Raw genomic sequence first — 143,158 nt, 5'->3', positions numbered from 1 at the left:
AAAGGTAGGGCTTCCCCCACACCCCCGGCTCCCTGAGGTAATTAATTATGCTGAAGCGTCAGGATTCTCTGATTGGTTTTCTGTGCCCCTGCTCGGGCCTCATGATATGGCAGGCAGCACACCGTCGCCACCACTCGTGAAGAAAATGGGAGATTCAGGAAGCTGCACTTGCTACACACCCATTGATCTGATTCTCTCTGCTTGTGAGAATAGTAGCCTTGGTGTTTAGGCCAAAACATCCCAGAAACTTCCAGAAGTTTTAGCTGTTGGAACGCTCATTTTCTTCAAAATCAAACTCAGTCCTCTACAAGACTTCTTAAACCATGCTGTCCTACACTAGAATGAAGGTTCATTCAACTCCAAATTTCTTTTTTTTTTTTAAATATATTTTTATTGATTTTTTACAGAGAGGAAGGGAGAGGGACAGAGAGTTAGAAACATCGATGAGAGAGAAACATCGATCAGCTGCCTCCTGCACACCCCCCACTGGGGATGCGCCCGCAACCAAGGTACATGCCCTTGACCGGAATCGAACCTGGGACCCCTCAGTCCACAGGCCGATGCTCTATCCACTGAGCCAAACCGGTTTTGGCATCAACTCCAAATTTCTAGTGCTTATGATGTTTCTTGGCTCCTCCAGGTCAACATCCTTATAAGGTTGTTAGTCTCATTCAACTGCTTCTTGTCATCAAGTCAAGGCAGACCCAAGTTCTTCCTAGGAAAAAACCACACATCTAGTCCCTTGGAGTGGGATCTTAGGTAGTGATTGATGATACAAGTAAAGTTATTTAACACTGAATGAGAGCAGAGTTCTAGGTTCACCTCGACCACTGGATTCCGGTATAGCCTCAGAATTAAGGTCTGCTCTGTTGACTTGGTTCCATCCATTAGCCCCAGTGCTACCGAGAACCCTGTGGAGTGTTGAAACACTGGTACATGGCCAGTACTGTCAGGAAACTGAAGAGGACACCAGAAATTAAAACATGTCACTGCTCTCTCTACAAAATGGAACATATGCTACAAAATCACAATTTGTGTAATTTAGTTACTAATAAAAGAGAATAGTATCTCTTTAAAGCTACTCTTGTCTGGACAGCTCCTGTATTTTTATTAGAGTAGAGATATTGCTGCTGATGGCATCCCATCACATGGATAAGAGAAACTACACACTGTCCAATCCTTCCAGATGAGACCCAGGGGGCCTTCAGCTAGTTGGGCAGTGAAAGGCAGTAGAAAGAATACTTCTCACCTACCAGTGCGGCTTCAGGTGGTATGGAAATCAAGAGATAGTGCAGTTGGCCAGGTAGTTCAGTTGGTTAGAGTGTTGTCCCAATATGCCAAAGCTCCGGGTTCAATTCCTGGTCAGGGCACATACAAGAATCAACCAATGAATGCATAGATAAGTGGAACAAATTGAGGTTTCTCTCTCTCCCTTCCTCTCTCTAAAATCCTATATAATAAAAGGCTAATATGCAAATCAACCAAACAGTGGAACGACTGGTCACTATGATGCACACTGACAACCAGGGGGCAGACGCTCAATGCAGGAGCTGCCCCCTTATGGTCAGTGAGCTCCCACAGGGGGAGTGTCACTCAGCCAGAAGCAGGGCTCACAGCTGGCGAGTGCAGCAGCTGTGGTGGGAGCCTCTCCCACCTCCATGGCAGCGCTAAGGATGTCCCCGGGAGGAGCCGTCCTAAGACGTCAGTCAGACATCCCCTGAGGGCTCTCAGACTGTGAGAGGTGGCAGGCTGGGCTGAGGGACTCCCCCTTCACCCCAACTCCAGTGCACAAATTCCTCTCTGACCCGCCTACATAATTTGCTCAAAGTAAGCAACTCATTGTCAGAAGACAGGATGCTTTCTTGGCCTAGATATGCTCCCTCAGGAAGAATGTGGCCAGCAAAAGGATCTTCCCCTCCCTCTTAATTTAAACTTTTTATTTTAGAATACTTTTAGATTTACTGAAAAGTTGCAAAGATAGTACAGTGTCCTCATATGCTCTTCACCCAGAGTTAACACCCTAGTCAATAATAAACACACAAATAAATAGAGATTGTGCAGAGTTGAGTGGGGAGATAAGATTTAAAAATATAAAATTTTTAAAAAGCCCTGACCGGTTTGGCTCAGTGGATAGAGCGTCGGCCTATGGATTGAAGGGTCCCAGGTTCAATTCCGGTCAAGGGCATTTACCGTGGTTGCGGGCACATCCCCAGTAGGGAGTGTGCAGGAGGCAGCTGATCGATGTTTCTCTCTCATTGATGTTTCTAACTCTCTATCCCTCTCCCTTCCTCTCTGTAAAAAATCAATAAAATATATTTTTAAAAAATTTAAAAAAGCACACAAAACACAGGGTACGGGATCTGAATTGGTCACTAAAGCAAGGGGAGGGTAGCCAAGCAAGTGTCAATGGTGAAGAAAAGAGCCAGAGTTCAAGAACCAGGACAACATGTCCAGCAAAGAAGCCTTCTGAGGATCCTGAGCAGTGTCTTGGGGCAGGGGAGGATCGGGGATGCCACTGTGAACTAGTGTACTTGCTGGGGTGGATGCGTGGAATGGTCAGGACAGTCAGAATCTGCTGTTCTGGAAGGCTTCTCTGAGCTCACTGGGGGAATTTGGACAGGGGAAATGACTTTTCAGAATTCCTCTCTGACCCACCTACATAATTTGTTCAAAGTAAGCAACTCATTATCAGAAGACAGGATGCTTTCTTGGCCTAGATATGCTCCCTCAGGAAGAATGTGGCCAGCAAAAGGATCTTCCCCTCCCTCTTAATTTAAACTTTTTATTTTAGAATACTTTTAGATTTACTGAAAAGTTGCAAAGATAGTAGTGTCCTCATATGCTCCTCACCCAGAGTTAACACCCTAGGTCCGTGGTCGGCAAACTGCGGCTCGCGAGCCACATGCGGCTCTTTGGACCCTTGAGTGTGGCTCTTCCACAAAATACCATGGCCTGGACGAGTCTATTTTGAAGAAGTGGTGTTAGAAGAAGTTTAAGTTTAAAAAATTTGGCTCTCAAAAGAAATTTCCATCGTTGTACTGTTGATATTTGGCTCTGCTGACTAATGAGTTTGCCGACCACTGCCCTAGGTCATTATGGTACATTTGTCACAACTAAGGAGCAACACTAGGACATTACTATTAACATCCACACTATATAATGCAGCAATAAAAAATGAATTACAGCTTTATGTATTGGGAGATCTATGATAAAAAGGCAAGTGCAAAAAAAAAAGATTACAAAAATAAAATAAAAAGGCAAGTGCTGAAGTAATATGTATACTGGGATTACTGTATATGAGTGAATGTATATGTGTACTAGTATGTGTTTACATGAGAGCAGAAAACACATGATAGGATATGGACCAGGCTGTTAAAGATTTTAACTTGGGGTGAAGGGGCAGCAGAGCAGGCAGGGATCAGATTACATTTTCTTTCTATAACTTCATAATGTTTACTTTCACACCTTACAATGAGCATTTATTTCTTTTGTAAAAATTCTAATAAGAAAATATTTTTATTTATTTAATATATTTTATTGATTTTTTATTGATTTTTTATAGAGAGGAAGGGATGTGTCCAGAGAGGTATAGAAAGTTAGAAACATCGATGAGAGAGAAACATCGATCAGCTGCCTCCTGCACACTTCTTACTGGGGATGTGCCTGCAACCAAGGTACATGCCCTTGACAGGAATCGAACCTGGGACCCTTCAGTCCGCAGGCCAATGGTCTATCCACTGAGCTAAACCAGTTAGGGGCAAGAAAAAATTTTTAAATCAAAACATGAAACATCTGAGTTAAACACTTACAATGCCCCCTACTTCTTTTCCAATGCTAAGCAATATTATTTGTGTCAGCTGACCTCTTGCTTGCCTTTTCCACTCCTGAATTGATATAACTATAAAAAGGATGGTAAGAAATCCCTTTTACACCCCAATTAAAAGGGCACAGCATTTTTAAAAAAACTCTTATGACAGGTATGGCTTTCTATTTCAAATTAAATGTATACGCTACTCAACAGCAGCAAGGAAACCTCCAGGCTCAATCCTAGGCTTCCACCTTATAGCCATGTCGCAACCCTCTCTTCCACTTGACAGACATGTTCCTCTGTGTCCTACCTCACCTTCATCAGATGTGAGAGGTGTTAACAATCAAGGATGAATTCATGTCATACAATTTGAGGTGTACTACAGAAGTATTTCCCATTTTTAAAAAACTTCAATTTTACTTATTAGAATTTTTCCTGCTTCAGAATTATGTCTCTTTGCTGTTAACTTTATATATAATGTGTTTTTAACTGGAGCTGGTATGTCCTCAGCATCTTTATTTTGAAGATGATCTTAAAAGTTTTCTTAATATTCTGATTACATTCTGAATATAAAATACTAGAGGCCCGGTGCATGAAATTCGTGCACGGGGGTGTCCCTCAGCCCAGCCTGCACCCTCTCCAATCTGGGACCCCTCGAGGGATGTCCGACTGCCCTCTCACAATCCAGGACTGCTGGCTCCCAACTGCTCGCCTGCCTGCCTTCCTGATTGCCCCTAACCGCTTCTGCCTGCCAGCCTGATCACCCCCTAACCACTTCCCTGCCAGCCTGATTGATGCCTAACTGCTCCCCTGCCAGCCTGTTTTCTCCTAACTTCCCTCCTCTGCCGGCTTGGTCACCCCTAACTGCCCTCCCCTGCTGGCCTGATCGCCCCCAACTGCCCTCCCTTGCAGGCCTGGTCCCTCCCAACTGCCCTCCCCTGCTGGCCATCTTGTGGTGGCCATCTTGTGTCCACATGGGGGCAGGATCTTTGACCACATGGGGGCAGCCATCTTGTGTGTTGGAGTGATGGTCAATCTGCATATTACTCTTTTATTAGATAGGATAGAGGCCTGGTGCACGGGTGGGGGACAGCTGGTTTGCCCTGAAGGGTGTCCCAGATCAGGGTGGGGGTTCCCTTGGGGCATGAGGTGGCCTGGGCGAGGGGCCTGTGGTGGTTTGCAGGCCAGCCACGCCCCCCGGCGACCCAAGCGGAGGCCCTGGTATCTGGGGTTTATTTATCTTCTACAATTGAAACTTTGTAGCCTGGAGTGGAGCCAAGCCTTCTGCTTGCTCCGTGGCAGCAGCCATTTTTTTTGGGATTTATGTGTCTTCTATAATTGAAACTTTGTAGCCTTAAGCGGAGGCCTGCCCCGGCCAGGGTGTGCAGAAAGCTTGGCTTCCTCCATCACCGGGGCAACGCTAGCCTCCTGCTCTTTCCAGCTCTGTGGCTGCCGACATTTCTGTTTGGGTTTATGTATCTTCTATCATTAAAACTTTGTAGCCTAGCCAAGACCGGTTTGGCTCAGTGGATAGAGCGTCAGCCTGCGGACTGAAGGGTCCCAGGTTCGATTCCGGTCAAGGGCACGTAACTTGGTTGCGGGCACATCCCCAGTAGGAGGTGTGCAGGAGGCAGCTGATCAATGTTTCTCTCTCATCGATGTTTCTAACTCTCTATCCCTCTTCCTTCCTCTCTGTAAAAAAATCAATAAAATATATTAAAAACAAAACAAACAAAAAAAAACTTTGTAGCCTTAAGCGGAGGCCTGGGCCAGCCAGGGTGTGCAGAAAGCTTGGCTTCCTCCATCACTGGGGCAACCCTAGCCTCCTGCTCTTTCCAGCTCTGTGGCTGCCGACATTTCTCTTTGGATTTATGTATCTTCTATCATTGAAACTTTGTAGCCTTGAGTGGAGGCCTAGGAGGGCAAGGGCAGGTGGAAAGCTTGGCTTTCTCCATTGCTGGGGAAACCCAAGCCTCCCTCCTACTCTCTGTGGCGGTAGCCATCTTGGTTGGGTTTATTTGCATATTCGCTCCTGATTGGCTTGTGGGCGTGGCTTGTGGGTGTAGCGGAGTGATGGTTAATTTGCATATTACTCTTTTATTAGATAGGATAACATAGCATATGCTAAGCCATCTGGATGACCACTATTTAATCGACTAATGAAATAGGTGTCAGTGCCCACATTTATATTTAAGATTTTAAAAAATACCAAATATTTCAGCTTTAATTTTCTTATGCTGCTGATGAAAGCACAGCAACAGGCTTAGCACAGGTAAACGTACACCTAGTCAGGCCCATCTGAGCATCTGTGGGACCTGCGGCAAGACTACAGATGCAGGCTCACATTCCATCTGTCTAAATATTTGAAAGTTATAAATCAAGCTGCAAATGTATGTAAAGCTATGACTTCTAAATGACTGAAAGTTGGCTAAATATCAAAGACAACTTACTTTATTATTTTTCATGTCTAGGTGGTCTGTTGATATTTGATATGAGTAATAAAATCAATACATAAACAGTTTATATAATGTCTTTTTCTTGTTTTTACAGGAGCAAAATAATATTTACATTATTATCCTATAAAATAAAAGCCTAGTATGCTAAGTGTCCAGTTGTCCAGTCATCCATTCAACCAATCAAAGTGTAATATGCTAATGATATGGTAAGGCCACTCAACTGCTCACTATGACATGCACTGACCACCAGGGGGCAGACAGTCAACCAGTTGACCAGTCGCTATGACATGCACTGATCACCAAAGGGCAGACGCTCCAAACTGGTAGGTTAGCTTGCTGCTGGGGTCCGGCCAATCGAGACTGAGCGAGATGGGCTAGACACGCCCTGGAGCCCTCCCATGGTCTCTCCCTGGCTGGCCAACCTCCCATGTTCCTCTCTGGCCCCGATTGTGCACCAGTGGGGTCCCTTGGCTTGGCCTGCACCCTCTCACAATCCGGGACCCCTCGAGGGATGTCAGAGAGCCGGTTTTGGCCCAATCCCACAGGCCAGGCCGAGGGACCCCACTGGTGCACAAATTTGTGCACCAGGCCTCTAGTAAGATTATAAGATGTATCACATAAATTGTGTTCCATGGACAGTGTTAAAAGACAAACTGAGGCATATTAACATTTTTAAGTTTATTTAAGCAGAAATCAATTCCAATTGGACAACACCAAAGGGGAAAAGGTTAGGGGAGCTCTACAGACAGGAACTGGAAAGACATTTCATAGAGAAAAGGTAATTATTGATTGAGTATAGCTTAAAGCCTAGTTGGCTGTTTGTAATTGGTTGTCCTTAGGCTTCAATTCTATAACCTTAAGATATTTGCATGCTTAGATTTTGGTTCACTTATGCAGGCTGCTACAGCATTAGAACCTCCTCAGTCTAATGGCCGCTTTGTATAATCAATTTAACAATAGTAATTTCCAATTGGACACACTTCCTTTAAGTGGTTATACTTCTTAGGTGGTTTCTTATTAATGTCAATTTAGATAAAACATGTCCTCTGTTAAGGAAGCAACTGAAATTGCCCATTATTAAAGTAACTAGTAGCCCTGTGTACGAATCCGAGCACCAGTAGCTCTCTGTGGGGCCTGGCTGCCTGTGCCTGCTGTCCAGAGGTTCTTCGCAGCCCAGAGGCCCATCCGTGGCCTGGTGCAGAACACTTGCTTAGTTGCCGCAGCGACAAAGCAAGCATTCCGCCAGGCCGCTCACGCTGCCCGCTCTCAGCGGCCTCCTCCGCCCCCGGGACTGGGGGACTCCGGCAGGGCTGAGAGGACTGGGTGCCACTATCTTGTGGCTATGGGCACCGCCATCTTTGTGATGGAGTGACAATTAATTTGCATATTACCCTTTTATTAGATAGGCTACTTAGATTCAACACTGAATTACAAATTTTATATATCATATTAAAACATTGAGCCCTAGCCAGTTTGGCTCAGTGGATAGAGCATCAGCCTGAGGACTGAAGGGTCCCGGGTTCGATTCAGGTCAAGGACACATACCTCCATTGCAGGCTTGATCTCCAGCCCTGGTCAGGGCAGGTGCAGGGGGGGCAACCAATCGATGTGTCTCTCTCACATCAATGCTTCTCTCTTTCTGTCGCTCCCCCTCCCTTCCACTCTCTCTCAAAATCAAGGGAAAAATATCCTCGGGTGATTAACAGCAACAACAAAACCACATTGAAATGGTGATGCATATGATAAATCATTATCTCAGAATATTCATTTATATATATTTTAATATATTTTATTGATTTTTTTTTTTTTACGGAGAGGAAGGGAGAGAGAAAGAGAGTTAGAAACATCAATGAGAGAGAAACATTGATCAGCTGCCTCCTGCACACTCCCCACTGGGTATGTGCCCGCAACCAAGGTACATGCCCTTGACCGGAATAGAACCTGGGACCCTTGAGTCCGCAGGCCGATGTTCTATCCACTGAGCCAAACTGGTCAGGGCTATTCATTTATATTTTAACTTTATCCTAAATTATCACTTAGAATGCAATTTTTACCATCCCTTCAAATAGTATCTAGAGTCATACAACAAATAATCTGTCATGCTTCACTCTTGTGTTAAGAAACAACAAACCCCAAATGGAATCACTTTTGCTAAGCCCACATCACCGAAGCAAAACTTAGTTCCTAACTTAATTTCAGTTTCAACCTTCCCTAGGCGTGTAATCTTAATCGGCCAGTCTGAAATTTCCTGTTCAGCACCAGTGGGGTAACCACCTAACGGACCCTTTTTGTCCCCCAAAGGAAGGTGACCTTGCCTGAAATAATCCTTTTCTTCCTTGTCCCACCCCCCACTCTGCCTTTAAAAACCTTTCCTTTCCTGCAGCTCTTTGGTACTCCTTTCTGTTTACTAAGTGGGATGCTGCCTGATTCGTGAATTGTTGAATAAAGCCAATTTAATCTTTACATTTACTCAATTGAATTTTTGTTGTTTAACACATGGTACATATAAACCAACATACAAAGGAATATAGGAATATCAAATCCTTAACATTGCAGAAATGTTTCTCAGCCAAAAGTACAACTGTTGTGAATACTGTAATAATTCACGAGCAACTCCAGAATCACAAATGACAGGGGGGGAAAAAGCCAAAGAATGGACATTCAGCACTAGCCAGAATTAATTACTGTTTTGTAAGAATTTATTGAATTCATCTAATCTCACAGGAAGTATTTGAAAGTTAATAATTTGTTTTTTCTCACCTATTCCCTGCACCAAAAAATGTGTCCATTTCTGACCTTGTGAGATCATAGAAAAAAATATGTATTGGTCTTTGCCCCGCTCCCCTCGCACCCCCATTCCTGGCACAGAGCTCCTGAAACCCTTGTACATTCCTAAGAGATAAGTAGGAGCATTTTTTTTGTTCTAGTATTTGATCTTTGACATTTGAACTTTTAAACTTTTTTACTTTTCTGTAACTCTCCAATCCTGTGTTAGGCATGATACAGACCATCAGTGCAGTATACATTGGTGGGCCTGGATTCCAGTCCAGTGTAAGGCCTCCTCAAAGAAAACCTCTATGTGCCCAGACTGCTTGATGCCCCTCTTGATGACCACCCAAAATTCATCATCTTAATGATCCATAAGGCTGAAATCATCACAATGAACCAATCAGATAGCTAAGATTGCAGGGCTCCTTTCTCTCTTGTGATACAGTTACATTATAAAAATGAATACTTTTTCTTTGTTCTGTGGAACACTTCTGGGTTTCCTCTAGCTGTGTTTACAGCTAACTCTAAGACCCATGAATAAATCTTTGTCATTTATTTGTAGCCAAAGCCTCTCGATTCTTTTTTATTATGTTCGACAGGAGGCACCGCTTTACCTCCCTCCACGGGAAAGAGGCAGAGTGACTTCATGCTTTGGTATCTGTGCCACACAGACTGGGCTTGCAAACTGTGGATAAGACCTGACTCCACGCTGGATCTGAATCTGCACCTGCTGGCAGGTGATTAGGTCAGGAGGGCAGAGCTCTTATAAATGGGATTAGTGCCTTTATAAAAGGGACAGCCATCTATGAACCAGGAAGTGCATCCTCACCGTCATGCTGGCACCTTGATCTTGGACTTCCCAGCCTCCAGAACTGTGATAAATAAAAATGTGTTGTATATAAGATGCCCAGTCTATGGTATTCTGTTATAGCAGCCTGAATGGACTAAAACAGTCCCCAAAGATCCCACCTCCTGTTATTTGCAGCTTTTTAGTCCCCTTTCACACTGTATCAAGGTTGGTCTGTGTGATCAACAGTATACGGCAGAAGCAATGTCACTTCCACACTCAGGTTATAAAAGACACTGTGATTTCTACCTTGGTCACTCTCTTTAATTCTTTTTTTTTTTTTTTAATATATTTTATTGATATTTTACAGAGAGGAAGGGAGAGGGATAGAGAGCTAGAAACATCGATGAGAGAGAAACATTGATCAGCTGCCTCCTGCACACCTCCCACTGGAGATGTGCCCGCAACCAAGGTACATGCCCTTGACCGGAATCGAACCCGGGACCCTTCAGTCCGCAGGCCGACGCTCTTTCCACTGAGCCAAACCGGTTTCGGCCACTCTCTTTAATTCTTACATTACTTGCTCTGGCTGTGAGTTGCCACATTATGAGCAACCCTATGGGAAGGCCTGTGTGATGAGGGATTGAAACCTCCTCCCATTAGCCACGTGAGTGAGTTTTACAAGCAGATCCATCCAGTTGGGCTTTCCAATGACCATATAGCTCCAGGTGGCATCTTGACTGCAATATCAGAAAAGATCCCAAGCTAAAGATCCCACTGCCTAGATTCCAGTCCCTCAGAAATGGTAAGAAAATATGTATTTGTTATTTTAAACCAAGAACTTTTGGAATAATTTGTTACAAGCAATAGGTAACTAATTCTGTAATTGTTTCAAATTTCTACACACTTAATTTTTAAAAATTGATTTTTAGATAGAGAGGGAGGGAGAGAGAAACATTGATGTGAGAGAAACATCTACTGGTTGCCTCCTGTAGGCGCCCCAACTGGGGACCAAACCCGCAACCTGGGTATGTGCCCTGACCAGGATTCAAACCCACAACCTTTTGGTGTAGAGGGACGCTCCAATCAACTGAGCCACCCAGCCAGGGCTCTCCACACTTGATTTTAAAGGCTGTCTAGCCTAATGCATTTCCTATAAATATTTTATCACAGAATAGCAAAAGAGGATTAGGGTGGCTTCAATTGGAAACTGAGGACTATTATCAACTCCACTTTGATACTGAAAGTCTATAATAAACATAATGGCTCAGGATGAAGTAATTCACACACTGCTACCTCCTCAAGTTTCCTTATCATTTGACAGAACCCTAGGACTGTAACATTCATTCCTTTTATCCTGGACTTGCCCCTGGTAGATATGGAGGTGCTAAGACCTACTGACCAAGTACCAAGATATGCAGTAAAACACAGATCTTTCATAGTTGCTGCCATCACCACCATCTATCCCCAGAACTCTTTCCATTTTGTAAAACTGAAACTTTATAACCATTAAATAATTCTCCATTTTTCTCTTCCCCCCTACCCCTGGCAACCACCAATCTGATTTCTGTCCCTATGATTTTGACAACTCTAAGTACTTCCTGTGAATGAAATCACACAGCAAATAGAGTTCCTGAACCCAATTCCAAAGCATCAGATTCCACAGGTTAAGGGGTCAGCCCTATAAGACTCCCATTCCCCAGCACACACACTTCAGATGCCAGACACAAGCCCAGGTTACCTGTGCTTCTGACTGACTGGCTACAGATTGGAGGTTCCAAAGACCCCTCCTTGGGTTCAATTAATTTGCTAGAATGGCTCACAGAGCTCAGGAAAAATCTGTTTACTCACTAGATTACTGATTTATTACAAAGGATATTAAAGGATATGAATCAGCAGCCAGATGAAGAGATACGTAGGGCAAGGTCCCAAACAAATGAGCTTCTGTCCTCATGGAACTCGGGGCCCGCACTGGGGCACATGGAAGCCTTCTGGCTCCCCAACTTGGAAGCTCTCCCAACACCCTCTTTAGGTTTTTATAAAGGCTTCATTATATAAGCATGATTGATTAAATCATTGGCCGTTGGTGACTGAATTCAATCTCCAGCTCCTTGCCCCATCCCAGGAAGCCTGGGGTGGGACTGAATGCTCCCAATCTTGGTTGGCTCCCCTGGCAACCAGCCCCCATCTGTAGGTGCTTTCCAAAAGCCACCTCATGAACAAAACAAAAGACACCTTTATCACTGTCAATGCTTGGGAAATACCCAAGGTTTCTGGAGCTGTGAGCCCAGAATTGTGGCAAAGACCAATATATATGAGAAATACATATTTCTTATAAATCACAATATCACACACAGTATTTGTCTTTTTGTGACTAGCTTATATCACTTAGCATAATGTCCTCAAGGTTCATGTGTGCTATAACATATCAGAATGTCCTTTTTTAAGGCTGAGTAGTATTTTATTGTATATATATATATGCCGCATTTTGTTTATCCATTCATCTGTCAATGAACACTTGGGTTGCTTCCACCTCTTGGGTGTTATGAATGGTGCTGCTATGAATATGGGTGTGCAACTATCTCTTCAAAGCCCTGCTTTCAATTCTTTTGGATATATACCCAGAAATGAAATTGCTGGATCATATAGTAATTCTATTTTTAATTTTTGGAGTAACTGCCATACTGTTCCACAGCAGCTGTACCATTCCCACCAACAGTGCACAAGGGTTCCATTTTCTCCACATCCTCACCAACACTTGTTATTTTCTGTGTTATTTTTTTTTTAAATAGTAGCCATCTAATGGGTGGCTACTTAATTTATTTTTCTTTCACTTTTACAGATGACAGAACTGAAGCACCAAAAAGTTAAACAAGGGCTCAACTTTTAAATGTCAGAGCTGGAATTTGAACTCAAGTAAACTGACCTACTATTAACCAATATGTTAATTATAAAAATCTCTCAAGAAGAAGATAGAGGGGTTCAAGGGCTAACACCCACCAGTAAAGGGCAAAATGATTAGCAGCAAGTTAATTGATCTTTCTCCTTTAATAGTCTCCCAACCCTGGGAGGATGAACTTGCTGGGAAGTTGCAAAATGTTGTTCTGGAAGTTGCAAAATCTTTTCTCCTTGAATAAGCTTTGTTCAGAAGGTCCATTTGGAACTGTTTTTGGAGGTTTCTTATGCCCTGGTTTCTGTTTTGTCTAGTCAGGCAACCTAAAACCAAAAGGTTCTCCTAAGGTTCCATCAGCATATACAGTATATCTTGATCATCTTTTTAGTCACGCTAGGAATAAAAGACGCCTTCAACTGAACAGGGATCCTGGCCAACCACCAAATCGCTATGTTACACTATATCTAGATTCGTCAGCAAGAGCTGGTCTCAGAGGAATTCCTTCCTCCAGAGGGGAAGTCAGGTGTGAGATTTAAGAACCTGGGCCTTAGTATCTGGCAGACCGTTAGTCTCTTGAAACTGCTGGCTGCCTAACATAGAATAAGTAACTCAACATTTCTTAGTCTCATGCGGACCAGAGATGACAAGCCTGGAGCGGACGCACAGGAAGCACCTAGCACGCTCAAGGCACTCGATAAATGCTTGGTAGTCTTATTGCTTTAGTCACGGGTCCATGCACAACAAAATAGCACATCATAAATATTTACTGCTGAGAAAACATCCATTATTGAGAACATATGTTCAAATTCTAGAAAAGATGCATTCTGGATTAACGACCACAGACCAGGCGGCACACATCAATAGCAGGTTAGCTTTTAATGTAAATGTGGAAATCCTACTAGGAGTTCTGAGATGCGGCTCAGCCATTTCTTAAACACAGATTATTGAACAGTACTGAAAACTTCTCCATGGTTAGTTCTTTTCTTATGTGTATAATTACACAAACTATATAAAAGAAAAATATTCCTGGTATTTGTGTGTGTGTGGACCTGCAACCGAGACAGGTGTTATAGTTTGAAAGCGAACCCAGCCTAGGAAGACACGCCTTCCGAGTCCCGGCAGCAGCAGGGACTCAGTCCCGGTCTAAGAGGATTCCCGCCGTCGCAAGGCCGGCTTGGTGGCGGCTTTTCTCCGGCCAGTGACCTCGACAATGAAAGGGGCCGCTGGAAGGTACCAGGGACCCAGTCGGCCTCCGCCCCGCCCCTACCTCGCTCAGCCAGCCGGCTATGTCACTGCGTTCCGCCCCACTCGGCCCGGTCATCCAAAGCACAGCCTGCATTTCCCATGAGCCTCTTGGGCTGTCAGTTTTCGGAAGAAAAGTGACATCTGCGCTGAGGCGGCAGTTAAAGCACGAATCGGCGTGGGCAGCGGCTGTTGGACCCGGGTGGGAGGCGGGACTTCCGCTCCCTCGGGCTACGTCATCAGGAGGCGGAAGTGCAGCGGGGGCGGGAAGGTTGTAGAGCTGCACGTTGCGCTAGGTTTGCCGGTCTTTAAGTGGTCGCGCCCCCTTGGAGAGCGCGATCCTACGGTGAGGCTGTCGCTGGCGCACTCGCGTCCCCGGTAAGTAGGGCCGCCTGGCGGCTCCGGGGGATGGAGGTGTATGGCTCCAGTGCTGACTTGCTGCCGCTGCCTCTGTTGCCACTGGGCAGTGGCCTCTCGGCTTTCCTCGCCTTCCAAACTTTCTCACCCCTCCTCTCCTTCGTCTCTGCCACTGCCCCCGCCCACCCTGCCCTCCACGACCGCATGCAGGGACCCTTCTGAGGTGCAGGTTCAGCCCCGTCACCCCTCTGATTGACGTTTCCCTTCTGCAGATGTGCCTTCCTAACCGGACTTCGCTAGCTCTGCGCTTCAGCCACGGGAGACACCTACCCATATTCTGTTCAAAACCGACATCTGTTTGCTAGCGCTTGTACTTTCCCGGGCTCCCCTGAAGGCATCCTCATCACGCCAACAGAACCAGTCGCTCTCTGCTTCCTGAGCAGTGTTTACGCCTTTTAAAGAGCGCGTTCGTTAACCTTTTTTAGCATGGTTGCTTGAATGAGACTATATTTTCCCTCCGATTATGTGTTCCTAGAGGGCAGGAGTACGATGTCGCTTATTTGGGATCTCCTTTTTAGCTTTCAGTGTACACAATTGTTGCTGGCTACATTTTGTAGTAAGTGAAACGAGAGGCACCGTAGATGAGTGATTTTTCTTCCTTCTACCGTGACCGTATTGATGTTATTGATACATTTGGTGATACTTTGTAAACCTAATGACATATTAAAGACAGCAATGCTTAATGTTGATATCAACATCTGCAAGAAGAGAGATTTAACCTTCACGCTCTAATTGAAAACTTGAGCTTGCAGAGTCTGTGTGCTTTTCAGATTTATGTTTCTGAAGAGATGAAGATATGGCAAACGTTTCATTGTAGGAAGGCTAGCTGTTCCCGACAACTTTTCATTTGTTATTAAAGTATGGTGCATTTTGTATGCATGTACACATTTTTTACAGGTGATTGTAAAGTGCTGACCAGTTGCCACTGAACATAGTTGAAACAGAAAATAGGAAGATGGCAGCAAACCCTTCAGGACAAGGTAATGCATGCCGGAACTTATTTTATTACTAGGATATTTTCCCCCACATAGTAAACATATTTTAATAGAAACTTAAACTTTTAATAGAAACTTAAACTTAATAGAAACTTTGGCAAAGGGCAGTTACTGTAGCCAGAATAAAAAATAAATAGCAAAGTAAAACCCCATATTTAAAGCAAGTCCAACTTTGTATCAGATATATAATATCCTTAATAAATATTAATACTATCTTTTAATCTGTGTTAAGATTATTCACATTGTAAACCTTAGGAGGTCCTCCTCTAACATCTGTTTTCTTGCTCTTTACTTGAAATCAGAACCACTTTTAAAGAAGTTATATTGTCACCAGGCTATATCCATACCTTTATCTTTATTTGCTCTAAAAATTTTATTACACATTTCACCTGTATTAAGCTAGCTCTCTAAAGCAAATCAAGTTAGACACATCCTAAAGAAGTTTTTATTTAAAGTATTAAATCTTACTTTGTAAGTAGTTTCCTGCTTCAAAAATTAAAGCAAACTTCTATTTCTTTTCCATATCAAGTTTAAATTCCTATTTGACCCACCATATTTTTTTTTGTTACTCATCTTTGGTATGACCTGTTTCGATTTTTTTAAATCTTAGTTTTGTCTTTTTTTTTTTTTTTATACTGATTTCAGAGAGGGAGAGAAACATAAATGATGAGAGAGAATCACTGACCAGCTGCCTCCTGCACGCCCCCACTGTGTATTTAGCTTGCAACCCGGGCATGTGCCCTAGGCTGGAATCGAACCTGGGACCCTTTAGTCCGCAGGCCCACACTCTGTCCACTGAGCAACCCGGCTAGGGCAGTTTTGTGTTATCTTAGTCTTCCTATAAATGGAATCGTAAAGTGTGCACTTGTTTGTATCCAACTTCTTTCACTCTGTGAGATGTACCCATGTTGTGCCATCTATTAGTAGTTCATCCCCTTTTATTTCGGAGTTCCATTGTATTAATTTATCACAATTCATTGAATCATTCTCCTGTTTGGAGGCTTTGGGGTTTTCTGAGTTTTGGCCATTGTGAATAAACCGCTTTGAATATTTGCTGTAAGCCTTTTTGTAGATATTTGGATAAATATCTAGGAATGGAGCAGCTCAGTGTATAGTCAACTTTATAAAAAACAGGCAAATGTTTTCCCAAAGTGCTTGTACCATTTGCATTCAGTCCAGCAAAGTGTGAGAATTCTGGTTGCTCCACGTATATAGCCTTGGCTGTTGGTCTTTTTTTGGGGGAGCCATTTTAGGGGTGTGAGGTGTCATGTCATTGTAGTAGTAACTTGCATTTCCTCGATGACAAATGTGGAGCACTTTCTCACATACTTATTGGCCATTGTAAATCTTCTGTTGTGAAGTGTTTGTTCATGTCTTCTGCTTCTTTTTAAAAACTGGATTACTTCTTTTTATTTTGAAGTTTTTTTAGAGTCTGGATACTGGTCCTTTGTCACTGCTAATTGCATTATCTAGATCATCTTGGAGTTGGCTTCTGTTGACTGCACTTTTTTTTAGTATAGGCCACACTTTACATTTTCTTACTATACTTAGTGATTTGTTATTGGATACGGGATATTCTAATACATTTGTAGAGACCTTGGGTTCTGTTGTATTCCCCTGTAATGTGATTTTTGTTCTAGCAGACGGCTTGGTTCAACTCTTACTCCAAATTGTCTCCCTTGTCTTGGGCAGCAACTGAAATCTCTGCTCATTCTTTTAGTTTCCAGCTGCTGCTTTATTCTGGGCTCTCCCCATATGTGTGCAGTTTACAGAAAGAAAAAACTGTGGGTGGATTTCATAGGCATGTTTTAGGCTTTACTCCTGCCTTTCCCTCTTAAGTCCCTCCCCTAATATCTGGCTACTCTGCCAGCCCTGAACTCTGTCCTCTGATACCTCAGATCGGTAAGGTGAGCTGTCCAAGCTGTTTGTGGATTGAGGAGTGCTTCAGGCAAAAGGCCACAGATTCCCAAATCTCACCAGTTTCACTTTCTGCCCAATTTTGGTCAGTCTCTCATGCCTTCAAATAATAGGGTTACTGTAACCAAACTACTCTGCCATTCCTGGAAGTTGGAAGCCCGCTGAATCTATTTTATTTTATTTTTTTTAATATATTTTATTGATATTTTACAGAGAGGAAGGGAGAGGGATAGAGAGCTAGAAACATCGATGAGAGAGAAACATCGATCAGCTGCCTCCTGCACACCTCCCACTGGGGATGTGCCCGCAACCAAGGTACATGCCCTTGACTGGAATCGAACCCGGGACCCTTCAGTCTGCAGGCCGACGCTCTATCCACTGAGCCAAACCGGTTTTGGCACTGCTGAATCTATTTTAGTATATTAGTTGGATTTAGGGTAAACTAAAGTTTTATAAAAGTGTAGTAAAAAGCTAGTTGCAGTCATAGCTTTACCAGCTATAACCAGCTAATACTGTTCTGTTCTCTCAAATCACAGGTCAGTATTCCCCTATGGCAGTGGTCGGCAAACTCATTAGTCAACAGAGCCAAATATCAACAGTACAACGATGGAAATTTCTTTTGAGAGCCAAATTTTTTAAACTTCTTTTAACACCACTTCTTCAAAATAGACTCGCCCAGGCCATGGTATTTTGTGGAAGAGCCACACTTAAGGGGCCAAAGAGCCGCATGTGGCTCGCAAGCTGCAGTTTGCTGACCACAGCCCTATGGTCTTTGACCTCTTCTTTTCCAAGTTATAAGGACTCGTATTGAAAATAATTGAAATTCAACAAAAATGAAAGCTAAGAGAAGTCTAATTTGAAAAGAAAATATGCTAACAATCACACAATGCAGCCCTAATGAAAATAAAATTTTAAATTATCTCTTTATTCTAGTAACACAAATACACGAGATTTACAATTCGTTGGTTACTCATTTTTTAGCAGTTGCAATAAAACGATCATTTTTAGTGCGGCCTTTGATTGATCCATAGTCAAATCCACTATGAAACACAGTCAAAACCACTTTGGCTTTTGTTACTGTTTTGTCAGAGATTCTGTTGGCTCATGGAACTGCTGCTATTAGCCACCAGCAGAGGGAGTCCACGTCATGTTCTACAGACTCCCAGACTCTCGATGAAAATGTTAAATTCTTATTTATTTGGATCTATTGCATTTTACTTTATTAAATATTTCTGCACTGTTTATGAGTATAGGGACTACTTATTATGGGGGTTGAATGTCAAGTGCCATAATTATAGTGATAACTGAAAACAATATAACTAAACAATTCTTGACCCATACATTATAGTATATTAATGTCTCTGGTATAGGGGACAGAATTCCATTGTGCCCACTAACCCCTCTTTCAGATGTAGCCTTTTATCATACTATAGTAGTATCAGCTCTGCTGAATTTCATAAGCTCTTGGCAGACAGTTACTCATGTCTCTCATATTCTTCTTAGCATCCATAGTAGTGTGGAACATTATTCTTAGATTGAAGTAACATTTTGAGAATTTTAATATGTAAAGGCAGATCCTCAAACTGGAATTTGTCCAAGGTACCATTCTTGTGTAAAGAGTCTTTCATTATTGGTAATACTGTATCAAGGTCCTGTGATCACGTGGTGGTAGTTGGATTGGTCTAACCCAGTGGTCGGCAAACTCATTAGTCAGCAGAGCCGAATATCAACAGTACAGCGATTGAAATTTCTTTTGAGAGCCGAAAACCGACTTCTGCGCATGGGCCACGAAGTTTCAATCGCACTGTACGTGCGTGCCCGCACGTGGTATTTTGTGGAAGAGCCACACTCAAGGGGCCAAAGAGCCGCATGTGGCTCACGAGCCGCAGTTTGCCGACCACTGGTCTAACCTGAGAATCCTGGTGAAATACTGAGTAAAGAATGTGAATTCTTCTCTTTGATTATTTTATAATGATCTCAAAATGCTTGTAGAAGTATCTATAAACCCTGCAGATCAAGTGGTGGAAACTGTTGACTAGGGGCCACTCTTGATGCTCTTAGCTGTGATTTTAGGGTGCTATGTAGGAAGTGAGTGGCTTTACTCCTGGGAGGTTGTCTTGGTTGACCTCAGACCCAAGTAGAAGTCTTACCTAAACCATCTATGGTCCAGAAGAAAGCAAATTTACCCTTCTGGCTTGTACTAAGATATTCTACTTTTGAATTCAGAGTTTGTTCCAGTGCATAATTTGCTTTTCTGGAACTTTTTAGCTTAGCTACAGTTCCCTGTATCTACCCCTTCCTCCTGAATCTAAACAAAAAAGTACACAGCTATACTTTATAAACAGACATATACTTACTAGTAGAAACAAAACACCTAAATGTTAAAACTAACTTAATTATTAACATAGTCACTATTATTTCCACCCTTTCTTTACAACTTTTTATTTATGTACTTTAACTTTCCTTTTTGCATCTTATTGTGAATTCATGGCTCATAGATTTGATTTGTTCCATCTAGCTATACTTATTATTCTCTTTAATGTCCCAATTGTGTCAGCCTGGCTAATCTCAAACTGGCCTCTTTCTTCTTTGAGCGTATCCTGAGCCTTTAAAAAAAACATTTCTTGCTTTCTGACAAGATATTCCAGGTCCACTTGATTATTTTCCTTCCCTATGACATGGAACTAGTACTCCCGAGAACCCTGGTTCCTTTTAATGGAGGATAGTATAAAATATTTTCTTGTGAACAAATTAATCTTTAGGGAATTTATATTTCTCTAAACAGCACTTCAGTTCTTTCCAATGTGGTAACTTATTTTGCTCATCATATAATTTAAACACTATTGGATTTTTTACTTTCCTTTTCAAAAATTTTCTATTTTATATTTATAGTAGCTCTAAATCTAAAAAGATGTAACTATATAATTCGTTTCTAAAGATACAACAGGCTCTTCTGAAAAAAAAGGGAAAAAAACTTGTCCTATAGTTGAAAATATAGCTGGTGGTGTAACTTGCTTTAAATATATGCAGCTTCATATATACACATGGGAGAGTACCAGCTTTCCCCTTTTTTTGAAAAAATAAGAGTCTTTGGGGCCTCAGAGAGAGAGAGAAACATTGATCAGCTGCCTCCTGCATGGCCCCCATCAGTGTTTAAGCCTGAAACCGGGGCATGTGCCCCGAACTGGCAGACTCTTGGTGCATGGGACGATGCTCAACCAACTGAGCCGCTCCAGCTAGGCCTCAGTTTTCTTTCCCATTGAAAGCATTCTTCACTTTACAAAGAACTCACTTTTGGATTCCCTTAAATAACACATTCCAGTATATACCTATTCCTCCATAAATATCTTACCTTAATTTGTATTACATCACTTTTAGGGAAGTTTCTAGTGTATAAAATCAATAATACTCATATTCTGAATTTCCCATCGAATATATTATCAGATCATTTATACACATTTATTTGTTTATTTGGATAACAGGCCAACCATGAGGTAGTAAATAGGTTGACAATACCATAGCCTTCCTTAGTGAACTAAGAACACTGACAATCAAAGAAACTCTATTAATTTAGAAATTATATATTAATTTTGAGCCTATAGTTACTAATTTTCACACCTGATTTCCACAATAACAAGGCATTAACTCTAGGAACCTGTGCTCTGATTGTCAAACATGCATGAATTTTTTTAAGGAGGCTATTTTTTCTTAACCAAGCCAAGAAAGATATGTGGTTTTTAATGAGAAGTTGGTGAATTATGTGCAGTTGTTGTTTTTGTAAGTAAAAAGTGGTCAGATATAGGCAGTTTAATAAATTTAACTTAATACATAAATTAGAAGTTCTCTTATAGTGGTTATTATATTTATGTCATATTCCTAGTTGTATAAAGATGAGTTGATATTTATGGTTTGTGATAGCCAGCCTTACTAGAGGACTAAATTTGTAAGAAGTTATTTAACTGTTAAAAATATTTTTTTTTTGGCCTTTATTTGTATAGCAGCTTCTTTTTAAACCCCTTTGGCAGATTGCCTTGGCAATCAGTTGCTTTGGTATTAGTTAATGTAAAGGTCTAAAGCTGTGGTTTGTAAACTATAGTAGTTCCCCCTCATTCATGAAGAGAATGTTCCAAGACCCCCTGGATACCGGAAACCTCAGATAGTACTGCGCCCTAAGTATAGTATGTCTTTCCTGTACATAATACCTATGAGAAAGTTTAATTTATAAATTAGGCCTACTAACAAATTAACAACAATAACTAATGATAAAATAAAATAGTTATAACAATACACTGTAATAAAAGTTATGTGAATGTGGTCTCTCTCAACATATCTTACTGTACTGTACGTGCAGCACGGATACACTGGACAAAGGGATGATTCACATCCCAGGCGGGATGGAGTGGGATGGCATGAGATTTAGCTGAAAATGCTGCAAACTCAGCGTATGTATTTTGTATGTACATGTTGGAATTGAATTCAGATTTTTAAAACATAGTTTGTTACTGCTTCTGGGCCAAGATCTTCTGTAAGATCAAGCCCATCGTTAAGTATCAATAAAGAACATATTCTTTTGTACCCTGTCAGTTATGCTCCATTTCTTTCTCAGAATTGCTTTCTAATCAGCTGCAATTCTTTGACTTATTCCTTGAAAGATTGTGTCATTTCTGAATGAAAGCAGTTGAGAAAAAGAAACATTGTTTTGATCTAAGTATGTCTAATGCTTTATTCTTCCATGAAAGAGACTTTCATAAAGAGGCCTAAAAGTGAGAACTAAGAAAATCTCCACTCCCAGAGATTGACTGCGCAGGATAGAGGTTAGTCCTTGCAGTATTGGGGCCTCAGAGATTTTGTTAAAAAACAAATGTTGTTACCCATACCTTGGTGATTAAAATTCTTTAGAATTGAGTCTTAAAAGTCCTTGGTCAGCATTATGCTTTGTATATATCCATGTATTAAGCTGTGACAGTTGCTGGGAAATAGCAGTAGGAAAACGGTAACCATCTAAAAAGACTTCTTATTAGTGAGTTCATTATCAGGTTAGAGAAGAGAATTTGCTGCCTGGGATTCTGGATGGCCTAAAATAGCTCTAAAGTGTTTTTCATTTCTCTTTTTCTTCTCCCAACCTTCTTCTTTTTTTTAGGTTTTCAAAACAAAAATAGAGTTGCAATCTTGGCAGAATTGGACAAAGAGAAAAGAAAATTACTAATGCAGAACCAATCTTCCACAAATCATCCTGGAGCTAGGTACCGAAGAATAATGTGATTTTTAAGTCCAGTGATATAAAAAATATCTTGGACAAAATAATTCAAGTTGGTTGGCAATGGTTTTTTTAATATTGGAATTTATATTTTGTTCCCTAGCTAGATTTGAAAAAATTATTTAATTGATTCTATTTTAAATATTTTAATTCTAATTAGAATATTTAATTTTCCCTACAGCCTACTTTTATGAAAAGATAAGGGTTTTGTATGAGTTTTCTTTGTAACTTAAATTATTCCAGTGTCCGACTTTTTTTAAAATATATTTTTATTGATTTCAGATAGGAAGGGAAAAGGAGGGAGAGATAGAAACATCAATGATGAGAAAGAATCATTGATCAGCTGCCCCCTGCACGCCCCACACTGGGGATCAAGCCTGCAACCCAGGCATGTGCCCCAACCGGGAATTAAACCATGACCTCCTGGTTCATGAGTAGACGCTCAAACACTGAGCTATGCTGGTTGGACTCCAGTGTCCCACTTTTTTAAGCATTCTGCAAAGTAGGTAAATTTAGATAACTTAATGCCCTTTATTTAGTTTGTGCCATCTTAAATCTCTTCCCTCAGATCTATTATCCCATGCAGCCACTACCCTAATTGTCCCATCTTTTCCAGCCAGACCTCTTACAGAGTTGTTTATGCTCACCTCTCCTTTCTTATTTATACCTCAACCCACTACCAGGTGTCTCCTTCCCACTTCCTAGAATGGGTTTGAGCCTAATTCACTTGCAACCACGTTGTGGCTAAAGCTGCTAGTCAAAGTCCTTTTCTAGTTAGAGACCTTAGCATTATTTGACACCACTGATCACTCTCTCTTTCTTAAAAATACTCTTTCGTTGGCTTCCATTCACTCACTGTTACACTATCTTGCTTTCTTTTGCAGACATTTCTCCACTGCCTGTCTCTTGAATGTTGATGTTCCTCAGGGTTCTGTTCTAGGCCCAGTTTCTCAGTCTACATCTTTTCACCAGACAGTTGCATCCACTTTCACAACCTGTTAATTCTGTGCGGATAACTTTTACACATTTGCATTTTTAGCCTAGTGACCTAGTCCTTTCTCCCCAGCACCAGGCTGCCTCCTGAACATCTCCATTTTGATGTCCTCCAGGCATTTTAAACTAGTAGTCCCCAAACTGAACTCATCTTCCCTTCTTTTAACTAACTACTTAATATTCTTTTTTTTTTAATTACGGTATTATATGTGTACATATCTTACCATTGCCCCCCCCACCCCACTCCCATACATGACCTCACCCCCCAATGTTTTGCATCCGTTGGTTACTCTTATACTACTTAATATTCTTGTGTGTTTTGTCTCAGTGAGAGGTACAGATCTACTAGTTATCAAAGTCAGAAATTCAAATTTTAATTGTTTATCATTTAATTACTATCTCCAAGCATTTACCATTCTCTTAGGTTTACACTTGGAAATGTGTTTCAGATCTGTCCACTTTTCTTCATTGCCCTGGTCCTGGCCCTGTCATTTCTTTCCTAGTTACTATAACTGCTTCCTCACTGGATTTCCTGTAGTCTCTCAAATACATTTGTCAGTCATGTCAGTTAGGATGTTTTAATCTGGAAATAACAAAAACCAACAGTTTCCATACACATTAGGATACATGTTAATCAGGAATGTGAAGATCAGGTGGTTCAGAGCAGTTTAATGCGGTGGCACAAATGTGTCAGCAGTGATCCAGCTTCCTTTCATCTTTCCTTTCTGCCTTTCTCCATGAGTCAGCAGCTCCCTTATTGTCAAAATATGACTGCAATATCCTAGGCCTCACCTCTACACCAAGCCACCTGGAGAGTCAAAGGCCAGGAGGTTCCTACCCTATGTTCCTTTTGTAAGAGTGAGGAATATATTCTTAGGGGCCTTCCAACAGACTACCCATCAAATCCAGTTACTCAAAATGGTGTATCTTTCTCTTGCCTAAGCCAGAAACCAGCAAAGGGGAAGGCACTGTCTTACACCAAAGTTCTCCCCTGAGGGATGAGCCTGGCCTGCCCGGAAGCATGAAATCACTGATAATTGAACTAAGTTCGGGTTCCATTAGCCAGAAGAGAGACAGCTGTTGAGGAGGTGACCGGCACTGTCTGCCATTGCAGTGTTCTTTCTGAATTGCCGTGTGGCGCTTCTGATCATGTCGCTCCTCTGCTTATACCATTCCTTGGAAGTCTCCCTTTACTACTAGGATAAGGTCTACATTTCTTCATTTCTTTCACAAAGCTCTTCATATCCTGGCACCTACCTTCCCCTCCAGCCTCATTTTTTGCCAACCCTCTTTACCCTTCTCCAACCCTGACCTCCAGTCCTACTAAATTGTGAGTCCTTCAAACATGTCAAGCTCTGCTGCCCTGGGTCCTTTTGCAGGCCATACCTTCTGCTCAAAACATTCAAGTCTTCAGTTTCCATCATAAATGTGACTTATGGTAGATGGGAATACTTCAAATCTGTTTGAAAGTAGGGGACCATAAATCATCAATAAAAAGGACATAATTTGAAGCCCTAGTAAATAACAGGCTTTCTTCGTGTATATTAATGCAGACAGTGAGAGAAGGAAAAACATATTCTGGAAGGTCTTTTTCTATCCCAATATATTATATAATGAAAAAATGTGATTCAGAAGTAAGGAAGCCTGTATGTGAAACAGCCACGTAACTGAGATTCCTGTTTCAGCATCGCACTTTCGAGACCCTCTCTTAATAAGGACTTCCGGGATCACGCTGAGCAGCAGCATATTGCCGCCCAACAGAAGGCGGCGTTGCAGGTGAGCAAAGTGCAACTGACATTCTTGTCTCTGGAGATTCCTGGGTCTTGGAAGCCAGCACAATTCCTGTTTTTTATTTCAGTGGAGCAATATCAATAAAAATGTTCCACACATAATTGCAGTGGTTTGCTGATGTTCAATTGTGCCCAGAGGATTTGAAGGACCAAAACAGCAGTAATGAAAATATCTTTTATGGTGTCGACTCGGCCATGATTGATTCTGTGCTGTACCTGGCAAGGGATTGCTTGCACACAAGAGTTTAGGATATTTGGATGGACAGAATGATCTTAAAAGCTGAACTGGCTAGTACATATATATTTTTTCAAATTAGACCCTTTGATGGTCTTACTGGTTTATTATTGTTGTGTGACTTCTTTTTGTAATGTCTGCATGGCTGTTTTACAGGAAATGTTTAAAGCATCCTCTTACTATAGGAAAGTAATAATCCATCAGTTTAAAAATATATTTTCTTCATAGTAATAAACAGTTTTAGTACTACTCTGATCTTCAATAATTTAAGATTCCCAGAGACATCATTATATGTGCTTTTAAACTAACTCAGAATTTCAGAATTGGAAGGGACATTAGAGATCATCTCACTTTTTTTGTTGTTGTTAATCCTCACCCGAGGATATTTTTCCATTGGTTTTTAGAGAGTGCAAGGGAAGGAGAGAGACAGAGAGAGAGAAACATCGATGTGAGGGAGACACATCAGTTGGTTGCCTCCCACACGTGCCCTGACCGGGGCCGGTGATCAAGCCTGCAACTGAGGTATGTGCCCTTGACTGGAATCAAACCCGGGACCCTTCAGTCCACAGGCCACAGTGCTCTCTCCACTGAGCTAAACAGGCTAGGGGGAGATAATCTCACTTTAGACAACATAAAAGCAGTCCTTCCTTTAGTGACACAGGAAGTCACTGGTGGTTTTCTGTTATTTATATTCCAGCATTCATCTGCCTTTTCCCCCTCCTCCTTCCAACTACTGCCCTTCTTTCTCAAGCTCCTGCTTTGTTGATCAAAAGCAGAGTACTTTGGGACTATTATTGCTAGTTTCCCTCCATTTCAAGGAACAAAGTATATCATTTGTGCTTTTGACTCATTTATTGACTGAAGAGAATCATTGGGGAGAAAGTATGTATGATAGATGAGTACCTGGTGCAACTTGTTAATATGAATTCTTTATTATTGTCCATCTCCTGGGTATTTTAACAAAATTAGCACAAGCACTGATTGTTAAAATAAATTTGGTCTCAAAAAAAAAAAAAAAGGAAAAGAAAAAAATTAATCTCAAGCACTCAGAAAAGATAATTAATTTTAATGCCTTGGCTGAAGAATTATGACTCTTAATAGCTTACTTGCCTTTTTTTAAAACTCTTTCCCAGCATGCACATGCCCATTCATCCGGATACTTCATAACTCAAGACTCCGCATTTGGAAATCTTATTCTTCCTGTTTTACCTCGCCTGGACCCAGAATGAAGAAATTATTTGTAATGACATTGACTTTGTAATATCAAACGCCAAAGCTACTATCGTTCAGTGCTATACAAGCTGTGACTTTCAGAATCCGTGAACTTATATTTTTTACTTCCTTAAAAGAAAGGTATGTGTAAGTGAAAGCAAAAAAAAAAAAAAAGGTAACCAGGATGATGAGAGCTTTGGAAGCTGTATTATCTGAGGATTGATTATGCTACTGTGACTGTAACTTATTTGTAATGCAGTTTGATTTTAAGGCTAAATCAGACTCTCAATTAGATGGTCACATAAACTCACTCCCCACCCCCCAAACCCCCAAGTAGTTGGACTGAGTACATCATGTCCACAAGAGATTTTTAAAAGCCATTTACAGTACTTTAAAGAATTGAGGGTGCTTTTTAAAATGTGAACCAAAAGGTTTAAATAAGTTACATTCATATTTGCTGTATATAGAATTGGTATCAGTGTACCTTTTGAGTTTATAGTCAACATATCATCCTGAAATATTCTTTAACTCATAACTGGTTTTCTTATTTTCACTTTTTAAAAGAAAATCCAAGATTAAGTTACTAAATGAAACATCATTTATAAACCTATGCCACTATAAATTAGGTGACAAAGTACTATTAAAAATAAATACATGAAATGTGGTGGTTTTAAATTGTATACATGCTCTTATTTAGTGTTACTACAGTGGTGTACCTGCATGGTTTTACTGTCCGTTTTTGTTCTAATTAGAAGCGTGTGCAAGCTGGGCCCCTTTTTAATTCCTTTAAGGGGAAGGCATTGGGTTTTCAATATGACACATCTTTAACAGAATCTGGAGTGTTTGTTTAAATATGCATTCCCTTCAGCCTTACTCTAGTCCTACAGAATCAGAAATCTCTTAATTCAAAATAAAGTCTGAAAACCATGGGCTGGAGAATTCAGTTTTCATGATATATGTTTATAAATTCATAGATTTGTAGGTCTCTGAAACTTAGAGATCATTTAGCTAAAATCTACATTATTTTTACTTCTAATAGGACTCAAATTATTTTATACTATATCACAGGTACAGTATTTTATATACTGCTTATAACTGACCTCGTCTTGGCCTTGAGTCCCCATCCTCTCTAGTGGTAGGATAAAATTTAAACTTAAATTTCCAGTTTGGTTTAATATTTAATCAAAGTTCATCTCCCTTTTCAAAAGTTTGTTCTTCCCTAGACATTTGCACCAACCACATAGCCCCATCTTGCCCAAACTAATTAAAGCAGAAGTGGACAAAAGAATTGGCTGTGCCATTTAGATGCTTTCTTTTGAAAATTTGAATTGATTTTCTTCATTTGGGTGAGTTGGCAGCTGTCCCCACTGTAATGGTCACCATTGTGGCAAAGGTGCCCTTACTCCTGCTGCTGAGCTCCCTGGGGCCTTGGGCTCCTGATCTGCCTCAGGTCTCACCAGCTTCCTTTAATGGTCCTCACTTTTTTGAATGTGACTAAGTTTCTGTTCTTTGTGATACACGACCTACATCCATGGTTCTAAATCTATCTACTTGATACTAGGGAGATAGGAAATTTGGACTGTAGTTTTTATACTATCAAAGCCTCTACCTAATGTGTGACTTTTATAACTTAGGTTAAAGAGATCCTTTTTCCAGTGATATCTTTTCTAGTGTCCTAGCCTTTTAAATACATAGATGTTGCTTAAATCATGCACTCCTGGCTAGTAAACACTTTCTCCCCTGCTCCCTTAAATCATTTTCAAATTCAACTCAATTCCATATGTATTGATTAATATCTACTCTGTAAAACACTGTGCTTCATGGGGGGGAGAGGGGTGATGAGTGATACCTGCTCTTAAACAGTTCACAGTGGCGGAGCCTACTCTGGTGCAGCAGTAATGCTAACGGAAGTCAGAATGCAGTGAGTGGCACAGGAGAGCATGCTGGAACCTGCAGCAGTCTAGACAGGCCTAGAAGTACTGGCGTGATTTTACCTGGCAAGGCAGGGAGGAGCTGCTCCAGGTCAAGATTTCACAATCAGAGAAGCAGGAACTAAGGCACTTGCGAGGACTACAGAGGACGTGGGAAAGGGCCGCAGTGGACTCCGTCAGCAGCCCTGAGATGAAGTTTCATTATTGCTGCCCTCGGATTATGGGTGAATTTGCCTGACTTGCTTAATCTCTCTTTACATGTCACTCCATCTGCAATACAGGAAGAGAACACACTTTGCTTCATTAGAGTGACAGGATGTAGTAATAGGAGGTTTTGTTCCTTGAGTCTTGTTGCTGTGTGTTTGTGTATGTGTTTTACTTATGGTGTTTATTGTATGTTCCATCAGTAGATAAGATCTCTGAAGGCAAGAGTTTTTGTTTCCCTCCCTCCCTCTTTGTTTACTACTGTACTCTGCTTAGAATAGCATTTGGCATATAGTAGGCGGTCAGTACCTACTTATTGAAGGAAGGGAGAAAGGAAGGACGGACTATATATGACCTGGGTGGTGATGTAAAGGGGATTGTTTTTTTTACTGTGTGTCATGGTAATAAAGTTTTGAAAGCCACTGCTACATAATACAGATGATAGTGCTTTGTATGATCCCAGAATAAAAACTGAAATGACACAATTTCAAAGGCAGGTATTTTTTCCTGAACAATCTATAAGCTGTCTCATTACGTTGTCTCAGTTCTTTGCTTCACTTTAGCAACAGAATCTCTTAGTCATCTACTCAGCATTTATTCTTCCTTTGCCCCTTCACCATTCCCCAGTACAGCCAACATGCTTCAGGGGAAGCTGACCGCCCAGCAACAGGAGTGGGCCTTACAAGCTCCTGACAAGTCAGGGAATTCATTTCCTTTTGCCACAGCCGGTCAGCACATGGTATTTCAGACCGCAGGCACTGGTTCAGCATTGCACGTGTTACCCACATTCAACCCAAATGAGACTCCAGGAGAGGATTGTTGGGTTTATGGAAAAGACATGTTCTCACATTTCTGAGAACACTACCCAAAAGGTTTCTTTCTAGATCTGTAATGGAAGTGCACGTATATACTTATGCTGCTCCGCTAACCATGGGGTTACGTGCCAATAAACCCATCGTAAGTCAAAAAATTTAAGTAGAAAATACATTTAATACAGCTAACCTACTAAATAGCATATCTTAGCCCAGCCTACCTTTAACATGCTCAGACCACAACATCTAAAACATGCTGGCAATACAGTGCACTGCAGAGTATTATTTCTTTGCCCTCATGGTCATGTGCCTGACTAGAGCTGACTCCCTATGACAGCCATGCTGCAAGGAAGCCCAAGCTAAGCATGTGGAGAGGCCATACAGTGGAGCACTGAGGTGCCAGACATGTGAGTGAAGCCACTTCGGACCTTCTTAGCCCAGCCACCAGCGGAATGCAGCCAAGCAAGTGACCCCAATTGATGCAATCTAGAGCAGAATTGCCCAGCTGAGCAGAATTTCCACAGAATTGTAAGAAATAATAAATTGTTGGAGAAACCAAGATGGCAGCATAGGTAAACACCTAAACTGCTGCCTCGTACAACAATATCAAAACTACAACTAAAGGACAAAACGGACACCATCCAGAACCACAGGAAAGCTGGCTGAGTGGAAATTCTAGAAGAAAAGAGGAAAGCACATTGAGACTCAGAGGAGCTGCAAAAGGCTGAGGTACAGAGACACGCACGCAGAGAGGACAGGCGGCTGTGTGCACAGGCAGCTGAGTGCGCGGCTGGCTTTCTAAAGCGGGAGGGAGACGGAAGTTCCCGACTGTGCTGAACTCCAGTTCCGGGCAAGTTTCTGGGAACCCCAACTCATCTGGGGAGAAACTGGACTGTCTGGCAGCGGGCGAAACTCGAGGGCGGCTTTCTCTCAGAGGTGCTTGCAGTGATTACCGAGGGACACGGACCCAGGGGCCTCATAGGGCAGGGCTGACGGGAAACCAAGGCTGTCTGCTCCACCCTGAAACTCCGCCCCATCCAAGCTGAGCACAGAGGCTTTTGCAATTTTGCAAGTCTTGACTCATAAGAGTATCTCCAGCACAGAAGTTCTCCCAGTGTAGACACAGCTGATCCTCACAGCCAATTAGCCTGGAGGTCAATTCCTCCCAGCGATACCAACAACAATCAAGACTTAACTACAACAAGGCTGAGCACACAGTCCACAAAGGGGTGCACCAAGAGTGTCCACCTCAGGTAACTGGGGAGGCTGAGCCACTGGGCCCTAGAGGACACCTACCACACAAAGCTACTCTACCAACTCAGGGAAGCAGCAAAAATGTGGAGACAAAGAAACATCACAAATGAAAGAAATGGAGGAAAACAAACGACTGGATATAGAGTTCAAAACCACGGTTATAAGGTTTTTCAAGAATTTCCTAGAAAAGGCCGATAAATTTAGCGAGACCCTTGAGGATATGAAAAAGGACCAACTAGAAATTAAACATACACTGACTGAAATAAAAAATATTATACAGAGACCTAACAGCAGACTAGAGGACTGCAAGAATCAGGTCAAACAGTTGAAATACAAAGAAGCAAAAAACAGCCAGAAAAGCAAAAAGAAAAAAGAATCCCAAAATTTGAAGATAGTGTAAGGAGCCTCTGTTACAACCTCAAGCGTACCAACATCCGAATTATGGGGGTGCCAGAAGAAGAGAGAGAGCAAGATACTGAAAACCTATTTGAAGAAATAATGACTGAAAACTTCCCCCACCTGGTGAAAGAAATAGACTTACAAGTCCAGGAAGCACACAGAACCCCAAACAAAAGGAATCCAAAGAGGACCACATCAAGACACATCATAATTAACATGCCAAGAGCAAAAGACAAAGAGAGAATATTAAAAGCAGCAAGAGAAAAACAGTTAATTACCTACAAGGGAGCACCCATATGACTGTCAGCTGATTTCTCAACAGAAACTATGCAGATCAGACGGGAGTGGCAAGAAATATTCAAAGTGATGAATAGCAAGAACCTACAACCAAGATTACTCTACCCAAGCAAAGCTATCATTCAGAATTGAAGGTCAGATAAAGAGCTTCACAGATAAGAAAAAGCTAAAGGAGTTCATCAACACCAAACCAGTATTATATGAAATGCTGAAAGGTATTCTTTAAGAAGAGGAAGAAGAAGAAAAAGGTAAAGATAAAAATTATGAACAACAAATACATGTCTATCAACAAGTGAATCTAAAAATCAAGTGAATTAAAAATCTGATGAACAGAATAAACTGGTGAATATAATAGAATCAGGGGCATAGAAAGGGAGTGGACTGACAATTCTCAGGGGGAAAGGGGTGTGGGAGGTGCGGGAAGAGACTGGACAAAAAGTGTACACCTATGGGTGAGGACAGTGGAGGGGGAGGTAAGGGCAGAGGGTGGAGTGGGAACCGGGTGGAGGGGAGCTATGGGGGGAAAAAAGAGGAACAACTGTAATAATCTGAACAATAAAGATTTATTAAATAAAAAAAAAGAAATAATAAATTGTTGCTGTTTTAAACCTCTACGTTTTGGAGTAGTTCATAATGCAGCTAAAAATAATGGGAACACTCTTGATCTCCAAACTCCTATATGCATTGCCAACATCACATCTCTACTTGGAAGTCTAATGGGCATCCACGTTCAAAATTGGACTCTTGATCGCTAACCCTCCCAGCATTTCCCACCCAGTAAAAGGCTACTTGCACAGCTGTAAACACAGGAGTCATTCTAGACGCCTTTCTCACACTCCTCTTTCAGTCTAGCAGCTCCATAATCCCATGAATTCTCACCAGTTCCTCTGCTATCATTTTGGTCCAAGCCACCATCATATCATTCACCGAGACCAGTGGTCGGCAAACTCATTAGTCAACAGAGCCAAATATCAACAGTACAACGATTGAAATTTCTTTTGAGAGCCAAATTTTTTAAACTTAAACTTCTTCTAACGCCACTTCTTCAAAATAGACTCGCCCAGGCCGTGGTATTTTGTGGAAGAGCCACACTCAAGGGGCCAAAGAGCCGCATGTGGCTCGCGAGCCGCAGTTTGCCGACCACGGACCTAGACTACTGCAATAGCCTAACTGGTCTTCCTTTTCCACATTTGTCCCCTGCCCTTCAAAGTTGGTAATATTCACTCAGCAGCCAGAGTGATACTTTAAGAACGAAGGAGACATGGCCCTGGTTGCTGTGGCTCAGTTGGTTGAGCGTCGTGCCATGCACCAAGAGGTTACCAGTTTGGTTCCTGGTCAGGGCACATGCCTGGGTTGCTGGCTTGATCCCCAGTAGGGGGTGAGCCGGAGGCAGTTGATCAATGATTCTCTCTCATCATTGATGTTTCTATCTCTCCCTCTCCCTTCCTCTCTGAAATCAATAAAAAAATATTTTTTAAAAAGGAATTTAGCTGCGACCCCTTCACATGCTTCTCCAGTGCAATCTTTTGGAACCCTTCTCAGTGCCACAGCTGTTACTACCATCGGGGAGATGCGGAGCCTTGCAATGTTGTAGCAACTACAGTGAAGCTGGCAGCCATAGTTCTGTTAGGAAAACAGGAGTGTGTGCCAGCCCCTCGTTCTCATTATGGAGCTATTAATTCAAGTTCTCTTAGGAAAGCATCCAGCAGTGAAAATACAGGCTCTGAGCAGCCACAAGCAGGAGCTCAGCCCTCCAACCAGGGAGGCACAGACCTTTAGAGAACTGAGTTCTCCCAGTTTAGCCACTTTGTGAGACAGATGCCAAGCTGCTCCCTTTGATCTGCTAGGGCTAGGCTCCTTGGGAATGGAGAGGGCTAGGCTCCTTGGGAATGGAGAGGGCTAGGCTCCTTGGGAATGGAGAGGGCTAGGCTCCTTGGGAATGGAGAGGGCTAGGCTCCTTGGGAATGCAGGGGACAGTGGTCAGCCTGTAGGCTGTTCCACGTTGCTAATTTCTGAGGCTGCAGAATCCAAGAACTGGCTGCTCCTTCGAGAAGGAGCTCCCACGTACAGCATGCCAGAAGAGAACTAAAGAATGAATAAGACAAAAGGAAGGGGTCGTGGTGAGGAGCAGGTGGAAGGAAGAGGACATCCCAGGCAGAGCGGTACGGGGTGGTGTAACAGTAGGAGCCAGCAATCCGCGTGGAGGGTTTGGGGCTTTATTAGAGAGCCGTGGAAGAGGAAATGATAGAATGAGGCTGTACTTAGTGAGATTTTCCTAGGAAGCAGTGGAGGATGTGCTGGTGGAGGCAAGGCGACCACTCAGGTTGCTGTTAAGTGATTGTAGGGCCCAATGATATGGGCTGATCAAGTTGGTGGCCGTGAGAAGATTCAAGGATATTAAGGTAGAAATATCAGCTAATGGAAGCTGTTTATGAAGGATGAAAGAGGAGCTGGGAGAGGGAGGTGGGAAGTCCTAGAATAGCTGTCAGGTTTCTGGCTTGAGCAACATAGATACAGGTGCCATTTCCTTAGGAAGAAATAAGGGGTGGGGACCTGGGGTTGAAGAGCCTTTCTCAACTGGGGTTGCACTAGAGAAGTAAGCCCTAATGCTGTAAGGCGTCCATTGTCTGGAACAATTAACATCTCTCCCCTGCGCTTAGAATGGTGGTAGTTCTGTCCTAAGAAGAATTGAGGAAAATAGGCACTTGAGTCATTTTCTGCATTGTGTGGTTCAGGTAAAGAACCCCAGTGGAGAAAGGTTAAATATAGGTGTACCTATGCTAAGGCCATGGGGAGGGTGAAACTGCCTTGAGAAAATGTATACAATTGAATCTATAAATGAGAGAGTCAAGGGATGAGGAGCCTGAGAAAGAGAATCTAGAGACACAATGGGAAAACCAGGAGTCAGGGACACCTTACATTCTCATGGAAGCCAAGGAGATCATTTTAAAAAAAGAATGGGTTGCCCTAACCGGTTTGGCTCAGTGGATAGAGCGTCGGCCTGCAGACTCAAGGGTCCCAGGTTTGATTCTGGTCAAGGGCATGTACCTTGGTTGCGGGCACATCCCCAGTGGGAGGTGTGCAGGAGGCAGCTGATTGATGTTTCTAACTCTCTATCCCTCTCCCGTCCTCTCTGTAAAAAGTCAATAAATATAAAATAAAATAAAATAAAATAAAATAAAATAAAATAAAATAAAATAAAATAAAATAGAGAATGGGTTAATGCTGTTTCCCTGTGGTTATTGTGCCACTGGGGATGCTAGAGGTGATTATTGGAGCAACCCTTTTTAATTTTAATAGTTACATATTTATATCTATTTATTGCAAGTAATACAGCATCTGTACAGTAATATAAGCAATCACAGCTAAGAGTTATTTTTTGACAGTTACTATTTGTCAGCCATTGTTCTATGTGCTTTATATGTATTGACATCTTACCTAATCCTCACACACAACCCTACAAGGTAGACACTGTTATCCTCCATTTGATGATGAAGAAATTGAGGTACAGAGAGATCAAATAATTTGCCCAAGGTCATAGAACTAGTAAGAGGCAGAGCTGGAATTTGAACCCAAGTGGTTTGTTTCAAGGAATCCTGCTTTTAAAAAAGTATTTTTTGCTTTAACATAAATGTAAGTTAAAAAAAAAAAGAATAAATTTAAAGAATAGGAGAAGTAGACTCAGCTTTCACAAAAATTGTGGAGGAGGCATAGGGATGACTGACACTTGGGTAACAATGCCCTGGCTGGAGAGTTCCACTGAGAAGTACTGAGAGCAGAGAAATACATGATAGTGGGGTATCCATAGTCTACACATGCCTGAGAAGGTAGGGCAAAAGGAAACATCTGGATCGTACTGTTCCCTGCCTAGGGGAAGGCTACACTGTATCCTTTCAAATCTGGGCCACTATCATAGGGACAGACAACAACAACAAATACTGTACTAATTATCAACTAGCAAAATGTATTTGTTATTGAGGGGGTTAGAGTCTTTACTCATGTCCTCAAAGATTCACTGGGTTCTTTAAATTTGACCAAACTCTTCAACATTATTACCATCCTTAATTGTATTAGAAAAGTGCTAAATTACCCTCCATGATTGCATTTTGAACATTTCAACAGCTGAGCACATTGTAAATACTCCAGCAGGAATTTTTATTTCTCATCCTCATTTCTTTGGGATCCCATGAGAAATACAAGAATCTTGTTTATTGCTGAAATATATCTTGTTTAGTGTCTTTCATGCCCGTCCCTGGTGTGTTCCCAGCAAAACTAGTCATAAAAATGCTCCCAAGTAAAGGAAGAAATAAAACAGGGAAACTGAAAGGGAGAAAAGAAAAAGGAAATGTATTGGGAAGGAAGATGGGTGCGCCTTCTGGGGCTCCAGGTCTGAATCTGGGCAAGAAAAAGGAGATGGAATAGATTGAAACCACCCAAAAGTACTGGTCATGAGAGACCCCTCAAGCACTTGGAAATGATGGCTTGACACCTCAGTGCACCAGGCCATTGATGCATCTACCTTACAGCCCCTCTGGCTGGTGATAGCCTTGAGGTCCTCTCCTTTTGAGGTTTTGGTAGCACAGTTTCTGTCCTCAGGTCCTACAAGGCTGTGTGCCAGCCAGGCCCTCGGACTTCTGGCTCAGAGCTTGCCTTCACAGTACTGTGGGCAGTACTGGATCACAGCTCAACCTGTATGTCGTAAATCCACCGCGAAGATTTCCACAGATCTACTTTCTGAATTAAAGGGAGAGAACAAAATGTGTTCCTGCCCTAACCAGTTTGGCTCAATGGATAGAGAGTCGGCCTGCGGATTGAAGGGTCCCAGCTTCGAATCCAGTCAAGGGCATGTACCTTGGTTGCGGGCACATCCCCAGTAGGGGGTGTGCAGGAGGCAGCTGATCGATGTTTCTCTCTCATCTGATGTTTCTAACTCTCTATCCTTCCCCCTTCCTCTCTGTAAAAAATCAATAAAAAATATATATATTTTAAAAAATGTGTTCCCATCTGGTAGGTACAAAAGAAGTCATGTTAACAGTAATAATTCAAATTTCACTAGTTCTTGCCATTACTGCTACAACCCACGATTCTCACCTGAGAATCTACCTTTGGTTTTATCTGGGCGGGGGGGTCTCATCTGTGCTTGTCAGAGTCATTACCCTCATCTCCCCTCAAGTCCTTCCTTTCAGCATGAAGATTCTGTGATCTATGAGACTGGTGCGGAGGGTTATGGAATGTTTACTACAGGAGCTTGTGTGTGTGTGTGTGTGTGTGTGTGTGTGTGTGTGTGTGTATTTAAACTCTGCCTCAGAAAATTTCAAACATATGCAAAAGAACAGAGAATAGTATAACAAACTCCCACGTATCCATTGCATTGCTTTAACAGTTATCTACTCATACCAATTTATATCTACGTCTACAGCTTGCAGCTACTCTACCCCTCTGGATTATTTTGAAGCAAATTCCTAAATATTTTAGAATATATCTTAGAAAGACAACTCTTAAAAATCTAGTGCAAGAGTTTTTAATCTGGCTGTATGTATATAAGATATTTCATGCATATATGCATTTCCCTGAGAAACTGGTCCATAGCTTTCATCAATTTTTTAACTGGTTTAGGAGTCTAAAATTTCTAAAAATTATTGCTCTAAGTAGAACAATGAGAAGAGAGGAGTCAATTTGCCTGAAGGTCAATAATTGTCAATAAAATTGTCACCATCATTCTCATTCGAAAGTTTATCTCAGAAATTTCTTAGGAATGGTTTTAGCTGTTGTAAACATAGAGCAGTAAACTACTACTTTAAAAGCTTTTAGGATTAATCTCTGCAAAAACAGAAAAGAATAATTTAAAGAGCAGGAAAACATGAATTCGAGTCATGTACACAATAATTCACATACAATCAGTAAGTGAGTTTTCTAAATGGGCTCTCAGCTTGCCCAGTGAATACATCCAAGTCAGAAACCTGGAGGGAGAGTCAGAACTATTTCACCCAGAGCATTAGCTCAGAAACGTTAAGAATATGGGGCACGGCTGGTGTGGCTCAGTGGTTGAACATTGATACATGCACCAAGAGGTCGGTGGTTCCCCCATCAGGGCACATGCCAGGGTTGCAGGACCGATTCCCAGCAGGGGGCGTGCAGGAGGCAGCCAATTGATGTTGAAGCATCACTGTTTCTATCTTCCTCCTTTCCTCTCTCTAAAAATCAGTTTAAAAACATACTAAAAAAAAAAGAATTACGGGTATAGAACTGCTCAAGATGTCCTAACAGTTTGCAAATTACAAAGGAAAACACTACTTCTAGGAATGTGATACTAAAATAACAAACACTCAGAAACCATACATACTGCTGGTTAAGTTAAAATAACTAAGTTATTTTAATAAAACAGACATAAAATATACATTAACATTTTTTTTATTTTCAAAAATCTGAGTTAAACAGTCAAGCTGCAATATACATAAACCGAACCAAACAATAACAACAACTTAAAAAACGCCAGAACCTTGCAAACTGTTAACAGACTTGACTAGATTATCAACTAGAAGCTGGATTAGAGGAACAAGAAAATCCCTTCCAACTCTGACACCGTGACAGGAAACAGACGCTACACGTGCTTCCCCGCTCCTGTGCTCCCAGGTCCATATGCATGTGTATGCCTATGCAGGCCTCACTGGGGGAAGAAAGAAAAAGTTGAAAAGGGTACAATAAAATCACTCAAGTAACTGACCATTTCCTGTATCATTTAAAATGATGTTTCCAGTGTTAAGAAATTAAGGGTACCCTCCTCTACATTAAAAAAAACAAAACAGCACACACGCACCACAAAACATATCCAGAACAGTGCAAACGGAAGGACAGTTTTGTTGCTATCATTTGGAACATACAGCCACATAGAAAATATTAAATACAAGCCGTGTGTTTTTTATCTGAGTAGTTGAAACGAACAGACTTTTGTCAGTCACAGCCGGGCAGGGGAGACCCTGGGAGGGGCTCCCCTTGGACTCTGTCCAGAAGAGAGTCTCTCCATCTGGAAGGGCCTGCTGCACTGCTGAGTGACAAACCCAGCGAACGCAAAGCCACCGCTAACTCCTCCGCTGCTAGATTGAAAGCACACATGCTGGTGGTGTTGGAAATTTAATTCAGGGTTTAAATTGGCAAGTCAGCTTGGGGCCCAGATAAAACCTTAATTCTGACAGGAAGGATCTGAGCATTAAGGCCAATAATACTACAGAGTGGACATTTCTCTGTGTTTCGAGCCCTTCCAGTGCAAGCCCATGGAAAACAAAACAAAACAACCCAGCTTCAGTTCTAACACTAACGTTGTGGGCTCCGGAAGTAAGTAACTTGGTATGTCGTTGTTAGTTTTTGCTGAATTTAAACACAGTTCCATAAATCTTCAAGTACAGTAGAATTATTGCAGGGGACCACTTTGTAAATATATAAATGTCTAGCTACTATGCTGTACACCTGAAACTAATATAAAATAATCTTGAATATCAACTGTAATTGAAAAAAAATTAAATACAAAAACAAAATAACAACAAAAAGATCATTCAAGTACAACTATGGAAAGCACCTCGCTCAACCCAGGCCAGCTTCCTGCTGTTGAAACTAAACTTTCCTTGCATTTGTATTCTAAAACAAGTATGGTTTTGCTGAAATCTGATCTCTTTTGAAAACAGATACATAGTCTGCAATTTTCTAATTTTGCACTTGATGTTAGCTGAGTTTCAGAAGAGCGGAGAAGCACGTGGGGCGGCCATGGCCTCAGTAAGCTCCAGTCTAGGCTATCAGACCCTAAAGCAAATGTGGGGACGCCTTGCTCAGAAGCAAGGGACTCTCCCAGGACAGAGGGTTTTAAATAGTAGTGGGGAAATCTGAGAGCAATTTAAATTTTATTTGTAAAAGATGTGTCTGAATTTGCTATTGATACCATAGTGATCATACATGACTTCAGTAATAAAAATGAAGAAACACCATGCTGATATATTGTTATTTTTAGGTACCTTTTCTTGTATTAGTTTAGCCCATTCATGTGAGGACCTGGGCACTTTTAGACATGTGGCTTCTAGCCATATTATCTATTCAACAGCATATATAGCCTTCTTTTAGTGGGTAATGATCTGATGTTTAATACCCCAGAGTCCCTTGAAATGATGACAGTAAGCAAAAAAAAATAAATATATATGTATATGTGTGTGTGTGTGTGTGTGTGTGTATATTTATATTAACCAAGCTTTGTAGGGTTCAATATAATTTACTTTTAAAGAATAGTATTATATAGATGGTTTATATCCTGAATGTTTGTCATAATTAAAAATATTTTCTGTATCTTAACATATAAAATGTGTATCAAATTCCAAAGTCACAACTTTTCCCTTCAAAATCCCCTATTATTTCCTGGCATTTGGTGCTATAGAGTAGAAGTCTGAAGCCAAAATACTCTTTTGTTTTCTGATAGGCAACTTGTTACTTTCTGACTGACGAGTGCGAGTTTTCATTCCCCATCCTTGGTAGTTTAAAATGATTGCCATGAGGAGCTTACGTAGTGGTCTCGTTCATTTCTTCTTTCTTTTTTGGCCTGGAATGCAGTGAGTCCTTTCAATCCACACACACAACTTTCCATTCTGTTCAGGAGAGATTTTATTTTTATGGTTGATGGTATTTCTTCTCAATATCATCTTTCCCCCAGGAAAAGCAAGTATCAGTAATGTCAGCTCATGTTCTGTCTTCTCAATCTGGTACCCTTCCCTGGTATTTTCGTCTCTCTGCTTTTGAAAGAACATTAGGAAGAAAATCTCAAGTGTGTCCTTCATAGTATTGAGTTTTGTGTGTGTGTGTGTGTGTTTTAAGCACTAGTTTTATTTTATGCTTCCAGTGTAGATTTTAATGTTTTTAGCTTCCTTAAAAGCCTTCTTTCTAATCAATTTTCTTTTTCATGTGATTTTATTGCTTTTGTCTCTGAACCCACTCCCATTTCAAGAGAACTATTGCTGCATTGGAGCAATCCTTCTGTTCTTTCAATTACGATAAAAGAGAAATCTAACATTTTCGTTTCTTGCAGTAGACCACTTTCATTTTCAAATGTTCTGAAAGCTGTTCATTCCCCTTGTTTCAGTCACATTTTTAAAAATACGCATTCTGCCTTTTTTCTCTATATTCATCTTTAAACGTGGTCCTTCCTGCCCAGGCCCAGTGTTTCTTGGTTACGCTATCTGTCCACTGACCTTACCATCAAACCCTGTTTTCTAATACAGAGGCTGATGGTAAGGTCATGTGCAGATTCCCAAGTCCGGTTCCCAGTTCAGCACTTTACTGTTCACGTGGCATCCTTTTCCTTCCCATTACCAGGCTTTCTGCCTCTCTGAACCAACATCATACATGAAGAAATCATGATATTTGCATGTTCTGCTACCTATTGTTTCTGCTCTCACCTACAGGGCGTTTATCTGAGAATGCACTATGCCTTCTGCTCATGTTTCAGCCCCAAGACGTGGAGTCTCGGACTGAATGAAGAGGAGGTGGGGTGGGGAGGATAGAGAACCTTTTTGATGGTGCTTCCAGATTCCGGAATTGAGATTTGGCCTCCTCCTGGGTCTTGATGAGTGATTTTCTGGGAAGGTGGAAGCTCACTGGGGCTCTAACAGCCTGATGTCCTTCTGACAGATGCAGTTCCTCTCATTAACTTTAAAAATATCCAAATCTTGGTGGTTCTGTCTGTGGAGTATATCTGTACCCCTACTCCCAGGTACCTTTCTCTAAGGGCCCTTCTTTTTGCCTCTGTAACTTGTTTTCTGAGCCCACTTCTTCTACAGCTCACTTCTTCCTCTGTGACTTTCTAAAGAAACTTTCTCTTATAGTTTGAATTTTAAAAAATCCAAATCTTCCCAGCTATGGTATAAAGGAAGAGAGTTCTGGGTTAATGTTCTAGTTGATTCTACTACTTACTGTCTTGCTGACCTTGAATGGGCCCTTCAGTACCTCTGGGCTTTCATTTCTTTCCTGGTAAAATGAGGGAATTTGACTGCACAATCTCAGTTACCTATATTCTATTGTTTGTTACGTCTCAGGACAGAAAATAAACATGTCCTGATAAAGGTAAAAATAAAAGCCCAATGACTAAATATATATTTTTGCTATGAGGGTGCCTTAATCTCAAAGATTATAAAAAAGCCTCTGACACCAATATTAAAAAGAAGAAACCTGAGCATATAATTGTGACATAGGTTAGGAAGTCCTTTACTTCTAAGCGGTGATACCAGTGTCAAATCAGGTGGTTTGTAAATTATTGACTTTTATTAGAATAAATTGGCATAACCACCTGCCCTTCTAGTAGATAATGGGTAAAAGAAGTATCTATTGGATAAAGACAAGGTTCTCAGTAGGCAGGAAATGTTATTCTCCTTCATAATGCTTTCCAGGAACTACTGAATTGGACCACGTGACCAATTCATTAGTAAGACGGTACATATAAGGTGTGACATGGTATGGCTTAAGAAATAAAATATTTCTCAAACAAATACAAATTGTGTTTAGTTTTTAAAAAGCTCTGTGATAAATGGACTTCTGTGGGCCTGAAGAAGGCGTTTTGTCCTGTGGATTGAGCACTGGATTTGGAGGCAGAAGACCTGGGTTCAAATTTAAGTTCTCCAGCTTATTAACCTCTGAGGCTTCGGTAAATTTACCTAACTTCTCTGAGCCTTAGTTTCTCAATACGTAAAATGGGGATAATTAGACCTACCTTGCATAGCAGATGTGAGAATTAAATAAGAATATGAGGCAGCTATAAGAGAGCATAGTGTTGGTCAAATCTGAATCTTCTAGAAAGTCTTTTGAACAAATCGTAATATTAACTGTAGTTAAATACAAAGGAATCCAATCAGTTCTATTGATCTTAAAATACTTAGGAGCCCATTCTCTTCTCAGTGGGGGGAAGGGATCCACCTAGTTGCTATTAATAGTAATGCAAGCACTATATGCCCGACACATAAATCAATCCAGTGACCCCTTTTTTGGTTTTAATCAATATATCCTGAAATTCTTAACTTCCATATGAGCTGCATTTGATAAATAATAAAGTACTTTAATTGAGCGTAACAATTTGATTCTGATCAACAGCTAAACATGAGGAACTTCTCTGGGTTTCTTGTACGGTAAGAACTAGAAGTTCTCAAAATCATCATAGCAGGCACACTTTGCCTGAAGATGGGTAGCCTCCCTCAAAGGAATTTTGGGAAATCCTGTGATGTCAGAACATATAAATACAGAGCATATAATCTCCAGAGATAAATTAGCTTATCATCCCAAAACCTCCTCTTCCCTAAGAAAGGGAGCTTGGCCTCAGGTCACCACCAACCTCTCCCTCTGCTCATGTTTTTGCTAAGGTGGTTATTCAATTTGGGAAAATACAACAAAGATTTTTACCTAAGGCCACTGCCTAAACAAGTGAATGTTTCTCTTTTAATATAGAGCATTAAAAATCCACCCTGAAAGCAAAAGCATTTAAAGACATATATGAATTTGAAACTTTTGTGTGTGTTTTGTTTTGTTAATCCTCACCCGAGGATATTTTTCCATTGATCTTTTTTAGAGAGAGTGGGAGAGAAAAGGAAAGACAGAAACATCAATGTGAGAGAAACACATCGAATGGTTGCCTCCTGACCAAGGCCCGGGCGGGGGAGGAGTCTACAATGAAGGTATGTGCCCTTGACCAGAATCGAACCTTCAGTCCACAGGACGACGCTCTATCCACTGAATCAAATCGGCTAGGGCTACCTTTGAAACTTTTAATGTATTCTTCTATTTAGGGCTGTATGGTAACAGCTTCTAAATATGTATGGGCCTTAACTTCGACTAAATGGTAGCTCGTGTGGAGAAAATGAGGAAATTCTTCTTGGAGGTCTTCATTTTTGCATTTATTGATGCCTGAAATTAGCTGGTTACTAGCTCGAAACTGTGTAGCAACCCAGATTTCAATAAAAGCACAGTGATGCATGCTGGATAAGCATAATAAACATGGTTTACTTTATTTAAGTAGTAGCATGTGGTCAGTGTTAGCCTAAACTGAAAAATAATCAACATTCTGCTGCCTAAAGATAGCAAAATAATTTTAGAAGTTGTGAACATGAAAATTCAAGAAAACTGTTATTCCTAAAGAAAACATTTCAGTCTAGTGAGAAGCACTCACTTAGAAGATTCACGCTATGACCTTGAGGAATTAGGAATTTTGCTTCCTAGTTTTGCCCCTTCCTACTGATAGAGTTTTGCAGAATTGCAGGAGGGTAACATTATTCACTGTGGGAATGATCCACTTCAATGAGCCCACTTTCCAGCCGAGGAGAGGGAGACCAGCATTCGCCAAGTGAGTAGTGAAGGGGCTCCCAGTCTAGTCATCTTCCTACTACAAGCGGCTTCAGCTTCCTCGAGGGAATTATTTTGTCCAGATTCTCCCTAAGAACACGCTGAGAGAGTGGAATGGTGCTTGATGCTTTTAATAAGGCTGAATCAAAATCAAAATCAAGGTAACAGTATCCCACATTTCTTCAAACACCATTTAATCAGTCAGGGAGAGGAACATAGCCTATGTTTAATCCAAGCCAGGCAGGAAAACGCCACATGACCAAGGAGACCACTTCTTTCACAACTTTGGTTAACTTTGCAGATACACTAAACATGGAAAATCTGTCTTACAAAAAGCCTCTTAACCTTTCTCCATTCTTCACTTATTTTTGCTCATTATCTGAGGTATCAGGGCGTGGCTGTGTTGGAGGTAGAATTGATGGGCATAAATGCGACAAGATTATAAGGTTTGGTTGCTTCTTCAAGTTCAACAGTTTGAAGGAGAGAATCTCCACAACGGAAGAAATAAGCAGTGCAATGCGGATCAGTTGAATAATAACAGTTATTACTATTATCAAAAGCTGTAACTAAAATAGCCAATATTTATTGCATGCTTACTATGTGCCTAGTGCTGTGCTAAATGCTTTCTATTTCATTGACTCATACCCTTCAAGCTGACGCCCTATTATCTCTGGCAGAATAAACTTCCCAGGGGAGACCTGATGGGTTCTGGGAGGAGGTGCCGAGTAAGCAGGGCTCACTTTGGAGCAGATGCAGAGGTGCGGAGTGGGAGAGCTCACCCAAGGGACTCCGTAGGTAGGTCTCTTGTCACACCCACAGCACCACCACCCCTGACGCAGAGCCAGCGGCAACTTGTGTCTAGGTGAACTTGCAAATTCCTGATATTCATTCCCACTTTTGAGCAACAACAAACACACAAACAAAAACAAATAAAGGCAAGGCGGCGGGGGGGGGGGGGGGGGGACACTCTTAACTTCCCCCACTTCCTTCTCTTGGGATTCCCCTTGTTCCCGGCTCAGGGGAAGAGCAGAAAATCATGGCGTCCCCAGTGGGTATGGTATAGAGCGGGCTGGAAAGAGAACCACTGCCTTAGAACTAGCTACCCTGCCCCCTTCGGGTCCTCTGAGGACGGGCGCAGTCTTATACTAGTAGATGGATAGGTGCTTTACCATTTTAGAAGGTTTCCTAGACGTTACCACATATAAATGTGAAGTGTGTGTGTGCATACAAACAGTCACATCTCCACACAGTTACAAAGTAGACAAAGTACCCAGTACAATAGGTGGCACAGAACAGCACTTGATAAATGTGTTTTCTTTCTCACTCCTATTCCCCAAGGAGGCACGTCATATCACAAACGGCATTCGAGATGCTCAGGCTATTCTTTCATTCCATCAGCTATCACTGACGATTCCACCTCCTGATTTTTTTGTTATAATCACTCACTTCAGAACTCTGGGGATTTACACGACATCAAATGGGTAATAAGTAACAGATTTGAGGCAGAGATGGTTATTCAGCTGATGAAAAGCCACTGTCAACAGAAAGATTTCAACCTCTGGATCAGTTATTGCTACTTCTGGGAATGTAAAATCTGAAAAGATCCCAGTGATTCTAATGGCAATTTCTTCTTGAATCTACTTAAAATACAAATGGAGATTTTACTTAATTAGGCTGCAGGCTCTGACCAATAATTCACTTGGGTTCTATTTCTGTTTAAGTGCAGAACTGACAAGAAAAAAGAAATGACCATCTGCTTTCCACAAACAAAATATCCTTTGGGTGCTCAGCAAACGAAAGGAAACTGTACCTAATGCTTTGTGTCTCTTTTTAATCAAAACCCTAAAATCACTATAGTAAACCATACTAGAACAGTACGCACTACCGCGTCATAACACTGAGTTTTAAATGTTACCTGCTATTCAGATACAGATGGAGACACACCAAAATGAAACTATATTCAGGAAAGAGCAACGAGTTAACATTACAAACGTGCAGGAGCTAAAGAGGGAACCACGTTAACCGTTAAGGCAGCATTGGTTGAGTCTTCCCTGGGAAAGGAAGCATTACATATTTCAGAGACCAGTGAATGGTTTTTAAAAACAGTTAAAATAAATGCTAAAATAATATTTTGAAAAAAGGAATAGGGCTGATTTTAGGACACCTGCTATTCCACCTTATACTGGAATTTTAATTTTGAATTAGAAAGCGTACACAAGGAACACAATGGTACAAAGCTGTAGCAGTCTTACCTCAGATACAAAATAAAGATCCCAGGAAATTACTGTTATTAATCAGCACTCTTGGGGCCCCTTTTCTACTTCTCATTCGGAATAGTTATTAGAAAATTCCGCTGATGTTTCCATCACAAGGGGTCAGGTTGGATTCTACCTGAGTGAAATGGTTTTAAACTAAAAACCTATCATCATGCTTGGATTTTTACAACGAGGTCCTTACTGCTGCTGGGTTTGCTTACCTGGTCGGCTGCCTATAGCACTATGTCCCCAACACTGGTGCCAACCTAAAATGATGATATCTACTGTGGCTGAAAAAGTCATACTTTGACCAAAATATATCAAAGCACTTATAAACACATTTCCCAATTTGTTCCCTTTGCAGCTCGTTTGGTTGGGTTTTCCTGGCTCCGCCTCACAATTACCTTTAGTTCTTTTACAGATCCAGTGCTATGTGCTGACAGAACAACGGTATGACACAAAGAACAGATTAAAGGGGGGAAGAAAAACCTCTAAAAAATATTCAAATGAAAAGAGCTTTCACGTGGTGCTGAGAAATAGGACATAGGCACTTCTGCTTCAGGAGGTTTTCACATTTTGGTCACAGATTGCTTTTCCAAGCCACTTCTTTTCCTGGCGATTCCCTCACGGTACACACCATCTAGTGTACTGGAAACCTTGCTCCCACAAGCAGCTCCTGGCACATTCATCTTTTCCCATGAAACTGTCTTGGCCGACGCAGAGGGAAGCTCCTCCCGGTGCTGAGCGCGAGGCCGAGTGCGTCCCCACCACCTTCCACCAAGCAAGGCTGCTTAATCTGCAGAACTCGGTTATCCATCAACACAATATGAAGAGGAGTGTCAAGTGCAATTCTTCTTCTGGAAATAGTGAATGTCTGCCTCTCTCTTTCTGGTTCTTTTTGTGAGTGTAATTCAACAAAGTGTATGTAGTCTTCAAAACATTCTAAAGCTACTAGGCTACTGGGATTTTTGGAAAAAAAATCACTAAAGTTTTCTTCTTCTTTTTTTTTTTTTTTTAAGAAAATCTGTGCTAAAAAGGCACTAGAAAAAATGAACTTCTTTGCTCCTGTGTATGTAGCAATTACACATTGTATTAGATTCCGTAATTTAACAAAGGTGACACACATTTGGATGAAACATCCTAAGTGTTCAGAATCATCTACTTTCAGTTAAAAAATCCAAAGTCAAAGAAACAGCAGGTCACACTGACAGAGGCCAGTCTGGCCATGAGGTCACGGTCGTCCCCAGCTGCCTCATGGCAGTGGCCTGGACCCAGGGAAGGCTCACTGGCAGCAGCTGTGGGAGCCAAGCCTCCTGGAGACCTGAGTAAATGAGACGAAGGTGAAGTTCTCACAGTTTTCCAGCTTGACCTTCTTGGCTAAGTTTGGGACAATTCCCCGAAGAGACCGAAGTCCCATCCTCTGCTCCTCATACCACACACTGCCCATGTCTACAGCCTCCTTCCTGGCGGTAAGGTAGAAAGGGGATTTGGCCTCCATCTGGGTGGGAGGCCGGTGGATGTACATGTACTTGTAGAGCAGGCAGTAAGGACACTGTTTGTGCCCTCTGGAATGCTCGTGGTAGATTTTCCCGTGACATATTCGAGTGGAAGCACTCCGACTCTCCCGCTTGACACTATCCGTCCGGGCAAAATAGGGCTGGTTTTGTGGGTCTTTGAGCAGCTCGATGTCACCGTACATCAGATCTGCATGCTCCTGCAGCGTCCGCATGTTCAGGTATTGGCTGTTGTACTTGACCACAGTGGACAGGAGAGTGATAGGGCTGTCATCCCCCAGGCACCCCGCCTGCCACATCTCCTCCTCGTCGGAAAGGGAGAAGTAGATGATATTGCGAGAACGGGCACCTGACATCCCTGCCTTACTCAGGACCCACAGCTTCTCCTTGAGTTTCTTGGTGGAAGAACTGAAGGTGCTGCTGGTGATGGAAAAGCCCACGCCTGCATTCTTCAGGATGCGGTCCAGGCCCCGGCGGATGGCATGGAGCGAGGTGGCCAGGAAGTCCGAGCCGTCACTCTTCTTAACGGTGACATAAAAGTTCTCAAGCAGCTCGTTCAACTTCACTGCAGGGATCTCAAATAAGACAAATACTGAGGTTACACATTTGAAGACACCCAAATAGCCAGATCCCTCCTTCCTGCTCCTAATCCTCATTAGGGGCGGTATTGCAGACAAGACCTCTAAAGAGTTGATGCATGATATAGTGGAAAGAACAGTGAACTTCAAGCTGGAAGTTCTAGGTTCCATATTTGGCCCCACTTTACCTCTTTAAACCTCAGTGTTCCAAGCTGTAAAATGGGACATGATAATCAACACCTCCTCAAAGAATTACTACAATGCTTAAAGTAGTGGACTTGAAAGGGTTTATAAATAGTAATGAACACACACACATGATATCATTACTATTGGCCTTTATAACTTTCACTATTCCTCTCTGGAAAGCCCTTTCTTCTCTTTTCTAGCAAATCCTTTTCTTCCCTCCCCTTCAATAAAATTCAACCATTCAGGGTGGGTGGGTGGGAAGAGATCAACCAAAGAACTTGTATGCATATATGCATAACCCATGGACACAGACAATAGAGGGATGGCGGCCTGGGGTGGGGGCAGACTACAAGGGGTCAATGGGAGAAAAAGAGGACATATGTAATACTTTCCAAAATAAAGATTTTAAAAAACCCCACTAACTTCTTGTTAATAGATGCATTGGCGATTTAATAATTCATTTTTACAATCAAAGTAACATGTTAATATTGTTTTAAAAAATGCAACCATCCTCTCTAAAGAATTCCTGAACTAAACTTATCAAACTCTGAATCATTCCAACATTAATTTCCTTGATATCTGCACATAACATTTGGTACTGCTGGCCCTCAACATGGTGCTGCAGGGAGAGATGACTGATATAACCAGTTGGCAGAGCAGGTTAATAATCTTTGAATTGTCACTTGAATTTATCAGGATAGGTTTGGAAGTGTCTCTGGATCAATGATGCATAGGGTTTAGATATCAATATTTGTTCCACAGATAAGAAAAATGTATTTGGTTTACATCTGATGACTTCAGGTATTGGCAAGAGATCAACTCTCATTATCAGTAGAAAAAAACAAACAAACCCCAAGGGAAGGTTTCTGATTGGCCCATTCTTGATTCAAACAACTGACCAAAAATTGGACCACTGTACTAACATGATGGCTTCTGCAATAACCATGGGAATTATAGGAGAGAAATGGCTCCTAAATAAGTTTGAGCAGAAAATCTTATTTATTACCTTAGTGCTTACAAACTAAACAAATTCTGATAGCTTCCTGTTGCCCTTAGGATAAATTCCAAACTGTTTACCTTGTCTGCAAGTCTTCACAATCTGGCTCCACTCTGTGGTAGATTCTTTGTAAAAATAGCCACAATAATTCCTCCCCTCCCTATTCCTATACCCCTTGGCAACATGACTTTGCTGTTCCTCCCATCAAGAGGTAGAATCTATTTTCCCACCCTTGGAACCTGGGCTGGCTGTGACTTATTCTGTTCAACAAAATGTAACATGTGACAATGTGTGAATTTGAAGCCGAGACCTCAAAAGATTCTGCTTTCATCTGCTTTTGTCTTACAGGTTCTTACAAGGTCTGCTTTCATCATCTTAGTACGATGTTGCCTTGTGAGAAAGCCCCGTTAGACCATGAGAACATGTGAAGTAGAGACAAGCTGTCTGTCTTCTAATATCAGATGACTGCACCCACATGTGTACCCCAACTGAACCCAGTAGAAGAACCACCTCGCTCAGCACAACCTGTAGAATCACAAGCAAGTAAAATGAATGTTGTGTTATACCACTAAGTTTTGGGGTGGTTTGTTATGCAGCGATAGGTAGCTGGTACACACCGTATTTCTCTAGCCTCCTCATCTGTTCTCTTTGTGCTCTTATTTCTAGCCTCCCTGAACTTTGTGTCATTGATAGAAACCACAACGCCCTTTCCTGCATCTATTTCTTTGCACATGCTACCTCCTCTGCCTAGAATGCATTTTCTACTAACTTTCTCTATTTGGGAAATTTTCAATACATTATTTCAGATCTAGCTCAAATTCTGCTGTCTAGATAAAGGCTTCTTCAGCTTCCCTAAGCAAAGTTACTCTCTCACCTGGGATCCCATGGCAGTTAAATTTTATTATGGCTCTCTCCATGTCGCACAAACTTTTATCTGTTTATATGTCTATGTCTCAAAGTAGAATGAAAGTCCACGGCATCTTATACATGACTGGGTCTTCATTACATACTGGAAAGCCTGAACCATATCATTGATGCCCAAGGTACTGATAAACATGGGTTAAATCAATGAATTAACCTTGGAGTCAGGAGAACCGAGGTGACTTACCATGCAGAACACTTTTCTGACACAGAATACCACAAGTTTCTTTCTTTTTTTTAAATTCTTTATTGATTACATGTGTATCCTTATCCCCCACTGGCCCCCCAGTCATGCCCTCACCTCCCTAGTGTCTGTGTCGATTGCTTATGCTTATATGCATGCATACAAGTCCTTTGAATACCACATGTTTCAAAGTAAAATTACAGCAAAATCAATTCTTGAAGATATGTCAAATCACAAAACTTATATTGTTTGCACACAAGAGACCATTCATTCTGGCCTGTGTTGGCTGCTTCTTTAGTTTTCTTGGACTGAGTTTTGGTTGGGGATTATTCCACCAGATTACCAAGGTCTTCAATTTGTTATAAAGACAGTGCAAAAAATTACTTCCCTTTATTAGCCACTGTGAATAGATTTACCATCTCAAAAATTCACCTTAGATTATAAATTTGGCTCCCTTGATGTAAAAATGAAAAACAAAAAGAGCTCAGTCATGGGGCTGATGGCTTCAGATGGGAAAGAACAAAATAAGAAAAAAAAACCTGACATGTTAGGAAAATTCCAAAATTCTGCAACTACACAGCAAACCTTGAAACCTGACAGAGTTATAAGACAAGAAAAAGCAAGAGTTACTTTTAGGAGAATGCTTCAAATTTCCCTTTGTGATAATCTTGTCTAGGGGGATGAAGTGGAGAAATGCCTATGAACTACCTCACTCTAATGGTAAACAAAAGGACTTTGCTTTTGCAGTTACCAAATTTTCCTTTATTCAGAAAGATAAGTACTGAGCTTCAAGGTGCTCTATTTTCTCAGTGAGTTTAAGGAATATAGAAATCAATGACATAGCAACCTTAAGGGAGATGAATCAGTGAGGATTAGGTCACACCTGTCTTAAAAAAATATTAAATTAAATACTCACAGTAGATCAAAGAATGATCATAGAATGAGAATGACAGTATATACTCTACTTATATAAATGGTATTTTGAAGTCTCATTAGATTCATTGCTTTCTGTCTTCAACAAACAAATTTGAGGATCACCAGCTGCCAAGTCATGATCAGGAGGTGTTACCTACTTTGTCTGCTGCCAGTTACATCTATCTTTAAAGACACATCTAGACTAAAAATATCTTGCATTGAGACCAAGAAAGTAAGATTAAAGAATATGGGCCAGAATGCCTCAGTTCTTTCTTTTAACTAAATATTGGATAAATTCTCTAAGATATTGACCTCTTTTTTAAGCATTTATTATTAAAAATATTTCAGTGACCCATGTGAGTAGATTACAGAGGACTGAAATACATTTTCTTCTTTACCCATATTCTTCTAGACAACACAGGGGAAACGAAGAAATACTAGTACTCAGGGAAGTGGTGGCAGGTGCACTCTACTGAACATTTTCATCACCTGGGATGCACATGTTATCTAAGCCATGGAGGGTATGGAAAAATGAAACTCTTTTCATGGATTCCTGCATGGAAATAGAAAGTTTCCCAGTAACAGACAACTGTCTTCATAGTCACTTCACTGAGCTCTGGTCTAGAAAAGGTTAAGGTTAGTGAGGATGAAGAACCGGTAATGGGGGTCTCTGAGAACAGGTGAATTTAAAGGTGAAAGTTACATTTTATTTATTTAATTGTCATAATACTTGTTTGTGTGTGTGTGTTCAATATTAAACATTTACAAATGTAAAATTCAGTGGCATTAAGTACACTGACAATGTTGTATAACCGTCACCACTATTCATTTCCAGACCTTTTATTTAATTATTACAAATAGAAACTGTACTCATTAAACAATAACCCCACTTCTCCTCCCTCCAGCCCCTGGTAATCTCCATTCTAGTTTCTGTCTCTATGAACTTACCTATTCCAGGTGCCTTACATAAATGGAATCATACATATTTGTCCTTTTGTGTCTGACTTATTTCACTTAGGGTAACATTTTCAAGGTTCATCTACATTGTAGCATGTATTAGTACTTCACTTCTTTTTACTGCTAAATGAAATTCCATTGTATGGATATGCCACATTTTGTTTATTCACTCATCTGACTTTTGGGTTGTTTTTACATTTTGGCTATTGTAAATAATGCTATAATGAATATTTGTGTACAAGTTTTTGTATAATATATGTTTTTCATATTTTGGGTATTTGCCTAGGAGTGGAATTGCTGGGTGACAGAGTAACTATATATTTAACTTTTGGGGAACTTTGAGAGTGTTTCCAAAGAGGCTGCATTATTTTACATTCCCACCAGAAGTGTATGAGGATTCAGTTTCTCTACATCCTCATCAACACATGTTAGCATCTGTTGCATCTTTTTAAAATTCCAGTCCTTCCTTTCTACTGGATGTGAAGTGGAATCTCATGTGCTTTTGATTTGCATTTATTTTCCTGATGTCTAATGAAGCTGAGCATCTTTCATGTACTTACTGGCCGTTTGCTTATCTTCTTTATAATAACTTACAATAACTGTTCAATGCCCTTGTCTGCTAATTCTAAAATCCATGTCTGTGTTTTGGTTGTTTCAGGCAGGAGGATAAATCTGGCTCTCCAAATTGGCTAGAAGTGAAAGACTGAACTGATTTTTCTCCTGGGTATGGGTCACATGTTCCCACTTCCTCCTATGAGTAGTAATATTTGATTGGATGCTAGAAATTGTTGAATTCTGGGTTTGCCATACTTTTCAATGTTGGGACTTCTTTCTGGTATCCTCATGTCCTTGGCCTCCCCGAACCCTGATTCCTGTCTCCCCTCAACTCAACAAGATTTATTCCCAGGCTCTACTTGGGTTCCCCCCCACTTCATTGCAGCTCAGAAACTGCCTCCAGGCAGAAAGCCTGGGACCCGGTCGCACTCACCTCATTTGTTACCTTTCTCTTAGGGATCAAGTCCTGTGCTACCTGCCATGTCTGAAAACGGCTGTTTCAGGCACTGTGCCCAGTTCTCTAACTGTTACAGCGGGAGGATAAATCTAGATCTTTTCCTTCCCTTCTGACCGCAAGTGGAAATTTCAATTTATTTTCAAATCTGCTCATTTTGATTAGTTTGTTATTGCTTGTACATTTTTATACAATATTTTTGATCCACAGTTGGGAATCCACATATGCAGATTTCAACTCTGCAGGGATCGGCACCCCTAACCCTGATGTTGTTCAAGGGTCAACTGTAATTCTCTTCATTTCTATAAATATTTCATACATTCTTAGCCTATAATCTATCATCTAAAATCCTGGAGGTCAAAATCTGTTGTTTGTTTTCCTTGAGTGGCTTGTGATTTTTTTTTTTAAATGAGCACATATTTAGTTGGTTTTAATCTGCAAAAAACCTGAGCATCTACTTTGAAGGAATATTTCCCTTCAAAGATTATTACCCTATAACTCTGTGAGGAGCCAGGGTCTGCTACTCACCTAGAACTTTTTAAACCCCTTTCAGTGTCCTCTCTTCAATCAGAGATTCTTCAGTTCACCTACCTGTCTCTTCTCTTCCTTAATAATGTTGTCAACATATGTCCTCAGTTAGAGCCCTGCCTTTCAGATGTGCTTACTGCTCACTGCTCCACTCTCAGCTGTCCTTTTTGTTGGCCCTGTGATGGTGCCCTATTTCTCTGCAGGTACAGCAGAGAGGCCCCCTGCTGTGTCTAATGCACCAGGCTGTCATAAACAGAAACCTGGATTTCCTATTCATCTCTTGTTGGTGCCCTACATCAGCGGTTGCCAACCTTTCAGACCTCAAGGACCACCATCACCCAAACTTGGGGATGTCACTTGCCCTTCAATTATAACCTCTATTTGCAAGACCTTTAAATCTACCCTTCTAGATTTAGCATTTCCCCGTTGGAAACCCCAGATTCCCAACTGCTTATTGGACATGTCCATCTGGACATCTGTCTGATGTACACTCAATAGATCCAAATAAAATATACAACATCTTTGTCTTCTGTCTCTACCTATCCAAGGATTTTTCCTTCCATTCACAAACCCCAAAAATTTCAAGTTGGAAGAGATTTTCAGAACTCATTTTACCATTGGGGAAAAGAAAATAAGGACCAAATATATTAACTACATTTTTGTTCATCACTTCCAATTAATTTCTCTAAAATAGCGCTTTCATTATGTTTCTTCCCATTCAAAAACCTTCAATGGTTTCCTTTTTGCCTAAAACTTGACACTTAAGACTCTTGTGGTGAGAGAATTCTCCCTATTACAACAGTCCCTTCCCCACTGCCCCTGCAATAATCCTTCAAATAAAATCTCTCCTTTCAAACAAAAGCAAAACAAAACTTCAATGATTTCCCAATGGTCACAAGATTGTAGCTAGAGTTATTAAAATCTAGTTTTATAGACCATTATTTCCATGTATGAAGCCTCTGCTAGAGGCAAGTGAGCCTAACCCTCCAAATCTTACTCAGAAGACATCTGTCTTTATCCAATTCTCTTGAAATTCTACCTCTCTACCGTTAATACAGCTTAACTATCAATGCTTTTGCTAGTGTCACCATGTTGAAATAAATTTATCTAACTGATTTGGGGGGGGGCATTTCTGACCTATAAATTCATAGAACACTTATTAAATTCTGCTTTGTAGTGTAGACATTTTTCATTCTATTTTATGTTCTTTCAAAGTTTCTCCAGGCAGAAAGCAACTGTTCTGTGTTCCCCACCATGCTCAGCACAGTGCCTGGCATGTGGAGGCTCCGTGAAGTTGGCTGACAGAAGTAAACTCAAGAGTTCCTTACCTTGGTGATGTCCGTGTGATCTTTGAGCCCATTGGTCATGCACCAGTAGCGCCACACATTCAGGGCATACCGAGTGGCTTTGGTAGTATTTGGGCTTACTGCACTGGTACACAGATCATTCAAGTCATCATTAATATTAAATACAGGAAATTTGTTGAGCTTAGTAGAATAGGCTAGAAACAGAAAAAATAAAAGGTATTAAAATAATTTGCCATTCCCTTCTTTAGAAAATTATATCTTGGGATCATGCTAAATAACAGAAAACTACTAAGAGATAACAATTTCAAAATCTGAAATTTCTATCAAGTACACATATATTAGGATAAATATAATAGAGAACAATATTTCTAGCATGAAATCAATGCAGTAACCTTGCATTTAATCCCGTCAATTTTGCGATATACACTAATTGATGCACTAATGCAGGCATTCCAATAAAAAAAAGGGGGGGGGGGAGGAGTGAGTGCAGAGAAACAAAGAATGTTCTATCTAAAATTTTCACTGGAAAAACAACAGCATTTCTATTAACAACAACAGCAAAAAGAAGCCAAGTTCCTCTCTCCTTACCCTCAGCATATAAAGAGCTGTTATTTCCCTGTGATATATAGTCTCAAATGTCTTATGTGCCATCCTGGGCAGCCTTGAATTAAATGGTGTTAGCATATTTCTTTAATTCTTTTCACAAATTAATAAAGAGAGAGATATCTGAACCCTGACTCCACAACTCATCAGCTAGCTTAGAATCAGAATTCAAGGGCAAGGGAGAGAAATATTAGGGGAAGGTAGATGGATACTACAGAGAAGCTCACATGTTTCAGAAAAAGGGAGCAGATCTTAAATTGCAACTGCCAAATTGCTTCAGATGAGAACTGGTTTTCTTCCATGTATCCACCTAAGTATTGGTTGCTAAAGAGACAAGTCCATAACCATTAGTGGGCCCTTCCTCATACTCTGTGATCTACCAAACCAGGATTAAACTGTTCAAATTGTGATCTTTGGCTAAAAACAAACAAGACAGACCACTTCAAAGTAAAAACAATGCCAGCTAGTGCTTCCTATCTAATGGTTCTGACTTTCTCCAGAATGTTTATATGTTCAAACAGGGAACAGGGCTCAGAAACAGCAAAATGAAAAGCTAACTCAATTAGCAAGGTGACCTGCAAATTGCCTTACTTTGCCTAACTTGCTTCAACTTTCACGGCTCCCACTAGGAACTCCTGACCACCAGCCTCCTGCTGCCCCAGCATCTGCCTACGCCCAGGACACTCACACCACACCTTCCCCACACTTAGCCCGAGACATCTCCCATGGTCTTTGTACCAATCAAAAGTGTCTTTTTTTCATTTCCAGTTCAAGCTCACTTCTACGTAATCCTTCCCCACACTACTGAACTTCCTTATTCTCTCCTTCAGTATGTCTCACATTTGCTTTATTCCAATGCTAGAAAAGCTATCTGTAGCAACTGAGTCATGTAGATATATTTCTCTCGTCATCCATATAAACCGAGATAATGTGTATTTTCTGGGACTCACTTGATATTAATGAAAGGATTCTAGTATAAAATGTATTATTGTTATATCTAGCACCAACTTAATGTTTACTATATGCCAAGAGTTATGTAAATTATCTGTAAGCTCTAAGCAACCCTAATGCTGTACCTATGTTACAAATAAGGAAACGAAACCTCATACACTTAATAGCTTCATACATCACTCATACAATATTTACTGATACTCTCTCTGTGCCAGGCCCTGTGCTGTCCCAAGTCATGGGGTTAGCAAGTGAGAGTCAGGGTTTGGACCTGGGTCCCGCTGACTCTATGCTCTGGAATCAGATACTCCAGGGATAAAGTTCTCAGTGAAGAATGCAATTTAAATATTAGCCGTGTATAAAAAGTATATGCTGCCCCCCCACAAATTTACTCAGATTAACCTTCAGCAAGGAAAACAAAGTCTGATTTATTTGGACAAGCACTATGTAGATTTTTTTAATACAACAAAAAATGGCATTCTTTGCAACACAGCCCAGTCCCCATCACTTCATTACAGCATAAGTATAGAAGAGACACTGCAAGATAGGATAACAAATTTAATTATTGTTACATGATGACGCGATCTTAAATAATTTCATTTTAATCACAGGACAGACTGTACACTGAAAATGGAAACCTCTGTTCCTATGAAGTTTTGCCAATTGGCCCAATAATATTCTGTCTTGGGAAAGGATCCAATTCAGCATCGTATATTGTGTTCAGTTACGTCCTGTTTCTCGGTCTTTCATTGGTTTTCCTCACCTGCTTGTGCTCTGACACCTGATGTGATCTGCCTCTCACATGCATGCAGATGTCCTTATCCACTCAACATATGGCACCCTGCACTGGGCCATGCTCCAAACACGGACACCTTTCTCCACTCACAGTCTGAGTGGGAAGCCCTTGTACATGGAAGCCTTGGTCACACTTCTTGAAATGACGCCTCACACCAGGCCATGCCCATGTGTGGAACCCCTACTCGCTTCAGTAAGGCTGACTTTTCCCACAGGGTTTTCCCCCAATTCTCCCACTGCTGTATGGATGCCCACTCACCTGCTCAGGCTGCCACACCACATACCTGGCTACCTCTCTGTGGGATGCTTTTCTCTCCCAATTCTAGCTGTTACCACTTGCCAGACTGCCCTTCCTCTGAAATACAGTTCTTGCTTCCTGCACCTGGTCAGCTTCCTACACCCCTCACTGCGCCATTCTCCTATGCAGATGCCTTCCCTACCCTTTTCAGGCTTCACGCCTCACTCTAGGCCATCCATAGCTCCTTCAATGCACACATACTCCAGGACAAATGTCTACTTTGCTCTCCCCACTAAGAGCTTTGAAACTGAATAGTTCATGAAAAATAAAAAGGGGAAGAAGTTGTCTGTATAATGCACGAAGAAAACTTTCCCAAAAGCCTTTAAAATGTATACACAAACCCAATAAATGAAGAGTTATACCATGTACCTGGGTGGAAAGGCTTAATAAATGAAAATCCTCCTTTTTGTTGCTACTTGTTGATTCTAAAGTTTATCTAGAAGCATAAATGCACAAGAAAATGGAGGCAATTTTGAAAAGAATACCTGGGAAGCTGGGGAGAGATCAATGGGGGGAAAAGGAGACATATGTAATACTTTAAACAATAAAGAATTTAAATTTTAAAAAAGAATCTCAATAAATGTTTGTTAAATGAATAAAATAAAATAAAATAAATGCAAGTCTATTCTAAAGTCAAAAAAAAAGGAGGCAAGAGCATACTATGGAGTCAAGACAGTCTCTTCAACAAATGGTGCTGGGAAAATTGGTCAGACACATGCAAAAAAATGAAACTAGACCATCAACTTACACCATACACAAAAAATAAACTCAAAATGGATAAAGGACTTAAATGTAAGATGGGAAAACACAACTAACCCTCGTTGTTCAAAGGTCAAGTGGCATTCATGCTTTAAAAATTCTGAAATAAAACACCAGTGTTAAAAGTTGTTATTTATGGGTAATAAGATTCCTGTGACTTTAATTTCCTATTTTTGACTCCATAGGCAGCAAAATAGCAGACATATGTCACAGCAATATCTTTACCGATACAGCTCGTAGGGCAATGGAAACTAAGGAGAAAATAAACAAATGGGACTACATCAAAATAAAAAGCTTCCGCACAGCAAAAGAAACCATCAACAAAACAACAAGAAAGCCCACTGCATGGGAGAACATATTTGCCAGTACTATCTCAGATAAGGATTTAATCTCCAAAATTTACAGGGAACTCATACAACAAAAGGAAGATAAACATAGCCCCTTTCCAAAGAGGACATACCAAAGGCCAAGAGACATATGAAAACACGATCAAAGTCACTAATCAAAATGCAAATCAAAACAACGAGGTACCATCTCACACCTGTCAGAATGGCTATCATCAACCAACAACAAGTGCTGGCGAGGATGTGGCGGAAAAGGAACCCTTGTGCACTGCTGGTGGGAATGCACACTGGTGCAGCCACTGTGGAGAACAGTATGGAGATTTCTCAAAAAGTTAAAAATGGAACTCCCATTTGATCCTGTAATCCCACTTCTGGGAATATATCCCAAGAAACTAGAAACTCCAATCAGAAAGGACACATGAACACCTATGTTCATAGCGGAACAATTTATAATAGCTAAGATTTGGAAACAACCTAAGTGCCCATCAGCAGATGAGTGGATTAAAAAACGATGGTACATCTACACAATGGAATACTACGCTGCTATAAAAAAGAAGGAACTTTTGCCATTTGCAACAGCATGGATGGACCTGGAGAGCATTATGCTAAGCGAAATAAGCCAGTCGGAGAAAGAAAAGTATCACATGATCTCACTCATATGTGGGATATAGTGAACAACATAAACCGATGAACAAAAATAGATCCAGAGACTAAGAAACACTGATCAGACTGTCCAACCTCAGAGAGAAGGTGGGGGTGGGGGGTGGGAGAGAAGGTAAGAGATCAACCAAAGGACTTGTATGCATGCATATTAGCATAACCAAAGGACACGAACACTGGGGTGGTGGGGGGACTTGCACTAGTATAGAAAAAAATTTGGAAGGCTACACATCACATTGGTTAGTATACCTCTGTGGGACTTCTAAGTTTTACAATATGAATATATATATTACTTTTTGCAAGTTATAAACATCACTAGGACTTTGGAAATATATACATAGGAAAAATAAAATGTTCTTTTTAATGAAATAAATAAAATGTTCTTTTTAATAAAAGAGGAATTCCTCTCTTAGAAATTTATCCTAAAGGCATAATCAGAAATATGTATAAAAAAGTATGCTCCCTGGTGTTCTTTAGGCATATTTATAAAAGTGAAAACTGGAAGAAAATTCAATCCAGCCAAAGCATTCTAAGATAGATTTTGGTACTACTATGCAATGGAAAACTATGTAGCTATATAATAATCACATTTTCAAAGGCTAAAGATCTTTTACCATGGTACAAAACAGTAAATATAGTTTGACTACAATTTTAATTCTCATCCGAGGATATGTTTTTCATTGATTCTAGAGAGAGGTAGGGAGAGGGAGAGAGAAACATCGATGTGGGAGAAACATTGCTCAGATGCCTCCTGTACGCACCCCAACCGGGGATAGAACCCTCAACCTGGATATGTGCCCTGACAGTGAATAGAACCAGCAACCCTTCGGTAATCAATTGAGCCACACCAGCCAGGGCAACCACAATTTTTGAAAGTATAATTGACCCTTGAACAACATGAGTTTGAACTGGGTGGATCCACGAATAGATAGATTATTTTCAATAAATACATATAGTGTGGTAAATGCACTTTCTCTTCTTTATGATTTCCTAAGTAACAATTTCTTTTCTGTAGTTACTTTCTTGTAAGAACACAGTATATAATACATGTTATATACAAAATATGTGTTAATCGACTGTTTATGTTATGAGTAGATTAACAGTAGGGTAGTAGTGGTTAAATTTTGAGGGGAATCAAAAGCTATATTCGGATTTTCAACTGCATGGAGGGTCAGCACTCCTAACCCTCGTTGTTCAAAGGTCAAGTGGCTTTCATGCTTTAAAAATTCTGAAATAAAACACCAGTGTTAAAAGTTGTTATTTATGGGTAATAAGATTCCTGTGACTTTAATTTCCTATTTTATTATATTTATTAGTATTTGCTGAATTATTCACAATATTTACTTATTGCATTAACATTTTAAAAACATTACAAATTTTAATTAAAAATACTTAAAAAACCCACAATAGTTTGGTCTTAAAATATTTGCCACCAAATTCAATGATATAACCAACATTTTCAGATTATATATTTTAACCAACATTAAGTATGCTCCACATATTAGCCATTTTAGTCACTTGAAATCTTAGAAAAGATTATTCTGAATAATTAAATTTAAAATAAATAAATAAGCCCTAACTGGTTTGGCTCAGTGGATAAAGCGTCGGCCTGCAGACTGAAGGGTCCCAGGTTCAATTCCGGTCAAGGGCATGTACCTTGGTTGCGGGCACATCCCCAGTAGGGGATGTGCAGGAGGCAGCTGATCGATGTTCCTCTCTCATCGATGTTTCTAACTCTCTATCCCTCTCCCTTCCTCTCTGTAAAAATCAATAAAATATATATTTTTTTAAAAAAAATAAAAAATAGCCCTGACCGGTTTGGCTCAGTGGATAGAGCATCAGCCTGCGGACTGAAGGGTCCCAGGTTCGATTCCAGTCAAGGGCATGTACCTTGGTTGCGGGCACATCCCCAGTAGCGGGTGTGCAGGAGGCAGCTGATCGATGTTTCTCTCTCATCGATGTTTCTAACTCTCTATCCCTCTCCCTTCCTCTCTGTAATAAATCAATAAAATATATTTAAAAAATAAATAAATAAAAAATAAAATAAAATAAAATAAAATAAAATAAATAGAACTTCAAAATAGAAAACATTTCCTGACTTGTAGGTTAAATATTACTCAACTTGAATTCTAATATTCTTCCCCTATCAGGGAAATAAAATTTGTCACATTTTAAATATATTACTTGTTTCTTAAAGTACTAGGAAAACATTAAAAATTAAATTACAATTACAAATTTTTTTTATTCTTTTATTGTCTGAAGTTTTACATATGTCTCCTTTTTCCCCATTTGACCCCCCCCCCTCAGCCATTCCCACCCCGGGCAAGCCCCCACCGCCCCAGTGTCTGTGTCCATTGGTGACACTAATATGCACGCATACAAGTCCCTTGGTTGCTCTCTAACTGCACCCCCGCCCCCTGCCATTTGTCTCTGGATCTATTCTTTTTTTTTATTTTTATTTTTTATTGATTTTTTACAGAGAGGAAGGGAAAGGGATAGAGAGCCAGAAACATCAATCAGCTGCCTCCTACACACTCCCCACCAGGGATGTGCCCGCAACCAAGGTATATGCCCTTGACCGGAATCGAACCTGGGACCCTTGAGTCCGCAGGCCGACACTCTATCCACTGAGCCAAACCGGTCAGGGCTCTGGATCTATTCTTGTTCATCAAATTATGTTGATCATTATATCCCACATATGAGATCATGTGATATCTTTATCCTACTGGCTTATTTCGATTAGCATAATGCTCTCCAGGTCCATTCATGCTGTTGCAAATGGCAAAAGTTCCTTCTTTTTTATAGCAGCATAGTATTCCATTGTGTAGATGTACCACAGTTTTTTAATCCACTCATCTGCTGATGGGCACTTAGGTTGTTTCCAAATCTTAACTTGTAAATTGTGCTGCTATGAACATAGGGGTACATATATCCTTTCTGATTGGAGTTTCTGGTTTCTTGGGATATAGTCCTAGAAGTGGGATTACTGGGTCAAATGAGAGTTCCATTTTTAGTTTTTTGAGGAAACTCCATACTGTCTTCCATAGTAGCTGCACCGGTCTGCATTCCCACCAACAGTGCAGGAGGGTTCCTTTTTCTCCATGTCCTCGCCAGTACTTGTCATTTGTTGATTTGTTGATGATAGCCATTCTGATAGGTGTGAGATGGTATCGCATTGTTGTTTTGATTTGCATCACTCAGATGATTAGTGACGTTGAGAATGTTTTCATATGTCTCTCGGCCTTCTGTACGTCCTTTTTCGAAAAGTGTCTATTTAGGTCCCTGGCCCATTTTTTGATTGGATCGTTTATCTTCCTTTTGTTAAGTTGTATGAGTCCTCTGCAAATTTTGGAGATTAAACCCTTATCTGAAATATCATTGGCAAATATGTTCTCCTATGCAGTGGGCTTTCTTTTTTTTAATATTTTTATTGATTTTTTACAGAGAGGAAGGGATAGAGAGTTAGAAACATCGATGAGAGAGAGACATCGATCAGCTGCCTCCTGCACACCCCCCACTGGGGATGTGCCCGCAACCAAGGTACATGCCCTTGACCGGAATCGAACCTGGGACCCTTCAGTCCGCAGGCCGACACTCTATCCACTGAGCCAAACCAGTTAGGGCGCAGTGGGCTTTCTTGTTGTTTTGTTGATGGTTTCTTTTGCTGTGCAGAAGCTTTTTATTTTGATGTGGCCCCACTTGTTTATTTTCTCCTTAGTCTCCATTGCCCTAGGAGCCGTGTTAGTAAAGATATTGCTATGACATATGTCTGCTATTTTGCTGCCTATGGAGTCTTGTAGGATTTTTATCGTTTCCCGTCTTACATTTAAGTCCTTTAGCCACTTTGAGTTTGTTTTTGTGTATGGTGTAAGTTGGTGATCTATAAAGTAATTTTAATATTATTAAAAATACTATCATACAAAAGAAGTCATTTCTATTTGTAATATTCAGCTTTCTGAGTAAAGACTTTGTTGGATTATTTATATATGAAAGAACTATGCTTGCATTTCTGTGAGAACATTATATTTTCTGGCCTTTTAATATTCTTTTCTCAATTAAATAATTTTAGTGACACAACCGAGAAGTCTGAAGTTAGTAGTTATAATTTTGAATAACCATTCCTATTTTGTTCAAAGAACATTGTTAAATGTGCTAAACGCAACAAACAGCATATACAGAATTCTATCTGACCAAAGATTTTCCCTAAAGATGAGGAAGTCTGGAAGCTGACATCTACTTAGCTTGGTGTAACTTTGCACAGTTGGCTGACAAAGATCCACAGAAAGAGATAGTGAGTTTGAGTAGAACCTTTTACTCCAAAACAGGATTTGAGAGCCTGGGGTTCCGGGAAGCATATGGTTAATTCAGTTGCAGATGCCTTCCTGAAGTGTCTTCCCCACCCCATGGGCTGTTTCTAAGCACTCACATATGGAAATGCTTCTCCTTCCACAATTTCTCCCTCCTCAGTGGTTAGAAACACTTGACATGGAATGCTTGGCTTATAGTGCATTGACTATCTGAGGCTAATGCATAGTGATCAGGACAATTTTGTTTTTCATAATATAGTTTAAGTTGTTTTTAAAGTTATAGCTACAAAAGTCAGCCAGCATTGCAAAAAAACATTAAGTGAATAAAGACTAGTCATACCAAAATACAGACAAAATACTATGATTAAAAACATGCTCTCATTATAGAGACATTAGCTGATTTTATTGGATTGTTTTTCTTATTTCCATAAGTTTAGGCTGTACCGACAAATACTGAAAACAACAGAATATTACACTATTACATTAGAGGCAAACATTATACACACAATGGAATAAGTTACTGGGACAGAAAACTAGAATTTTATTTAGCACAGAAGTACACAGACAAATATGAAGCAAAAACAGTGAGCTGATAAAAGATGAAAACATCTTAGTGTAAAAGATCAGTGAGCAGCAAAATAAAAATGAAACCAAGAGTATACACTTATTAACAAAAAAGTTCTATCATATTACAAATGCCAACTGGCAGAATTATTAACCAAGAGTATCACAGTCACACATTTTAACATATTAACAGAAATTTCTGTCCATTTCAATTCACCTTTCTCCTCTTTCTTTCACAAATTATAACTGTAGCAGCTTAAGAAGATAATTTTTAAATATTAGAGTGAATAGGCACATATGTGCTTTTTTCATGTAATATCTGTTAAAAGCCAAGTGGCCAGGAAATATATATAAAATGATAATCTATCAAAATAGGGCGGAAAGTAAATGCATCTTCTAAGAATAGATCTATTGTTCATAAAAATTTCCAAGTATTAATTGAGTGGTTGTATGTCTAAACAGATGCCTGGACTTAAATTATACTAAATTGATGTCTACCTTTATCCCAATTAGCTTCTAAGTGGTAGAGTAAAAGGAATCTTAAAATCACTCTTATAATTTGTAAGAAAGATGGAAGACCTTATTATTTAAGTTGAATACAGCATTCATTCTACTAAACCACCAAAGTTCTTCATTTCAACAGATATATGAGTCATACACAGTGATTCTGTTGAATCCAAAATGCTTCCAGTCATTCTCTCACCAGGTTTCAGCCTACAGGGTTAGAGTTAGATTTTCAGATTATTAATGAAAGAGGTACAAGCTATTGCTCACCATGGGGCAAATCTATGTCTAACGTTAGCAGTAAAAAAAGTTTAATCATGTGGAAACATAGCCCCATAAATTAGAAACTTAATAAATATGTATGTATTATTTGATTTAAAATTTGCCCTAGGCATAAGGGCCTCAGGACAGACATACAAAATGTACAGAAGACCCAAAGGGGGTAAATAAATCCAAGAGCAGTATTCAAATAAATGTGCCCACTGCTATCTATCGTTAATCGTCAGGATATATCATGCCATAATCTTTGGTGTCCAAAATATAAAAGGAAATTTAAGAGCAAAGGTCTTGCCTGAAAATCCCCAATGCAGAAATCAAGAAACTTCTTTAGGGCAGAACTTCTTTAGAATATGCATGATCAGATTTCCTTTTATGCCTTTACTACCTCCCTTGAAGGGCAAATGTTTAAAGCATATTCTGGAGAAAAGGCTATTACAATCTACCTTTCTTTTAAGCAAATAATTCGTTGTTAAATTCTCAGAATTTAAATCAGCAATTTCAGCAGCAATGTTTCCAAATACAGTATTGGCTGTCACCATGTATCTGATAATCATACAAAAAGCCTCTGTACAGTTCAGGGGATTATCCCTTTAGTAAAGGAATCTTATAATAATAAGCCATTGAACAAACAGAATGACACGCTGCACTGACAGGAATTTTGGCAAGTTGGTGTCAAAGGGTCTTAAGGAACTAGCCTTCTTTCTTACTAACATTTTATGACATTTTCCCTTCCATTTTAAGAGTATAAATATACAAAAAAGTATAATGATATTTCCTTGACTTTAAATAAGTAGTATAGTAGAAATAAACCATTTGAAATATTTTTCTTTTTACTGTCAGTTTGTATGGAATTACTGATACAAAATGCAACTATTAGGAACCAACCAACGACAAGTGGCCATGAATGTGAGGCAACAAATACGTCAAATAAGTCCATGCAAATGCTGAATATAAAAATATTCTCATTAAGTGCAATTCAAACAATAAGCTATGATACCCAACAAAAATAATGTACACACCTTAGAGTCCTCAGTTACTACATTGTTCAACCAAAAAAATCCAGATCAAGAGAAATTGTCATTCTAATGGATTGTCAATAGAATATTGTCAAACTACTGGATGTCTATATTGTCATTTTATTGGATTTCTCTGTAAGGGGCTCAAGTATCAGAAAGAAAAGATGTAAGCTGGGGTAGGGGAATACTGAAAAAGTTCAGAATTCTTGCTTTCTTTTTGCCCTTTCAAAGAGTCGGGGAGACTGGAAGAAAAGCTGACCTGGAATTACACACACAAAAAACATTTTGAAGTTGGCACCACTTGACAACTACAATATTTCCTTCTGTAGAGGCCCCTAAGTGCTGGCTCAAAATATTCAACAGCTAAGTACGTACGTTCACAAGTCACACACACAATGTCGACTGGCACAGCCTGTTAGCACAGTTTTTCAGATTAACTACAATAAGTGATAGCAGCAATGGTTAACAATTCCACATAAACACCACAAACACACATGTAAAAGAGCACCCTACTACAACATGCAAAATCTCAACAAAGACGGCACTGAATATTACACAATGCATAGAAATTGTAACGGTTTTTGGCAAGATTTTTTTTGTAACAAATACTTTATAAAACAAAAATTTTGTTATAAATGCTATTTAAAAAGTTGTAATATAATGGATTGTAGTTATAAAAGTTCAGTTTGATAAAGTTACTCTGAGTGGATTAATACTAAAATGACCTGCTACTTCATCCAGTATAAATAATCATTATAAATTAATTCTAGTGGAAGTATACTAAGGTATTTGATTTATAAAATATAAGAATTACAGAAAGTAAACAGGCATAAAAATCACTTAAATACAGTATGCACAATTACTGTTCAGATTCTATATTGCTGATATCTTCCTAATTCTACCAACGACAAATAAATAAATTATGCCAAACATTTTCAAAGCTCTTTGAAATGAATGTATAATGGTAAAAAATGCTAATTCCAGTGTAATACAAAGAACATTAGAAGTCTAGCAAAATTCAACACTGCATTCAAAAGACAAAATTTCATTGTACTTTTTTTAACATCCCAGAATTTCATCCTTTTTCTTCAACTATGATTTAGTATACATAATTAGTAAAAAATTTGTAAAATGTTTTTTTTAAATTTATGCTTGAATTTCCTTTTAGAAGAGTAAGCAGGTTAATATGAGAATTTACAAATACTTTGTATTTTCTACATCTTCCTGCTGTAAAGTTTCTTTCACAGTTCCCATTTCTCCCCCTTCCTACCTCTAAATAAATTAACCTCAGAAACATTCTAATTATGTTGATGGAAATTTGATCATTTTTATTGAAGATATATCCCAAACTTTCAAGATGATTTTTTAAACTTTTCATGGACTAAAAAAGGATATAGCAGACTGCCTTCCAAATCAGTAATATCAATGCTATATAGTTGGATATTCAAATTAATACCAAGTTTTTTAAAAAGTTACTTTTTAGTTTATAATCGTTATAGGTTATAATCATTATAGAAGTCTTGTTATTAAAAATTATCGTTTATTTCCCCTCCATAAATGAAAGCTAATTATAAATGGGGTAGGCTAAGAGATGTTCGTTAAAATACAAAGGTAAGTGATTACATTTAGAGATTATCCCATCAAATTTCAAAAGAAGTGGCTAAAATTAAGGTATAATACTACACAATGAAAATACACATGCAAAAAAAAAAAAAAGCCTATTTGAAAACTGGCAGCTTGAAGGTACTTCTAATATAAATTTTTACAGTTTTGAAAACAAGGATGTCCTTTCTTAACTCAGCGAAAACGTAGGGTTTTCTTCCCTAAACTCTATTTATGAACTGGAAGTCAGGATGCCTGGGTTCCCTTGGGTTCCAGTTGTGGCTCTGATTCTAACCAGGTGTGTGCACCTGGGCATTCTGCTAACGTCTCTAGGGCTGTTCCGTCTTCTGCAACAGAAGAGGGCTGGATTAATTTAGATGTTTCTAATACTCTGGCCTAATTAATTTTCTGATCAACTTAGTACTCTGACTAATCAATACTCTTGAGTGTAATTCAGGTAGGTCATGGTTTACATAAAAACTCAATTTAAATATATTAAAATGCAACCTTTTTAAAAATAATCAGGTCTTTTCCTCAGCTTTGGCAAACCCAATTGGTCAATTTACAAGTAGGATGGACCATAAGAAATGTTTATTATCTTTCTTTTCTCTGTTTAGAAAAGTAAAGTCAGAGTTGTTGGCAGTTTACCAGTATCATCTCCTTTCCTGTTTTTATATCATTAGAAATACACCAACAGGATGACATAAGCGGTGTATTTCTTCATCCCAGTTATATTCTATGGCAAGGATCTCTGAAAACCATCCTAAGTTTCATCACTTTACAAAAGCTACACATTCATATCATCTCAGTCAGATCCTAGTGGGGAGAAGCAATGTTTGAATACCATGAATTAAGAAAAACACACACAACACACTGAAGATGTCCTTGCAAGTGGTGTGTTTCTTAATAAGTAACTATCTGTATCACACCATATGGTGAATGTGCACAGATATATCTTGCATATTTAAAAATACATTAAAATAATTAAGAACTTAATTCTTTAGTATTCATAACTTTTTTTCCATGATTGAACACTAAAAATATTTTACTGCAATAAATTATCATGCACTCCCCATGATATTTCCCCTAGACCTGGAAATTTATTTCCTTTATTACATGGTAGGGAGTCTTTATTTATAGATGGTAAGTAGTACAAGCTTTTATTTTGGCTAGAAAAATAAAGACTAAAATACATCCTTGCTATAGGTAAAGAAAACCAGTTAGAAAAAGGCTGATTAACATTAATATATATTGTCTCTAATATATTAAACTGTGGAGATAGTCAAACTAGAAAAAATATGAATGGTTTCACAATCTCTAATTCTGAGAAATAAGATAGTATTCCCCCCCCAAGCTTTGTTTTATAAACAATCATGATTGATTAAAAAACAAGAACAACAAAACATTTTACTGAATATTTTTAATTTTCTGGCACCAAATTTGTAGGAAAGACCAAACTCCCTGGCAGGCTGGCAACCAATGTTCCAATATCTGAGGGATGGCAATATCACTTTTGGGCTTAAGAGAGGTGCTCTTTATGTCTAGAACCTCCCACTCCTTGTCTGAATTATAAGGAACTCCCCTGAAGTTGGACTTCTGGTTTATTTGGGATAAAAACAAATAGTCACTTTTAAAGATACAGTTACTTGTGCACGTACTAGTACACACCTATCTCCATGACAAAGTTAAGTGTTCCATGGAGAGTGACACAAATTTTTGCTCTCTACTCATGTCCATGGCAAACAAACTCTGCTGAATGTCCAACCTCACACAAACTCCAGTGATGGGGCCTAAACCATGGGCTACAAACATGCCATGTGAAGGCACTGTTCTCAACCATTCGGAGTTGAATGAATATTGATGACTTGATCATAAAGAAATTTATGTTATAATTTATCGCTTCTAGAGGGCCTACAGAAGCACAGCAAATCACTGTGCGAACAAGCAGCTACAGCAGTAAAGGATTTTGTTTCAGACCCTGATGTTCTTAAGTATTGACTGTAACGTGGGCAAACAGTTTGACTTCTCTGATTTCCTCATTCGGAGACATGACAACCTAGCTTCACAGGACCACTGTGAAAATGAAGTGAACCAACTTACACTGTAAGAACTCAATCAATAGTAGTCATCGACAACAACCTACAGTACTTTCCTATGCATGTGTGCACCTATGTGAACACAGTGGATGGTGTAGAAATGGCTTGGCCTTATTATTGATTTTAAAACAGGCTCTCTGGAAGATTCTCCAAAAAATACTCAAAGCAATATTATGCAAATCAATATATTCAATGGCTAAGTACAAAGTTTGGGAAGCTATGCAAAACAGTACTGGCATAGTTTGTGTTTTTAAATTTTTGTTGGCTCTCAAATATGAGATGACACGTTTATTACAGTATCTTTTATGAATTCTTTGAGAGAAGGGACTACTTATACATCTTTGTACCCTTCCTATGTCTAGATATTAGGTGCTCAAACTTTTGTTGATAGGACTGTAAATTTTCATCTCAGTGAGGTCATTTGATTTAATGGCATTTGAAATCTAAGCTTCAGGACATAGATAAGTTAATGCTAACATTGATCTAACTGAAAAACCAGAGAACCAATCTATGCTAGAAATTTTTCATATTATTCCTTTGTAGATCAGGAAGTGATTTCACATAGGGAAAGGTGAATTAACTTATGGAAAGTTTAAATTGGAAAAAAACAATATAACAAATAGTTTAAATAGCTGAAGTGTATTTAGGAATCACATTCAGACCAGCCATACTAACCAAGAATCTGAAGGACAAGCTTTGTCGGATAAACAGCCTGAATACTGTTAACCTCTTCAAATGTTATGGCTTCTAAAAAAATCGCTACAACCCTGACCGGTGTGGCTCAGTTGGTTGGAGCACCATCTCGTGCATCAGAAGGTCTCGGGTTTGATTCCTGATTGGGGAACATACCCAGGTTGCAGGTTCAATCCTGTCGGGGCATGTACAGAAGGCAACAGATCAATGTTTCTTTCTCACATCAATGTTCCTCCCTCGCTGAGATTTATAATTAAAAAAAAACAAAAAAACAACCACACAAACTGCTACCATCTATTGTTTTTAATAGCCCGTCACTCACATGAATATAGAAAATTGAATTATGCAGCTATGTCATCCAAACTGACAGATGGGCTTGGCATATTTGTTGGAATCATGTGAGGGGGAATGGAAAATTTCCTACATGACATTACACTGACCTTAAAATGTAAACGTTTCTAATGAAGTTTTAGTGTCTTATATGAACCATGGGATCACCTGCAAGGCAGCACGCTCTATTGTAGTGAATACCTGCCGGCCAGTTGCACTTTTGCTAAAGCACATAAATTATTTTGGCTGAAATGTCACAGTATGGATATAATTTTTTTTAAGTAACAGTAACAATAAAAACGGCACCTGGCAGTGTTATGTCCTCAGTATTATTTATACAAAAGCATAAAATGTAGAGGTAGTTGCAGATAATTTTTCATAATTTAACTCAGATTATCATGTGGATTTATGACTCATATTCAGACCAGCCCTATAACCAAGATACTACTTCGGCTCTATGTCTACCAAGCCATTCTTCTGAAAACAGTCTTCTAAACCTGCCACAATATTCCTATTTGGTTTCAGTTATCAAAGCAAAAATAAATTTAAAAAAACAATTGACATTCTCCATTTAACTGTGTTCTTCTAAATGCAAACACAATAGGATTAAACAGGAGAGATTTTAATATTAATACCTCAATCAACACAAACAGAAATTTGAAATTTCCTAGTTCTGTTTTCTCAGTGCATACTGACCACCCCTTCTTCTCATGACAAACTTACTTTGCTGTCTAAAACAGATCAAGAATTTTTAAAAAAATATGTCAATGCAAAAATAAGATGTGCAATCAGATTTTAACTGTTCTTTACAGAAAACATTTCCTTAAATATGAGAAGCACCCTATGTAAAAATATCCGTATTTTTTAAAAAGTTATTTTACTGTCCTGTTGTATTTATGGACCAGTTATAGAATAACTGTTTTGTAAAGGGAACTGGGAGAAAGAGACCCGAGGTTCAAAACGAACAAAAGAGGAGGGAGTAGGGGACCGAGCATGCCACCGGGAAAGGTAACTCAGCACCCCTAGAGGCTGGGAAGACACTGTGTCCCCACATCTGACTCAAATCACTGGAAACTATGAGTTGGAACTAAGAGAGGTAAACAGAAAAACTCTAGAGTCAGATGACAGACAGTACCATTTCCTTAGCTATAATCTGACTTGTCTTGATCGCAACATAAAATGAAGCCAACTCACCTACCTTTCAAAGTTGTTGCAAGGATTAAGATAATAAACATACAAATAAATATGCATCTGTTGAAATATCTGAGGAAATATTTACCAAAAATGTTAACAGTGATTACTTTTGGCTAGCAGACATACAGATATATATATATAAAATGCATATCTGTATTTCCTAATTTTCATACAATGAGTAACTATTTCTTGTGTAACTGATACACACAAGTCACTTAGCACAGTGCTGGCACACATATTGGGATTAAAATTGGTGCCTATCAGCATTATTAATACAAAAAAATAAAGCAAGGTATCATCTGCCCTTCTTGTTTTTGGATGCCTCTCTATGGAGGAAAAGAAGTTGATTCTACCACACAAAGTCCATGACAGACTTTCCACTCCTGAGCGCATGGAAAGGTCACAGTTTAGAGGAATGGGTGGGTCTTTATGTGCTTGTGACTTAGCGCTGGAAGGAGCTGCCTAGCCATGGGAAAGCTCAGCAAAGCAAAGCAAAACGAAATTTGTCCTGGTCATACAATAAATTAATGCATAGAATACCACCTATCTTCCCAGCTAACTGAATTAGGAGGTTGCCTCAAAGAACAAATACTACCTAATAGCATTCCCAGATCCAACAAAGCAATTAAGATTTGGATTTTTTTATGTTATTAATTATATAGGATAGAAACCTAGTTCAACTTCATTGTTTAAATTGATTTTATTTTTGAAGTACCTAAACTAATTATTTACCACAGGCTTCAAGACTTGAAAATAAACATCTTGGAAAAACTACCACAAAGAGCTGTTTAACCAAAATTGTTATTATTATAATTGCAGGACATTGCAGATAAATGCATTTATATTTACTGTAGGAGAAATTTTGCACATTTTCAAGAATGCTTTGAATTCAGCTAAATCTGCTACCTAAAATGAGTGTGGATATTCCTTTGATCTCAGCTATAGAGTGCAGTAATCCCCTAAGGAAAAAATAGTGAAGTTTAATGCTTATAAATAAATAATTCAAGAGAGATTTGAGCTTTGAAAAGAATAAGGTTTTTTTTTTTGTTGTTGTCTTAACTAGTGCTTCTAGATCTTTAGTAAGACTTTCCCACTCTCTACCTTCTCTTTATGCTTGATATACAATATAATACTTGGGAACATTGTCAAAGCTTCGGTAGTTTTAAATTGCTTCTAAATCTAATCATCAAATTTCATTTACACTGATTTCCTAGGGAACAAAAGAATCCTATCCAGGTTTAAGCATAACAGTAAAAATGAGCCATGTAACAGTCTTTTTTGCTGCAATATTGGACTTCGCATATTATTTTAAAATTATATATGTTCCAAAAAGAATGGCACCTTTATTCTCTCCTTTTACTCCCCTTGCCCCCCAAAGGAAAAAAAATATTAGCTAAGCTTCTAAGTTTTCATACATTGCAAAAAACGAGGCACAGAAACTAAAATTCGAATTAAGCAAAAAATAAAATAAAAATAAAGTATATAAATAATTTAATGTTGAGTTTATTATCAACACTTTCATATTCTGCATCCGAATGAATGCAATTTTGTGTAAGCAGTAAAGTCAGTGTTATCTCCTAATTAATATAGACTATTAAAAATTAAAAAAAATAAAGTCATTTATTAAGGAGACTAACAATGAGCGGTGGGGGGGAGGGGGAAGCAGGAGTTGAGGACACAAGTGTCTAGGATGACTCTGTTTCCTTTCCAACAGTTTTTTGAAAAACGTAAATTCCTTCTCTACTTTGTGTTGCCTGAGAACCACTATGGTTTTGTAAAATTCTGTAACAGTAATTACATTTAATCACCCACAGGTACATTTGTTTCAAGCCTATAAATACTATGTTAGTAATACTAAACTATCTCCCTTGCTTATCTGTAAAAAGAAAAATATATTATATATTTTTATAAAGTTAACACTGAGGGCAGAGGAAAAGGAATGAGAAGCAGTGTATAGTCACAGTTTCTCTGGACACAGTAACCACACCGGGGTCTAGCTCAAGCCACCTGGTCAAGCAGTGTCTGAGGAAGAGTCATAGGAGGCAGAGACGATGAAATTGCTGCTGTTGGAGTGCCCGGCCACTGACTGGGCAGCCTGCTGGCTCAGATTGTTACAGATCAGCACCAGCTGGTTGCTCTGGGCCTCGGACAAGGTGCTGCAACTCTGATACACACTGAAGTTGGTTTTCCTGCCGGGGATGTTGCCCTTCTCACACATGGTCTTCACCATCTTGGCCAGCTTGTTCTTGCCGAGGGCCTGGCAGTTGTACCAATGCAGAGCCGCCAAGTTCACGACTGGCTTGATGGACAAGTAGAAAGGGGCATCCTCGTAGCGCATGGCCGGAGGCCGCCGCTGGGCATACTCCTTATAGTCCTGGACGGGGCACGTCTGTGGGGCATGCTGGGTGGCATACACACGGGAGTCCGTGCCCCCTCTCTTGGTTTTGGCATTCAGGTCGCCGGTGTCTTGACCCATCCACTCTAAGTATTCCAGCCCCGTTTCTGTGACCCGGAGCCGGATATCACCCCACTTCAAGGTAGATCCATGGAAGCCTGTGCAATGCCCAAAAGCCTTTGTGTTGTTGAGCCAGACGAGGTTGAGCAGACCCTCAGGGTTATAGCGGCTTAGCAATCCCCTTTTCCGCAGAATGAGCTCATCAGCAAAGGTGAGCTTCATGGACTTGTGTGGCTTATTTCCCTTTCCTTTGCAGCGGAGTTCAATCTGCTTCTGTTTCAGGGCCTCCTGGGAACGCTTGAATTCCTTATCCCTGGTGATACTGTAGCCATACCTGTGCTCTTTTAAGTACCGTTCAAGTCCACACTGGTAATTGGCCAAGCTGTTGGGTTCATATTCGGACCCATCCTTCTGCCTGGCATCTACAAAGAAAGATGCAAGGTAGGCATCCAACTCCTTGCAAGGGATGACATAGATCTCTCTTGTTTCGGAAGGATACTTGGAGATGAGGAACTCGCGGAAATTGCGGAGCGCAGTCTGCGTGCTCCGGATGGTTTTCTCATTCTGCTCTCTGCTGAGCTCAGCTGCTCTTTCATCCTGGTCTGCAACAAATTGGGGAGGGGAGGGATAGAGAGGGTGTTGATGAGTTCAGACAATGCACTTTCTACTCTGAAATAAAGTTTCCTTTTATAATGAAAAGGGAAAGAAGGAATCAATTTTACAGAGATCACTGATAAATGTTATTTATATACCTGTTGCACTGTAATAGCCCACTGTTATATTCACAAATGATGTACTAGACAAAGGTATGTCCCTTTGCAATCAAAATGAGCATCTTGTATCATTAGCACATAGTTTAGTGCGTGAAGGTTTATGGAAAGAGTGAGATCAGAGGCTGCCTTTGTTTTAGGAAAAATGTGAGACATTTAGGAAAACTTGAGTTTGTAAGGTTGCTCAGCGAAAAGAAGTCTTTGCAATAACCACATACAACAGTAAAAATAAATTTTCTAATAAATAAAATTTTATTCACAAAACACACTCCTTTTTGTGTTACTGTACACATTTATAAACGATCATGTTATTTTAAAATGACAATCTTAAGGTATAATTGCCAAAATCCTCATAACTTTATAAAATGAAATAAATTAAAATTAACTAAACTAGCAAATTAGACTTTTTACAGGCACATTTTTGAGATATTTCAAAAATTCAAATATACACAGTATATTTTATGCTTCATTGGACTAAACTTTCAGTTATGCTAATTCCATTTGAAATTGTTTCTATATCAACAGTAAAGATGTGTATAAAAACGTATCTCTTTCCATCAAAAGATGGAAGCCACAGGTTACATGTAACCTTTATCATGCTGGCTTCCTTTACTGTTTACATGTAAAGCCAAAGGGGCCAGCACATCTGTTTATCTTGGCTACTTGTTCAAATATCTATCACAGCAGTCTTCAAACTTCAAATAAAGACTTTCTAAGAAATAAACATTCACAGACAACTTTAGGAAATAAAATATCCAGTTCCTCAACTTTCCCATGGAATTTTTTCTAAAACGTATCTGTCTGAAATGAAGGCTGTTTGCACATGTTGCTATCTCAAATCTACCATGGTACATACTCTGGGGTGTAAAAGACTTTGCGAGGCCAAACACAATTTATAAACTGGTGATTAAATTCGTAATGTTTCTTGTCCTCTGTCTTATCCATATCCTAATATAGGTGAAATATACCATGAGAAGCAGGGTAATTGGGCCTAAATTGTGTTCTGAATTCAGGACTTTTCAAAGGGGCTATTTATAGGCCAGTGAGGTTGATTCTTTTAATCATATGAAATACTGATCCTATTTGCAGTCAATATCCATTTTATATAACATTCAATATTTTCTACCTCCTTTTTACAAAAATACTTGAATTAAACCTAACATTGAAAACCTTAGGGTGTCCATTTAAGAATGAGTGAGTGGTTCTTTTCAAGGGTATGCGAGTAAAAGAATTTAAGTCTGTTGAACGTAAGCAACATTTGTTGGTATCCTCTAAGTAGAAGGGATGAGAGACCTTGGTTCTTTGAATGAGTGGTCACTTATTTCTTGCTGTACCATCCACAAGAACGTCAATATTTATTAAATCTTACTCTAGGCTTTTCAAAAGGAGAAGCCATCCATAAAATCTAGTATAGGTATTGCCCCGTTTCTGAAAGTCTGAATGATGCCACTTCACTTTTGCAAAAGACCTACCGTAGTAGCACCTGGTTTTTGCTAACGAAAAGAAATCCGAAGAGGATTTTCACTGTTGCAAAAGTAGCATTCAGGGTTGGTTTTGCAATGAGCTATTACAGAAGCAGCACAAACTCCGAACAGCTAGAGTAGTCCCACCAAGCTCCTTCCCTGGGAACTATACGCAGCATCTCAGCATCCAGCTGCCACAGCACTGAACTGTGTCTGTGAGCATCTGCGCTGTGTATCTCGATTTAATCGGTGCAGCCGTTAGCAAGATGTGTCCTAAGTATAAGAAAAGCCAAGAGAGCTTGTAGGGTTGAAATGATGAGCATGAAACGGGGCATAAATTAAGATCTTCAATCGTGGTGAACGAAATAAGGACATGTAAGTCAATGGTAAGTGTTTATTCACTCTATGCCATTTCCGTTTAAGACAATTTTTATTGGAATGCTCTATGGGAGACACATGCACAGTGAAATGGGTCTGCAAAAACCCATGGGTCTGCGACCTGAAGGGGGGCCCCAGGAGGAGCCCCAACACTGGCTCAGGAACTCTTATGGAGACCCTGAGTAAGGTTTTTACAGACCAATTTCCTGTACTTATTTACATAGTCTTCATGACCCATTAACCCAATTATTACCTCCCTTGTTAGGAGATGGGATGGGAAAACGTAATTAGAGCAGTAGCTTGTGTTCTCAGTTAATTTGAGATTTATGTTAGATTTAAATTCAGATCCATTTGCTTCTATTGCTATAGCACTCAACAAAAAATAAACTCAGCTATCACACTCCTTTTATGATTTTATGAAAGTAATACATCTGAAGCAATAAAAAACATTTCTTTATGTTTAACTTATTTATTATTTTCATTTAAGAGTATTTTGTCCTCTCACTCGATAGAGAAAACAAATGATATTCAAGTTCTCCTTATAAATCACTAAATGATAAATCCATCAGCTTATTAAATAAAATACATTTTAACTTTGGAAAGTAAAAGAAAAGGTAAAAAGAAATCTGGTGAGTAGATTTACATTTATGAAGCTGCAGCTGGAATGAGTATTTAATCCACATATGTGGGTACCCACGGTGCCTCCTAGCATTTCAAGAAGACCTGTGGGGGTGTAGTCAAAGGTAAGTCCCTGATGGTTCTGTAGATTCCATCATAACTAGACGAGATGACTATTACACATAAAACTAATTTAAAAAAGACCGTACACAGCTGTATAATTAGGAATAGAGTTTGTGGCTCTAGATCCTATAGGAATTCAGAAAGAAAAAAGAGAGAAGTCAAATAGAGCTTGAGCAATGTATTAAAGGATGGGTACCATTTGGTTAATTAGAATAGGAAGGTAGAGCATTCCAGGAAGAAACTGCATGAGCAAAGGGAAAGAGATGGGAAGGAATCTGGCTTATGCTCATGAAGACTGTAAAACCCCCAATCCTGGTTTGGGGGTGGGAGAAGGGTTGGAGTGGGGAATAAAGCTAGATCAGTAGGACAACCACATGGAGAGTTGTATATACTCATTATAAATATAACACCAAAGAGAGGAGACTGAATAATTTTAGTGCAAAGAACCTCTAAATGCCACAAAAAAGCTGATTTTGGGGGGAAAAAAATCAATACCCCAATTCTCTACCTTTGACATTCTTTATTCCCATTATTCTGTTACTAGAGGCCTGGTGCACAAAATTCATGCATGGGGGTGTGTGTCCCTCAGCCCAGCCTGCACCCTCTCCAATCTGGGACCCCTCGAGGGATGTCCGACTGCCCATTTAGGCCCGATCCTACTGGGATCGGGCCTAAATGGGCAGTCGGACATCCCTCTCACAATCCAGGACTGCTGGCTTCCAACTGCTCGCCTGCCTGCCTTCCTGATTGCCCCTAACCACTTCTGCCTGCCAGCCTGATCACCCCCTAACCACTCCCCTGCCAGCCTGATTGATGCCTAACTGCTCCCCTGCCAGCCTGTTTGCCCCTAACTGCCCTCCCCTGCAGCCCTGGTCACCCTTAACTGCCCTCCCCTGCAGGCCTGGCAACCCTAACTGCCCTCCCCTGCAGGCCTGGTCCCCCCCGCAACTGCTCTCCCCTGCAGGCCTGGGTCCCCCCCAACTGCCCTTCCCTGCAGGCCCGGTCACCCCCAACTTCCCTCCTCTGCTGGCCTAGTCACCCCTAACTGCCCTCACCTGTGGGCTTGATCACCCTCAACTGCCCTCCCTTGCAGGCCTGTTCCCTCCTAACTGTCCTCCCCTGCTGGCCTGATCGTCCACAACTGCCCTCCCCTGCAGGCCTAATCGCCCCCAACTGCCCTCCCTTGCAGGCCTGGTCCCTCCCAACTGCCCTCCCCTGCTGGCCATCTTGTGTCCACATGGGGGCAGCCATCTTGTGTGTTGGAGTGATGGTCAATTTGCATATTACTCTTTTATTAGATAGGATAGAGGCCTGGTGCACAGGTGGGGGCCGGCTGGTTTGCCCTGAAGGGTGTCCCGGATTAGGGTGGGGGTTCCCTTGGGGTGTGGGGCAGCCTGGGCGAGGGGCCTGTGGTGGTTTGCAGGCCAGCCATGCCCCCCGGCGACCCAAGCGGAGGCCCTGGTATCTGGGGTTTATTTATCTTCTACAATTGAAACTTTGTAGCCTTGAGTGGAGCCAAGCCTCCTGCTTGCTCCGTGGCCGCAGCCATTATTGTTGGGATTTACTTATCTTCTATACTCGAAACTTTGTAGCCTTGAGCGGAGGCCAAGGCAGGCCAGGGTGTGTGGAAAGCTTGGCTTCCTCCATTGCCGGAGGCAACTCAAGCCTCCTGCTCTCTCCAGCTCCGTGGCTGCCGCCATTTTTGTTGGGATTTATTATATCTTCTATAATTGAAACTTTGTAGCCTTTAGTGGAGGCCTGGGCCTGCCAAGGTGTGTGGAAAGCTTGGCTTCCTCCATTGCCAGGGACACCCAAGCCTCCTGCTCGCTCCATGGCCGTAGCCATCTTGGTTGGGGTTAATTTGCATACTCACTCCTGACTGGCTGGTGGACATGGCTTGTGGGTGTAGCGAAGTGATGGTTAATTTCCATATTACTCTTTTATTAGATAAGATTTTCTTCCATATACCTACCTCCATGTGACATACTTGACATGTTTACTTGATAGCCTGCTTAGCATATGTCTCTCCCGAGTGGGCTGTGAGCTCCGTAGGAACCAGGACTACACTGCTTTATTCCCAAAGTCTGGAAAAACACTCGAGAATGTGGCATTCATTAAAAATGTGTTGACTGAATTAACACAAAAGCTGACGGGAAAGTTACTGGGATAACTCTGTGTGTGTAATTACACAATTCACTTTAGACCGTTTAGAAAGGACTGCATTTAGAAAGGATTAAACAAAAATCAGTGGCATAAAATTAAACTTTGGGACTCATAAGCATAATCTCAGTCACTTTGTTAAGGCTCTTCAGAGAGTTGCCTGTGGTCAGGGCAGGTGATGTGGACATCCATAATAATGGTACAGAATGACTTACGAGGCCACTGGAAGCTTTTCGCTGGGCTAATTCCCCAGGAAATAAAGACTTATCAGCCACTGCACAAACTGCTCCAAGACAGTATCTTTATCTTACTCTTAGGATGAGGAAAAAAATAATACTTTAATAAAAGTCCATACTAGAATGAATATATCCATAAAATCAAGGGATAGCTCCCTACCCCCAATCCCAACCTCCACTTTAAAAAGAGATTATACTGCCTGGCTGGTGTGGCTCAATGGTTGAGCACTGACCCATGAACGAGGAGGTCAGGGTTTGATTCTTGGTCAGGGCACATGCTGGATAGTGGGCTCCATCCTCAGTAGGGGGGCCTGCAGGAGGCCACTAATCAATGATTCTCTCATCATCATTGATGTGTCTATCCTTCTCCCTTCCTCTCTCTGAAATCAATAAAAATATTTTTAAACTATTAAAAAATAAATAAAAAGAGGTTATACTGACATTATGGTGTCACCTATTAGGTACTTACTTCTTCCATACATATATTCATTTGAAAGATGTTTTCTTATGACTCTTTCTAGGTTCAAAGAAAATAATCTTGGTATTAAAAAAAAACAACACAACAGTCCTGGTTGGTCATCTCAGGAAATAGGCCAAATTCAATTTTATTTGTCTGGGGTTACAAAAATCGTATTTGCCAACATTCTTATTTCATTTTTTAGAATAGCAATAGTTCCTAACCCCTACAATTTATTGAAAAAAATAATGAGCTAGATTTACTTTAAAAGTGAAAAACAAATTGATATATAAACCTTATAACTACCATAAAACACATTTAGAAATCAGTGTCTTCTTTCTCCTTTAAACACACAATTCCTTGCACATTTTTATGTTTTCTCCTAAACTTTAAAACACAGGCTACTTTCTAGGATTGTTAATGTCGCTAATGGAAGCCAGACTTGCAGGCTATAATAGCTATCTGGCCAGTAAATTATTTTTATGCTCGATTAATCTTTTCCAACAGTGGGCATAAAACACATTTCCTACATAAACATTCAGGAGCATGGAAATTCAGAACAATAGTACCAGTTAGTGCAGTATGATTCTTGATGGTGCTTTTCACTGAAGCAGAAATCACTTAAATAAACATTAGTCATCTGCTCATTTCTCCTAGTTGCATGTTATGTGACTCTACAGCATCTGGAAAATTTTCACCTTAACAGAAATTTAGCAATCAAATACAGCACGAAAATTACTAGTATTATTAAACAAATAAAGTACAGGGGAACAACCATCAACACCTCCTTTCTCTGTCCTGGCTGGTGTGGCTCAGTTGGTTGGGTTTCATCCTAGGCACCAAAAGGTTGCGGTTCGATTCCTGGTCAGGGCACATGCCTGGGTTGTGGGTTCAATCCCCGTGTAGGGAACGTGCAGGAGGCAGCCAATTGATGTTTCCCATGCTCTCTCTCTTTAAAAAAATCAATTAAAAATAAACCCTTCTCCTTCCATGCATATTCACTGTTATCTCTATCTATGAACTGAATCAGGTCAAGGAGCTGTGTTAGAAGGTGGGGTAAGATACTGCATGGGTAAAGGAGACTAGACACTGGATCTTGCAGATCCTCACAAGGAATTAATTTATGGCCTAGAGCCATGGTCGGCAAACTGCGGCTCGCGAGTTATATGCGGCTCTTTGGACCCTTGAGTGTGGCTCTTCCACAAAATACCACGGCCTGGGCAAGTCTATTTTGAAGAAGTGGCGTTAGAAGAAGTTTACGTTTAAAAAATTTGGCTCTCAAAAGAAATTTCAATTGTTGTACTGTTGGTATTTGGCTCTGTTGACTAATGAGCTCGCCGACCACTGGCCTAGAGGGTGCAGGAATGAGTCTTCTTCTTCTTTTTTTTTTTTTTAATTGACTTCAGAGAGAGAAAAGTCTGCATTTAAAAAAAAACACATAACTGATTTCAGCCTAGCAGGTTTGGCTTAGTGGATAGAGAGTTGGCCTGAGGACCAAAGGGTCCCAGGTTTGAATCCGATCAAGGGCACATACCTCGGTTGGAGGCTCCTCTCTGGCCCGGGCCCTGGTCTGGGCTCGTGCAGGACGCAACCAATTAATGTATTTCTCTCACACCAATATTACTCTCTGTCTTTCCCTCTCTCTAAAAATCAATGAAAAAATAACCTGGGGTGAGGATTGAAAAAAAACTGATTTCAGAGAGGAGGGAGGGAGGGACGGAGGGACAGAGGGAGGGAGGAACCGATGTGAAACGTCAATCAGCTGCCTCCCCCACATGCCCAGATGGGGGATGGAATCCGAAACCTAGGTATGTGCCCTGACAAGGAATCGAACCCACCACCTTTTTTTGTGTATGGGACAGGACGATGCTCCTACCAACTGAGCCACACCTGCTAGGGCAGGAGTTTGCATTTTTAACAAGTTCTCAGATGATTCTAATGTAGGTATGGTCCAATAGTGTCGTATCCTCCCCCCCTTCCCCTAGAATGCCTGGAAAATGACTCCTTCAAATAAGCCTCAGACCCAGCCCGTCTGTTACAGCACTTGCCATCCTGAGGGAACAGCAGATTTTCTGATCTGAAAAAAATGTTTACCCAGGCAGGACCGTTGTTTCATAAATAAATGAATAATAAGCGTTTAAGTGATTTCTGCTTCAGTGACAAATACTATCAAAAATCATACTGGACTAAGTGGTATTATTATTTGACAAAATAACAAATGACTTAAACAATTACTTCCCTCGGAGACCCACTGGATTCATACATTTGTTTTTGTAACTTTTCTGAAATTACTAAATTCAACACTGTTTCCCTAACTGCCAAAACCAGTTTTTCAAATCTAATCTTACTTGGCCCCTTTCAGGGCATTTGACATAGGTAGTATAGCAAATGGTTAACGCTCTAACTTTGTCAGTAAGAATGCAGCTCAAACCCCAGCTCTGCTGCTTAGCCAGCCATGTGAATCTGTATGAGTTTTTTAACTTATGCCTCAGTTTCTTCAGTTGTAAAATGGGTATACTTAGTAATAATTGTACTCATAAGCATTGTATGAGTATGGCATAAGACAGGAAAGCAAATCACTTAGCTCAGCACTGGGCACATAAAGCATCTAGTTCAACTCTTTAAACATCTCACTGCTTAGAAATATGTTCCAGCTAGGCCAGTGTGGCTCAGTGGTTGAGCAACGGCCTATGAACCAGGAGGTCATGGTTCAATTTACTAGTTAGGGAATATGCCCGGGTTATAGGCTTGATCTCCAGTGTGGGGCGTGCAGGAGGCAGCCGATCAATGATTCTCTCTCATCATTGATGTTTCTCTCTCTCTCTCTCTCTCTCTCTCCCTTCCTCTCTGAAATAAATTTAAATATATGTAAAGAAATGTATTTCAACCCAGGAAATCAAAGTTTTTCCACTTCAACTGAGTTCCTCCTCTATTGATGCTTTAATGTGTAGCAAATATATGCTAAGTCTTCCAATCTATAAAAGTCACCAATGTTAGGCATATCCTGCCACAGACATATATAAACAGCTGGAGTTAATATCTATATCTAAAACAACTGTCAGGAGACCTTCCATTCCACATGACCTAGACTCCTGTGATTGGACAAGCTTATGGTGTCACTATAAGAAGAGACATAATGTGACTATATGAATTCAGTACGGGACTAAATAAGGGTAAAATCATGCAATTCCCTCTGCTAAGAATGCTGTGTTTTTAAATTAAGTAAAGGAGGGGTTCACCTCAATTGCAACCTCTCCTCAAAAAAGAGCTGTAGCATCCCAGGTGGGACTTAATGAGCCTTGTGCTCAGTTCTGCTAGCCAGGGACAGCTGTAGCCTCGCCCCCATTTGCCTTAGAAAGAGAGAATTCAAATAGGCTTCACACATAAAGGAGATGCTTCATTCAGTGACAACAAAAAAGACACAGAAAGGCAAAAAGGAGGCCAGATGACAGGAGTGAATAAAAGCTAGATGAAGCTTCTCAAATCTCAAACTTAATTTCAAGTCATAGAAAAGAAATTAAGCATTCCAAAGGCAAAAGAATAGAACAAGAGAGTAAATATTGTACTCCATTAATCACAATAAGCACTTTCATCTTGGCCAAAATATATTTTAAATCAACTTTAGAATGTGGCTGCATTTTCAGTCTTAGCGGCATGAAACCCACATGACTGTAATTAATGTAATAAATCATGCTGTGGAATTTCCTACACAATCTGACAGTACTCATTGACACACTGCTTATTTGAGACTGCAGAGAGGTTTCTCCCCCACTTTTTTATTATACAGCCAGAGACACTGAATCAAGAGTACCTTCTAGGATGTCTGAAATATCTGCTGCTGATATAATACATAAAATAGGTAGTGGGCTGCTGACATCAGACTTTGATATACAAAACATCACATCCAATTTTCAAAAAGAAACTTAATTCTCGCTTTTCTGCTTAGGGCAGTTGTTTAAGATACATGGATTCATTATAGATGTGACATTTACATTTTCCAGTTTGTCATGGGGCCATAGCATTACACACATGGCTCACTTTTCAAGTTAATTCTATGATGATTCTAGTACTATAAAGCACAGGATACTGTTAAACAGGCATTATTTCATCGGCCTTATATGTGTTCTTTCATTGTTTTCCAACATCTAGACCAGCCGTGGGCAAACTATGGCCCGCGGGCCGGATCCGGCTGTTCTATCCGGTTCTCTTGCTCTCCCCTCCGCTCCTTTACTTTGAATTTATATTAGTTCACACAAACACTCCATCCATGCTTTTGTTCCGGCCCTCCGGTCCAGTTTAAGAACCCATTGTGGCCCTCGAGTCAAAAAGTTTGCCCACCCCTGATCTAGACCCTTTAAGCAAAATTTTATTGAATAGCAAATCATTTTCAAAAGTAAAACTAATTTTAAAGAAGTAAAAATTAGCCCTTGTACAGTTCAGGAATTCAGCAATAACCACATTTCATCTCAGTGAGTTTACATATCTTTAACTATGCTTTGCATAAATATCTTCTAATTTAGAAATGTCTGAAGTTTTAATAAACAGATGGTTGAAGGGTAACTAGTCACAAGAGGAAAATATATATTTCCCCTGATAAATTATTTTATTCATTTTATCATAAAATACATGTTTAATATAAAAATTTTCCCCAAATAAAGGTATAAAGAAGAAAGCAAAACCGCCTAAAAATCCATCATCCATAGATAGCCACTGGCTACATTTTGCTGTATAGTTGATTTAAAATTTTATTTTAAAATATAACTCTTTAATCACCACAAGTCTAGTCTATTCCATTTTAACTATACACTTCAGTTTTGGGATTTTTTTTTCCTCTCTTCAAATTTGCTTTGTCTTATGTCCAAGAGGAAAATTATTGGTAACACAGTAATGCCTGGCTAAGTTACCATTTCTGACATATTCCTTTTGATCATCTAAAATTATAGATTTTAAGACTTGAATAAGAACTTGGGATTGGATTTATTATCTACTGGCGACACAGAAGTTCCTTTCTTAGCTCCTGACAATTCCCTATGTCCACTCTTGCTCCCATTCAAACTGTTCTCCACACAGCAGCCCGAGTTTTCCCAAAGGAAGCAGAGGAAATGAGATATCCTTTTCTTTCTACAAAGTTTCCTATTTGCATAGTTGTTTCAACATTCGACAGAAATATATTCAGCACTGTCATCTTGGCAGACACTGTTTTAGGCACAGCTGTACAAGTCTCCTCAACTGTTAAACACTTTTATTCTCTCCTTGGGGAGACAATGAGGCAATAACAGCAGGTGGAGATTGGGACTAGAAAAGGAAGAATAAAAACTGTAAGTTTTGGCAATGAAGTTTTTGGAGAAATAAAGAAAACTGAGGGATTTTTAAGTGCGAGGTGGGAGGACGCTGAAACATGTAAGACAGTGTCACCATGGCAAGTGAGCCAATGGGCATGAACTTGGAAACCAGACTGCCTGGGTCAGAATCTCAGCTCTCCCACACTCTCACTGTGTGATCTCCAGCAAGGTCAACCATTTGAGCTATAGTTCTGTACCTGTAAAATGGAGTTAATTACAGTCCTAACTTCATAGAGTTGTGGGAACTCAGTTCCATAAGTAATTAAGTGAAATAATAAGCACTCTGCAAATACTGACTATTTTACTGCTGTTTGGCATGAAGCAATCAAAGAGCGCCAGCAGCACAGGACCCTGCCTGCTGAAGAGCGGTTTGGAAGTAAAATAATCATCAGCATTTGTTAGCAGTTCATCAGTATGTCAGTCAGAACTGAGTATCTGAGAAGCACTTTTCATGAGTTTGCCAAAATTCTACAGCTTTGACGATAGAACAAACTCAAGCACAGTACATGAATTTAAGAGATGAAATGCTCTTACCACAACAGAAATTTAACAAACTTTCGATAAGAAACCATTTCTTCCCTTAAATAAAATTCGATGTTCACAACTGCATATCTTAATTAGTGAGGATCAAAATGTGAAGGCATCTTTTACTGAAAATGCATAATATAGTAAAAAAAAACACAAGGAATTATTAATCAACTTGAAACAAAAGATGTATGGCACATAAAGCAAAGGAAAACAGATAACATAAAAATGGAAATGCACAAAACTCTAATAAATTACCTCCTTCTTTTCTGAGTTAGGCTATTAATATTCATTAAATTCCACCCAAGAAGAAGTAGCCTAATGGCTAGAAGGATGTTAACTTCAGTAGATAATAAACCATATTTTTAAAAGTTCACAATAAAATAAAAATTAAAGTATCTTTCTATATAGATTAGCTTTGTATTTGTAAGTACAGGAAAATAAGGCTTCTTTCTTAACAATAAGATGGCTGCTTTCCATTATACAGAATAATAATTCAGCAGCAGTCACTGTAACTTATAAAGGTGCAGAAGAAACCAATACCAGGTCTGTCCTGTGTTCTTAAACGTGAACAAACAATTAGCCTAGGCATCGAGAGAAGACTGGCAACTTTAAAGAGAAGGACAAAGATAAAGGGACAGGGAAACCAAGGAAAAGATAATTCAAGGACAAAAGATACACATTTTTTTAATTCTCAAAGAGTTGAGGAATTAATTAATACATATAATCCTTTTAAAGGAACAATAAAGGAAAACTTTTTTAAAAATCACATTATAGGCAAATTTTAGCAATTTAAAGATTCAAAGTTTTTAAAAAGTATTTTTTTTATTGCTTTTTAGAGAGAGAGGAAGGGAGAGGGAAAAAGAGAAACATCGCTGTGTGAGCAGAACATTGATTGGTTGCCTCCTGCAGGCCCCCTACTTGGGATAAAGTTTCAAAGTTTTCTTTCCACATATCCATTCTTGGGAAATTATTTGATGGACTCCAGCAAAATGAGGAAAACATGGAGGAATACATAAAATCTTGGGAACAGTGGATACAACCCAGAGGAAACCTTAGGCTGGGAGGGTTACCTCAGGCTTACATTAAATCCATTAGTCCAAATTGAAGCAGGAAGGCATAAGACCCAAAATGGTAATTTGGAGAGGACCACTCTGCTATTCTGTCAAGAAATGCCACCAAAAATTTTTGGAAAACATACACAAAAATACTAAAAAACAGAACAGTAGCATGTTTCATTGAGTATAAGGTGCACTTCACATTTTTTCATCTCTGAAATTTGCCTCAAAATCCTCGGTGATTATAGTTTAATTGGTCAACTGCTTTTTTTTTTCTTTGTGGAACATAAAATAATAGTACATCTTACAATCAATGACATTTCAGATGCAGTGAAATACAGTATCAGTAATAATAATGCCGGGACATACTTATTGAGGACTCTGCACCAGAAATTGCTCTAAAGCCCTTTACATGGATTAAGTCATTTATCCCCAGAGGCTGTGAAATTCATCAGAATGGAAAGAAATTCCATCTTAGAACACTAAAAGCTATGAACAATATTTACTGTCTAAATAATATAAATGATGTTTTCAGCTTTTAATGTTCAGAGTCAACCTAAGGATAAAGTAAGAAAAGACAGTTATAGCCACAAAAGAGAATGAAAATATTGACGATCATGTGAAGAGAAGAAGATGGTAAGAAAAAGGGAGGGAAGAACAGTAGAAGGAAGGATAGGACTAATATCTTCACCCTGAGGTTGAGAAAGCATATTTATTTCCCTTCATTATTTTCAAATTTTCTATTGGTTGCTTGTATATTTTAATAGCATAAAAATCAAATATTTTTTTGGAAGGGTAATGAAAATGAATTAAATCTTCATCGTTTGTAACAAGAACTCTGTAGTTATTTTTGAAATTGATAAATCAAGAAAAAAACAAGCAACAGAATTTGTTTCAATTCTTCCACAATTTGTTTAGAATTGTGGAAGAATTGAATGGAAAGGCTCAAAAGAGGTTTCCTCTGAAGAGTGGGATTATGAGATGATGAGACTGAGGTAAGACTATTATTGTTTAGCAATATTATTTTATTGATTGCCACATACACGTATTACCTTGATAAAAACAAAGAAAATTGGAAAAAAGGCAGTAAGTATTATTGTTTTTGTCTAGAAAAAGCTACCCTATAGTTGCAAGGCAGCACTGAAGAATCAGCCTGATGTGTGTATAACTCAAGTCCATAAACCAACTAAGGTACATAAATCAGGTTTGCATGATTGTAAATCTGAACACTGTTCTCACCTAAAATAAAGCTTAAAATCATCTTGTGGCCAGGGAAGCATCATGTATCACTTTTGCCGCGTTATACAAATACTTCTTCTGGGGCTAACACACTCTTGGGAACACATGCCATTAGTTACATAAATGAGATCTAGACTGAAAGAGGTTATTGCTGGGCCTGAAATACAGCAGATCACCTGTGCTCTGCCCTTCCCTGCTGAGACCCCAGATGGTTAGGCAGCTCAGTCTGTGGGAAGAGAAACAGGGATGTGGGACACAGAGGCTAAGACCTCAGTGCTTCGACACCAACCTAGGTGCCCTGAGTCATACATTATTTCATCTTTTCAGACCACAGGGAAAGAAGACCAAGGCTAGAAAATCAAATGCCTCCTCAATTCTGAATGGCTTCCTGACTTCCTAGCAGTCCCAGTCAAACCCACTTTCACTGAAGGAAAATTACATTCTGAGGTTTATAGCTATTTGTTAGTCTGCTGTATTTAGGTATATTTTTCATATTTGGAAATCTCAATTGTATTTAGGTGAGTTTCCAAACGTGTATAAATAAGAGTTTTTAACTTCATTTTGTAATGGAAAAATGCCTTTGTTTTAAAGAAGTAAACATTTAATTAGGAAGACTTTCTTGTGAAATATTAAAACAAGTGACACTAAGAAAGGATGTGCAAGCATTGGAGGAAAAGCTGATAAAACTGTAATTTCTCAGAAAAGTATGCAATTGTACAACAGAGAGCAATTAACTTGATTTTCTGTTTTGGCCTTTAGAAAACTAGCAAACATCTTATTTTTACTTCTTAAAGATAGGTCACTAGTTGTTTGCAAAAACATGCAATATTATAATTGTAATATAACAAGGCTCCTGTTATTTTTAGCTGAGTAAAAGTTGTTTCAAATAAATGATGTAGAATGAGTTGCCTGTAGCCTCTGCATATTTAATTTTCAGCTAAGAAAGACTTGCCTTTCATTTATCATACTGGCTTAATTATTCATTTAACCACCTTCAGTCATATATCATCCTTGAAACAGCCTTAATAAATGTATTATCTAAAGGCAATCAATTTAGTCTTACAAAGTCATTCACTGAATAGCATCTTGGCTCCGTTTTTTTGATGTTGTTGTTTTAATCAGGGATGTTTTGCAAGGGCAAGTGTTAGGATGTCTCTCTCTCATTAGAGTAGGCAGTATGAAAACAGGAACAATGTTTTTGCCCTTATGTTGCTTTACTCCGATAGCCAACTTGAGCTTGGCAATTTCTAGTCTTCCAATCGATATTTGTTGAATGAAAGGATGACTGAATGGTCATGACTGTTTTGTCCTACACACGGAGAAGGGTGACTTCACTGTAGATATCTGTGGCCTGAAGACCTTTCAGTGTTGCCTACAACAGTGATGTGCTTTTTGACAGAGAATACAGGGTGGCAACAGAGATCCCACGAGGCCAAATACTCAGAGGTCATCCAGGTCTGTATTCTCTAACTCTTGAATCAACCTGTCTCCTCCCCTTCGGTGCCTCTATTGTCGCCTCATTTGAGCACTTACTGCCATTTCCCATTTATTTATTTATTTGTTTGTTTGTTTAATATTTTGTTCATCCTCACCAGAGGATATTTTTCCAATTATTTTTTGGGAGAGAGGGAAAGACAGAAACACCGATGTCAGAGAAACACATGGACTGGTTGCCTCCTGCATGAGCCCCAACCAGGGCCCAGGCTGGGGAGGAGCCTGCAACAAATGTATGTGCCCTTGACCAGAATCGAACCTGGAAACCCTTTGGTCCACAGGCCAATGCTCTATCCACTGAGCCAAACTGGCTAGGGCATCTCCCATCTAGATTACAGTACTATCCTATAAAATGGCTCTTGTGTCCAAGTCTCTACTTTCCCACTGCTCTCAGTATGATCTTCTAAGATCACAAACTGTGTCCCTCGGCTCCCTCCCAGGGCATCTGTGACATCACGCGCGCAACCTTTCACAAACGGCTCCAGCCTGACTTTCCAGCCACTCTCCTGACTCCTTTGAAATCTACTCAAAGCCTCGCTTCCCTAAGTAGTCTGCACATGTTCATGCCTAATGTCTTTGCTCATGTTTTCCATCTACCTGAAATACCATTCCGTGTCCCATAAGACTGAGTCAGCTGCTCCTCACTATGTTTCACTGCATTTTATATATTTTCTATACACTTGGAGTTAGGGTTGTTGGTTTGCCTGCCTCCTTTTCTCAACAATGACATTCCAGGAGCGGGAAATTTGACATTCATCTTTGTATTTTCACTAGCCCTATCATATAGATGATCCTAAAAAATGTTTGGTAAGTTGAAGTGCAAGTAGAAAAAGAGATGCACAGTAGAAAAAGAGACCAAGACACATGTCTCGCTATTCCTGGTACAATAAATCCTTTTAAAAATGATTCTCAGAAAAAAAAAAAAAAAAAAAAAAAAGATGATCTTTTTAGGGTATTTGGAAAAGTGATAGGCATGACCTGAAAATGCAAGGGGAAAGGGACACCATCCGAGGTTAAGGCTATTCCCACACCAAGACAAGCAGAGGTAGGGACCATGCTGCCGATCAGGGACTCCATCCCTCTCGGTTAAAAGTAGAAGACCAAGTTTCTTCCCACTGTGACTCCACGTAAATCATCTAGTTATTCTGTGCCTCATTTCTCATCAAGAAAACAAAGAAACAACTTTTCTTCATGGAATTCAGGTAGTGTTGATCCTGGGAAAAAAAGTGTTAGGTAGGTAATAGAGGACATTTTGTTTCTGTGTTTTTTTAATTTATTCCAGCAGAAGAACTTAATAAAATCCCGCATGACAGCATCCCATCATAGTCACAGGAGGAAAGCCATAGCATTGAACTTTAGAAGAATAATTCTTAGATCCTTTGTTCATAAACAAGTATACTAGAAGACACAGTAAAGTTTTACCTTCTTACCAAAAAATCCCTCTATATTCAATAACAATAACAATATCAAAATACCCTCATCATTCCACAATCAATTTTATTTATGCTTCACAGTCAATATTTTAAAAGTAATCACAGGAATAAGCACGGACATGCTCCCAGGAACAAGATGGAATTACAACTGAAATATAGAAAGCTTCCTGAATAATCAATGGAAAACTCACAGGAGAGAACCCTGATATTCAAGGACCGAAGGTGGACCGCATAGAGACTGGTAGGAGGGGCAGAGGCACGAAAGGGCTGGCTGGACACCCACAGACAGCAACTGAAGTCCCAGAGAGATATCGCAGCTGTGGGGGGTGCCACTGAGAACTCTTGAGATCTAATCCTGAAGCTGTGATAGCACCAAACTGAGGAGGGTACCCACATAACATCTAGCTATGAAAAGCAGTGGGGTGCTGTCTGCCAGGGAGTGGCAGCTGAAAGTTCGGGCACCCTCTTAAAGGGCCACTGCACAAAAATTCCCTGTGGAGCCACCCTCCTTGTGCTCTGACAAGGGAGGGTGAAGTGGACTGGAGCTGTGAGAGCAGACCCCAGGACTGGGGACTTAGGGAATAGAGCTCCGAAGGCAGACACCCTGAGTTTGCTGGGCTGAATCATTCTTTCCCACATAGACATCTGCCTTGCCTGGGGGGAAGACAGCTGACACACCCTACTGGAAAACACCTTGCCCTGAGGCCACTTAAAAGATTAAAAGTAGCAATTAGCCTCCAGGCAGAAGCAACTGCCCCACCCAGTTGAAAAAAAAAAACAACTCTCACCACACCTGAGGACCACTGCCTGGGGGCAATTCAAGTCAGAATCCTATCAGTCTGTAGACAAGCAGTCTCTGAAGGCTTTGAGTCTTAGTCTGATCCAATTAGTCAGAAATAGCCTTTAACACTGTCCTGCACTAGAGATTACGAGGTATAGAGGATCTACCTAAAACATAGTCACAAACCCCAACAGACAACCAAAATGAGGAAACAAAGAAACAACCCCCAAATAAAAGAAGTAGTGAATTCTCCAGAAGAAGAGATAAATGAAGCAGAGATAGGAAATTTATCTGAAACAGAGTTCAGAGTAATGATGTTAAAAATGCTCAACAGTATGAAAAAAGATATTCTATATAATAAAGAGGTAATATGCAAATTGACCATCACACCCTCACAAGATGGCTGGCCTACGACCAGGCCGGCAGGGCGGTTAGTGAGGGATGACCAAATGACTGAACAAGCAGGCTGTGTGGGGTGACCAGGCCGTCAGGGGGGTTAGTGAGGGACGACCTAATGACTGAACAGCAGGCTGCATGGGACAACCCGGCCGGCAGGGGGGCCGTGAGGGCTAACCAGGCCGGCAGTCGGACATATCCCGAAGGGTCCCGGATTGGAGAGGGTGCAGGCTGGGCTGAGGAGACCCCCCCCCCTCCGAGCACGAATTATGTGCACCGAGCCTCTAGTAGTAACTATAAAAAAGAACAGCCTAAGATAAAGAATGACATAACACAAAATAAAGAACACATTGGAAAGAATACACAGCAGATTAGGGGAAGCTGAGGATCAAATCAGTGAATTAGAAGACAGAGTTGAAAATATCAGTCAATCAGAGAACCAAAAAGAAAAAACAATTAAAAAACAGGAGGACAGCTTAAGGGAGCTGTGGGACAATGTGAAATGTAACATATTTGAATAGCAGGTGTGCCAGAAGAGGCAGAAAGGAAGAAAGGAATAGAGAAGGTATTTGAAGAAATAATGGTAGAAAACTTCCCTAACCTGGTAAAGTAAAAAGTCACACAAGTTCAGGAGGCACAGAGAACCCCAAACAAGAAGAACCCAAACAGACCCACGCCCAGACACATCATAATTAAAATGCCAAAAATTAAAGACAAAGAGAGAATCTTAAAGGCAGCAAGAGAAAACTGTTACTTACAAAGGAGTTCCCATAAGGCTGACATCTGATTTCTCATCAGAAACTCTACAGGCCAGAAGGGAATGGCATGAAGTACTCAAGGTTATGGAAAGCAAGGATCTGAGACCAAGATTACTATATCCAGCAAGGCTATCATTCAAAATAGACGGTCAAATAAAGAGCTTCCCAAACAAAAAAAAAGGCTAAAGGAGTTCATCACCACCAAGCCAGCATTACAGGAAATGCTAAAGGGATTGCTGTAAGGCAGTGGTCGGCAAACTGGTTTGCCGCTCTGTTGACTAATGAGTTTGCCTACCACTGCTGTAAGGGATTGCTGAGAAGAAGAAACCGAGAGAGAAACCTAGCCTTACAGAATTAAAATGGCTATAAATAAGTACCTCTCAATAATAACCCTAAATGTATATGGACAAAATGATCCAATCAAAAGGTGTAGGGTAGCTAAATGGATATAAAACCATGACCCGACTATATGCTGTCTACAAGAGACCTATCTCAAAAGAAAAGACACACACAGGATGAAAGTAAAGGGGTGGAAAAAAATTTTCCAAACAAATGAAAAAGAAAAGAAAAGCTGGAGTAGCAATACTCATATCCGACAAAAGAGACTTTAAAAGAATCATGCTAAGCGAAATAAGCAAGTTAGAGAAAGATAAATATCATATGATTTCACTCATTTGTGGAATATAATGAACATAAACTGATGAACAAAAATAGAGCCAGAGGGGGAAAATATTCTAGAACATAATGGAAGTAATCCTGTTATTTGCAGATTTTTAATATTTCCTACAACTTTTGTGCTATTATACTATGTTAGTAGTTTTGGTAATATTATTATACTTAAAATTCGTTTATTCTGGAAATGTTAATGTTTACTGCATGTAATATTATTATATGTAAGATCACTTTTCTTGAATAATTGGTGTCTATTGCATGTAACATTATCACATTTAAAATCATTTTTCTTGAGATAGTAATGTTTATTGCATGTAACATTATTATAAGGTAGTTTTTCTTAAAATATTAAGGTTCATTGCCTGTAACATTATTATATTTAAAATCGTTTTTTAAAATAAAAATAAACTGAAAAAAAGTAAAAGTAATCACATTTTAAAATATACAGAGAAGCATACAGAATAATATTAGAGTATGCTTACCATAGATCAGAAAGCTTTCTAAAAATTAATTTAATCCCATGTCAACCCTGTAACATAGACATATTATTTTCTTCTTTTACACATGAGAAAGCTAAGCTACAGACAGGTTAAGTAGCTTGCCAAAGTTACCCACAAAACGAGTAGCAGAGCTGGGATTTGAATCCAGGCAATGTGTCTGGATTTCCATAATTAAGCCCTGTGCTTACATTGCCTCTTGTATAACACAAACTCATGTTCCTGTCATTCAGATTTAACACGTTACTATTTTGTCATATTTATTTTACATGTTTTTAAAAAGAAAACGTTATAGTCCAGCCAGTGTGGCTCAGTGATTGAGCATCGACCTGTGAACTAAGATGTCCCTGGTTTGATTCCTGGTCAGAGCACATACCCAGGCTGCAGGCTCTATCCCCAGTAGGGGGCTTGCAGGAGGCGGCCAATCAATGTCTCTCTCATCAATATTTCTATCTCTCTAGACCCTCTCCCTTCCTCTCTTTCTAAAAAAAAAAATAATAATAATAATAATAAATTAAAAAAAACATTTTTAAAAGAAAATGTTACAGATACAGTTCAAGTTTCCTGTGCACTCATTCTTATACCACCTCCTCCCAAGGGTAAGCACTATCACGTATCTGGGGTATTGCTTTTCACACTGTGTTTCATAATTAATTATGTGGTGTGTGTGTGTGTGTAACACACAGCAATTATCTAACAATTTTTTAAAGAAAGATATGATGTTTTAAATATTATCCTGCAACTTTCTTTTCAAGGTTGATCTACATTAATAAAAGCAGATCTGGCTAATGCATATATTCCAATGAAAATGACATCACAGTATCTACTGACAGAGGTTGAGTAAATATCACAAAGTTGCAAGGTACACAATAGTGCATTTTTCTTTTCTTTTTTTACATTTATTTATATTTTTATTGTTTAAAATATTACATATATTAGTACATATATCTCCTTCCCCGCCCCCATTGACCTCCCCCCAGCCTCCCCTACCCTGTCGCATGCCCTAATCCCACCCCACCCCCCAGTGTCTTGTGTCCATTGGTGTGCTTATATGCATGCATACAAGTCCGTTGGTTGATCTATGTCCCTCCCTCCCCAACACTCCCCAGCCTTCCCGCTGTAATTTGACAGTCCGTTTGGTGCTTTACTGCCTCTGTATCTATCTTTTTATTCATCAGGTTATAATGTTCTTTATTTTCCATAAATGAGTGAGATCATGTGGTATTTTCCTTTCATTGCCTGGCTTATTTCACTTAACATAATGCTCTCCAGGTCCATCCATGCTGCTGTAAATGGTTAAGAATTCCTTTTTTATAGCAGTGTAGTATTCCATTGTGTAGATGTACCATAGTTTTCTAATCCACTCATCTGCTGATGGGCACTTAGGCTGTTTCCAAATCTTAGCTATGGTGAATTGTGCTGCTATGAACATAGGGGTGCATATATCCTTTCTGATTCGTGTTTCTAGTTTCTTGGGATATAGTCCTAGAAGTGGGATTACTGGGTCAAATGGGAGTTCCATTTTTAGTTTTTTGAGGAAACTCCATTCTGTTCTCCACAGTGGCTGCACCAGTCTGCATTCCCACCAGCAGTGCACGAGGGTTCCTTTTTCTCCACATCCTCACCAGCACTTGTCATTTGTTGACTTGTTGATAACAGCCATTCTTACAGGTGTGAGATGGTACCGCATTGTTGTTTTGATTTGCATCCCCCTGATTACAATTGAGGTTGAGCCTTTTTCATATATTTATTAACTGTATAGGTTTCCTCTTATCAGAAAAGCTTCTTCATTTCCCTACTGGATTATTTGACCTTTTCCTTGCTGATTTGTGGCAGTTCTTTATATATTCTGTATTAGAATATTTTTGGTTATGAACTTGAAATAATCTCACAGACTGTTGCTTGTCTTTTAAGTTTGTTTATGATTCCCCTGTTTCAGCTGAGATTTTTATTTTAAGACTGTCAGCATTTTCAATTTTTTTCCTTTATGGTTTGTGCTTTTTGTGTCATGTTTTAAAAAACTCATTATGACACCAAAGCCATTTTGCAAGATTTCCATCAAACAGTTTTAAGTTCTATATATCCACGTTTAGATCTTCCGATGGGATTTATTTCATGTCTGATGTGAGGTAAGGAACTAATTCGATTTTGTTCCACATGGGTGACCAACTGTCCAAAACTACTCATCGACTGGTCCATCCCTTATCCTGATTTGTGATGACATCTCTTTCACACAAAGAAGCCATATATGTGTAGGCATGTTTCTGGGTTATCAGTCTGTTCCGTTCCTATTAGTCTAGCTTTGTGTCAGATACATTCCATTTAAATGACTACAGTTTTATAATAAGGTGTGTATAAGTTATATATTATATGCTATATAAGTTATAATGGGTTTTCATTTTTGGTAAAACTGCCTGTGTAAAAACCTAAATACTTTGAAAATACATGACAATACAGTAAATTCTTTTTATTTATTTATTTTTTTAGTCAATTCTTTTTCAACAGAATGACTGCATTTAGCCACATATTCCCTTTCCATATCTCTTCCCCAGAGTAGAAAACAGGCTGAAAACTGCTCATTTTAAAGCTATTTTCTGAGAACTGCATTGCAGGAAGGAAGGAAGGGAGTGCTCAGAGGTCAGGGGTGGAGATGACCATCCCAGATCCTTACATGCATCATCGTTACCAGCTTTCTACTGTATCTGGTAAAACCTAACATAACCCCCATCACCACTCTGAGAATTGCCCTTCTATTGATTGAGGAGGAAGGGCTTTACGATACTTAGGGGCTCAAGCAGGAGGGTCAAGACTGGTGATCTTCAAGTAGAGAAATAATGAGACCTTGTGATGCTCAACAGAGGGGTGGAAGGAAGCCTCCGAAGGCTATGGAAAGGTGTGCTGGTAGTACAGATCTGAAAAGGTTCACAGTGTTCAGCAACATATTAGGGGTCCATAACTTCATCCAGGTTTTCACTTACTCTCTTTTCCATGGACATGCAGTCCCATATGTTACCGGGGAGAAGGGCTGATTTCTTCACTGCCGTTCAGGTGAGTGAGGAATAAAACAAGGTTATTGCTTTTAGATGATGTGGCTAACATTAAGCAGTAAGACCCAGAAACTCCTAGGATCCGGTACATAATTTTTCCCTAAGATACGTTCTCATCGTCAATTATTTATCAACACAATGGCCACATGTGTTCTCTGTGAAAGACACTGGGATTGAAGAGGAGAGTGCTGTGTAATTCCATTAAGGCTTCCAGTTCCATTAAAGCCTCCTTGGTATTAACAAAGACATGAATAAATTAGGTAAGCATCTAGTCCAGGGGTGGGCAAACTTTTTGACTTGAGGGCCACAATGGGTTCTTAAACTGGACCGGAGGGCCGGAACAAAAGCATGGATGGAGTGTTTGTGTGAACTAATATAAATTCAAAGTAAAGGAGCGGAGGGGAGAGCAAGAGAACCCTCCGCTCTTTCGGCTCCGCGGGCCGGATAGAACAGCCTAGCGGGCCGGATACGGCCTGCGGACCGTAGTTTGCCCACGGCTGACTAGTCCCTTAACTTTCTTCTAGGAGGCCTAATGAAATAAAGCTCACTCCCCTTCACCAGACCTAACCAAACTTCCCACATTTACCACCACTCCGATAGCAAGGCAAGGAAATTATGCACAAAGAAAATGAAATGGAAGGTAAAGAAAAAGGAAGAAAAGAAATGAAATATATGAGGCAATATGAAATGTCAATGTCCAGATTCCTAATTTCCTCCTTATTTGGGCTCCCTCCCGGTGATTTTGCTGTTCAATCCCACTTAGCAATATAATATCATTCCACAAGGGATGGAATTGAAAAAAAAATGGTAAAGAAATAAAATAGATCAGTTCAGGAAATAGTAGTATCATGTGAATTGACATGAAAAAAGTTATTCCTATGGGAAAACGAATAATTCAAAATTGACTTTAAATAAATATTCAAGATGGGATTTCTCCTATTTCCCATTATGCCCTTAAAGCCCTGTTCCGAAAGCAAAGGCTTCACTAAGTACCTCCTTCTCCCGTTCTGGGTTCAGAGAATATGTTACCAGGAGCTGTCCTCTCAAAGGACACATTTCAGTAGAAACTCCCACTGGGAAAGGAGGGATGGTTTAAGGTGAGAAGAAGCTCTGTCTACCATCCCATGGGTCGCCGTCACAATTTGTACAGCAAGATAACACACGATAAGGGGCATCATGGTGCCAGTGATTATTTACCACGGGGATGTCATATATTTTAGATGAAAATACAAACCTAGTGGCAAAAGGAAAATTATTTTCTTTTTCACGCACTTAGGAGAGGTTAATATCTTTCCTAGGTTTCCAGGTGGTATTCCTCCAGGTTCTTTGTTTAAAACAATGGAAGCCCAGTCTAGCTGGCTTTAGGCAGAAAAATAATTTAATAAAGGCCACACACACACAGCATTTCCTGGACCACCAGTAAATCAGACTTGGAGGTGTCTACAAATCAGGCCCTGACCACCCCACAGATGTGCCTTGGTGGAGACGATCCAGCCACCAACACTCCAGCGTGGGCCTCAAACACTGGAACTGCTGCTGGAATGCTGCTCCCGCTGCCTCTACAAACTGACTGTATTTGCCAAAACAGCCTCTTCCAGGTCCTTCTGCTTAGTCTGATGTGCCCAAGGTCACAGGACAGCCCTCACTGAAATATATGAGCTTGGAAAGCAAGTTCCTGGCCCCTCCAATGCGGAAGTGCAGATGCACAAAGGTGGGAATTCTCACACACAGGACGGGTTCAAATTTACGGTACCCAGATGAAATATCCATGTGCCCCAGAGAGTGGACCCTGCATTCCCCGGAGCACTGCTTCTCAACTCATGATGTAACAGAGATTTAAATTTATGACAGATGTCCAGATTAAAAACCTCAAAAATTAACAGAATCTAAGCTAATGGGAGATAGCCAATAATTCTTCAAATGATGTATGTCTTCTTTACTCATTACAATTTGCTAATATTTGGGTTGAGCAGTATGATAGAATTGACGTGAAAAATGTTTATCCACAACCTGGTTAAAATATTGTAACTTTGTGAGTTTAGTTCTGAACAAAAGTAAGAATGATTTTCCAATAGGGGAAATGAATTTAAATGGCATCTGAGAAACTAAACAAAGTGGGACAATTTATCTTTGTTTCTGACTGACTCAAAGTATTTATTTAAAAAATATTATTCAAAGATACACAGCAGCCGAAACCGGTTTGGCTCAGTGGATAGAGCGTTGGCTTGCGGACTGAAGGGTCCCGGGTTCGATTCCGGTCAAGGGCATGTACCTTGGTTGCAGGCACATCCCCAGTGGGAGGTGTGCAGGAGGCAGCTGATCGATGTTTCTCTCTCATCGATGTTTCTGGCTCTCTATCCCTCTCCCTTCCTCTCTGTAAAATATCAATAAAATATATTTAAAAAAATAAAAAAAAAGATACACAGCATTTCTACAGTGACTTAATAAAGACTCAAGCCTATACAACATCCACTTTAAAAGCACCTGATTCTGCTCTCCAAAAAGATCCCTCTTGCTGTTTGCAGTAATGATTCCCACCTCAGGAAATCACTAATTTGCTTTCTGTCTCTATAGGTTTACCTTTTCTGAACATTTCATTCAGATGGGAATCATATAATATGTGGCTTTTTAAAGTCTGGCTTCTTTCACTCAATATAATGTTTTCAGGATTCCACCACATTGTAACATGTATCCATACTTTAGTCCTTTATATTGCTGAAGAGTAGTCCATGGTATAGATATATCTTTTTGTTTCTCCATTCACCAGCTGACAGATATCTGGATTGTTTTCAGTTTTTTACTATTATGAACATGGCTGCTGAGAAAATAAACATGCAAGTCTTTGTGAAGTCGAAGACAAATACACACACACACAAAAAAAATAAAAATACCTGATTCTGCTTTCAGCTATTTCTTTTAGAACCTCTCCTCCTTGCTTAGTTCTAAGTAATGCTTTACATATTAACCTTGTAAGGTCCATCTGTACATATCTTTAAAAAATATATTTTTATTTATTTCAGAGAGGAATGGAGAGGGAGAGATAGAAACATCAATGAGAGTGAATCATTGATTGGCTGCCTCCTATACGCCCCCTACTGGAGATCGAGCCCACAACACAGACATGTGCCCTTGACCAGAATCAAACCCAGAACCTTTCAGTCCACAGGCCAACACTCTATCCATTGAGCCAGACCAGCTAGGGCCATCTTGTACATATTTATTCACATATGTTTGGATGCACTGGATTCTAAATTTTTTTTAAAAACTACATTTAGAATGCAGACTATTTATAAATAAATATACAAAAACAAATAAATAAAACATTTATAGTACAACTATTTGCTATAAATATACAAAAACAACTAAGTAAAACTTTTACAGCACAAAGAATAATTTGGGCTCTGTAGAACAAGATAAATTATAAGTTGACTTTCTAGCTCTTTTCCAATAGAAAAATGCCAGATATTTATCTGTCCCATTGATGTTTCCAATCCAAACAGTGTTTCTCTAAAGCTAATAACATCTTAGCAATATAATCCTTCCACAGAACAATGGATCAAAATATCAGGATCAGTCCTTAAAAATTCCCATCACGCTCTTCATACTGTTTTTTCTTGAAGGTTCAATTCCAAGCTAAACTAATCTTTCCTTTGAGAGTAAAGCCAAATCATAGTTTATGATTATATATGTTATGTGCTATCCTTGGTCCTGTTTGCCTTTTATAGCTCTCATAAGATTCCATTTTCTTGGTTGTTGTTTTTTTTCCTCTCAATTTCACAGTTTTGGGAAACTGATCCACTTTGTAAAATACAATTCTGCTCTCCAATATAAATTGAGAACTCAGAAAATTCTGTCAGGCTAAGCCTCCTATTTTACAAAAAAAAAAGGGGGGGGTGGTAGTGAGAAACAAATAAAACAGACTCACAACTATTTAAGTGAAAAAGTACTACTTATATCCTATATCTATCAAGAATCAGATTTCCTAGTACTAAGACTTTCTCAATCTAATAAAGATAACATTGTGTCTAATGATATGAGGATCAGCAAAAAACCATATTGTTATTAAAAGATTGAAGTAAAACAAACAAAAAGAAGGGAGGGACGGAGGAAGAGACAACTCATGGAATTGGGAGAAAATATTTACAAATCATCTATCTGATGAGGGAGATAATCAGAATGTATAAGCAGCTCTTACAACTCACCAATAAAAAGACAATCTAATTAGAAAATGGACAAATAATCTGAATTTCTCAGAAGAAGATATACAAATGGCCAATAACCACATGAAAAAAAAGTTCAACAGCACTAGTCAGGGGGGCAGTGCAAAGCAAAACCACAATGAGATACTACTTAACGCACCAAATAGAACTATCTTTTTAACATAGAAAATAACTAGTATTGGGGAACATGTGGAGAAATAGGAACCTTTTAGACTGCTGGTGAGACTGTAAAATGGTGGAGTCGCTTTGGGAAACAGTTTGGCAGCTCCTCAGAAACACAGAGTTACCATATAACCCAGCAATTCCACTTCTAGGTAGCTGCCCAAGTGAGATGAAAATATATGTCCACACAAAATCTTGTACACAAATGTTATTAATAGCATTATTCACAATAGCCAAAAAATGGAAACAACCTAAATGTCCATCAACTGATAAAGAAAAAAATATATGGTATCATCCACACAATAAAATACTATTTGGCAATAAAAAGAAAATAAATGCTGACATATGCTACAACATAGATTCATCTTTTATTTTTTATTCTTTTCGAAGAAGGAGCAAGCTCCAGGAGTTTTGCTGTTTGACTAACAGAACACAAGCCAGGCAGAAGTCCCCCAGGAGACGGTGGCCAAGCTCACCGCTGTGTGCCCTGTGGTCCTGCATCTTCTTAAAGATATCAGACACCTACTTTGATCATGAACGAACTCCAGGGCGAATAAATAAGTGGATTATCTTTTAACACCCCCACCCCATGTCCTTTAAATAGAAAAAAATGCTAATATCTCTGCATGGCCTCTTTGGCCGCAGCTGTCTCACCTACGGTCTAGAAACCGCCTGTACTGATGTCCTGAGGGCCGTTCCTGACCCCGCGCCCTCGCGGAGAAGTCCTACTGGTACTGCCGATACAGGCAGCTGGGAGGGGTCGTCCGCAAACTGAGGCCCATTGGGGAACTGTGCGAGGCAAATCTCGTCAACAAGATGCCAGTTCCTTCGATTAAAGCCAAAAGGATGCCGCCCATCGCAGCTGACCCCACCATGGCCACCGGTCCGTTTCTGGCGGCCCGGATGGCTCCCGTCAAGGCCCGCTCGTGATGGAGTTCCAAGGGTCCTCCTTCCCTCGCACCTGAACCAGGCTGCAGTCGATCATGGAAAACAGACCTCCCCACACCGCAAAGCTACCTCCCAACTGCGGAGCCCTGGTTTTAAAGGCTGTCAAACTCCCTCGCAGCCTGTGGCTCACACCCACTGGAGAACTGCGAAAACCTTGGACTGCTTGTAAGATACCGCCGCCTATGGTACCCACGGTAAAGGCCCCACCACAGTCGTCCACAATTCGCCAGGGGCAGGGTTCTCACAAGCACTCCCCCATCTTGACTAGGGCGTGCGAGCCCATAGATTAATCTTTTGAAAAATTATGCTAAGTGCATATAAGCATAACCAGTGGACACAGACACCGGGGGGGGGGGGGGGTGAGGGCATGAGCGGAGGGGGGGGGAGGGCAATGGAGGGATAAGGACACATATGTGATACCTTAATCAATAAAGAAAGAAAAAAAAGAGAAAAAATTATGCTAAGTGCAAGAAGGCCATATCAAGAGATTACATAATGACTCCATTTATATGAAATGTGCAAAATAGGCAAATCCATACAGACAGAAAAGTTAGTGGTTGACAGTAGCTTGGAGGAAGGAAACATTGTCTGCTAGTGGGCATGGGATCAGTTAGTGGTGATGGGTGCACAAGTCTGTGAGTATACCAAAAACCACTGAATTGTATACTTTAAAAGAGTGAATTTTATAGTATATAAATTATAGCTCAAGAAAGCTATTATTTTAAAATTAAAGAAAAATAAACAAAAGCATAATTTTGAATCAAGATACAAATATTTTCAATGGTATATTTTATTATACCATGACTGTGTTAAAAAAAAATCATATATCAAAGGTTTCCTTTGGGGATCTTAAAGTTGACACTAACATTGGGAAAGCTTTTTGTAAAGCAACTTAATTCTAGGAAGTTATAGGATAAAGGCACAGGTACCTCAGGCTGCTAGGAAGCTTTTCACAAAATACATGACTTTCTTGAGAGGGACTAAAATGAAACCAAAATGTGCCACAAACTTCTGCTCTCTCTATCCTTTGCATGTCTCTTCATCCTTCTCCATGTTTCTAATTCTGGTCCTTTAGATTTGAAGCATGAGCCTCAAAGCATGACATCCAAACCCCCTTCATATAATAATAACCCAGATTAAGTAAGTACTGAATGTTAAAATTACAGAAATGAGATGTTCGAATTACAGATAATTATTTCCCTCTCCTCTCAATCCATTCCTGTTAGACCCCATGTATTATAGAAATGCAAGCTATCTGATTCTTTTAAATTTTGAGAGAAGAGATCAAATACTTGAGAAATGTTTGTTGTTTTTAAAAATAACTTGTTTTAAACTGCCACATCAACTAAAATAAATAGAAATGCCCAGTTGGTTCAGACAAATAAATAATAATGGTAAAGCATTAGGTCTATTGTCATTATATGCCTAACCCAGTGGTCGGCAAACTCATTAGTCAACAGAGCCAAATATCAACAGTACAACGATTGAAATTTCTTTTGAGAGCCAAATTTTTTAAACTTAAACTTCTTCTAATGCCACTTCTTCAAAATAGACTTGCCCAGGCCGTGGTATTTTGTGGAAGAGCCACACTCAAGGGGCCAAAGAGCCGCATGTGGCTCGCGAGCCGCAGTTTGCCGACCACTGGCCTAACCCAACATCATTTTGACTTCAAACAGCAACCAAATACCTTGGTACTAATAGGACAGCATACATTTTTTTTTTAAATAACTACATAAAAATTCAACTTAAGATCAGATACAAACCTTAAATCTAGCCACGTGTTTTCAACAGCACAATCCTACGGCTGTCCTCTCAGTCCTGAGGTACATCAACTGGATGGATGGCCTTAATTCAGAATTTCCTTTATAGCATCACCTAGATATAACACATTTCACTATTCTATCTTTCTGAGAATATTAAAGGCCCGAATTCTACCTAACGGGGCCTCTGGCTTTAGAAGTGCTGACGGTGCAGAATTCTCTGATGTACGTGGTTGAGGGACTCACTGTCACCTCACATGCCATACCTGGTATGCACTGTGCCATGGCCTCGGTGGTTATGGTTGGAGCGACTTGGGGCTGTTGCTGACTGGAGCTCACTTCTGGCTCTGTGTTAACCGAAGGAGAAAGGGCTACCTCGCAGGAGGAGACCTGGCTGGACAGATGGGGCAGGAACTCTTCGGAAGCCACTTGCTCATCCTGTCCAGGCAGCTGCAGGGCAGACAAAGGGATGCTGATCTGTTTGTTAGGATGGGATGTGCTCACAGGCATCTGCATGGCCACTTGCTGGCTGGTGCCATGGGTGCCAGAGGGTCCTCTGTTTGGTGAAGCCAGAGATGCCCTGGTGGTCTTCTGGACGATTGGTCTGGACATCACAGAGGGGGATGCAGACACACAATGTGTGTCCAGCTCTGTGCTGATGGCAGATGACACATGGGGAATTAGCTTAGCAGACCCTACACAAGAGGGGCCAGCATGAGTCTGAGGCTTGGGTTTTGCCATCTGTGTCAACGATAGGGCTGGTCCATCGACTCCTCCAGTCAGCTCTGCATTGGCCACAATGTAATAATCTTCAGGAATCTCTTGTTTGATCTTCTTGATGATGACATCATTGCTGCATTCATCAATCATCTGAGCCTGGGAACTTGAATGGAGAGAAGACGGGAGTACTCCAGGCCTTTTTCGAGCAATGCTTTGAGGCCTTTGGGTTTGGGGTTCAAAGTCACTATCCTCATCTGTAACAGAAGACTCACATACCATGTCAAACAGGGTGTTTTCATCTTCATATTCTTCGACAGCTTCATCCAGTTCAGAGGGCTCACTGCAGTAAGAGAAGTCACAAGAGTCTCTGGTCCGATTACAGTCTAGCTTCGCTTTCACTGGTCTCCCAGGGTACCTTTCAACTGGGCTAGTTTGTGTCTCAGAGGGCACTCCAATTATACTGGGACTATCCGAGTTAAAACTTCTGTTATCCTGGAAACAGACCCTCTCTTGGGAGCCAGCTCTGCAAGTAGCTGTCAGTGGCCAGTGATAAGCATGGCCAGCACTACAGCCCCACATTGCTGTCAGGTTCCCATGAGAACCTTCCGAAAGCAAGTGTTTCAGGTTAGGAATGAGGCTGCAAATAGTCCCATGGCTGTGGGCCCAGCTGACCAATTTGGACAGATTCTCAGAAGAGGTATGAAGGCAATCCTCCATGTTACAGGATCAGCAGTGTCTTTCCTAAAGGGAAATAATTAAAACAAGAAGTCATTATTACCCAAGATATTCCCATATGTCAATTACTTCAATTTCCTTGAACTATGGTCATCATGTAGCATAAAAAAGAAATGTATTTCAAAATGGTGTCTAGTTAGCCCCGGCTGATGTGGCTCAGCTGGTTGGAGCATTGTCCTGTACACCAAAAGGTGTTGGGTCCAATTCCCAGTCAGGGCACATGCACAGGTTTCAGGTTCAATCCCCAGTTGGGGCACATACAGGAGGCAACTCATGGATGTTTCTCTTTCTCTCTTTCTTTCTCTTTCTCTCTCACTCACTCACTCTCTCTTTCTCTCTCTCTCCCCCCCTCTTTCTCTAAAATCAATTTTAAAAAAAACTGTTATCTAGTTAATATCACTTCACAGGGACAGTAAAATGGTGATGATCTACAACCCCTATCTAAGGTGCTGGAGAAGGAAGGAAGGAAGGAAGGAAGGAAGGAAGGAAGGAAGGAAGGAAGGAAGGAAGGAAGGAAGGAAGGAAGGAAGGAAGGAAGGAAAGAAGGAAGGGAGATTTTCCTTATTTTTAAATTAGTAATCCCCAAATCACCCATGCTGATAGCTTCTTGGCAATCATCTCTGTATTATAAGATATTTGAACATTAAGCACTACTGTTTCATGAAGACATGGGGGAAGGGGTATCATCAATTTCTGATTTTTAAACCTCTCATGCTAAAAGTGATTGTCTCTTATAATGACCCTGCCTGACACCAGCCGGGTTCCCATGGGCTGGCGATCTATTTTTACACTTGCATGTACATTAAGCCTGTAAACAGTAAGGATGGACTACTTTGAACACAGTGAAAGCAGGCTAGGCATTAGAAACAAGGAACTATAAAGGCTTAAGCCCAAAGATCCTTAATCCTGTCAGGGTACCAAACTTTCTGAAAGTTCAAAATATGACAACTTAAAGAAGCATGTTCCAGGGGTTTCATGAGGAACATTCACTCACTTCAGGACCTGAGTGAGTGGTGAGCTAAATTCTCTAACAGATTATTGAGCAAACACGCACTGCTCTGACAAATAAAGCACAAAAGTCCTTATTACCAAGATGCTCATTAACTACAACCCCATAATCATGAGATTGTGAAGGGAAACAAAAGCTGTCATATTAAAAAATATTCACCAATGAGCTGACCATCTCCTCCACTCAAACTCCTCCTGCACCCTGCCCCCCACATCCCCCCACCTAATACTAGTGTCTATTCCTGGGAACTTGTTTATGTCACTCTCTCCTTCTGATTTTTGGATGCTGCAAACACCTGAGCACATAAAAGCAGGATGAATGTAAACTGAAACTAAAAGTGCTTCCAAAAATGCAGGATTTAAAGAAGTTGCTTTAAAATGCTAGAGAACTATGTTAATGATGTGTAAAAGCCATTTTAACAAATTAATGTCTGACAGACTTAGACTACTAAGCAAATGTGGCGGATTCTCAAAGATTAATGAGACTTCAATAAATACTTGTGGCCCGGCTGGTGTGGCTCAGTGGTTGAGTGCCAACCTATGAATCAGGAGTTCACGGTTCAATTCCAGGTCAGAGCATATGCCTGGGTTGTGGGCTCGATCCCGTGTGGGGTGTGCAGGAGGCAGCCAATCAATAATTATCATTGATGTTTCTCTTTCTCCCTCTCCCTTCCTCTCTGAATTAAAAATAATACATATTGTAAAAATAATAAATATTTGTAGACTGATTGAATTAGTAGAATCAGGCTATACAGAGTAATGAGGAAAAACAACATTGAGTAAAGCAAGAAAGCTGGAAGTTCAGAGTGTACAGAGAACAGCCAACACTTTCATTTGCTTGAAAATAGAGTAGGTTAAGGAAAGTAGCCAGATATGAGTTACGAAAAATAGGTTGGAAGAGCATGGAGAGTTACAAAGGTCAAGCTAAAGAACTGTACTGGGAAGGAGAAATCAGGGGACTGAACAGATGACGTTTGTTACAGTCCCATCCACGTCCACCATTCATGAGGTTATATATTATCAAGCAGGAAATTACATATTTGCCAGGCAAAAATGAGGCAGCACATCCTTTGATATTTCTTTGGTCAACTGCTGTCCTAACTGTCCTCTGCATGTTGAAAGCCAGTGTGCAGGGGGAAAAAGCCAGGGAACAGTGTGTGGAAATGTGTAAGTTGTGGAGCTTGCCAGACATGTAAAGAAATTAATCATTTCCATAAACCGTGACTCTCTACACTGGTGGAATATGTGTCCAACTTTAAATATGCTAAACTGGGACTCACCAGCTTTGAGCTACAAGGCCCTTCACCAATATTTATTTATGTATTTATTTATTTATTCAACATCAATAACTGAACATCAGTCCTCACTTAATGTCATTAATAGGTTTTGCAAGTTTAAGCAAAATGATATATAGTGAAACAAATTTTACTTTAGGCTAATTGATAGAAATAAGAATTAAGTTCCTACAGCATCTCATTGTCATAATGAAACATTATTCAGTACAACCTGCTCTACTCTGTTCCAAGCACTGCACTCAGTGCTAGAGATATAGCATTAAATAAGACAGATGTGATCCCCATTCCCACCGAGTTTAAAGTCTAGCTGGAAATGCCTACAATTAAACAAGCAATTATAAAATCATGTGGCATGACTGACGAAGTAATTGGGACTTCAGGGTCTTGATCTATAAAATAAAAGGGTTGGATGGTGGTTTCTGAGGATTCTCTAAGTTCTAACATTCACTCAAGTCTAATAGTATAGAAAAAATTTAAAACTTTACAGGTTGCTAGACACTTCCCTCCACTTTATAGTAAAGAAGGCCACAGATTAAGAAAAGGACTAAGAAATAAATGTACTATACTATGGAAATGTGGGAAGGAGGATTTTAGTGCACAAAAACTGGGTACACAGAGGAAAACAAAACATCTTTATTAAGACAATAGAGACAGACAAGGATTCACATCTATCACCTTTAACTAGTTAATAGGCAAAATAGCAACACAAACATCATTAGGAAAATATAAATATTGTAGGAAAATCTACATTCCAATGACTTGATGTATCAGCTGAAATCTCTTACAAATATTATAAGCATCCATAATAAGGTATTTTCATGATAGACATATTTCTTATACTTATTCATTAAAAAAGATTAGGTGTCTTCTATGTACAATAAATTGTACTAGATGCTGTAGCATAGTAACTGTAACAAAAATGGGTACTGATTTTGAGACGTTCACAGTTTAGTGGTGAAATTAACAAAGGAGTGAAGCATTTTATAGAATTCTTTGTGCAAACGTAAGAAAATTAGTATCACATGCAAAACATCATATAACCAAGGTGTTCACAAGAAATGGCCCACTCAGCACCTATTTACATTTAATAATTGTTTACTCAGACTTGTATGTAAAGTAGATGGTTCTTCCTTTTTTAAATTTTTATGGATTTTATTGGGGTGACATTGGTTAATAAAATTATATAGGTTTCAGGTGGACAATTCTATAATTCATTATCCGTACATTGTATTGTGTGTTCACCACCCAAAGTCAAATGTCCTTCAGTTACCATTTATCTCCCCTTCCCCCTCTTCTACTTCCCCCCACCCCTTTCCCCTCTGGTAGTCACCATACTATTGTTTGTCTATGAGTTGTTGTTTTGCTTAGTCCCTTCACTTTTTTTACACAATCTTCCAACACCCTCCCCTCTAACAGCTGTCAGTCTATTCTCTGTATCTATGAGTCTGTTTCTATTTTGTTAGCTTATTTTGTTCATTAGATTCTGTATATAAGTGAAATCACATGGTATTTGTCTCTCTCTGACTGGCTTATTTCACTTAGCATAGTACTTTCCAGGTCCATCCATGCTGTCATGAAAGGTAAGGTTTCCTTCGTTTTTTTACAGCCAAGTAGTATTCTATTGTGTAAATGTACCCCAGCATTTTTCTCCACTCATCTACTGATAGAAGAAAAGACCCAGATCCTTCCGAGACCTGGAAAGCTTATTCTGAACTGACCCGTTCCAACTTTTCCCTTCTGTATCTAAACTAAAAGCTATTAATATTACATAGCAGCCTTTTTAGTTATATTCATATTTAGTTATTTTGTATTTTACTGCTAAAACTTCCTTTTTAATCAGTTTGTCTTAAAACAGAGCAGATGTGCTGCCTAATACCTATTAGGCAGGTAATATACTACAATGATAATCCTTTCATCAAGTAAGTCTTTGAAGAGATGAGTGTGTGTGTCCACAAAAAGCACAAAAATATAAATAGAAGTCTTATTCCTAATAGCCCCAAACTGGAACCAACCCAAAATCAAAAGAATGCATTAAAAGTCTGCCGTATAGTCATACCATGGACAGCAATAAAAAAGAATATACTACTGATACATACAACGATAATGAATAAACTTCAGAAATATTATGCTCAGTGAAAGAAGCCAGGCATATCAGAGTATTTATTGTACATTCCATGTATATGAATTTCAAGTCCAGGCAAAACAATCTATAGTGATACTAGTCAGAATAGTGGTTATCCTTAGAGGGTTAAGGAGCACAAGGGTGATGAAATTGATTTACATTTTTCTTGGTGTTCATATGGTGTATACATATGTAAGAATTTATCAATCTATATAAAGATTTGTGCATTTTACTGCATGTAAATTATATATTAAAAAAACACACTCTAGGTATAGAGGCAGTAAAGTGGAGTCTAGTTTCCAAATGTAGGTGGTTCAACCCCAGAAATCACTCTTTTACTACACTATACAGTCTCAAGAATGTAAACCCAAGGGAGATGAACAGGAACTTGAAATAACAATGTCTGGCTGAATCCACTGCCTGACATACCAGTCTCATTTACGTGAGTATTTTGCTCCTTGGATGTCATGCAGTGTCATCATGTCTAACGGGTACTATCATTTCCTTAGTGTCATTAATCGATCTTCTTTGAGTACTCAGAAAGCCCAGCAGTCTCAATATCCTCTCTTTCTTGTCTTGGTTTTCCCAGAATAGATGCTGTAATAATGGTTCATCTCATGTTGAGAGAGTGGATTTCAAATTAATTTGCCAAAATATATTCACTAGGAGACAATTTGTAAATAGATCAATTCACTGATTATACCAAATTTATACTTTTTCATGTATTGAAGATTTCAATAAAATTTTAGTATTTACTTCATAGCAGCATTTTAAGAACTATTTAATTTGTAAAAAGCAAAGATTTGTAGAGTAGTTTAAATTTTCTTATGAATATATTCGTCATGAATATATTCAATAAATGTGAATATATTCTTTATGATGATTATATTCATGAATATATCCTCCTTATGAATATATTCATGAATATATTCTTCTCTGCCCTACAGGGAAAACATTTTAATGCAGTTTTAAATTAATGAATATCAATATATTCATGAACATTTTCATAAGTTTATATTCATATTCATGAGCTATGTTCTTCACATTGGGTCATTTTTGAACCTGGTTTAAAATTTAATGAATATCAATATATTCATTAAGGCTATATTCATATTTTCAACAGCAGATATTCATATTCATGCCCTGCACTATTGATCATATTTTGAGCTCAATATACATGTAGGAAATTTTGATCTCAATTTAAAATGTAATTAATATCAATAGATTCATTAAGAATATATTCATGCCCTAGCTGGTTTGGCTCAATGGACAGAGCATTAGCCTGCGGACTGAAAGGTCCCAGGTTCAACTCTGGCCAAGGGCCACATGCCCTGGATTGTGGGCTCGATCCCCAGTAGGGGGCCTACAGGAGGCAGCTGATCAATGATTCTCATCATTGATGTTTCTTTTTCTTTTTTTTAATATATATATATATATTTTTAAAAAAATATATTTTATTGATATTTCACAGAGAGGAAGGGAGAGGGATAGAGAGCTAGAAACATCGATGGGAGAGAAACATCGATCAGCTGCCTCCTGCACACCTCCCACTGAGGATGTGCCTGCAACCAAGGCACATGCCCTTGACCGGAATCGAAACCGGGACCCTTCAGTCCGCAGGCCGACGCTCTATCCACTGAGCCAAACCGGTTTCGGCTTTTTAATATATTTTATTGATTTTTTTTTACAGAGAGGAAGGGAGAGGGATAGAGAGTCAGAAATATCGATGAGAGAGAAACACCTATCAGCTGCCTCTTGCACACTCCCTACTGGGGATGTGCCCGCAACCAAGGTACATGCCCTTGACCAGAATCGAACCTGGGACCTTTCAGTCCGCAGGCCGACACTCTATCCACTGAGCCAAACCAGTCAGGGCCATCATTGATGTTTCTATCTCTCTCTCCCTCTCCCTTCCTCTCTAAAATCAATAAAATATATTTTTTTTAAAAAGAATATATTCATAAGAATACAATCATATTCATTGTGTATATTCAAGAAGAATATATGCACAAGGCAACTAACCCATCCAATAATTTGAATCTTTGACAAAATGACCATTCCTTAAAATAGTGTTAAGAAGAATGTCTATGTTTTTACTGGGGAACTGGCATACTTTCTTCTAGGTGGGCTTTTATCTACAAGCACACATGAGCCCCAGGGTTTACCCAGTGAGACTCATTTGGGCATGCACCAGTGCTGTCCCAGTATTTCAGATCTCACAGGCTCTGTTAACATCTCTCTGCTGTTCTTATTTTACTCTTAACACAGAGATTTGGAACATATACAGAACTAACAGGTTTTTTTGCCTGAATTTAAGAATTTCTAGCAATCCCATAAGCTAATTATTACTCTACCTTTAGGTATCATTTTGGTTCTACATTTTAGATTTGTTTTCATCTTACTTTTTTTTCATTTATCTGATTTGACTGTTCTGTTCTTACTTAACTACTAGAGGCCCAGTGCACGAAAATTCATGCACTCGGTGGGGGGTCCCCTCAGCCCAGCCTGCGCCCTCTTGTAGTCCAGGACCCCTTTCTCCTTACCGCCTGCCTGCTCCCTGCTCCTTAGCACTGCCTCGGAGGCAGGAGAGGCTCCTGCCACCGCTGCTGCACTCACCTGGCTTCTGGCTGAGCAGTGCTCCCCCATGGGAGTGCACTCACCAACAGGGGGCAGCTCCTGCGTTGAGCGTCTACCCTCTGGTGGTCAGTGAGCAGCATAGCAACCGGTCATTCTGCTGTTCGGTTGATTTGCATATTACCCTTTTATTATATAGGATTTTAATGTTAGAAGGAAACACCCTTAATGCAATAAATCCTTATAAAAAATCACAAAATCTTAAAACTGGAACAAAAGATTGCCATTAAAAAGAAGGATGCCTACTAGTCATGAGCATTCAAAACTGTTCTAATAAATGTGTTGGCCCATGCAATAAGGCAAGATGACAGACAAAAATATTAGAAAGAAATCACAAAACCAGCATTATTTCCTGATGACAGGCCTATGTACCTGGAAAAAGAGTAATATTTTAAAAATGTAATTAATAAACAGAGAACATGAAATTCCAAATAACTTAGAAACTTAAACAAAAACCAAGAGTAGAATATTTTCAGAAATTTGAATTAAGGCATTTTTCTCTTTATTTAAGAGTGATTTTAAAATTTAATATGTAGCCCTGCCAATGTGGCTCAGTGGTTGAGCAACAACCTATGAACCAGGAGGTCACAGTTCCATTCCAGGTCAGGGCACATGCTCAGGTTGCAAGCTTGATCACCAGTGAGGGGAGTACAGGAGGCAGCCCATTGATGATTCTCATCATTGAAGTTTCTATCTCTCGCTCCCTCTCCTTTCTTCTCTGAAATCATAAAAATATATATATTTTTAAAAATAATAAAAATTTAATATGTAAGTATTACAATAATGCAATCACAGAAAACATTCTGATGGAGTTTTCCTACTTTTTTATTAGTATCAAACATAGATAAAAGTTTCAGGGGTGAAAAACATCTGGCCCAAGATAAGGCCCATAAAATCATTCTCTCTGGCCCTGCCAAGGCATTAGGGGCAAGTTAATTAGATGTTTGACCAAATATAACAGCTTAATTTTTAAGTTGATAATTTTGAATGGCTCGCAAATGATGTTGTAAATATCTAAATGGCCTTTGACAGAAAAAAGGTTCCCCACCCCTGAACTAGTAAAATGATCACCTATATAACTTCCACAGTCAATTATTGTTAATAAAATAAAACATTATAACATAAATTTTAAATAGTTTGTTTTTTTCCTAATACCTTATCATTGTAAAATATTCAGATAATACAGTAAAAGCTGTAACATGGATGGACCTTGAAAATATTATTCTAAGAGAAATAATCAAGTGGTAAAGGACCACACATTCCATTTATGTAAAATGGGTAGAATAAGCAAATCTATAGAGACAGAATGTAGATTAGTGGTTGCTAATAACTGGGAGTGACTTTGGGGGAAAATTAGAAGTAAATGCTAATAAATACCAGGTTTCTTTTTAGGGCAATGAAAATGTTCTCAAATTGATTATGGTGGTCAGGTTGCAAACTCTGTAAATATGCTAAAACCACTGAATTGTATAGTTTTAGTGTATTTTTGGTATGTGAAGTACACCTCAAGCTGATATTAAAAACAGAAATTAATTATAGTTAAATCAGTTGACTTTAAAGGAGTTCTGAGGTAATTTTGAATAAGGAAATCAAGATGCAGAAAAATGTACATATTATCCCATATTTTTGTAACAATGGCAAAACTGCACACATAAGTATATGTGTGCATGTAATTAATGAGCATGGAATAAATACAGAAGGGTACATTCTTGATTATCAACATGGGTTACCAAGGTAGGGGGTGCTAATATGGGCAGAGTGTGAATAGAGGGGAAGGAAGTGGTAGCAATGTAACACAGGGACTGTTTAGACAAACTGCACCTAAAAAGAAAGCCAAGATGTGTCATGTCTGCAACTTATTTTCAGATGGTTCAATAAGAAAGTATGTATCCAGGGGTGGGCAAACTTTTTGACTTGAGGGCCACAATGGGTTCTTAAACTGGACCGGAGGGCCGGAACAAAAGCATGGATGGAGTGTTTGTGTGAACTAATATAAATTCAAAGTAAAGGAGCGGAGGGGAGAGCAAGAGAACCCTCCGCTCTTTCGGCTCCGCGGGCCGGACAGAACAGCTGAACGGGCCGGATCCGGCCCTCGGGCCGTAGTTGGCCCACGGCTGCAGCCGGTTTGGCTCAGTGGATAGAGCGTCGGCCTGTGGACTGAAAAGTCCCAGGTTCGATTCAGGTCAAGGGCATGTACCTTGGTTGCGGGCAGATCCCCAGTAGGAGGTGTGCAGGAGGCAGCTGATCGATGTTTCTCTCTCATCGATGTTTCTAGCTCTCTATCCCTCTCCCTTCCTCTCTGTAAAAAATCAATAAAATACATTTTTTTTAAAAAAGTGTGTATGTGTAGACATGCATAATTTCACATATGCATATATGTATATACACACACATAAAGATAAATTGATAAATATAATTAAATGTTAATAGTTTATATGATACACAGTTATTTCTCCTTTTGAAACAGTGTTATGAACAGACAGCCAAGTTTTCTTACAATGATTTTTAAGGGCTATTTTGAGGGCCAGTATTAAGAAAAGAGGCCTAACAGTTTTGCACAGTTCTTTTTTTATTTTTAATAATATATTTTATTGATTTCAGAGAGGAAGGAATAGGGAGGGAGAGACAGAAACATCCATGATGAGAGAGAATCATGGATCGGCTGCCTCCTGCAAGTTCCCCACTGGGGATCGAGCCCACAACCCGGGCATGTGCCCTTGACCGGAATCGAACCTGGGACCTTTCAGTTCGCAAGCCGACGCTCTATCCACTGAGCCAAACCTGGCTAAGGCTGCACAGTTCTTAATTATCATCTTAGTGTCCTGATGAACCCCATTATGAAGAATTCATGGGCATTCTACTGAAAGATACACTAGCTTACTTATCAAGGCACAGGGCAAGCTTATTCCGTGCACAGTGGCACACAGCAGACTGGAAGAACTGATCCCATTAACACCATGAAATGAGACTACTAGAATGGAGCCCCAGTTGTGTGTGTGTGTGTGTGTGTGTTTAATCTTTATTGTTGAAAATATTACATATGTCCCCCTTTCCTCGCCATTGACCCCTTCTAGCCCTATCCCACCTCCCACCCCAGGCCTTCACCACCCTATTGTATGTGTCCATGGGTTATTCATATATGCATACAAGTTCTTTGGTTGATCACTTCTCACCCCACACCTATGCTTCTATGTCTCTGGATCTATTTTGTTCATCAGTTTATTTTGTTCATTAGATTCCACATATGAATGAGATCGTGTGATACTTGTCTATCTCTGACTTCACTTAGCATAATACTTGGAGCCCTAATTTTTTATGTTGCTTTCCTGATTCCAGAGCTGGGCTACCAAATGCTGTGGTAATCCCGCCACTGTTTTATACACACATCAGAACCTTCTATTAAAACAGACAAACCTTCTATCAAACCAGGGAAATGACCACTCCCATCCCTATTCCTTTGCATATATTTCCCAATGATAGAAAGAACAGGAGGTTGGGCACGGGCCGTTAGGGACAGGGTCATATTACAAACAAAGTAATTTTCCTCTGGCTTAAGAACAACAACAAAAAGCCCCTATGAATGTATTTCTAAATGTTAAGTTAGAAAGAAAAGTATAGTTTTTACTTTTTTAAAAAAGGGCTTTACAAAAAGAAAATCAATTTAAATGCACCTGCCTTTAATTGTGGTACCTTTGCAAATTTTGTGAAGACTGGAACATATAATCTATAAAATCTATAAACTATCATCTATAAACTATAAAATCTATAAACTATAATCTTCCGTCTAAACCCCATCCTGAGGATATCCAGAGACAGTAGCTAAAGCTACTCTGCCACTTCCAAGCCTCAAATCACACCTACACCTCATCGCTAAAAAAATATTCAAATCAGCCAGATAATGCTAGGAGGCTCCCCAAGGTATCTATTTAGGCCATCAGTCTCCTATGAGAGGAATTGAGGCTGTCCCACAAAATGTGGTCTGTTAGTAGCCCTGGCAAAGGCCAGGCTTTGCTCTGCACCCTCCAGAGCCCTTGGTCTCCACCTCCACTCCACAGAGCAGACATTAATGAAGTTATGGTTTCAACACATAACACTGAGTGTTAACCTTTGCACTTCCATCCATTTGTGCATATAAATGAAGTAAAAATCCATCTGATGCAGATTTTTTAGAATGAGAGAATATATTAAAAACTAGAGGCCCGGTACACAAAATTCACGCATAGGGGGTGGGTGGGTGTCCCTCAGCCCAGCCTGCACCCTCTCCAATATGGGACCTCCTCAAGGGATGTCCAACTGCCCGTTTAGGCCCGATCCTACTGGGACCGGGCCTAAACGGGCAGTTGGACATCCCTCTCACAAATCCAGTACTGCTGGCTCCCAACTGCTTGCCTGCCTGCCTGCCTTCCTGATTGCCCCTAACTGCTTCTGCCTGCCTGTCTGATCACCCCCTAACCACTCCCCTGCCAGCCTGATTGATGCCTAACTGCTCCCCTGCCAGCCTGTTTGCCCCTAACTGCCTTCCCCTGCAGGCCTGGTCACCCCTAACTGCCCTCCCCTGCAGGCCTGGGTCCTCCCCGACTGCCCTTCCCTGCAGGCCTGGTCACCCCCAACTTCCCTCCTCTGCCGGCCTGGTCACCCCTAACTGCCCTCCCTTGCAGGCCTGGTCCCTCCAACTGCTCTCCCCTGCTGGCTATCTTGTGGCGGTCATCTTGTGTCCACATGGGGGCAGTCATCTTGTGTGTTAGAGTGACAGTCAATTGGCATATTACTCTTTTATTAGATAGGATAGAGGCCTGGTACATGAGTGGGGGCCGGCTGGTTTGCCCTGAAGGGTGTCCCGGATCAGGGTGGGGGTTCCCTGGGGACATGGGGCAGCCTGGGCGAGGGGCCTGTGGCGTTTTGCAGGCCGGCCATGCCCACCTGGCAACTCAAGCGGAGGCCCTGGTATCTGGGATTTATTTATCTTCTATAACTGAAACTTTGTAGCCTTGAGCGGAGGCCAGGGCAGGCCAGGGTATGCGGAAAGCTTGGCTTCCTCCATCGCCGGGGGCAACTCAAGCCTCCTGCTCTCTCCAGCTCCATGGCTGCCGCCATTTTTGTTGGGATTTATTTATCTTCTATAATTGAAACTTTGTAGCTTTGAGCGGAGGCCAGGGCAGGCCAGGGCTGTGGGAAGCTTGGCTTCCTCCATTGCCAGGGAAACCCAAGCCTCCTGCTTGCTCCGTGGCCACAGCCATCTTGGTTAGGTTAATTTGCATACTCGCTCCTGATTGGCTGGTGGGCGTGGCTTGTGGACATAGCGGAGGTACGGTCAATTTGCATGTTTCTCCTTCATTAGTGTAGATTTTTATAAACTGTAAAGTGTTAATGTTATAAAAACATTATAACAGCCAAAACCGGTTTGGCTCAGTGGATAGAGCGTCGGCCTGCGGACTGAAAGGTCCCGGGTTCGATTCCGGTCAAGGGCATGTATCTTGGTTGCGGGCACATCTCCAGTAGGAGTCGTGCAGGAGGCAGCTGATCGATGTTTCTCTCTCATTGATGTTTCTAGCTCTCTATCCCTCTCCCTTCCTCTCTGTGAAATACCAATAAAATATATTTTAAAAAATAAATAAATAAATAAAAAATAAAAACATTATAACATCTCACCAAATCATCGGTAGAGAAAAACAATCTGAGTTATGAAATAGTTTTTTAAAAGCTTTTAAACTCTCAGTATCTAGAATGGAACAAATAAGCACTCAATAGAAATCCTTGCAGAATATATTTTTTACTAAATTTAAAAAAAATCCCTCATTTCCTCATTAAACAAGTAATGCATGCCTATTTTTTTTTTTAATTGGAAAATTACAGAAAAGCTATGTCACACTACGTAACAGATATTCACTGTTAACATTTTGGTCTTTCCCTTCTGGTCTTTTATTTGTACTTGGAATCAGTTAGTCCCCTTTTTCTTTTTCTTTCTTTCTTTTTTTTTTTTTTGTTAATCCTCACCAGAGGATATTTTTTCCATTGATTAGTTGCCTCCTGCAAATGCCCTGACCAGGGCCAGGGATGAACCTGCAACCCAGGTACTTGCACTTGACTGGGAATCGAACCGGAGACCCTTCAGTGCACAGGCTGACCCTCTAACCCAGGGGTGGGCAAACTTTTTGACTCGAGGGCCACAATGGGTTCTTAAATTGGAGCAGAGGGCCGGAACAAAAGCATGGATGGAGTGTTTGTGTGAACTAATATAAATTCAAAGTAAAGGAGCGGAGGGGAGAGCAAGAGAACCGGATAGAACAGCCGGATCCGGCCCGCGGGCCGTAGTTTGCCCAAGGCTGCTCTAACCACTGGGAAACACCAGCCAGGGCCAGTTAGTTTGCTTTTAAACAAAGTTGTAATTAAAGTATTACTATTTACATCCTGTTATCTTGAACATTCCCCATGTTGTACAATTACTTGCTAGATGTTATTCCATCAGCTCTAAAAGAATAAGCTAAACATATAATATATATTGGAATTACTGACAGTTTCATAACAGTCTCTGAAATATTTAAAGATAAACATATGAAGAATTCCAGGCTTCTAAAAGCTAAACTTAATTTCTGGCAAACATACTGCTAATTATAACCAAAACCAAATATTATGAAGTCCTTTTTTTAGAATAAGCAATCTTACCACTCAGCATATATAATCACTGAAATACTTGCAGCATAATGGTATCTGTTCAGCTACTGGCAACCATAAATGTCCCTGAAAGCCAGAGAAATGTAAAACTTCTCTAATATGAATTGCAAAGTGAAATCTACATCTGAACAAATTGAAGTATAAAAACTGGCCATAAACACAATATTTATCCTGAGAAAAGTCATACTCATATATATTTTTCCTATGAGAAGTAGCATTATAAATCATCACAGAAATAAAACCAATCAATACTAAAAATATTTTAATCTACTTAATAGCCTGAGTTCATATAAACACACATCAAATTATTTTCAAATTCTATACAAAATCACTGACGGGAAATTCTTAAATTTTCAAAAAAAGATATTCGAGTACTCCTACAGAACCAGGAATTAAGGAAATGCTCAAAAGCAAACTGATGGAGTATGCCAAAGGAACCAAGGAGCCAACTCATAGAGCTCCCAATGGCCAAGGCTAGAACAATATGAGCAACAAAATAAAATAGTACTGGACTTTAAACCAAAGTATGAAATAAATATCCAGTCCAGCTGGTATGGCTCACTGGTTGAGCAGGAGGTCACGGTTGGATTCCTGGTCAGGGCACATACCCAGTGGGGTGTGCAGGCGGCAGCTGATCAATGATTCTCTCTCATAATTGATGTTTCTAGCTCTCCCTCTCCCGTCCTCTCTCTGAAATCAACAAAAACATATTTAAAAAAATAAACATAATATTCATGAATCCATATTGATATAAATAAACAATTGACTAAATAAAAGTATAAATGTCCAACCGGGAGGTAGATACATAAACCTGAAGGTCAATCAGAGAAGCTTTAGATAAAAAAGATATGCTAAATAACCAGAGATGTGGCAAATGCTGGAAAATAATTCTAATAATTTGCTATGACAGAGAATTATAGGGGAGACCTAATGAAGGTGGTCAGGGAAGGCCTTTCTGAAAAGGTGATTCTCAAGCTGAGAACTGAGAGATCCGAAGGAGCAAGTTATGTGAAGGAGTGTGTGTATGTGTGTGTGTGGGGAGGGGGGGGGAATTGCAGGCAAAGAGAACACTAAGTGTAAAGATGATGAAGTAGGAAAGTGTCTTAATGCCTCGACAATACCATTTATACAGAAGTTGAGATGAAAAGGTTGGTAGGTAAACATTTTGATGATCGCAAACACCTCCCAGGCTTACAGAAGCACTGACCTCAACCTGTTTAGCACCTCCCAGAGATATACCAAGGGGATGCCATTCTTTAAACTTTGTAGAACAACGAAGACATACATGGACTCCAAGACCCCTGATAACCAACGATTAGGATGGCACTGGAAGAACTCATAGATGGGGACACATCGGAACAAAAAACTTAAAAGGAGCTTTCCAACTTTTCCCACTCCCAAGGTTCCTAATAACAGCCCATGAATCCCTTTGTCCTATTCCTTCTCTTCTGTGCTCACCCAGATTCAGTAAGTTGAGGGTCTATTTGTTTGTATTTTAGTTATGCAAGTGTAATAAGATTGCAAAACAGCAATAATAATAAAGGACACAATGTGGCTTCTCTCAGAAGAGGAGGTAAAACCGTGGAATCTTATGAGGACTCGAAAATTACATAAAAAAGAAGTATGTAATAAATTCCCCTTCATATAATAGGTACTCGGCAAAATTACTTTTACATATGAATAATTGCAGCAATAAACACAAATAAACCAGGAGTAATGGCATCATTAACAACAGCCAAATAATTCAGGCAATGAACAGACCACTGATGGTGCCCAGAATAGGTCTACTTCAACATTACTGGGAACATACCATTATGAATAAATGAAAACCACAGGAAATGCTCATTTTCTCAAGATTTGTATGCTTATAAGGAGGTCAACTGCTGTGGATTCCAGGAGAGAATGTATTTCTAGTGTCTATGGTCCTGAGAGGATGGGCAATGAGTAACTGATTGGAACTGAGCAAAGGAGAAAAGGAAATGTGTCAAATGTCAACTCACAGCCAGCACAGCAAAATGTCCTCTAATTATTCAGTATATAAAACACCTACCCAAATGCCTTCATTGATGAAACCAACTCTTGACACACCAGTTAAAGAGTCAACATGTATTGAGCCTTCTATACAATGTGCTGTAATCCTCTGTGGAGAGGATTATGGGGAAATAAAATGTAAAACACAAGCAAGTCTCTTTACATAAAAAAAAAAAATGAGGTCCAAAGATGGTAAATAAATTGGTTTAGAATACAAATTCGGGTGTTATAAAAACAATTCTATACATGAAGTAATTAGGCTCTCAGGCCACACACAAAAATCTCATTTAGCCCATTCTGCTAACCAGAAGTAAAGAATTAATACTACTACATGACACAGACAATAGAATTATTATTATTATCCTATCTAATAAAATAGTATGCAAATTAACCATCGCTCTGCTACACCCACAAGCCACACCCACCAGCCAATAAGGAGCAAGTATGCAAATTAACCTAACCAAGATGGCTGTGGCCACAGAGAGAGCAGGAGGCATGGGTTTCCCCGGTAATGGAGAATGCCAAGCTTTCCCCAAACCCTGGCCGGCCTAGGCCTCCACTCAAGGCTTCAAAGTTTCAATTATAAAAGATAAATAAATCCCAACAAAAATGGCAGCAGCCATGGAGCTGGAGAGAGCAGGAGGCTTGAGTTGCCCCCCGGCGATGGAGGAAGCCAAGCTTTCCGCACACCCTGGCCAGCCTAGGCCTCCGCTCAAGGCTACAAAGTTTCAGTTATAGAAGATAAATAAATCCCAGATACCAGGGCCTCCACTTGGGTCGCCAGGGGGCGCGGCCGGCCTGCAAACCACCACAGGCCCCTCGCCCAGGCTGCCCCACACCCCAAGGGAACCCCCACCCTGATCCGGGACACCCTTCAGAGCAAACCAGCCGGCCCCCACCCATGCACCAGACCTCTATCCTATCTAATAAAAGAGTAATATGCAGATTGACCATCACTCCAACACACAAGATGGCTGCCCCCATGTGGACACAACATGGCCGCCACAAGATGGCCGGCAGGGGAGGGCAGTTGGGGGTGACCACGCCTGCAAGGGAGGGCAGTTGTGGGCAATCAGGCCAGCAGGGGAGGGCAGTTGGGAGGGACCAGGCCTGCAGGGGAGGGCAGTTAGGGGCAAACAGGCTGGCAGGGGAGCAGTTAGGCATCAATCAGGCTGGCAGGGGAGTGGTTAGGGGGTGATCAGGCTGGCAAGCAGAAGCGGTTAGGGGTGGTTAGGGGCAATCAGGAAGGCAGACAGGCGAGAAGTTGGGAGCCCTAGGGATAGGGCCTAAACGGGCAGTCGGACATCCCTCTAGGGGTCTCAGATTGGAGAGGGTGCAGGCTGGGCTGAGGGACACCCCCCCCCCCGCCCCGTGCATGAATTTCGTGCACCAGGCCTCTAGTTTCTATAAGAAAAGGCAATCCTAATTACCCAGAAGCAAGCCCTGTTTCCTTTCAAGGCATCAAAGCTCTACCCTGCAACAACCCTAAGGTGCCAGAGTAGCATCAGGGTCATTAAAGGCTTACTAATCCTTTTCTACTGTGGCTATTTAAACTTAAAATAATTAAAATTAAATATAATCGCCTGGCCAGCGAGGCTTAGTGGTTGAGTGTTGACCTATGAACCACGAGGTTGTGGTTCAATTCCAGTCAGGGCACATGCCCGGGTTGTGGGCTCGATCCCCAGTAGGGGGAGTGCAGAAGGCAGCCAATCAATAATTCTCTCTCATCATTGATGTTTCTCTCTCTCCCTCTCCCTTCCTCTCTGAAATCAATACAAATATGTTAAATAAATTTAAAAAATAAAGAAACTCCTCTCTGCAGAGTTGCCGCTGCCCAGTTCAGTTAACTGCCTCCCTGGTTTTGCTGTATATTCAGCTCTCAACTCAGCTCACAGTCTGTTCTCCATAAATGGTAGCTATTATTTATTAGAAATGGTACACTCCTCATCCACACCAGCTCTATCACCTGGCCTCACCTGTAATTTGCAGATTCACTAACCCCATTTACTCACTAATTATGACATCTCAGAGCATACTCTACAGCCAGCTGATGTCCCCATCCCTCTCCAGTTGGTTGGTAGCTGGGCCCCCCTATAGCTGATATATCGATGCCTGGTAATACCGAGACCAGTTCCATACAAGTCAAGATGAGAAGTTATAGAACTACCTAAGCTAAAATGACACTGGAGTACATGCTCATACTCATGCCTTCCAGAAAGATTTGTACAAAGGTTTACTTTTGTTCACTTCTAATCATTTTCAGAAAAATATTTCACTACGAAATTCTAAACTATCTTCCCCAGGACTTTCAAAAAGCCTATACAACAAGGTGAAGAAATTCCAGGCCAGAGAGCAGATCTGAAAAATAGCCTAAATTTCATGTCATCCAGGGCAAAGCTTTTAAAACTACATATCTACTGCTCCTTTAAAATTAACATATACAACTATGCAGGTATCTGAAAAGTCTCAGCATCCTGCCAGGCCCACTCTCCATCCTTAGCATCTGATTCTCGTGTTACTTCTCAAATTAGAATTCATGAGGAAAAAAAAAAAATCAATTTCTAATGGGCAGCTGTGATGAAGGTAGCTACAATGCTAGGTGGCTGTGTTGTGGATAGAAAAGATATTACCCAATTGTTATCACATAACCCTGTACCTTGCTAGTTCAGGCCACCCACACCTGTTACGTTGGAGGTCGTCCTACCATCCACCTGACTCTACAAGCAATTTGTAGCACATGGTTTCAAATTTCCATTCTACCTATTGTGACCAAGAGGCAGATGTAGGATGTTAGATCTGTACAATGAGAATAAACTCCTGTGCTGGTGCCTTTGGCAGCTGTTCCACTCTAGGCAGAGCCAAGTTCTTCGGAATTAGTATATGCATCTTGCCCAGCTTTAGACTCACACGGTTGGGTAAGGGGGATATTTGTTCCTGCCATAACCAAGGATCAAGCCACATAAAAAGATCTGACAAGTGGAAATTTAGGAAACTGGCCCCAACCTGGTCAAGCAGGGTCAGGGTCAGGGTCCAAGATTAAAACCAGCAATGTGAATGACTGCACGGGTCAAGCCAATCATATTCATGGTGTGGAACCAAGGAGAAGGAAATCCTGGCTCTTTCAAAGGTACCAGGAGCTAAAATGGGTGTATGAAGAACATAGAGTAGATAGATCTCAAATGTGATTCAAGTGAAAGGAAAGTAGACTTAGAGCTACTTAGAGGCAGTAGAGATACTAAAGAAACAGGATAAAGTTAAGACTTGGGTGGTTGTATCTGGGGAGCAAAATTAGGGATACAGCACTAAAAGAGAATGAGATAGCTTATATGCAACACGAAATACTAGAAGACAACAAAGATGGTCTATAGTTTCTTAGGAAAAAACTCTTTAAAACCAAAATTCTATGCCCAGCAGTGATCATTCAAGTGTGCAGACAAAACAAAACAAAATAAAACAAAAACCCAACTTCATTTAAGCGCATGTAAGGTAAAAACATCAGGCATATGCTGTTGCTTTATCAAACATGATAAATAATGCACAACTAATGCAAAATATCAATTTCATTCTGTCTCTAGTTACTTGAGACTATACCACATGCATTATCTTATCTGCAAATGAAGGTAGTACTTTTACTCAAAGCCATTACTAAAGACTGAATTAAATTTCCTTGGAAGTAATACACATGTAGTATGTTTATCTACCTCTGTCTTTTCTGTTTGCCATCGTAAGTACTTTTAAAATATAAAACCAATTTAATTTGCTGCTTCCTTTCTACTTATCAATCTAATCAATCAAGCCAAGTTTAAAATGGCAAAAATTGTTTGCACTTGCCATTTGCCCAAACACACAAAACTTAAGAACTCCTTGATCTTTTTTTTTTTTTAAATATATTTTATTGATATCTTACACAGAGGAAGGGAGAGGGATAGAGAGCTAGAAACATCGATGAGAGAGAAACATCGATGAGCTGCCTCCTGCACACCTCCCACTGGGGATGTGCCCGCAACCAAGGTACGTGCCCTTGACCGGAACCGAACACGGGACCCTTGAGTCCGCAGGCCGACGCTCTATCCACTGAGCCAAACCGGTTTCGGCAAGAACTCCTTGATCTTAAGATGACATAGCACTGAGGAAACTGAACCACCTTTCTTCTATTATACTGGTCCACTTCCTGCAATATTGTATGATTAGGAACAAGAGACAAGGTGATGTATTTATATCAGCACTTACTGAAATACTAATTAAATGCTTTAATAATCCAACAACTACGTGAACATAATCCAAGGGAATCATATTATTCCCATATAATTATTGTTTATCAGAAACAAGTTAGTGCAAAAATGTCTTTGAACTCCAAAAGGTACACAAGCATTTCTCACTGTTATTACTTGTAGCAATAATATGTATCTGTTGGAAATGCCTCAAAGAACAGAAGGATTTGGAATTTATTTTCATGATCACTACACCTTACACAATATTTACTCATTCAACAAATAATCTCTGAGCAGCTATGGAAATGTTCAGAAGAGTCACAAGGATAATTCAAAACAAAAAATTGCTGCCCAGGCCCCGGACAAGTGGCTCGGTTGGTTGGAATGTCATCCCATATACCAAAAATGCTGCAGGTTCAATTCCTGGTCAGGGCACATACGTAGGTTGTGGGTTTGATGCCTGGTCTGGGTCCATGCAGGAGGCAACCGATGGATGTTTCTCTCTCACACCGATGTTTCCCTCCCTTCTTCTCCCCTTTCTTCTTCTCTCTAAACATACTCTCGGTGAGGATTAAAAAAGAATCCCTAAAAGCCTAAATGTCACCAATATTTGTCTTTGGTAAGGTTTTTGCTATTGTGAAATTACATTTAAATACCAGAATATGATATCCTCGTGATAATCAACACTTGAAAACTAAATCATGAAACTTACAAATGGGTCCTGAACAGTTTGAGATGCTATGAGCACAAATTCAGACATCATAAAGAAACATCTAATTTGTGTTAAATCTCAAGTTAGTAAAGATAATAGCATAGATTGGTAAAAGGCACATGTTTTATAGAGCAATCAACAGAGAAACCACAAACTAAGATCAGCAAAGAATGATAGATATATCTTCTGCTTTCTTTGGCTGTCTGTATTTTATTCTCAGAGTCTTACGGTTTTTTTTTTGTGTTTTTTTTAAAATATATTTTACTGATTTTTTACAGAGAGGAAGAGAGGAAGGGAGAGGGATAAAGAGTTAGAAACATCGATGAGAGAGAAACATCGATCAGCTGCCTCTTGCACGCCCCCTACTGGGGATGTGCCCGTAACCAAGGTACATGCCCTTGACCGGAATCGAACCTGGGACCCTGGAGTCTGCAGGCCGACGCTCTATCCACTGAGCCAAACCGGTTTTGGCAGAGTCTTACGGTTTTAAATCTTCTTATATGTTGTTGTTGTTGACCCATTTTGAATTAATTTTCCTGTATATGGTATTAATTTTCCTGTATATGGTATGAGGCAAGAGTCCAGCTTCATTCCTCTGTGTATAGAAATCCAGTTATCCCATCTTTTGAAGAGACTATTCTTTTCCCATTGAATGAACTGGGGACCCTTGCCAAAAATCAATTAGCCATAAGTATATGGATATATTTCTGGACTATTGGTCTATATTTCTATCCTTATTACAATATCACACTGTTCTGATTACCACAGCTTTGTAATAATTTCTGAAATCAGGAGTGTGAGTTCTCCAACTTTGTTGTTTTTCAAAGTTGTTTTGGCTTCTCGGCACCTCTGGCAATTTCAAATGAATTTAAGGATCAGCTTCTTCATTTTTGTAAAACATAGTCTGTTGGAATTTTGATGGAATAGCTCTGGATGATACTGACATATAATATTAAGTCTCCCTACCCATGAACCCGGAATATATTTATTTAGGTTGTCTTGAATTTCTTTCAGCATGGTTGTATAATTTTCAGTGTACCAGGCTTTTGCCTCCTTGGTTGAATTTATTTCTAGTTATTTTATTCTTTTAGATGCTATTGTAAATGGAACTGCTTTCTCAATTTCATTTGCAAATTGATCATTGCTTGTGTGTAGAAATACAACTGACTTTTGTACCTTGCAAGTTTACTGAATTAGTTTATTAGCTCTAGTAGCTTTCTTGTAGAGCCTAAGACCATCGGAAAACACAGGCGACCCTGCTAGTGGTTCTCAACCTGTGGGTCGAGAACCGCTGCCGTAGAGCCTAAGACCATCGGAAACACAGATATTTACATTACGATTCATTAACAGTAGCAAAATTACAGTTATGAAGTAACAACGAAAATAATTTTATGGTTGAGGGTCACCACAACATGAGGAACTGTATTAAAGGGTCGCGGCATTAAAAAGGTTGAGAACCACTGCTCTATCCCATCACTATTTCTGCAAATGGTAATAATTGTAGGGCTTCCTTTATAACACTGTATCCCCTTTTCTTGCCTTATCTTACTACAGTGACTGGGACCTCCAAAATAATGGTGATAACAGACATCCTTAACCTGTAGGCCTTCAGTGTTTTCCTCATTTGACGTACTTTCAGTGTTCCCCATTAAGAATGGGTCTGGCTTCTCACATTGCTTATTTTAAATGTCTCAGCGATGGAACATCCACAAGGAGTCAGTCCCAAGCTCATCCCAAATTCCCTCCCTGTGAAAAAGTTTATCCATACACTATACTACACTATTCTGCTAATACAGACAGAGAAGACCTTAGACATACCTGCACTACTTTTTAAACCATATATTATCTTTCTAGGCATTTTAATCACAAGTCAGCTTTTGTTAAAATGCTTATTTTAGTGTCTTCTTTATCACCAAATAATTTCCCTTCTATAATGACTATAAATGCAGGCTATTGCTCATTTTGTAAAAGTACAATATAGGTGAATGGCCTATGAAGGTGAAAGATTTTTAAACTGAACAATATGGTTTAATTCGTGGCCAGCAGGGCCAAATAATTTTATACAAATCTTACTAGAAAAAAAAATTAGACAATCAGCTTTATGGTACAAACCAGCCAACAGAAAAATGATTTCAAAAACAATTCTCAAATGTTTAATAATGTATGTTTTTATGACATGACTTTCAGCTGCTGTTTCACCTTCCAGCTAGACTGAATCAGATTTTAACCACCCTTATGGCATTGTACATATGCAGGGAGCAAATGCAATCTACTGGAGTGAAGCAGTGTGTGTAAAAGGGTTCAATTAAATGGCGAAATGTTTCTTGTAAATTAAAGTCGTATTAAATAATCATCTTCTATGCAAATTATCTTTCATGGGGTGTTCCAACAATGTGCTTCATCATATGTAGCTGCTTTAATACATGCTTATTTGTAATGCCTGACATAATAAATTCTCTCTCTTTATTCCTGTAGAAATGAGAATGAAAATTTAAACTTTTTAATTTTTCCTTGCTAGACTGACTTTGTAAATGTACCAGTAATGAGACACTATGTCTTCATAACCTATAGTGCAGAGAAGGATTTAACCAGATGCACACTACTAATACAACAGTTTATATGAATTTCTGTTGGAAAATACCATGTTATCCTCTCCTCATCAAAAAAGTAAATTTTCCCTGGAGGTCCATAAGCTCACTCACCTAAATCCTTACCTCAAACTTTTAAGGTTTCTAGTCTTAGAAGAATATCACATGCTAAAATGTAAATACACAAAATAGAGATTGTTAGCACAATGCACTGGGGATCCACATATTTCCTAAAATGTATATAAAACTGTATGTTGTATGTGCAAATGTGCATTTTATGAGAATCCAAATTTTTTATCTGATTCTCTCAGGGGCCAGAAATCCACAAAAAAAGATTAAGAATTACCAAATAAAGACAAAAGATAAAATATCTCAGTCATACTTTCATCTTACAGGTACAGAAAATTTGATTGATGTCCCAGTCAATATAAATTTAGTTCTCTTGGTGCTAATACTGAACATTTATCTCACAGAACAAAAATTCCTACTCAAAAAAATCAAACTAAAACATTCAATCATAGTCATTTCTTAAAATCTAAGAGAAATTCTGCATATCCTTCTGAGCATTCCAGATTATGTGCATCCGATATATCAACCTAAGTCCTAAAAAGAATAACTGTCAAAGGTGTTAAGGGGGAATCGAGTCATGCTACTCCTTGGACCAGAGCCTGGTGTATCAGCACAGAGCTGGGAAAAACAGGCTAATTCAGTGTCACAATTTCATGTTTCATGAAGATTTCTATAAACACAGTTTCTCCTTCCCTTCCACCCTCAAATGCTCCTAAACATCCTTAGCTTAACTATTAACTAAATCAGAAATACTAAACTGCATTTTTAAAAATGTTCTCAGAGGTCTTTCTAGTCACTTTACTCTAATGGACTAGGGAAAGTCCAAGGGACCTTCAGGTTCAATTAAATACCACAACTGCTACAACAGCAACATACCACTAAGCATGTAAGTGCCTGAGTCCTGTGAGGAACTTATTACCAAAACTGCCACACTTCTAGCTAATAAGCACAATCCCCAGGTTCTATTCAGAATTAATGTGCCCACAGACACCCTAAGTTTCAACCCACGATTCTGCAAGGAAGGCAGAAACTTTCCTACAAAGCTAGTGTGGCAGAGATAGGGCTGACCATATCTTCATTTATCCAGCTATGTTTAAAACAAAAAGCAGCAGCTTGAGCAAATATAACTTATGAAGATTTAGTACTGAAGAAAACAAAATTATCATTGCAAAAGATTTCAAATTTCTCTCAGTATAAAGTAACAGAATCTTATGCAATCCCCAAATAGTCACAAATAGAAAACACATCAGGACACACTATGCATATAAAATTATCCTTAACTAAAATAAATACCACAAACAAAAAGGGATCTAATATTTTTTCACAAAATGTCATAGGACTCTGTAAGTTAAATTTCATTTTTTCCATACTTCAATTTTTACCAAAAGCTTTCCCCAAAATTAAGTCACTTTCTAGAAAAAAAATTTTTTTTAAATTAATTCTTAACCATATCCATTATTAGAGGCCTGGTGCAAGAAATTCATGCACAGGAGGGAGGAAGGGTGCCCCCTCAGCCCAGCCTGCACCCTCTCACAATCCAGGACCTCTCGGGGGATGTCTGACTGCCAGTTTAGGACCGATCCCACTAAACTGGCTGTCGGACATCCCTCTTGTAATCCGGATCGCTGGCTCCTAACCGCTTGCCTGCCTGCCTTGCCTGCCTGATCACCCCTTACCCCCTCTGCCTCCGTGGCTTAGTCCAGAATGACGTCTGGAAGGCTGTTCGGCTGTCTGGTCTAATTAGCATATTATGCTTTTATTATTATAGATGTGAGTTCAGTGATCTTCAGCCTCTCTGAAGAGGGGACATTCAAATACTAGAATTTTGGTGGCACACTCCAGAGGACCAGATTACATTCTCACTCATCACTCTCTAGTTGATCCCCTTTCACCACTGTGTATCTGTTTAGAGTTCTTTACTGCCCTGACCTATATACTCACAAAGCAAAGTTCCTGCATGCTCTAATAAACAAGCCATCCTTCCCAGAGTTGGCTGAATGCCTTTCACCACTCATCCGCCCCATGGTTCATCATATGACCCACCAAGGCCATTCACCAAAGTCATAGTGCTTCTCCTATTGAAATAAAAATAAACATTATTTTCTCCAAAATTTGATAAAGATCTGATTCTATAAAGGGTGTGTAATATTCATGCTACAACAGCACATGACTTAGAGCAAGATGATTAGCTTTAAAATGTTCTTAATAAATTACTATATGTTACCTGTCAAGTCAAAGTAGACAGACATATACAGACTTTCAACAGTACATGTATTTGTTGAACTCAACTTTCTCTGTTATCTAGCGTTCAAATAACTTTCCCTTCTAGATAGTTAGCCTTAACAATAATTTCTCTTATGTCCCCACTCTGCCCACATGAACGCATTTCATCTTCACAACCCTATGAAGTTTATACAGTTGTCCCCTGGTATCCACAGGAGACTGGGTCCAGGATGCACCACAGATACCAAAATCTGCAGATGCTCAAATCCTTTTACTTTCTGTTCCCTCTGTCTCAAATGCTCTTCATTCAGCTACCTATACATCAAGCACTTCCACGTATTTTAAGTCCTTACCCAAAATTCATTTGCTTGGTAAGGCCTCTTTGCATATCTAAATTGTCAAGCCTGCTTTTTCTTTTTTTAAAATCTCAGCACTTATCCCTTTCATGTTATTTTATGTATTTGTCTTGTTTAGTCTCCATCTCTTCTACTAAAATAAAAGTTCTATGAGGGTATATTTTTTTGTCTATTGTTTTCCCAGCAACTAGAAAAGTATTTAATGCATAGCAAATGCCCAATAAATATTGGCTGGATGAATAATCTCTATAATCATTTTAAATGGCATCTCCTATTCCATCAGGTGCTTATATCAGGGTTATCTAATAATTCCCTGTTGTGGGTATATTGGTTATTGCCAATCTTTCACTATTCCATATAATGCTCTAATGCAGGGTCAGCAAGCATTTTCTGATAAGGGTCAGATAGTAAATACTTCCTGCTTTGCAAGGTTTCTGTAACAAACTCTGCCATTGTAGCACAAAAGAGCTACAAAGAATGGCTGTACCTAGATTTGGGTTCCAACCAGCTAGATTTAGCCTGTGGGCCCTGCTATCCGCTTTGTTGAATATTTTTGTGTACCTTTTTCTATCTTTTCAATTAGCAGAATTACTGGATAAATGGGTTTGACTATATTTATGGCTCTTGATAAATTCTGTCAAATTGCTTGGGTTCATCCAGATACAAGAAAAGGCTTCCTTTGGCAGATTTCCAAAAGTAGCTGAATTGCCACCTTTACTTTGATATTAAACTACATGAGGGGAACATTTTCTCCCCAAAGATTAAAATATTAAGTTTTGCCCAGGAAATAAACTTTAAAGAAATTCATTAATGTAGAGCTCTTTGTCTTCTAAAAATAACAGATAAATGAAATGTATTATTGAACCAGAATTGCTATGGAAATATTCACAACCTGAGTAATTTAGAAAAGAAGTAAACTCCCCGCAACAAATATACAGGGTGGCAAAAGTAGGTCTACACTCTCTCCCTCTCTGAAATCAATAAAAATATATTTTTAAAAAAGTAGGTCTACAGTTGTTCCTATGGAAAATAATACAATCATTAATAAATAATACAAGAATAAACTCTGCTTCATGTACTCACAACTGTGAACCCACTTTTGCCTCATCCTCAATGTTGGCTTATCACTATATTATGGAGTGGATCAACAAGAGAAGCTGTTAATAACCACATTACTGCATCTCTTACCTTTATTTAACCTATACAGATATCTGTCCCCTTTAATCAATAGGAAAAAATAGTTTTCCAAGATAACAAAAAAAAATCATCGTTAAGAATAAACAATGGCTTCTCAGCAAGCAGGACAGTAGCCTTGAATAACGCAGTGATAAAAAAAAAATGTTAAGTAGTAAATATTTACCAGGGAAAACTGAAGGGACAGAATATTTGCAATTAGAAAAGGTTAAGCAAGAGCTAGTTTTGCGGGAAACCAAGAGAGGATCCAAATAAGACATGTTCTATTCCTGAAATTAAAATTACTATAAAAAGGGTAAATAATCACTGTGTCTGGTGTAGCTCAATGGTTGAGCGTGGACCCATGAACCAGGTCACAAGCCAGGGTTGTGGGATCGATTTCCCCAGTGGGGGGCATGCAGGAGGCAGCCATTCTCTCTTATCGTTGATGTTTCTATTTCTCTCTCCCTCCCTCTTTCTGAAATTAATAAAAACACATTTTTTTAAAAAAAGGGTAAATAATAAAAAACAATCCATTTAAGCAAAGAAAAGTAACCGAGACAACTTTGGATGTCTCTAGAATTCAAGAGAAAAAAACATTTTTAAATACTTCAGCTAACAGAGTCGTTGATGATTAATAAACAAGAAACATTTTCAGGTAACAAGTGAAAAGATATTTGCAATGGGTATTAATGAAATTCTGATTCACCCTGGTTGTAGGTTCGATCTCCGTTCAGGGTGGGTACAGGAGGCAGTCAATCTGTTTCTCTCATACTGATGTCTGTCTGTCTGTCTGTCTGTCTGTCTCTATCTCCTTCCTCCCCTCCTCTCTCTGCATTCCTTTCTCTAAAATCAATAAAAACATTTTTAAAAAAGAAATTCTGATTCTTTGCAAGTTTTTTTAAAACAAACAGGTAATAATAACTAGCAACTGTACACATATTACTTGTTGCCCTGCATATGGAGTTACAGAGACCATAGATTTCAAGAGAAGAGTAAAGTGACAGGGAAAGCTACTCTCTAAGAAAGACCTGCTCCTTGGTGCTGAGACAAAGTTGCCTGAACAGAAGGAAAAGTGCTAGAGTAAAATGTGTAATTTTATGGTAAGACTTTTAATGTGTTTAAAAGTTTATTAAATGTTTTAATGTCTTCTTAAAGTTTTTTAAAGATACGTTTCACACAAAGTTGCACAGTTTATCTTTTGAGACATATATGATGATGTTTTTCTCTCAGTACAAAAAGACCAATACTGATGTCCTAGACACCATCCCTTTGCTTCCTATATTATTTTAAGTGTGATAAAGTGTTCCCGAAATACATCTTTGTCACTAGAGCCACTAGTATTACCAATATGAAAAAGGCAAAAAGCTTTCCAACTATTTAAAACTTTGCAAAACAAGCTTGAATACTGTTGCATAATTTGCCTTTCTCCAGTATTTTAAACTTTGTTGACACTGAATATAAGATAAAATTCAAAAATTTGTATTTTCAGTACTTCTGGATTCTTGACCTTTATTTGAATTTGAGACTAAGCGTTACCAAACAACAGAATTTACACTGTAACTAGCCAACCACAATCCTCATTATGGAATCTATGCAATGCACTTGTTACCTAGGAAACAGACCAGAGCACAGGCAGAGGGCAATTTCAGGATAGCAAAAAGAATTCTTCCATCATGCTAGTAAATAAAGTCCATAAATCAACTAATCAAAAGCAAAGTAAAAAATTATATGTAAGAGTTAAACCTGATGGAACTTTTTTTAAAAGACTTTTTTTTGTGTGTTTTTTTTAAAGAAACCTATGGGGTTTCTTCTCACAACTCTGTAGATCTCTTAAGCAAATTTTATGAACAGGTTTCTTTACAAACACAAACTGTCAGAAAATAAACTGTTCAAAATAAATGGCTTCTCTCCAATCTTCAGCTTCTCTATTTTTGACAGTATTTAAGAGCAAAAGCTTCTTTAGAGCCAGCCTCATACATCTGGTAGCAGAATATTAATCCAAGAATAAATTCTCCATTTTCTACAAGCAGCAAGAGTTTGCACTATTCTTAAACAATGCAGGACCATAAAGGCTGGAATAAGAGGTCACTGTCCACACCTCTCAGTCAGACCTGCTTCCTGACCAGGCTACAAAAAACTGCATGAAAAATGACTTGAAAGTCATAAATCTATTTTAAAAAATAAAATTGTTACTTTTTAGTTTTCCATTTGATTATTACTAATAATACTAGTCATTTGAGGGTTCCAGTTAACATAAAGTGGCCATTTTGAGTTTCTTTTAAAGGTCCTACATGAGAATTAACCAACAGGAAAAGACTAGAGAAGCCTATGGATTTTTAAGCCTATCAAATTTAACTATGGGCAGCTTAATGTTGTTTTAAAAGAAAAACTGGTAAATGTCAGTTTATACTCCTCAGTTACATTTAAAATTCAACTTTACACAGATTTAAAATTTATTGAAGCAGCACTGATTTGTCACAATATCAAAAGCAGTAGGAAGAAAAGTCAACCATGAAAAGTGAAAAATAATTTATGCCTTCCTAAACAACAACACACCAGAAGAAAATCAGTTGACAACATGTAACATTCTCTGGAATGCGTGTGATTACAGCAAAATATTATTGTTAAATTATACATAAATAAAAACATTAACATCTACAAATCAGTCTAAAAACAAAACAACAAAAAATAGCCAGCCACATAAAGATTCTACACTGCCAATCCCAGAAAACTATTAAGCACAAGAACTTTGCCAAGCAATTCTCAACACAGGCCACACTCTCTTACTGTTTAGCTTACACAGTGACTCTTTGTTAAACCTTATTGCTAAGACTGACAGCCTTGTAAATACATGCATAAACAAGCAATTCAATTTTGTTAGTTTATCCTTTTTAATACTTCCAAGAGCTGATGAAGAGTGTATATCTACGAGCTGAAAACTCTGGGAGTGTTTTATTTTTTAATAAAATATATTTTACTGATTTTTTTACAGAGAAGAAGGGAGGATATAGAGTTAGAAACATCAATGAGAAAGATCAGCTGCCTCCTGCACACCCCTTACTGGGGATGTGCCTGCAACCAAGGTACATGCCCTTGACTGGAATCGAACCTGGGTCCCTTCAGTATGCAGGCCGATGCTCTTTCCACTGAGCCAAACCAGTTAGGGCTCTGGGAGTGTTTTAGAACTCTATTCCACCATTCAGGACACACTTGAACAAATTTTAATACCTGTCCTCTTTGGGCCACCCTTAATGGAAAAGGAAGAAGAACCTTGCTCAAGGGCTTACCTACAACTTTAACACTGCGCTCTGTGCCTTTGTGCAGACTTTAAATTCGTTTTATCTAATCTAGACCGGAAGTCAGAGCAGGAACTAATAAAATTTGATCAACTCACTGGCATGATTATTGTTAGATGTCGCCTCTTCTAGGTTTTAAGTGTACAAAAATATACACTCCAGGCATTTACAAAATTAGGCATGCAATGATATTCATCTGTTAATGTAACTAGGGCAAGAATCTAGGGTAAATTTGTCTTCTAGAAAAAAGACAATATTTTAGGTATACCTACCTGTCTCTTCTTTATAATGACAAAAATCAGCATGCCTAATTAAATCTGCATTAAATTGTATATTGTTTCCTGATGAATTTCTACATCTTGATGAAAATTTTAATATTTTTCCACCGTGATTTTCCTTCAAGTCTAGATAATGCTTTTTTTAAAAATTATTTTTTAGCCCTAACCGGTTTGGCTCAGTGGATAGAGCGTCCGCCTGCGGACTGAAGGGTCCCAGGTTCGATTCTGATCAAGGGCATGTACCTTGGTTGTGGGCACATCCCCATTAGGGGGTGTGCAGGAGGCAGCTCATCGATGTTTCTCTCTCACTGATGTTTCTAACTCTCTATCCCTCTCCCTTCCGCTCTGTAAAAAAATCAGTAAAATATATATATTTTTAAATTATTTTTTAAGAAAGCCTCCATTTTCTACATAAAGTTGTCCATATAACTGTCTGAGTGCCCTCAAACAGTTTTTATAATATGCTTGGTAAGTGTAAGATTCAAGATTGTCAATACGGATTCTCACAGAATAGGCAAAAATAAGTAAAAGTCTCCAGAAGTGAGCAGCAGATTGCAGTTAATACAAAGCTATCACCTGCATTAAAAATCTGAACCTGTAAAAATTAATTTTCTGGGTGCTTATTCAACTTCACTTATTATTTGAGTATTTGAAAACACAGCAACTGTTTATAAGACACATAGCCAGAAAAATAATACAAATCAGAAATATCACAGTAATTGTCAAAACAGTATCCACTAAATACAGGCAAAAGTAGGTTTACAGTTGTGAATATAGGAAGCACAGTTAATAAAGCTATTGTAATAATCATGACTTGCATGTATTTTTCCATACCAACAAATGTAAACCTACTTTTGCCCGCCCCTGTATATAACCCAACTGATGGGTTACATTCAAAGAATACACACAGGGGAGGAGGAAGAAATCAGTGGTAACATTCACGTTCTCCCCATATATTGTAAAAGATCTCCTGTCTCCAATGAGAGAGAAAAAATAAAGGTTTTAGCTTGGATGGAAAGACAGATATTTTCTGCACTCTAATTTAACTTCCACCATGGAAGCTGTCCCTACCTGACGCGCTTGTTAACTGTTAATTTAATAATAGGTCAAAGATTCTGTCATGCTAATCCCAAGGAGTCTGGGAAACAACAAAACTTTACCCCAAAACTTTACCATATACATATAAAAAAGTAAAAACCACAGTCATGTTCATCTCTTATTTATTGCCTTTAAGTCCCTATCTTAACGAAAGAAAGAAAGAAAGAAAGAAAGAAAGAAAGAAAGAAAGAAAGAAAGAAAGAAAGAAAGAAAGAAAGAAAGAAAAAGAAAAGCTAGCAAGCCACCCGAAAACTACAACCATTCTTTGATTTTGGTTTTGGTCAGCCCAGCCTCCTTCTATCCAGGGAAATACATTTCTGGATGTATTTGATAACAAACACAAATCACTGCGCGCAGCCTCAGATGGGGGGGGGGGGGGGAGCCTTTCGGAGAAAGCTCTCCTCCGTTAGAAACAATAAATAAGGGAGCAGGCGACGCACGTTCCTTCACACACGCACCTCAGCGCGCCTCCCGGGAGACACAGAAGTCGGGCAAAGCCCGGAACCACCTCTCTCCTCGGTCCACAACCATCTCAAGACTTGGAAACTACGAGGGCAGATCTTATCTTTCCTTCCCGCCCTCCTTCCCCCCCAAACAGACCCAACACCGGGGGTAGGCGAGCTAGACCCACGCAGCGCGCCCGCTGCCGCCGCGGCGACAGGAGATGCTGGGCGGCGGGCCGGTGCCCGGGAGGCGGACCCGAGCGGCAGCTGCCGCGCTCGCTCCCGGAGCGTCCTCGGCCGCCGGGGGTCTCCGCCCCTCACGCCCCCCAACCCGTCGCGGGCGACGTCCAGCCGCCCGGTTCCCGGCCCTGACTCTCGACCTCCCCCCACCCCCCAGAGGAGACAAAAGGAGGGTTCAGCAGGGTCACTGCGCGGCCGCCGAGGGTGGAGGCAGAGGAGACCCCAGGCGGCCGCCCCCTACACAAAGGGACTCCCGGCCCGGGTCGCCGCGTCGGCGCGCTCGTCCCCGCCCCACGCGCGGGCTCTCACCCACCTGCAGGTGTCTGTGCGTCTGTCCATAGGAACGCGGGCGGCAGGGGGGCCTGCGGGAGCCGGGCGGGACGGGACGGAGGAGAGGGAGGGAGAGCGGCCGGAGGGCCGGGGAGCGCAGGCAAGTGGCGCGGGGAAGGCGCCGGGCGGGCGGCAGGCGAGCGCGGGGCGGGGTGCGGGGGCGCCAGCCTGGCTCCACCGACCAGCACGCGCCGCTCCGTGCGCCCCGGGCTCCGCGCGCCAGGCTCGGAGCGGGGCGGGCGGGCGGGGGCGGGGCGCTGGCGGGGCGGGGCCGGCGAGCGGGGCGGGGGCTCGGACCCCGGGCTCCAGCCGGCACCGGAAACGCGCCGTGGTCCGCGAGACCCACAGGAAGTGTGTAACGACACCTCCTACGATGCGCACTGAGCTCGCAGCTATCGCTGCCCCAGGGGTTGTGGCCTGACCTTCTTACTCCACACGCGCTCACGGTCTCGGTCTCCGCACCCCGACTGGTGTGCAATCCACAATTCCTGATATGTTCTGAGGTGGGCAGCACCCCCTCTTGCTTCACGCACTGGACCGACCGTGGTCCCCATGCCTCTCCTTACAACTCCACCTAAACGCTAGGAGCAGACCTCATTACAAGACTATACTCCGTGTGTGGCAGGTGTGTGGCACCTGTTTTAATGCACTAAATAGTAATCTTTACATCCAGACATGTGTAAGAACACCTCTGACCAACAGACGTACAACGCACAGTCACCTATGCTCCGTGGAATTTCCTAATCCAACTGCAACACTCGCATCCTTCCCGTGGAAGGAGTGGGGCCGCTTAAAAACACCTAAAACGCACTAAGACGGGGTGGGGTGGGGTGTGGGGTGGGGTACAATAACCCCAGGGATAGTGCTCCGCTCATGCTAACGTGTTACCAGGCACCCTCCACCCTTAGTTTACCCAGCACTTTCAGAGCATTTACCGTATGCCCAGGGTTTACATTAAGTGCTTAGCGAATATTAATTTATTTAATCCTAAGAACTCTATGAAGTAGGTGTTAGCATTGCCATATTATATAAGCGGGGCACATAGAAATTAAGAAATCTGCCCAAGATCACATGGTAGTGTTGTATCATAAATCAGCGAGCTAGATCCCAGACGCCTTAATGAGCCAATTAGTTAGGAGTCATCTTTATTACCCGCGGGTTCAGAGCAGAATATCTCTGTCAAATTCTGAACAAAGGAAGGAGTATTCCCTTTTTTATATCCTTCTAGGTCTTTGTGTAAGTTATTTTTGCAGACAGCTTGTAATGAGTATATGTCATATCTAACAAACACCTGTCATATCTATACAGACCACTTGTAACCTTGAGTACATATCATATCTATACAGACACCTGTAACCTTGGATACATAATGAACAAACACTTGGCATAAGAATATGGGAATTATTATCAGTATTAGCATATGAGCCCCTTTAGATGGCTACCTTGCAAGGTCAGACAGTTAAGTTTATCTTTTCTATTATTCAAGCTAAAAAATAAAGTTATTTTTACAAAATAAGAGACCGTCTAAAAATAACAGAGTTGACTTATGGAACGAAGGACTAGCAAGAAATAGCAGAGAACTTCAAAACAGCAGTTTCAAACAGCAGTTTTCCCAAAGGAGGGATCATTACTATGCTTCAGTAGCTAGAGGAACTGAGATTCATACCAGACAGTCTGACTGCAGAGTACATGTTCTTAACTCTGTCTACTTACAGAATTGAACATCTAAAAAATAATAAAAGCCGAAACTGGTTTGGCTCAGTGGATAGAGCGTCGGCCTGCGGACTGAGGGGTCCCGGGTTCGATTCCAGTCAAGGGCATGTACCTTGGTTGCGGGCACATCCCCAGTAGGAGGTGTGTAGGAGGCAGCTGATCGATGTTTCTCTCTCATCGATGTTTCTAGCTCTCTATCCCTCTCCCTTCCTCTCTGTAAAATATCAATAAAATATATTTTTTTTAAAAATAAAAAAATAAAAATAAAAATAAAAAATAATAAAAATGTTAACTAAATGAGCCTATCTGATTAGCCATAGGTGGGGCTCACATCTTGGCCTCATCCCAACTATATATAGAACTGAGGCAGAGAAAGAGACTACTGAACAATGGAGAAAGAATTCTTAACACCTGACTCTATCAGCATTCCTCCTGGTCTAGGCTGAATTAAAAAAAAAATCTATGCAAACATTTTTGACAAAATGATGTCTGTTTAAAAAACACACCAGTTAATTATTACATACTTCAAATATGTAATCCTGTGGAGAAATAGAACCAAAAGAATTTAAAGCAGGAACTTGAAGAGACATTTACACACCCATGCTCACTGCAGCATTATTCTCAATAGCCAAGAAGTGGAAGCAGCGCAAATGTCCATGGATGGATGGATAAACAAAATGTGGTATGTACATACAATAGAAAATGATTCAGCCTTAAGAAAAGAAATGAAGTCACCTGTTAAAATATAAATGAATCTTGAAGCTTTTCCACTAAGATCATGATCAAAGATGTATCCTCACATTACTCCTTTTCAATATCATACAGGAAGTTCTAGCCAATGCAATAAGACAAGAAAAGGAAATAAAAGTTATAAAAGATTGGGAAGGAAAAAATAAAAATGTGTTTATAGATGACATAATTGTCTCTGTAGAAAATCTGAAACAATTGACAAAAAAAAAAAAAAATCCTCCTGCAACTAATAAGTGATTATAGCAAAGTGGTAGGATACAAGGTTAATATACAAAAGTCAACCACTTTCCTATATACCAGCAATGAACAAGTGAAATTTGAAATTTAGGACACATTACCATTTACATTATCAGCCAAAAAATGAAATACTTAAATACAAATCTAACAAAATATGTATATGTTCTATACAAAGAAACCTACAAAGTTCAAATGAAAGATCAAAGAACAACTTAATAAATGAAGAGATATTTCACGTTAATGGATATGAAGACTCAATATTGTCAAGACATCTATTTGTCCCAAACTGTTATACAGATTCAGTACAATGCCAATAAAAATCTAAGCAAGTTATTTTGTGCGAATCAACAAAATGATTCTAAAGTTTATATGAAGAGGCAAAAGACCCAAAATAGCTAACTCAATATTGAAGGAAAAGAACAAAGTTGGAGGACTGACACTGCCTGACTTCAAGACTTATTATAAAGCTATACTAACCAATTAATGTGATATTGGTGAACGAATAAACAATAGATCAGTGAGACAGAAGAGAGAGCCCAGAAGTAGACTGATATAGTCAACTGATCTTTGAAAAAGGAACAAAGATAGAGTCTTTTCAACAAATGATACTGGAAAACTAGGTAACTACATTTCAAAAAAAAGAATCTAAGCAAAGACTTTACTCCTTTCACAAGAATTAATTTACTCAAAATGGGTCACAGATCTAAATGTAAAATGAAAAACTATAAAACACCTACAAAATAAGATAAGATAAAAGCTAGATGACCTTGGGTATGGCAATGACTTTTTAGATACAAAACAAGGCATGATTCATGAAAGAAATAATTGATAAGCTGAACATAATTACAGTGAAAAACTTCT

General features: G+C 39.9%; 2 protein-coding genes and 1 long non-coding RNA gene across 8 annotated transcripts; 1 reads left to right on the top strand and 2 right to left on the bottom strand.

The window, feature by feature from the left end:
* Positions 1–818: 818 nt before the first annotated feature.
* Positions 819–14,066, bottom strand: LOC308248538. The gene is made up of 3 exons (XR_013960620.1): positions 13,981–14,066; positions 1,254–1,358; positions 819–957 (listed from the first exon to the last, which is right to left on the bottom strand). It is a non-coding gene; the product is annotated as an uncharacterized lncRNA (long non-coding RNA).
* A 130-nt stretch (positions 14,067–14,196) lies between these two features.
* INIP (INTS3 and NABP interacting protein) lies at positions 14,197–29,393 on the top strand. 4 transcript variants are annotated; one of them, XM_080667758.1, is made up of 6 exons: positions 14,197–14,333; positions 14,585–14,778; positions 15,270–15,352; positions 22,425–22,527; positions 25,220–25,310; positions 26,693–29,383. In XM_080667758.1, the coding sequence occupies exons 3-6, from the start codon at positions 15,328–15,330 to the stop codon at positions 26,786–26,788; spliced, it is 315 nt and encodes a 104-aa protein (XP_080523884.1). In that variant the 5' UTR covers positions 14,197–14,333; positions 14,585–14,778; positions 15,270–15,327; the 3' UTR covers positions 26,789–29,383. The 4 variants fall into 4 exon arrangements, with proteins under 4 accessions (XP_080523884.1, XP_080523882.1, XP_080523883.1 ...); XM_080667756.1 differs by lacking the exon at positions 14,585–14,778 and having other exon boundaries at positions 26,693–29,393; XM_080667757.1 differs by having other exon boundaries at positions 14,585–15,352; positions 26,693–29,389.
* An 8,898-nt stretch (positions 29,394–38,291) lies between these two features.
* Positions 38,292–139,829, bottom strand: KIAA1958. Of its 3 annotated transcripts, XM_080667755.1 has the most exons (5): positions 139,581–139,824; positions 105,627–106,821; positions 75,342–75,425; positions 55,398–55,570; positions 47,297–48,369 (listed from the first exon to the last, which is right to left on the bottom strand). In XM_080667755.1, the coding sequence occupies exons 2-5, from the start codon at positions 106,795–106,797 to the stop codon at positions 47,563–47,565; spliced, it is 2,235 nt and encodes a 744-aa protein (XP_080523881.1). In that variant the 5' UTR covers positions 106,798–106,821; positions 139,581–139,824; the 3' UTR covers positions 47,297–47,562. The 3 variants fall into 3 exon arrangements, with proteins under 3 accessions (XP_080523880.1, XP_080523879.1, XP_080523881.1); XM_080667754.1 differs by lacking the exons at positions 47,297–48,369; positions 75,342–75,425 and adding an exon at positions 38,292–38,335 and having other exon boundaries at positions 139,581–139,829; XM_080667753.1 differs by lacking the exon at positions 75,342–75,425 and having other exon boundaries at positions 47,181–48,369; positions 139,581–139,829.
* Positions 139,830–143,158: the final 3,329 nt, after the last annotated feature.

The sequence above is a fragment of the Plecotus auritus genome (genome assembly GCF_963455305.1).
Source record: "Plecotus auritus genome assembly, chromosome: 5".
In the NCBI taxonomy this organism is placed as follows: Eukaryota; Metazoa; Chordata; class Mammalia; order Chiroptera; family Vespertilionidae; genus Plecotus; species Plecotus auritus.
This window is presented reverse-complemented; position numbering and strand designations above follow the sequence as displayed.

Bases quoted from the DNA above. Each gene is read 5' to 3' on its own strand.
- INIP (XM_080667756.1), top strand. From the start codon at position 15,328: ATGGCAGCAAACCCTTCAGGACAAG. The intron at 15,353-22,424 runs GTAATGCATGCC...TCTTTTTTTTAG, and splicing joins AGCAAACCCTTCAGGACAAG to GTTTTCAAAACAAAAATAGA. The intron at 25,311-26,692 runs GTGAGCAAAGTG...ACTCTTTCCCAG, and splicing joins AACAGAAGGCGGCGTTGCAG to CATGCACATGCCCATTCATC.
- KIAA1958 (XM_080667755.1), bottom strand. From the start codon at position 106,797: ATGGAGGATTGCCTTCATACCTCTTCTGAGAATCTGTCCAAATTGGTC. The intron at 75,426-105,626 runs GTATGGCATGTG...AATTTGTTGCAG, and splicing joins CATGGCACAGTGCATACCAG to ACCAGGATGAAAGAGCAGCT. The intron at 55,571-75,341 runs GCGAGTTCCTCA...TTCTGTTTCTAG, and splicing joins GACTGCGCTCCGCAATTTCC to CCTATTCTACTAAGCTCAAC.